General features: G+C 49.9%; 3 protein-coding genes and 1 long non-coding RNA gene across 4 annotated transcripts; 2 read left to right on the plus strand and 2 right to left on the minus strand.

Moving 5' to 3' along the window:
- The first annotated feature begins 46981 nt into the window (after positions 1-46981).
- On the plus strand, positions 46982-54048 carry LOC133362509 (uncharacterized). Its single transcript, XR_009757504.1, has 4 exons — positions 46982-47136; positions 48162-48248; positions 52193-52339; positions 52975-54048. It is a non-coding gene; the product is annotated as an uncharacterized LOC133362509 (long non-coding RNA).
- A 1059-nt stretch (positions 54049-55107) lies between these two features.
- Positions 55108-66053, minus strand: LOC133362511 (catenin delta-2-like). Its single transcript, XM_061581460.1, has 9 exons — positions 65904-66053; positions 65262-65406; positions 64158-64356; positions 63924-64041; positions 60763-60898; positions 58965-59092; positions 58354-58534; positions 57912-58155; positions 55108-55934 (listed from the first exon to the last, which is right to left on the minus strand). Exons 2-9 carry the CDS (start codon positions 65383-65385, stop codon positions 55685-55687), a joined length of 1380 nt encoding a protein of 459 aa, XP_061437444.1. The 5' UTR covers positions 65386-65406; positions 65904-66053; the 3' UTR covers positions 55108-55684.
- Positions 66054-71215: 5162 nt separating this feature from the next.
- LOC133362512 (zinc finger protein 239-like) lies at positions 71216-75821 on the minus strand. Its single transcript, XM_061581461.1, has 3 exons — positions 75816-75821; positions 75438-75511; positions 71216-74202 (listed from the first exon to the last, which is right to left on the minus strand). Exon 3 carries the CDS (start codon positions 74172-74174, stop codon positions 73218-73220), a length of 957 nt encoding a protein of 318 aa, XP_061437445.1. The 5' UTR covers positions 74175-74202; positions 75438-75511; positions 75816-75821; the 3' UTR covers positions 71216-73217.
- A 6880-nt stretch (positions 75822-82701) lies between these two features.
- On the plus strand, positions 82702-85429 carry LOC133362510 (gastrula zinc finger protein XlCGF71.1-like). Its single transcript, XM_061581459.1, has 2 exons — positions 82702-82751; positions 84570-85429. The coding sequence occupies exon 2, from the start codon at positions 84598-84600 to the stop codon at positions 85411-85413; it is 816 nt and encodes a 271-aa protein (XP_061437443.1). The 5' UTR covers positions 82702-82751; positions 84570-84597; the 3' UTR covers positions 85414-85429.
- The last annotated feature ends 34731 nt before the right edge of the window (positions 85430-120160 follow it).

The raw sequence follows: 120160 nt of genomic DNA on the forward strand, positions 1-120160 counted from the left end.
TGGTACCTGGTATGATAACAGCAGTGCATATTGACTGTACTCATTCACCCTCACCATTCACCACTCACAACTCACCCTTACCACTCATCCTCACCACTCACCCTCACCACTCACCAATCACCACTCACCCTCACCACTCACTCTCACCACTAACCCTCACCACTAACCCTCACCACTCTCACTCACCACTCTCCCTCACCACTCACCACTCACTCTCACCATTCACCCTCACTAATCACCACTAACAACCGCCACTCACCCTCCCCACTCACCCTCACCACTCACCCTCACCAATCACCACTCACCCTCACCCCTCACCACTCTCCCTCACCACTCTCCCTCACCACTCTCCCTCACCAGTCACGCTCACCACTCACGCTCACCCCTCACCCTCACTACTCACCCTAACCACTCTCCCTCACCACTCTCTCCCTCACCACTCTCCCTCACCAGTCACGCTCACCACTCACCACTCACGCTCACCTCACTACTCACCCTAACCACTCACCACTCACCCTCAACACTCACCCTCACCGCTCACCACTCACCCTCACCACTCACCCTGACCACTCACCACTCATCCTCACCAATCACACCCTCACCAATCACCACTCACCCTCACTGCTCACCCTCACTGCTCACCCTCACCACTCACCCTAACCACTCACGCTCACCCTCACCACTCACCCCTCACTAATCACCATTCACAACCGCCACTCACCCTCACCACTCACCACTCACCCTCACCACTCACCCTCACTACTCACCCTCATCCTCACCAATCACACCCCCAACAATCACCACTCACCCTCACACTCACGCTCAACACTCACCCTCACCACTCATGCTCACCACTAACCCTCACCACTCACCCCATCTAATCACCACTCCACCGCCACTCACCCTCCCCACTCACCCTCATTAATCACCACTCACCCCCCACTCACCTCACCCTCACCACTCACCCCACCACCACCACTCTCCCCCTCACCACTCTCCCCCCACCACTCTCCCCCTCACCACTCTCCCCCTCACCACTCTCCCCCTCACCACTCTCCCTCTCACCACTCTCCCCCCTCACCACTCTCCCCCTCACCACTCTCCCCCTCACTACTCTCCCCCTCACCACCTCTCCCCCTCACCACTCTCTCCCTCACCACTCTCCCGCTCACCACTCTCCCCCTCACCACTCTCTCCCTCACCACTCTCTCCCTCACCACTCTCCCGCTCCCACTCTCCCCCTCCCACTATCTCCCTCACCACTCTCCCCCTCACCACTCTCCCCCTCACCACTCTCCCCCTCACCACTCTCTCCCTCACCACTCTCTCCCTCACCACTCCTCCCTCACCACTCTCCCCCTCACCACTCTCCCCCTCACCACTCTCCCCCTCACCACTCTCCCTCCCTCACCACTCTCTCCCTCACCACTCTCCCCCTCACCACTCTCCCCCTCCCCCCTCACCACTCTCCCCCTCACCACTCTCCCCCTCACCACTCTCTCCCTCACCACTCTCTCCCTCACCACTCTCCCCCTCACCACTCTCCCCTCACCACTCTCCCCTCACCACTCTCCCCCTCACCACTCTCCCCTCCCTCACCACTCTCCCCCTCACCACTCTCCCCCTCACCACTCTCCCTCACCACTCTCCCCCTCACCACTCTCCTCCCCTCACCACTCACTCTCTCCCTCACCACTCTCCCCCTCACCACTCTCCCCCTCACCACTCTCCCCCTCACCACTCACTCTCTCTCCCTCACCACTCTCCCTCACCACTCCCCCTCTCCCCCTCACCACTCTCCCCCTCCCTCACCACTCTCTCCCTCACCACTCTCTCCCTCACCACTCTCCCCCTCACCACTCTCCCCCTCACCACTCTCTCCCTCACCACTCTCCCCCTCACCACTCTCTCCCTCACCACTCTCCCCCTCACCACTCTCTCCCTCACCACTCTCCCCCTCACCACTCTCCCCTCCCCCTCACCACTCTCCCCCTCACACTCTCCCCATCACCACTCTCTCCCTCACCACTCTCTCCCTCACCACTCTCTCCCTCACCACTCTCTCCCCCTCACCACTCTCCCCCTCACCACTCTCCCCCTCACCACTCTCCCCCTCACCACTCTCTCCCCCCACTCTCTCCCTCACCACTCTCTCCCTCACCACTTTCCCCCTCACCACTCTCCCCCTCACCACTCTCCCCCTCACCACTCTCCCCCTCACCACTCTCCCCCTCACCACTCTCTCCCTCACCACTCTCCCCCTCACCACTCTCCCCCTCACCACTCTCTCCCTCCCCCCCTCTCCCCCTCACCACTCTCCCCCTCACCACTCTCCCCCCACCACTCTCCCCCTCACCACTCTCCCCCTCACCACTCTCCCCCTCACCACTCCTCCCCTCACCACTCTCTCCCTCACCACTCTCTCCCTCACCACTCTCCCCCCCTCACCACTCTCCCCCTCACCACTCTCTCCCTCACCACTCACTCTCTCCCTCACCACTCTCACCTCTCACCACTCTCTCCCTCACCACTCTCTCCCCCCCCCTCCCCCTCACCACCACTCTCCCTCACCACTCTCCCCCTCACCACTCTCTCCTCCCCCTCACCACTCTCCCCCTCACCACTCTCCCCCTCACCACTCTCCCCCTCACCACTCTCCCCTCACCACTCTCCCCTCACCACTCTCCCGCTCATCACTCTCCCCCACCACTCTCTCCCCTCCCTCACCCTCTCCCCTCACCACTCTCCCCCTCACCACTCTCCCCCTCACCACTCTCCCCCTCACCATCTCCCCCTCACCACTCTCCCCCCCCACACTCTCCCCCTCACCACTCTCTCCCTCACCACTCTCCCGCTCACCACTCTCCCCCTCACCACTATCTCCCTCACCACTCTCCCCCTCACCACTCTCCCCCTCACCACTCTCCCCCCCCTCACCACCTCTCCCTCACCACTCTCTCCCTCACCACTCTCTCCCTCACCACCTCTCTCCCCCTCACCACTCTCCCCCTCACCACTCTCTCCCTCACCACTCTATCCCTCACCACTCTCCCCCTCACCACTCTCCCCCTCACCACTCTCCCCCTCACCACTCTCTCCCTCACCACTCTCTCCCTCACCACTCTCCCCCTCACCACTCTCTCCCTCACCACTCTCCCCTCACCACTCTCCCCTCACCACTCTCCCCCCTCACCACTCTCCCCCTCACCACTCTCTCCCTCACCACTCTCCCCCTCACCACTCTCCCCCTCACCACTCACTCTTCCTCACCACTCTCCCCCTCCCACTCTCCCCCTCACCACTCTCCCCCCCCTCACCACTCACTCTCTCCCTCACCATCTCTCCCTCACCACCTCTCCCCCTCACCCCTCTCCCCCTCACCACTCTCTCCCCCTCACCACTCTCTCCCCACCACTCTCCCCCTCACCACTCTCCCCCTCACCACTCTCTCCCTCACCACTCTCCCCCTCACCACTCTCTCCCTCACCACTCTCCCCCCCCTCACCACTCTCCCCCTCACCACTCTCCCCCTCACCACTCTCCCCCTCCCCCTCACCACTCTCCCCCCCCACCACTCCCCCCTCACCACTCTCCCCCTCACCACTCTCCCCCCTCACCACTCTCCCCCTCACCACTCTCCCCCTCACCACTCTCTCCCTCACCACTCTCCCCCTCACCACTCTCCCTCCCCCACCACTCTCTCCCTCACCACTCTCTCCCTCACCACTCTCCCCCTCACCTCTCTCCCCCTCACCACTCTCCCCCTCACCACTCTCCCCCTCACCACTCTCTCCCTCACCACTCTCCCCCTCACCACTCTCCCCCTCACCACTCTCCCCCTCACCACTCTCCCCCTCACCACTCTCCCCCTCACCACTCTCCCCCTCACCACTCTCCCCCTCACCACTCTCTCCCTCACCACTCTCTCCCTCACCACTCTCTCCCTCACCACTCTCCCCCTCACCACTCTCCCCCTCACCACTCTCTCCCCTCACCACTCTCTCCCTCACCACTTCTCCCTCACCACTCTCCCCCTCACCACTCTCCCCCTCACCACTCTCCCCCTCACCACTCTCTCCCCTCACCACTCTCTCCCTCACCACTCTCTCCCTCACCATTCTCCCCCTCACCATTCTCTCCCCTCACCCCTCTCTCTCTCACCACTCTCCCCCTCACCACTCTCCCCCCTCACCACTCTCCCCCTCACCACTTCTCCCCCTCACCACTCTCCTCTCCCTCACCACTCTCCTCCTCACCATTCTCCCCCTCACCATTCTCCCCCTCACCACTCTCTCTCTCACCACTCTCCCCCTCACCACTCTCCCCCCTCACCACTCTCTCCCTCACCACTCTCCGCACCCCTCACCACTCTCCCCCTCACCACCACTCTCCCTCACCACTCTCCCCCTCACCACGCTCTCGCCCTCACCACTCTCCCCCTCACCACTCTCTCCCTCACCACTCTCTCCCTCACCACTCTTCCTCCCTCCCTCACCACTCTCCCCTCCCATATGATCCTCACCACTCTCTCCCTCACCACTCTCCCCCCAACATCTCCCCACACAACTTACCCTCACCACCACTTCTCTCCCTCACCACTCTCCCCTCACCAACTCTCCCCTCACCACTCTCCCCTCACCACTCACTCTCCCCCTCCCCCCTCTCAACCTCACCACTCTCTCCTCCCCACTCCTCCCTCACCACGATCTCCTCACCACTTTCCCCCACCACTCTCCCCCTCACCACTCTCCCCCTCAACACTCTCTCCCTCCCCACTCTCCCCCTACCACTATCACCCTCCCCACTATCTCCCTCACCACTCTCCCCCTCACCACTCTCTCCCTAACCACTCTCCCCCGCACCACTCTCCCTCTCACCACTCTCCCCCTCACCACCACTCTCCCTCACCACTCTCTCCCTCACCACTCTCCCCCTCACCACTCTCCCCCTCACCACTCTCCCCCTCACACTCTCCCCCTCACCACTCTCCCCCTCACCACTCTGCACAGCATGGACGGGTTGTGCTTTTTCTGTAGGATTTTATTGTTTGCGTACGTGATGTTCAGATTTGTGTACTATGAATTTTAGGTGCATCTTGTAATTTGATTGTTTGTTGCGGATGAACCCAAATCAACAGCCGAATGGCTCACGGGGTAAATCCTAATAAAAGAAACTGAAACTGGTGTTGCACCTGAAACGTCGTGATTTATTTTAATACCTACGTGACATTAAGGACAGAACCACAATATGGATTCCTGCAGTCACGAAAGCTTAAAATCAAGGTCACAATGTGGGCTGATTAGTTATTTTGCTTTCATTCTTCACCGCTCTACCAAGATACATGCATGAGAAGACTCAGGATGCCATGACGTTCATCAGCCAATATTCCACGCCCCATCTCTTCATCACCTTCACTTGCAATCCCAAATGAAAGCAGATACAGGTTTACCTTTATCAAAACCAAAAGCCACCAGACAGACATGACATCTTAGCAAGGGTCTTAAAACTCAAAGTTTATGACCTCATCATGCTTATTACGACCAATGAAGGCGGCGTCTTTGGATAGTGCCAAAAACGTGAGTGAGTGGGTAGGTGGGTAGGTAAGTGAGTGGGTGAGTGTGTGGGTGGGTGAGTGAGTAGGTGGGTGGGTAAGTGAGTGGGTGAGTGGGTAGGTGGGTAGGTAAGTGAGTGTGTGGGTGGGTGAGTGAGCAGGTGGGTGAGTGAGTAGGTGGGTGAGTGGGTGGGTGAGTGGGTAGGTAAGTGAGTGGGTGGGTGAGTGAGTGAGCAGGTGGTGAGTGAGTAGGTGGGTGAGTGGGTTGGTAGGTGGGTGTGTGGGTTGGTGTGTGGGTGAGTGAGTAGGTGGGTGAGTGGGTAGGTGGGTGGGTAAGTGAGTGTGTGGGTGGGTGAGTGAGTGAGTAGGTGGGTGAGTGAGTAGGTGGGTGAGTGGCTTGGTAGGTGGGTGTGTGGGTTGGTGTGTGGGTGGGTGGGTCAGTAGGTGGGTGAGTGGGTAGGTGGGTGGGTAAGTGTGTGGGTGGGTTGGTAGGTGGGTGTGTGGGTTGGTGGGTAGGTAAGTGAGTGGGTGGGTGAGTGAGTGAGTGAGCAGGTGGTGAGTGAGTAGGTGGGTGAGTGGGTTGGTAGGTGGGTGTGTGGGTTGGTGTGTGGGTGATTGAGTGAGTAGGTGGGTGAGTGAGTGAGTGTGTGGGTGGGTTGGTAGGTGGGTGAGTGGGTAGGTGGGTAGGTCAATGAGTGGGTGGGTGAGTGAGTGAGCAGGTGGTGAGTGAGTAGGTGGGTGAGTGGGTTGGTAGGTGGGTGTGTGGGTTGGTGTGTGGGTGAGTGAGTGAGTAGGTGGGTGAGTGGGTAGGTGGGTGGGTAAGTGAGTGTGTGGGTGGGTGAGTGAGTGAGTAGGTGGGTGAGTGAGTAGGTGGGTGAGTGGGTTGGTAGGTGGGTGTGTGGGTTGGTGTGTGGGTGAGTGAGTGAGTAGGTGGGTGAGTGGGTAGGTGGGTAGGTCAGTGAGTGGGTGGGTGAGTGAGTGAGCAGGTGGTGAGTGAGTAGGTGGGTGAGTGGGTGAGTGAGTGAGCAGGTGGGTGACTGAGTAGGTGGGTGAGTGGGTAGGTGGGTGAGTGGGTAGGTGGGTGGGTAAGTGAGTGCTGTGGGTGGGTGAGTGAGTGAGTAGGTGGGTGAGTGAGTAGGGGGGTGAGTGGGTTGGTAGGTGGGTGTGTGGGCTGGTGTGTGGCTGGGTGAGTGAGTAGGTGGGTGAGTGGGTAGGTGGGTGAGTGGGTGGGGGAGTGGGTAGGTGAGTGTGTGGGTGGGTGAGCGAGTGAGTAGGTGGGTGAGTGGGTAGGTGGGTGGGTGGGTAAGTGAGTGTGTGGGTGGGTGAGTGAGTGAGTAGGTGGGTGAGTGGGTAGGTGGGTGAGTGGGTGGGTAGGTGAGTGAGTGGGTGAGTAGGTCAGTGAGTGGGTAGGTGAGTACGTGGGTAGGTGGGTGAGTGGGTAGGGAGTGAGTAGGTGGGTGAGTGGGTAGGTGGGTGAGTGGGTAGGTGGGTGGGTAAGTGAGTGTGTGGGTGGGTGAGTGAGTGAGTAGGTGGGTGAGTGGGTAGGGGAGTGGGTGAGTAGGTGGGTGAGTAGGTGGGTGAGTGGGTAGGTGGGTAGGTGAGTGAGTAGGTAGGGGAGTGGGTGAGTAGGTGGGTGAGTGGGTAGGTGGGTGAGTGGGTGGGTGAGTGAGTAGGTGGGTGAGTGGGTAGGGGAGTGGGTAGGGGAGTGGGTGCCAAAAACGTCGTCTTCCTCATACTCACATTTCGGTCTACATGAGGGAAACAATGAATGCAAGACACATTGACACATGTATCAGTGCTGAGCTCCCTCACCCCCATCAAGACGCTGCCCTTTGTCTACGTGGTCTGCAACCAAATGGCCCATGGCCCATGTGGCCAGTTCTATCCAAATGCGCCATGAATGCAAGACCAAAGGTGCACCAAGTGGTATCCATAGAACTACTTGAAAGATGCTCAGTCGGCACATGATGGCTATCCTTCTATATTGTCACAGAAATACTGAGCGAGATGGATTTCAAACAACGCTCACACCTGCCACTAATTCGCTAATGAAGGTTCACAACCGGTGGATCGTTCCCTACTGCCCTCTCCTGTGCAAGATCTTCCAGGCCCACTTTAATTTGAAATTCTGCTATTCTAAAATAAGCCATCCAATGTGTTTGCCAATACATCAACAAAGGCTCTGACATGGCTGTCTTTGACATACAAAACAGAGGGCCAAAGTGTGCATGAGCTCTAACAATTTTTTCAAAGAACATGCATAATCAACAATGACGTAATCAGCAACAATGACGTAATCAGCAACAATGACGTGATCAGCAACAATGACGTAATCTGCAACAATGACGTTCTCTGCAACAATGACGTATTCAGCAACAATGACGCAATTTGCTGAATTATTGGCTTCCCCATCCACAACCACCCCACCCACTCACCCACTCACTCACCCACTCACCCACCCACTCACACTCACTTACCCACTCACTCACCCATTCACCGACTCACCCACTCACTCACCCACCCACTCACTCACCCACCCACTCACCCACTCCCTCACCCACCCACCCACTCACTCACCCACTCACCCCACCCACTCACTCACCCACCCACTCACCCACTCACTCACCCACTCACTCCCACCCACCCACTCACCCACTCACCCACTCACTCACACACTCACCCATTCACTCACTCACCCACTTACTCACCCACTCACCCACCCACTCACCCACCCACCCACCCACTCACTCGCTCACCCCACCAACTCATCCACTCACTCACCCACCCACTCACCCACCCACCCACTCACTCACTCAACCCACTCACCCACCCACTCACTCACCCACTCACTCACACACACACTCACCCGCTCACCCACCCACTCACTCACCCACTCACTCACTCACCCAATCACCCACCCACTCACCCACCCACTCACTCACTCGCCCACTCACCCACCCACTCGCCCACTCACCCACCCACTCACCCACTCACTCACCCACTCGCCCACCCACTCACCCACTCGCCCACACCCATCCATGACGTCATGCCCCCCCCCCTCACGTTCCCCGCGTCCCCAGAGTTGCGGGGAACATCCTCCACTCGGTGAGTCGAGCGGCGTTCCGGCGTCACCCCTCGCTGACTCACAACAACAACAACGACGACGACCACGAGAATAAACTCGCAACGTGTGCTCTAAGTAATACTCGACCCCCCAAGGCTCTCCGTGATAATACGTCGGTGATTGAGTTCTCAATGCGGGAAGTCTGCCGAGTGGTGCAGCGTAGCCCCATTCGCTAGGCCGCACTCAAGCGCCTCGAATTGTTGATTTTAATTCGAGTTTAATTTTTATTGCTTTAAGCTATAACTTGAATGTATCGATTTTCAAATGTCGCGTTGGAATAGTTCGTTTATTGTCAGCTTACATTACGTTCTCGTCGATAATTGAATGCAACTTTTTTTATTTCAACGAATAAAAACGCGGCCCGGTTATTGCTCGTAAGCCTCGGTCTCGCCTGAATCTTGGCCGCAAATCGGGGCACGCGGCCCCGCATGGGAGAGCTCCGTGTAGACGCGTACTTTTATTATTTATATAACCAAGGCCACGTAAAAATTAACACCGTTTAACAATCGCATTGGTTTACAAGTACAGTTGTTTTCTACAAGTTGAATTACGTGTTAATAAATGACCACTCACCCACTCACTCACCCACTCACCCACTCACTCACCCACTCACTCAACCACTCACCCACTCACTCAACCACTCATCCACCTACCCACTCGCCCATCCACTCACTCAACCACTCATCCATTTACTCACCCACTCGCCCATCCACTCACTCACCCACTCATCCACTTACTCACCCACTCGCCCATCCACTCACCCACTCACTCACCCATCCACTCACCCATCCACTCACCCACTCACTCATCCACCCACTCGCCCACCCACTCGCTCACCCACCCACCCACCCACTCACCCACTCACTCACCCACCCACTCACTCACCCCACCCACTCACCCACCCACTTACCCACTCACTCACCCACTCACCCACCCACTCACCCACTCATCCACTCACTCACCCACTCGCCAATCCACTCACTCACTCACTCACCCATCCACTTACCCACTCACTCATCCACCCACTCACCCACCCACTCACTGGCTCACCTACTCACCCACCCACTCACCCACCCTCTCACTCACCCACCCACTCACTCACCCACTCACTTACCCACTCACCCACCCACCTACTCACTCACCCACTCACTCATCCACTCACCTACTCACCCACCCACTCACTCACCCACCCTCTCACTCACCCACCCACTCACCCACTCACTTACCCACTCACCCACCCACCTACTCACTCACCCACTCACTCATCCACTCATCCACTCACCCACGCACCTACCCACCTACTCATTCACTCACCTACCCACCCACCCACCTACTCACTCACCCACTCACCCACCTACTCACTCACCCCACCCACTCACCCCACCCACTCACCCCACCCACTCACTCAACCCACCCACTCACTCACCCACTCACCCACTCACCCACCCACCCACTCACCCACTCACTCACCCACTCACTCACTCACCCACCCACCTACTCACTCACTCACCCACCCACCCACTCACTTACTCACCCACTCACTCACCCACCCACCCACTCACTCACCCACCCACCTACTCACCCACTCACTCACCCACCCACTCACTCACCCACTCACTCACCCACTCACCCACCCACTCACCCACCCACCCACCTACTCACTCACCCACCCACTCACCCACCCACTCACCCACCCACCTACTCACTCACCCACTCACCCACCTACTCACTCACCCCACCCACTCACCCCACCCACTCACTCAACCCACCCACTCACTCAACCCACCCACTCACTCACCCACTCACCCACCCACCCACTCACCCACTCACTCACCCACTCACTCACCCACCCACCTACTCACTCACTCACTCACACCCACCCACCCACTCACTCACTCACTCACCCACTCACTCACCCACCCACTCACTCACTCACCCACTCACCCACCCACCTACTCACCCACTCACTCACCCACCCACTCACTCACCCACTCACTCACCCACTCACCCACCCACTCACTCACTCACCCACCCACCTACTCACTCACTCACCCACCCACTCACTCACTCACCCACTCACCCACCCACCCACCCACTCACTCACTCACCCACTCACTCACCCACTCACTCACCCACCCACTCACTCACTCACCCACTCACCCACCCACCTACTCACCCACTCACTCACCCACCCACTCACTCACCCACTCACTCACCCACTCACCCACCCACCCACCTACTCACTCACCCACCCACTCACCCACCCACTCACCCACCCACTCACCCCACCCACTCACCCCACTCACTCACCCACTCACTCACCCACTCACTCACCCACTCACCCACCCACCTACTCACTCACCCACTCACTCACTCACCCACCCACTGCTATAAATTTTCACGAAATGAATGGCTTCGTTAGGCTACCATCTGTGGCCAGGTCGCTTCTGAAAAAGAGCCGGGTAGCTCAGCGGCCCTTTCCTGGTGAGAAAAGAGTTGAGTGTTTATGGCCTCGGAGCAGCGCTAGAAAATGGACAATTTGTAATGCGTGTAGTTTAATCGATCAGAATAGCTGGAACAATCCCCAATCCAAAATGCTTTCATAGATCCTAGACAACATACGTACGTCTATCATCTCTTCTCCCACCGTAATGATCATGTCTCCTCGATGTGTGCGACGTTGCTACTTTAGCGAATCGGCGGCGTTGCGGTGGTGATAACAAAGGCTCAGCCTCTTAAGCCTCACCTTACCATATTAATAAAAAGTGTGCCGTACCTGGCCCTTCCCCTCTCTCCAACCATTATATATACGGAGTGGTAGCTCTTGCAATCTCTCATTTACTTGATACAGCTGTCGTGGCTGTGACGGTTTCACCTGAAGACGGAGGCTTGTGTTGCCTCCGAAACGTCGTGAATTTTTTAATTTGTTTTATTTTACTTTTGTTAATTTAAATGTTTTACCTACACGGTGACTTTACCGAAAAAAAAAACCTAAGAGGTGATTACACCGTGCTGCAGTCTCTAAAAGCCGAGTTCAGTTGTGGACCTTGATGCCAACCAACAGCAGCACCCCCCTTGATTGGTGGTCATTGTCAGGCTGGGTCCTCACTGCGCTTCAGGCTAACCGACACGTCCCTGTGTGTCTCTGCAGTTGTCATCATCGTCGTCGTCGTCGTCGTCATCATGAGTGGCAGCCCCTCCACCTCCATCTCTTCAGCTTCGGGAGTTTGCGAGGAAGCTTTGGTCAGTGTTTGCGATTGCGTTCATGTCGCCGTGTGCTTACAATGCGTTTGAGACAATCGCTTTAGGCCGAGTGTTGTTTCGTGTTTGAGTGGGTTGTTGGGTGAACACAGCCTGGTGGTATAAGTTATGGAATCTACATCATGATACCTCCTTTGCCAGTAGCAAGATATAGTAATAGGGGTTTACCCTTTTTATCTGGCAACACAACCGACACCTTTATACAAGGGATCGTGTTTGCAATGACCACAACACTTGCAGTCAAAATGCAAACGAAATAGAGATGACCCTGATAATGATATGCACTGTCCTTGAAATTGATTGGTCCACACCCGAGACGGCTTTCATTTTTATCACATTGGTATTTTAAATTAAATATGAAAAAAAAAATTTCCTTAAAAGTGGAAAATTTTGGCAAAAATTTTTTTCAAGAAAATAAATTGTCACGCACAACGAGTCTGTGTGCAAAATGTCAGCTCGATTGGATCACGGGAAGTGGGTTAAAAAACGACCGAAAGATTTGCACGGTCGTAAGCGCGCAAGCAAGCAAGCAAGTGAACTTAATATAAAGGATTTTAAAAAATGTAACTACGTGACATTACCGAAAAATCCAAAGAGTATGAATCTTTGCACAGCAACGCGCGCATTGAGGGGTGTTGCTCACTCCTAATGGCTCGTGTGTGTGCGCGTTTGCTTTGTGTGTCTGCGCACGTGTGTGTGTGCGTTGAACTTCTTCCGCACCATACTTAGCCGACTGTGCGCTCACCGGAGATGCGCGTGTTCTTGGTGTCGGCGTGTCTCTTTTGTAACAAGCCGGCGAGCAGATAAAGTGTTGCGTGATTACGATTTGCGCAACGATTGCTTCGAGGGCGATTTCAACGCGAGGGTGACGTGTGACGACCGCCTCTCTCTCCGTCTGTCCCGCAGGCGGTGAGGCCTGTGCCTCTGCTGCTGCGTCTCTTGCGCTCTGTCGGTGGTGGCGGTGGTGGCGGTGGTGGCGGTGGTGGTGGTGGCGGCGGTGGTGGTGATGGCAGTGGTGGTGGAGGTGGCAGTGGTGGCGGAGGGTTTTGTGGCAGTGGCGGCAACAGCGTCAGTGGCAGTGGTGGCAGGGGTGGCGGTGGATGCGGTGTCGGCAGTTGTGGCGTTGGCGGTGGTGGCGGTGGTGACGGCGGTCGTGGCGGTGGTGGCGGCGGTGGCGGCGGTGGTGTTGGCGGTGACGGCGGTGGTGGTGGCGGTGGTGGCGGTGGCGGTGTTGGTGGTGGCGGTGGTGGCGGTGGTGGTGGCGGTGGCGGCGGTGGCGGCAGTGGTGGTGGTGGCGGTGGTGGCGGTGGCAGTGGTGGTGGCCGTGGCGGTGGTGGCGGTGATGGTGATGGTAGCAATGCTGGCGAGGCGCTGCTCCTGCTCAAGGCGCTTCTCCTCCTCGACGCGTTTCACGTTGGCGAGACACTTCTCCTCCTCCTCCAGATTCTTCTCCTCAGGACACTTCATCTCGAGATGATGCTTCTCATCAATGAAGTACTTCACTTGAATGAGGCGCTTCTTGAGGAGATAGTCTCGGAAGTACTTCTCCTCTGTGCGGCACTTCGCCCTGGCCATGCGCTGCACCTCAAAGAGGCGCTCCTCTTCCATGGTGCATCTTTCTTTGCCAAGGTTCTTTTCCTGGAGATGCTTCACCCCGCCGACGTCCTTCAACTCCCCAATTATCCTCTGATCAAGCAAAGATAAGCAAAGGAACATTCAGACATGCACATGCAAGCAAACATTCATACCCACAGGCACGCAAACGTGGACGTGCACATAAACCCAAACAAAAAACATACTCACACATGTATGTACAGATGCAGCCACCCACATTAAGTCATTCAAACTTGCTTAGTACACACTATCACCTGATGTTAACACAATGCCTTATCCATCAATACTTGTATCACATTGTACATGTAGTACTAACCTCTAAATATCCCAACTCCTATAGAATCAAAATACATGTCACATCCTCATATATCCTCATAAACCCCATGCATGCACTCAAGACTTTGTTCGATTGTCACGGTTTCATACAATTGTTGGCAATAATCATCTCTGGCAATAGTTTTCACAGAATGTTCCATTATAAATATTTAGAAGCCCATACTCTGGAGAAACTTCACTGAGCGCCCATAGTAGGCAACTGGAATGGCAACTTCCAATCAACTCACAGACATAATTCATGTGACTGCCTGATATCATTCTGTCTTCATTGGTAATAAATGGCCACTTCAAGTGCCTGCATGAGTGGGACGGTGAAGAGATGCGGTGATGGTGTCGGGACATGGTGTTGTGATATGGAGAGGAGAAGTAGTGGAATGTTCTCGAGAGATGGTGTATTGTGAAGGTATAGAGGCATGATGAGGCTCTAATATGGTGTATTGAATTGGTGGTCGTGTAGTGTGATGAGAAGGTGATGGGGAGAGTTGGTGTCGTGATATTTTGGTGTGATGGTGAGGTGACATGGTGTGCTCGTTGTCGAGACAATGTCGTGTGTTTTAACCCTACAGACCCATACACATCGTGCTCTCTTTTAGCCCCGCCCCCCTCCCAATACGCTCCATTCATTGGCTACCACATTCTGATAAGCTCCTCCCCCTCCTCCCTCCTTAACTTGTATTTAAGAACTTGCATCTTGGAATCCCTGCCTCACTTGATACAGCAAATTCAGCTGTGATGGTCCCACCTGGGACGGAGACTTGTGTTGCCTCCGAAACGTCGTGATTTTTATTATTTTATTTTTATTAATTTTTATTTCATTTTATACCTACGTGACTTTACCGAAATAACTAAGAGTATGAATCCTTGCAGTCACGAAAGCTTCAAATCTAGAACCCATACACACCTTTGGGGAGCGATTCTTGTAACTTTGGCCTGGGAAAGGGTCCACCTTATCCATAACGTCCCCCCACGTGGTCGACTGGCACGCCGACTCCCGGGCTATGAAGAACAGAAAATTCATTCAAAGTACGAGTAATTAATTAGAGAACGAAGGACATGGAGTCTCACAGAACTAATTTTGAGATCCCAGTAATTACCTCTTACCACACAACAGGACCTGCTATTCAGAAATATTCATCACACGGCAGTAAAACTTTACAAGTCATGTTTTTGTCGGCATTTTGAGACCATACATTCCATAAGCTTGAGACCCCAGTTTGAACAAAGATGGCAGAAACTCAAATCTAAACCCATCCTCTTTGCCACACTCGATCATTACGTCTTCCCATTACCACCAAGCCATGTCTACGAAAAGTAATTCATCAAGGAACCTCCTCCTCCGCATATAATCCATGTGATGCAGGTTTCTGAGACTTACCCTCAAAGTCATCCAAGATCTCAGCCCACGTGATTTGTCCGTCCATGTTGTTGGGAAGGAGTAGATTTTGTTTGAAGTTGGATGGCCTGGGGAGGTTGGAACAACGCTCAGATTTAGCAACCTTTTGAATCACTCATCCTCCTAATTAATACATATTTGACCACTCATTGTACCAATCCAATCACTATCGTGACTATACTCTTAGGTTTTTTTTCCGGTAAAGTCACGTAGGTAAAAATAGATAAATAATAAAAATAATTAATGATAAAAATATCAATAATAATAGAAATAAAATAAAATATCACGACGTTTCGGAGGCAACACAAGCTTCCTTCATCAGGTGTAAAAAGGCACAGCAAAATAACTGTAGTTAATAACTGTGTAATGCGGTTGTAAACGGCCCTTCTGAGGTGCCGTCAGGGGGGGAGGAGTTAGGTCACGTGGGGGGCAGAGGGGTTGAGTATAGAAGGAGGGGAACCGGAAGAGCAAGGAGAGTGACGGGGAACCAGGAACAGAGGAAGGCCACGAAGGGCGAAGCGGGGTGTGGCGAGATCGCCACGAACACGGGGGGAGCGAGGATCGGCACCGTTGGCCAGCGGTGACCGACCCGAAGCAGCGAGGAGGCTGCAGTCAGCAGCGGGGCTGCACAGAGAGAGTGGGCAGCGGGTCTGCATACAGTGACAGCCAGAGGGTCTGCACATAGGGGTAGCAGCGGGAGTCTGCATAGGGGTAGCAGCGAGTCTGCAGGGAGGAGGTTACAGTAGATGAAGCAGAGAGTCAGAGGGGAGAGGAAGCTATAATAGCAGTGAATAGCCGGGGGCTACAAATACAGGAGTTATAACAGAGTGCCGTGTGGGTAAAGACGTGAACCTGAATAAAGACACGAAGACAGAAAGAAGTGTTCGAGTCCTTTTATTACACTGGAGTCAGAAGTGAAACGGCATGGCGAAACAACTGAGGAAGAAGAATATCCCATCTCCGGCGTCGGCTTCATCATCGGACGACGACGATCTTCCTCCTGAGGTCGGCTTCACTTCGGCGGAGGGAGAGATCCGTGAGGGCCCGGGTGTGGAGGAGGTTGCCGCTGCGTCCGACCCATCTGCGTTGAAGGACGAAGATTTAAGATGGACTCGGATGGCGGAGCAACTGGCGACCCTAAAAACCGTCATCACGGAGTTGTGTGACCTTGTCACGCCAAGGGCGGCGTTGGAAGGTGATGGTGGTGATCGGCAGGAGCCCGGGTCGTCTTCGATGGCGCCGCCATCGGCCACGCGGCGTGAAGACGCCATCTTGGGCGTGGCGCACCACGGAAGGCGGGAAGCCGCCATTTTGGGGCCGCCACGAGGATCGTCCGCCATCTTGGCGACACCGCGTTGCGACGCCTTGCTGAACTTGCCGCCGGAAGAGTCGGTGACGGACGGAAGCAGGCCAAGGAGCCGCAGTCGTCACCTTACAACTGTTAAGGAGTTCTCCATCGGGGGCGATTGGAGTGCGTTCGCTTGTCGATTTTTGGCGGCGGTACGAACGGCAAGGTGGACGGACGCCGAGGCGCTGGAGGTGCTTCCGACTCTCCTTGACGATGAGTCTGTTCGTTTTTTTCGCTCTATAAAAGCTGCGAAGAAGAAAACATTGCGTGGAGTGTTCGACGAAATGGCGGACGCGTACGAGCCACCGGATGACGCCCATCGCCGCTTCGTGCAGCGGCAACGCGCACCGGAGGAGTCGCCTGTAGCGTACAGGGGCGCCGTGCTGGAACTCGCGATGGCCGCTTACCCGGAGACGGAGCCTGACCTGCTGGAACCTCTCATCTTGGGGAAGATGTTGGAGTTATCCCGGGATCTGGGCATTCCTATGCCGGCGTGCGGTCACGAGAAACTCACGTCCCGGACCGCGGCCAAGTGTTTGGACGCCCAGTTCAATCTCCGCCGCTGGAAACAAGTCACGGCGTGGACGGGCGGTCCTGTCGTCGATGGGGGGGCCGTAGGGTGGGACCCTACAAAGGCCGTGTACGTGCCGGATGCGACCGGCCCAAAGGAGCTGTCGGCCGCCTCCACTCCGTGGCCGGCTCGAAGCGGGCCGGGGCCGCGGGCTCCGCCGCCGGCGCGGCCACGTCGGGACGGGGTGCCTGCTGCGCGCCGACCCGACGTCGACTGTTTCCGCTGCGGCCGTCGGGGCCACTATGCCAGGGACTGCTGGGCCCGGGTTCCGGGGCCGCCCCAGCAGGAGGCCTCGATCGCGGACGCCCCAAAGAAAGACCCTCCGGCACAGGCAAGTCGGTGCGCACCAGACACCCGGCAAGGCCTGACACCTCACTCATCGCCGTTGTGCGACACGGATGTTCTAAAATATGGGAGGCCAGTATCTGCGCCTTGTCGCTCGATAACGCAGTGGCGTAAGTTGGCTCGGCGGGTTGTCGCGGCCGCTACAGGTTCGTCCACTGTACCGGGGTCGATCCAAGGGGTGGACGTGCGTATTTTGGTGGATTCCGGGGCGTCCGCGACCATTATTTCGGATGTCATATTCCATCTTTTGAACATCCCACCGGGGGCCGTGAGGCCGGCTTACGCTTCCTGCATCGCTGCGAACGGGGGTAGTATGGGCATCGTGGGACAGGTGGACGCTAATATTTCTATCGGGGGGGTCTCGGCCTCGGGCGTTGTGTTAATTTCGAGGTCCCTGGCGGTTCCTTGCTTGTTGGGCACGGATTTTTTGGCTAAGATGCCCATTCTAATTAGAATCAATGAAAATTGCATTGAACTACCAGGGGGCCGCAAATTGGCGTTTTTACAGTCCACCTGGGGGCGACCGGCTCCGGTTGCCCAGGTGCAGGCGTTATCGGAAGTTTCAGTTGATATTCCACCTGGCTCGCAGATGCTCATTCCCCTACGATACCGGAAGCCGGTTCCGGGTCGGCAGGGTGCTTGTGGAATTTTGCTGTCGCCGTCCGCCGCTGTTACGGGCGGATTGGCACTGGTGGGGGCGCAAACCATTGTCCGTCCGGATCAGCGCCCGTTTTTGCAGGTGTTAAATGCGAGTTCTGAAAGCGTGTGTGTGCCGGCTGGTACCGTTGTGGCACACGCCACTACGGCGTTTACGGCTCAGAGTGACATTCCGGACGGGGGGCTGGTGGGTGGTGTTTCACACGACGGAGGGGTGGACGATCGTTGGATCGCCGAATTATGTGCGGAAAATTCGGCCCTTTCCGCTGAGCAGCGTTGTGCGATTCATAAATTATTAGCGAGCTATTCCGATGTGTTTAGCTCGGACGATTTGGACTTGGGACGCACCTCGCTGCTCTCTCATCACATCGAAACGGGGGACGCGGCCCCTATCCGCTTGAACTCGCGTCGGATGAGTCCGGCTGAGCGTGAGCACGTTCGAGGGGCAGTGGAAGACATGTTGAAAGCGGATATTATATCTCCGTCTAATAGCCCGTGGGGCGCGCCTGTCGTGTTGGTTAAAAAGAAAGATGGTAAATTACGATTTTGTGTGGATTTTCGGAAGTTAAATAAAGTGTCGGTGGCAGATGCGTATCCCCTGCCGCGTATGGACGATTCTCTCGACGCCTTGTCAGGGGCTAAGTTTTTTTCAACGCTAGATCTCTCTTCGGGCTTCTGGCAGCTTCCCCTTGACGAGCCCTCGCGGGAAAAGACAGCGTTCCGTACGCCGCAGGGGTTGTTCCAATTTAACTGTCTGCCGATGGGGTTGAATGCAGCCCCTGCCACCTTTCAGAGATTGATGGAGTTGGTATTGACGGGGTTGCAGTGGGAGACATGTCTCATTTATTTAGATGATATTATTGTCTTCAGCCGCACATTTGATGAGCATTTATTGCGGTTGGAGGCCGTTTTTGCCAGAATGCGTTCTGCTAATTTGAAATTCAAGCCTAAGAAATGTCATCTACTGCAACGTTCCGTTCGATACTTGGGACATATTGTTAGTGCGGACGGGGTGGCCACGGATCCAGAGAAAACTGCGTGTGTCCGGGATTGGGCAACCCCCGCCACGGTGGGTGATGTGCGTCGGTTTTTTGGGGTTCGCCTCATATTACCGGAGGTTTGTTCCGAATTTCGCTACTATCGCCAGGCCTTTGCATCTCCTTACTGGGAAGGGGCACAAATTTGTGTGGGGACCGCCGGAGGAGGCGGCGTTTCGGAGCCTGCGCGACCTACTGGCTACTGCGCCGACGTTGGATTATCCGGATTTTGAACATCCCTTCATTCTGGATACTGATGCGAGTGACACCGGGATTGGGGCGGTGTTGTCCCAGTCAAAAGGTGGTGTTGAGCATGTGGTGGCGTACGGGAGTCGGGTTCTGTCTCCCGCGGAAACTCGTTACTGCGTCACTCGCAGGGAACTTTTGGCTATTGTGTATTTTCTCCGCCAATTTCGACCGTATCTGTACGGTCGGTCGTTTATTGTCCGAACGGACCATGCGGCCTTGCAGTACGCTCTTAAGATGGACCAGCCATCCGGACAATTGGCGAGATGGCTGGACACGTTGCAAGAATTCTCCTTCCAAATTCACCATCGGAAGGGTGTGCGTCACGCTAACGCGGACGCACTGTCCAGGTTGCCGCAACAATCCCCTTGTGCGTGTGCGTCGGGGACGCATAGGTGTGGACCGGCTCAGCCCCCCCCTCAGCCTGTCGCGCGGGCAGTGGATGTTCTCGAACCTCCGCTTACACCGGGACCGGTTGAAGGGGGACCGGCTGACGGGATTTTGCGTCTTCCAAGGTCTGTGTGGATTCGGGAGCAAATGTTGGACGATTCTTTGGTGTCGTTACGGAAACGAACGGAGAGGGCGGGTAAGGAAGTCGGTGCGGGTGGTAATTCGGAAACTGCTCTCCGAGATGGGTTACTGATGTGGAGGGAAGGGATACAGGAACACTGGCGTCTCGTTGTGCCTGCGTCATTGCGCTATGAGTTGATTAGATCTTTGCACTGTGACACACTTTTACACCTGGGGGTGCAGAAAACCCTATTGACGCTGCAGCGAGACTATTATTGGCACGGCATGACGACGGATGTCGTCGGTCACGTTCGCGCGTGTCCCGATTGTGCCCGCCGTAAGCCGCCTAAACATCCATATGTTCCGCCGATACAATCGATTAAAGTATCTCGGGTTAATGAGTTGGTGGCGTTAGATATTTTGGGACCCTTTCCGCCATCAGCTAAAGGGAATAAGTATTTACTGGTGGGGGTGGAGTACCTCTCTCGCTGGCCGATGGCCTGGCCCTTGCCTGACCAGTCAGCGGCGTCTATCACGGACGCCTTTTTATTTGGGTATGTAATGGACAAAGGGGCTCCGGAGAGGCTCCTTACGGATCAGGGACGTAACTTTTCGTCTAAATTGTTGGGGGAGGTGTGTGCGGCTCTTGGAACTAAAAAGATACGGACGTCCCCCTACCACCCGCAAACGGATGGTATGGTGGAACGGTTGAATCGGACTCTGTCCGCCATGCTGTGCCATACAGTCGGGGAAAACCAATCTGATTGGGATTTGCATATCCCTGGGGTGCTTTCGGCGTATCGCATGACGCCGCACGCGGCTACTGGATACTCGCCGTTTTTTCTTATGTACGGCCGTGAGAACGTGCCGCCGATTCATGACCAGTTGGGAACCGGTGCGAGGGGGCCTGTTAAGCCTCTTCCTGAGTATATTAAGGACAACGTTCGGCGTGTCGCTGAGGCGAGGGAAAATGCCCGCATGGCTACTGCCAAGGCTCAGGCCAGGAATGAGCGGTGTGCCCGACGTTCAAAGGGGGAGTGTCCCTGGAAAAAGGGGGACCTGGCCTGGCTTCATTGCCCACAGGTGCGGCCAGGTACATCTCCTAAATTACATCGACCTTGGCAGGGTCCGGTCCGCCTCATTGAGGTTCCCAACCCACAGTCGGCGCGTGTTCAGGTTGGTGCACGGCGTTGGTTCGTGCACACGTCCCGGTTGAAGCCATACATTTCCCCACGGCCGGATGCGTCATCTCCCGAAGTTGCCTTGCCGGGGTCTGTTGCTGCCGACTCGCCCTTGCCTGTGTCTGCTGACCTTGCGAGAGCGCCTGTCGTACCCTTCACAGACAAGCCGGCCGTGACAGCGCAGGGAGGAGGACCTTCCGCTTGTGGGACGCCGACCGGAGCCGCAGAACCCACGGGACCTGCAGCTCTTCCTATCCCTCCGCGGACGCGAGTACGGGATGTTTCTGGACGCGAGCGGGACAGTGGCGGGCCTCCAATGGCGACGGAAGAACTTGCGCCCGTCGCCCCTAAAACCCTTCCACGTTCCCGCTCGGCGGGTGGGCCGCCGACCGTCCGGGACGGCCCGGCTACCCGTACTCGCTCGAAATCCCTCACGTTTCGTTAGATTGTGTTGTGTTGTGTTTTTGTTATAATGTTCTTCAATGCTTCGTGTCTTCTTGCGTGTTGGGCCTTTACACCCGCATTGCTTTTCAGGTTGCAATTCAGCCGAGGTCGGCTGGATTTTCTTTAGGGGGGAGGGTGATGTAATGCGGTTGTAAACGGCCCTTCTGAGGTGCCGTCAGGGGGGGAGGAGTTAGGTCACGTGGGGGGCAGAGGGGTTGAGTATAGAAGGAGGGGAACCGGAAGAGCAAGGAGAGTGACGGGGAACCAGGAACAGAGGAAGGCCACGAAGGGCGAAGCGGGGTGTGGCGAGATCGCCACGAACACGGGGGGAGCGAGGATCGGCACCGTTGGCCAGCGGTGACCGACCCGAAGCAGCGAGGAGGCTGCAGTCAGCAGCGGGGCTGCACAGAGAGAGTGGGCAGCGGGTCTGCATACAGTGACAGCCAGAGGGTCTGCACATAGGGGTAGCAGCGGGAGTCTGCATAGGGGTAGCAGCGAGTCTGCAGGGAGGAGGTTACAGTAGATGAAGCAGAGAGTCAGAGGGGAGAGGAAGCTATAATAGCAGTGAATAGCCGGGGGCTACAAATACAGGAGTTATAACAGAGTGCCGTGTGGGTAAAGACGTGAACCTGAATAAAGACACGAAGACAGAAAGAAGTGTTCGAGTCCTTTTATTACAACTGTAATTACTGAAGTTATTTTGCTGTGCCTTTTTACACCTGATGAAGGAAGCTTGCGTTGCCTCCGAAACGTCGTGATTTCATATTTTATTTCTATTATAATTTCTATTATGTTTATTATTTATTTTTACCTAAGTCACTTTACCGAAAAAAACCTAAGAGTATGAATCCTTGCAGTCACGAAAGCTTCAAATCTAAAACACTATCGGGACTTTTTTTGTTGTTGCTGCTAATCCTACATAATGCACGGGCATAATATGACTTTGAGACACCCCCCCACCTCCTACGCATTCCACAAGTAGTGACTAATCCCATATCTGCATTTTCAATAAATATGTTAAATTCATCTGTTGATATGCAAAGTCCTTTTTCAAGGCGCCCTTCCCCCTCTAACCCAGCTTAAATATACGCTGCCAAGCTTGGTGGTGTTCATTCAGACGCTGTCTTTTCGACAGCCCTGTTCTTCACCTGAGGACGGCTGCTTGCGTTGTGGCCGAAACGTCGTGAGAATTGTATTTTATTATGTTTATTTTTATCATTTTATTATTTCCCTTCTGCGTGACTTTACCGAAAGAACCAAGAAGACTATCGTGACTGTTGCTCTAAAAGCCTACTCACTCGCTTGTTTGCCCACTCCTGTGTGCGCCCGATCACTCACTCATCCACCCACACGAACATGTTTATTCCAACTGCCTATTCCATTAAACATAATCACCAGACTTAACAATGATATTTCACCTCTAATCCCGACATGCATGTTCATGTACAGCCCATTTTTATTAATCGACTGCATGATAAAAGACCCATATGCCTTGTGGGTCATTAGGGTCATATGACCATACTTAAATAATTTGTTATAATACGAGCATGACGTCGTAGGTCACTTGATGTCAGAGGTACCACCCATGTGGACTGTGTCATCACAGATTGGAGGCAACTATGGCAGTGGCTAGGGTCTGAACTTAAAGGCAGACTCTTCCCCAAATGTTGAATAACATTCAATACATGTAATGTAGGGCACAATTGTACCAGCAATGAGAACACAATAATTGTACTCGTAGTTTTTTTTGGTAAAGTCACGTAGGTAAAAATAAATAATAATAAGGTAATAATAATATAATAAATCACCTATGTGACTTTACCGAAGGGAAACAATAAAATAATAAAAATATAAAACAAATACAATTATCACGTTTCGACTGCAACACAAGCATAAACAACTACGCTGGTTTGGTCGTCTGCGTGCGTATCTGGACGTTAATTTATTTACGGACCCGCCCAAACAGCTCGCTCTGATTCGATGAAAATAAAACAGCCGGCAAAAAGCCACAGCTCACTTTGATTCGATAAAAATAAATAATTAACACGCCCGGAAGAGAGCGATAGCATAGGTTTGGCATGGTCTGCGCCGCAGTGCTGCAGTGCACTGTGGGCGCAGACCCTGCGCTGTGTGAGTGTGGTGTGTATGCAAGTGTGCGAATGGTAGTTACGCTAATATTACGTTTATTTATGTAAAAAATGGGTGCTGCGTGCTGCGATTAGTGGAGTCCCCAAACAACTTTACCTTACGAGTAGGCAGGGGTCGCTATACAGTAAGTCTTAGCGGACTGAGCTGGCAGCTTCACCTGCCGGGACCACGGCCAGTTGCGTAGCGCACCCCTACAGTTTCGCCCATGGGTCAATACCCCCATGGGGCAACTCAGCTGACTGTTTGATGGGTACAATGGGTACTTTTCGGTTTATCCGGCTTATTACCATTATTATGTATTGACGTTGATCACGTCTCCATGGACGGCTTGCTGTCTACTTCGGTTGTGTAATTCAGATGTTGTGCATGCTGTTGCTGGTAAGGGCATGTGTTGCATAATATGCAGCATGTGTCCGCGTATCATGTTTGGCACGGATGCAGTTGGTGTTACTGTACATTTATCATGTTTTGGAGTGCCAATCCCATGCACTTTGAAATTTAATAAACTGTCACAAAAGGTTGCAGCCCGGCCCCCGCCGCTGTCACTCTCTGGCCGTTGCACAAGCCATATCGGAATTTGCGACATGCTAAAACAATCAGTACAGTGTGACACCACCCGGGTAACTCCCGGGATCAAAATGGCCATTGGAAAGTGATCGCTTTATTGAGATGATTATGGTACTACCACAGGGTATTGTGAACGGTTCAGGAGGAGGAGAGGTCTGGTTTTCTAAGTCTCACAGTACCGGTAAGAAGCGCCGGGTGGGGGATGCCCTCCACTGGGGTACAAATTCTGTCATTATTAGTATACGATCATGCAATGTTTCTATCTGCAAACTGTCATAACTGAAACGATCCCCGTTATTGTTCGATTGAGAAATGGAGTGACCCACACCTCTGATATCATATGTGAGGAACCCAAAAATCTGATGCATGCGTAAAACACCCACAATGGGAATACGTAAACGTAAAAACACCAACAAAATATTTTTTATAAGAAAAAAATAGGTGGCCCCATAACGGATTTGTCTGTGTGTGTACATACAGACGGAGGATGCAGGGGCTAACCTGTGTGCGATCGGAACGGTGCAATTTCTGACCAATGTCACTGTTGATGGCGCACACGCTGACGCACACCGGAGCTGTGTCTTTGCCATGCAAGGGCATGGTGGATGGTGGAGTGCATATGGATGGTGCGTTACGAATAAAATTAAACAAAACAAACCCCTGGAAGCAGCCATGCGAGCAGGCTACCTTGAGAGCGATCGCGAATTGGTTGCGTGTCTGGAAGAAGCCTCGCTCTTTCAGATGCCGTACCAGCTTCGTCAACTCTTCGCTACCATTCTGCTGTATTCCATGGCAGCAGATACCAAGGCTCTCTGGGGTAAATTCTACGACGAATTGGCTCGCGATTACGAGTACCAGTACCGCCAGCTGACCAACAAAGAAGAAATGCTAAATCTTCTTGGTTCTTTCGCTAAAGTCACGTACAAGGGAAGTAATACAATAAAAAAATTAAACATAATAAAATAATTCTCACGACGTTTCGGCCACAACGCAAGCCGCCGTCCTCAGGTGAAAACCAGGTATGTCGAGGCGACAGCGTCTGAATGAAACAGCACACGTGCTTGGAGCATATATATAAGCTGGGTTGGAAGGGGGGGAAAGGGCGCCTTGACAAACCAATTTGCATATCAAGAGCAATTTAGCATATTTATGGGAAATGCAGGTATGTGATTAGTACTACTTATGCCCGTGCATTATGCAGGATTAGCAGCATCAAAGGGAGGGGATATGGGAAATGCAGGTATGTGATTAGTACTACTTATGCCCGTGCATTATGCAGGATTAGCAGCATCAAAGGGAGGGGATATGGGAAATGCAGGTATGTGATTAGTACTCCTTATACCCGTGCATTATGCAGGATTAGCAGCATCAAAGAAAATACAAAAAAAATTGGTAAAGTTCAAGACCCTTCACAGCCTCCACGAGTTCCTCACGGCAGGTGGGATCGCTCTGTCGGACTTTGACGACCTCCCGCAGCTTTCCGAGTACCCACACTTGGTCTTGGACTCGCTGCTTGAGAACAACCATATCCGCCGCGAATTGGACATGAAGGACTTCCCATTTCGACTTCGGCGCAAACAGTTCCCCATTGTCCCAGCATTCGCGATGACCATCAACAAGGCGCAAGGGCAAACTGTTCACAACCTGCGATTATATCTACCAACGCCATGCTTCTCGCACGGCCAACTGTACGTGGCACTATCGCGAGTCACGGCAACATCCAACATCAAGGCGCTTATTGAGGGACCTGACGACGAGGAGGAAGACGGAGTGTACACGAAGAATATCGTGAATCGCCAGATATTTGAATAAGTTGCATTCTATATTTGAAGAAGTTGCATTATTGAATATTGTCATTAAAATACATATAACCTCACAAAAATAAACATAAAACAATCACCAAAACATGTATATTGTGTCCAGCCACTTTCAACTCCCCACCAACCAAGTATATACACACCGCCCGCGAAGCGGGCGGCAACTGCTAGTGATTATGTATTGGAACAAACAAATTGTTTTTATATTGTGTCGTACAAATAATTTAGGGGAAACGTGGTAGGAATGCGGCACCACAACAGGGAACTAACAGGGATGAGACTCCCCGCTCGTGGTGCTAAATGAATGAAAACAGCGCCACTGAGCAGACAGAGCCCCGCCCCTACAGCTCGTGAGTGTGACGTGGTGAGTGTGACCAGCGGACTGCCACGATGCTGCCAGGTAAGGGTAAACTTGTGTGATGGAGATGCTTCACCTGAAACTCGCCTCCACACGTGTTCGCTATGAACAGTGTAGCAATAAGGGACGATCAGTCATCTTTAACATATCAGGTCTTTATTGTTCTGCAAGTATATTAACGTTAATATTTGTAGAAACACATGCACACTCGTGTGTGAATGCACACCGCTGTATATACAGCCGTGTTTGGATGCACACTCGTGTGTGTATGTCTACTCGCCCGTGTTTTTTTTAAAGGAAATATATGGTAGCAATAACGTAGATCAGTAATCATTAAAAACAAATCAGGTCTTTATTAATCTGCAAAAAAACTCACGTTAATACTCGTATCGACATCTTTATTAACACGCATGCTCAAACAGGAAAGGAACTAGGCAAATTATTTCCCAATAGGAATTCAACAGTTAAAACAGATTCTTAATATCAAACATGTAAACGTCGATTTCCCCCTTGAAGTCTTAGAAATCACCGAAAAAAATATTTAAGAGACACGAATATGACTCTTCAGCCAATCCACTACATGAAGCCATCTCTCAGGATGCAACTGCATGGGGTCGAAAGAGGAATTTCGTTTAGGACTCATGACAACATTTTAACTCTTTGTTTGATGGTGCCTGTGAAGTGTTGCTGACTGAAAATGCTTCCAACACACAGAGCAATCAAACGGTTGTGTTAAAATAATTACACTAGCTTGGAGTAGTGCTGGAAATCACTGATATAATCAATTGCACCTAATACATTGATCTAACAGAGACACAAACGTGCACATTCCAGGACTTTAACAGAAGTACTCAATACTTTGATTATCCAGCCACTCCAGCAGCCATTTCTCATTATGAACCTGCATGGGGTCTAAAAAAGAATTGGCGTCAGGGCTCAGTACATCCAGCCATCTCGCAGGATCCAACTGCATGGGGTCGAAAGAGGAATTGTCGTCAGGACTCATTACATCCACTACATCCACGCATCTCTCAGGTTCCACCTGCATAGGTTCGAAAGATGGATTTTTTCAGGACTCATTGAAGCATTTTGTTTTTCACCTTTAGATTTCACTTCCCTATCATTGCGGATCTTCTCATGTTTGTTTCGGGGTGATGACCGTGTCCTCTCCAACAGAGAACAATTGAATGGATTATCGCCCTTGTGTGTTTTCTGGTGCCTGTGAAGATCTGATTTCCGTGCAAATGCCTTCCAGCACACAGCGCAATTGAACGGCGTCTCACCCGAGTGTGTTTTCTGGTGACTATAAAGATTTGATTTACGTGAAAATGACTTCTCACACACAGAGCAAATGAACGGCTTCTCGTCCGTGTGTGTTTTTTGGTGACGGTGAAGATTTGATGAATCTGCAAATGCCTTCCCACACACAGAGCAATTGAACGGCTTCTCACCTGTGTGTGTTTTCTGGTGAGTGTGAAGAGTTGGTTTCAGTGCAAATACCTTCCCGCACACAGAGCAATTGAACGGCTTCTCGCCCGTGTGTGTTTTCTGGTGATTGCGAAGAGTTGATGAATCTGCAAATGCCTTCCCACAAAGAGAGCACTTGAATGGCTTCTCGCCCGTGTGTGTTTTCTGGTAATTGCGAAGAGTTGATTTCCGTGTAAACACCTTCCCACACACAAAGCAATTGAATGGCTTCTTACCCGTGTGCGCGTGCCGCTGTGGAGAGTTTTTGCTGCTCCATGTGACTGATTCTTTAGAGCAGAGAAACTGTCGCGGATGTTGTTGAGAGCAAAAGGCGCCCTCTAAGCTGCGTGGATGTCTGGCTCAAATCGCGAAGAAGCAAACTCTTACCAAGGTCTAACTGATACACAGTAACGTCTCGTAAGTTGGACTACACACGCGATTACCAGTTTATCCACTAACAAAGACACTTACTTGTGGATGCACGGCGTATCGATGTCCCTGTAACTCCGTCTGAAGAGATCGCCACGAACTCTCCCGAAGCGAAGTCGCCAACCAGTCGCCAAGCAATCGTGCTCGCCAAGCTGGGTCTCGTGGAAGAAGGGTTATCTGCAGAGCGGGGAGTCGAGCGTCTATCCTCAGCAAAATCCGTCTCTAAATGACCTTGAGGTCTGATTTTAAGCCCCTTATAACTTCGCTCTAGCATCCAAATCTTTTGTTCTCGAATTGGTCTTCATGGACTTTGCATTCAATTGTATTTTTTTGCATGAACAATCCGCATATCTCGCAACATAATACGTATGTACATCTCACTGCATAATTGTACACTTCCGTTTGAATAAGGATGTGCATATCCATGCATAATTCCGTGCTTCGTGTTAATTTGCTAATAATCATCCCCCATTGTCCACTAAACTGCTGCAAGTTTAGAGGATTATAAAGCGACATACAGCCTGAAATATCAAAATTGGTGATCTCGAGCTTGATTTGGAATAAGATGTGCAAGTTTATACTGTACTGACTTTGTTTTATAAATATATTTAAGGACAATCGTGTTGAGCGGGGTGCTTCTAGAAAACGAGTGTTTTATATTATAATTTCTGCCATGAACTTTGAATGATCATCTGAATGGTTTAGCTTGTAAGCGTGGTTTATTATCATGTCCATATTAAAGGTTTTTTGGGTTAGATCGCTTAAATTTATAAATGTGTCGTTGAAACCCGCCACCACCCGACAAAGCCAACTAGTTAGGGTTGTTACGTAAACAGAACATGCAAATTTGTCACTAGTACAGCATACCAGTGTGTTGGAGAGCCAAGCCACAACATTTACAAACTGAGTACGACGTTTCGCCTGTAATTAAAACTAGCTTCATCAGTCGACAGCCAGATTTGGGAAGTCTCACTGTTTTGTTCCTTATATAGAAGCATAGATGTGTTGACCACGCAGCGGGGCATCTAAGATTCATATCGTCAGCTTAACCTGTGAAAATAATGACAAAACCCCGCTATACAAGTATACTACTGTTTGTATGTACATGGATCTGTACTTCTGTGTATGTCCACTCGTATGTGGGTGTGTGTACATGGGAGTGTATATGTGTACTCGTGTATGATTATGTATTGGAACAAACAAATTGTTTTTATATTGTGTCGTACAAATCATTTAAGGGAAACGGGGTAGGAATGCGCCACCTCAACAGGGAACTACAAGGATGAGACTCCCCGCTCGTGGTGCTAAATGAATGAAAACAGCGCCACTGAGCAGACAGAGCCCCGCCCCTACAGCTCGTGAGTGTGACGTAGTGAGTGTGACCAGCGGACTGCCACGATGCTGCCAGGTAAGGGTAAACTTGTGTGATGCAGATGCTTCACCTGAAACTCGCCTCCACACGTGTTCGCTATGAACAGTGTAGCAATAAGGGACGATCAGTCATCTTTAACATAGCAGGTCTTTATTGTTCTGCAAGTATATTAACGTTAAAACTTGTAGAAACACATGCACACTCGTGTGTGAATGCACACCGCTGTATATACAGTCGTGTTTGGATGCACACTCGTGTGTGTATGTCTACTCGTCCGTGTTTTTTTAAAGGAAAATATGGTAGCAATAACGTAGATCAGTCATCTTTAAAAACAAATCAGGTCTTTATTAATCTGCAAGAAAACTCACGTTAATACTCGAATCGAAATCTTTATTAATACGCATGCTCAAACAGGAAAGGAACAAGGCAAATTATTTCCCAATAGGAATTCAACAGTTAAAAGATATTCTTGAAATCAAACACGTAAACGTCGATTTCCCCTTTGACGTCCTTTTCCACTGAAGCCATTCGTCCAAAAGTCCAAGCCATCAAACACAGGAACAACGAACGTGCAATCCACGCACACTCTGAAACTTATTATTTGAAGTTAATTAATTTATTACACAATCATGAAAATTAAAGAACATGTTTAAAATATTGAGCAAAGTTGTGGTCACAGACTTTCTCCAACTCCAGCTCAACAAGACCACTTAACCACTGGAGTAAAATCCGGAATTGAACCACCTCACAACCACTGCACATCACACCACATCAACAAGTAATCCGATAGGACTACAAAGCACCACCTTAACGTGACGAAGTCTAGAATAAACCTCAACACTCAAGACACGGAAATCACAAAACACCACGACACAATGAATAACAGGAATGGGCAAATCCTAAAACAAGACGGCACACCCTGTGAGAAAATGACAACCCATGGCAACTTCTACCATAAACACCACACATTTAACAGAGACAATGATCCAACTACGAGACGAAGCAATGTATCGAAGCATAAAATTGTTGTCATCTTGAAATATGTGAACACTTCTGGAACTTATCAGGAACACTTTTATCTGAACACAATGTAGAGCATTCACAACAGCACTCTAGCTTGAAGTCCTAGAAATCACCGAAAAATATATATAAGAGAGAAGAATATGACTCTCCAGCCACTCCACTACATCAAGCCATCTCTCAGGATGCAACTGCATGGGGTCGAAAGAGGAATTTCGTTTAGGACTCATGACAACATTTGTACTCTTTGTTTTATGATGCATGTGAAGTGTTGCTGACCGTGAAAATGCTTCCAACACACAGAGCAATCAAACGGTTGTGTTAAAATAATAACACTAGCTTGGAGTAGTGCTGGAAATCACTGATGTAATCAATTGCACCTAATTAATTGATCTAACAGAGACACAAACGTGCACATTCCAGGACTTTAACAGAAGTTCTCAATACTTTGATTATCCAGCCACTCCAGCAGCCATTTCTCATTATCAATCTGCATGGGGTCAAAAAAAGAATTGGCGTCAGGGCTCAGTACATCCAGCCATCTCGCAGGATCCAACTGCATGGGGTCGAAATAGGAATTGTCGTCAGAACTCAATACATCCACTACATCCACGCATCTCTCAGGATCCTCCTGCATAGGTTCGAAAGATGCATTTTTTTCAGGACTCATTGCAGCACTTTGTGTTTCACCTTTTGATTTCACTTCTCTTTCATTGCGAATCTTCTCATGTTTGTTTCGGGGTGATGACCGTGTCCTCTCCAACGGAGAACAATTGAATGGATTATCGCCCTTGTGTGTTTTCTGGTGACTGTTAAGAGTTGATTTCTGTGCAAATGCCTTCCCACACACAGAGCAATTGAACGGCTTCTCGCCCGTGTGTGTTTTCTGGTGATTGCGAAGAGTTGATGAATCTGCAAATGCCTTCCCACACACAGAGCAATTGAACGGCTTCTCGCCCGTGTGTGTTTTCTGGTGATTGCGAAGAGTTGATGAATCTGCAAATGCCTTCCCACACACAGAGCAATTGAACGGCTTCTCGCCCGTGTGTGTTTTCTGGTGATTGCGAAGAGTTGATTTCTGTGCAAATGCCTTCCCGCACACAGAGCAATTGAATGGCTTCTTGCCCGTGTGTGTTTTCTGGTGACTGTTAAGAGTTGATTTCTGTGCAAATGCCTTCCCACACACAGAGCAATTGAACGGCTTCTCGCCCGTGTGTGTGTTTTGGTGATTGCGAAGAGTTGATGAATCTGTAAATGACTTCCCACACACAGAGCAATTGAATGGCTTCTCACCCGTGTGAGTTTTCTGGTGCTTGTGAAGATATGCTTTACATGGAAACGCCTTCACACAAACAGAGCAATTGAATGGCTTATCACCCGTGTGTGTGTGGCGCTGTGGAAAGGTAATCTGCTCCATGTGACTGATTCTTCAGTGAAAGTCGCGGGTGTTTTTTAGAGTAAAATGCACCCTTTAAGCTGCGTGGATGTCTGGCTCAAATCGCCAAGAAGCTAACTTTTTACCAATGTCTAACTGATACACAGTAACGTCTCGGAAGTCGGACTACACACGCGATTACCAGTTTATCCACTAACAAAGACACTTACTTGTGGATGCACGGCGTATCGATGTCCCTGTAACCCGTCTGAAGAGATCGCCACGAACTCTCCCGACGCGAAGTCGCCAACCAGTCGCCAAGCAATCGTGCTCGCCAGGCTGGGTCTCGTGGAAGAAGGGTTATCTGCAGAGCGAGGAGTCGAGCGTCTATGCTCATCAAAATCCCTCTCGAAATGACCTTGAGGTCTGATTTTAAGCCCCTTATAACTTCGCTCTCGCATTCAAATCCTTTATTCTCAACTTGGCCTATCATGGACTTTGCATTCAATTGTTAATTTTTACATTAACAATCATCATATCCAGCAACATAATACGTATGTACATCTCACGCATAATTGTACACTTCCGTTTGAATAAGGATGTGCATCTCCATGCATAATTCCGTGCTTCGTGTTAATATGCAAATATTCACCCCCCAATGTCCTCTAAACTGCTGCAAGTTAAGAGGATTATAAAGCGACATACAGTCTGAAGTATCAAAATTGGTGATCTCGAGCTTGATTTGGAATAAGATGTGCAAGTTTATACTGTACTGATTTTGTTTTATAAATATATTTAAGGACAATCGTGTTGAGCGGGGTGCTTCTAGAAAACGAGTGTTTTATATTATAATTTCTGCCATGAACTTTGAATAATGATCTGAATGGGTTAGCATGTAAGCTTGGGTTATTATCATGTCCATATTAATGTTTTTTTGGGTTAGATCGCTTAAATATATAAACGTGTCGTTGAAACCCGCCACCACCCGACAAAGCCAACTAGTAAGGATTGTCACGTAAACAGAAAATGCAAATGTTTCACTAGTACAGCACACCGGTGTGTTGGAGAGCCAAGCCACAACATTTACAATCTGAGTACGACGTTTCGTCCGTAATTAAAACTAGCTTCATCAGTCGACAGCCAGATTTGGGAAGTCTCACTGTTTTGTTCCTTAAATATGTAGAGGTGATACGCGCTGGGATTACAGATCGTATGCCAGCGCGTAATGATTAGCTGTGTAGGTGGTGACGTGCGCTGACGGTGGAGGATCAGGGGTCAGCGCGGGGTCGTGGGTTACGGGGTACTGATTGGCTGTGGACCGGTGACGTGCTGAGAGGGAGTGATCGGGTGGCAGCGCGGTGTGATTGGTGGAGGAGTGTTAACACGCGCTGGGGAAAACGGATCGTAGAGAGAGTGCGTCGTGATTGGTTCATTAAGGAGCGATGCTCACGTTGAAGTACGCATCAGCTCCGCCTCTCGTGAGCAGGGGCTATAAAAGGGGATGCACACAGGCGTGAGGGCAGTGTGTAACCAGCGAAGAATGAAGACGGGGATGAAGACCTAGGGCCCTGCGGTACCTAGTCCCGCTGTCCTAACGGGACCGGGACTCTGTGTAATCCAGAGGCGAGTGTAGTGTGTGTAGCCATAGGCATAAGGTCTACACGAGCCGAATGCAGTGTGTGTAGCCAGGGACATAGGGTCTACACGAGTCGAGTGTATTGTGTAGCCAGGGACATAGGGTCTACACGAGTCGAGTGTATTGTGTAGCCAGAGGCGTAGGGTCTACACGAGTGAAGGGTATCGTGTGTAGCCAGAGGCCTAGAGTTTACACGAGAGTAGTGGAGTGTGAAGTCGGAAGAAAGGAGACTACACGTTGTATTTTGACACGTAAAGATTTAATAAAAAGTGTGTTCCCGTCAAGAAGTTCCTGCCGTCAATTCCCATACTTCAACTGGCGTCAGAAGTGAAACGGTCTTCCAAGCATGGATACAAGGAGGAACCGTCGGACCCACGGGATTGACCACGGGGACAACCTCGACGACGCGGGTCAACTGGCATCGGGGGGTGAGGAAGAGGAGTTGCCCACGGGGCAGGATCCGCCGACGGCGCCGGACGAGCCACGGGGGACTGACGCCGTGCTTCGCGAAGCGCACTCCCGTCTGGCGGAGCTGCTGCTCGCCGCCGCGTCCATCTTGGCGGAGATCAGCTCGTCGGGAGGAGCGGGAACGGCGGCCGACGTTCTGCAGGGTCGCCCTGCAGATTCCCGCCAAAACGATTTGGCGATGGCCGCCATTTCATCTGCACCGACTTTTGGCGGGAACGGCCATCACCACGTGGCAGCGGTTCTCCATGCGCGCCCGCTGACGTCACCAACGCGCGCGGCGGACCGCCATCACACACCCGCCGATGGGGCCGCCATCTTACACACCGGCGGGGCGGCAGAGAGGAAGCACGAGGAGGAGGACGACTTCATTTTTCAGCAGCGCCTTCCCACGTTGTCAGCCTTCAAGGCGGAAGGCGGGGATTGGAGCCAATTTCAGCGCAGATTTTTGGCGCATCAGGAGATGTCCGCCTGGTCCGACGCTACGGCACTGCGGGCACTGCCTGCCATGCTGGATGACAACGCGCTCGCGGCCTTCACGTCCGCACGCAGGTCGGACCGCTCCACGCTCAAAGATGCGCTGGCTCTCATGGCCAAGGTCTATGGTCCTCCCTCCGCGTGCCGCCATCATTTTTATGCAAGACGGAAGGCGGACACGGAGACCGTGCTCGCCTACCACACGGCGTTGCTTGCTCTCGCCGACGCCGCGTTCCCTCGTATGGACGAGGAGGGCCAAGATGCCATGGTTTTGGAGCAGCTGCTCAAGTTGGCGCAGGACCTGGGGGTCCCCATCAACACGGCCGATGAGACCGATATTTCATCCTTACGGGTCGCCACAAGCATACAAGCGCACGAGGTCCTTCAACGTAAACAGGGAGTCGTCTGCAACACTGCCGTGGCCTCAACTCCGGGCCAAGTTGTCACCGTGCCCCAAGTCGTCAGCCCACGAGAGGAGGCGTTCATCGCGGGACGACCGGGGGACTGGAGATCGGGGGGTCGTTCGCCTCTGCGAGCGGCCCGCAAGCTGGAGCAACCGAGATCTCCGACGACTGTCATCACCTGCTATAACTGCGGCCTCCGGGGCCACGTGGCCTCCGGTTGCCGCGCCCCACGTCAGCGCGCCATGGGACCTCGGCTGGACGACGACCAAGGCCCCAAGTCGTCCCTGCAAACCCCGGCAAGTCGCAGCACCTCACATGCTCGGCCCGCATACTCGGCACATATGGGTCGTCGCGTTGCGGCGGGGGAGAGCCGAGTAGAGTTCGGGGATTCGGTTCAGAGAGGGCGATTCGGCCGGGACCGGGGAGACATTAAATGGTCGGAGTTGGGGCACAGAATAGTGGCTGCCTCAGCGGGTTCATCCGTAGTTACCGGATCTATTGATGGGGTCGAGGTCAGGGTGTTAGTGGACACGGGGGCATCGGCGACTATTATATCGGATCTCATTTATAATATTCTCCCTGTACAATGTCGTCCGCTTCTTCCGGTGGATGTGCCATTTTACGCCGCTAACGGGGGATCGTTGGGCATTATCGGTCAGATTAGGGCATCCATTTGCATTGGTGATATCAAATTGTCGGGACCCGTTTTTGTTTCGTCCTCCCTGGCGGTCCCTTGTCTATTGGGCACTGATTTTTTGGCAAAAATGCCCATCAAAATTCTCATTGATCAGCGTTGCATTGAACTACCATCGGGTCGCCGTATTTCATTTTTGACGAGCCCTAATGAAATTCGGACGGCGTGCGCTACCATACAGGCGTTAGCGACACAGACCGTGCACGTGCCTCCGGGTTCACAAATGTTAATTCCCCTCCGGTTGCGGAAGCCATGGGTGAAGGAGGCCTCGGAACAGGGCATGCTTTTGGGTCCTTCTAATAGGGCTGTTGGAGGTCTCGATTTGTCGGTGGCTCACACTTTGGTGGGGGCTGACAGGGATCCGTTTGTGATGGTTTTAAACGCCGGGGCGCGGCCGGCCGTCATTCAGCAGGGCACCATGCTAGCTCACGCGGCGCGGGTCCCTGCGGAGGAGAGGCTGGTTGCGCAGGCGGATCCGAGTCCCACGAAAAACGTTACATTGAAGGAGGACCTCGATTGGGTTGATTCGCTGTGCGCGGACTCTGACGATTTATCAGCGGTACAGTTGGGTGCGCTGCGCGGGTTGCTCATTGAATTTTCGGATGTCTTCAGTAAACATAAGTATGACATTGGGTGCACGGACCTGCTACGCCACCACATTGAAACGGGCGATGCGGCACCGGTCAGGCAAAATCCCTTCCGACTGAGTCCTGCTGAGAAGGAACATGTTCAGTCGGCAGTTAACGATATGCTAGAAGCCGACATTATTTCGCCTTCCTCCAGTCCTTGGGGAGCGCCTATTGTGCTCGTTAAAAAGCAGGACGGGTCCCTGCGATTTTGCGTCGATTTCCGTCGCCTGAATAAGATCTCTGTGGCCGACGCGTATCCGCTCCCCAGAATGGACGAGTCTCTCGACGCATTGTCTGGTGCGCGATACTTTTCGACTCTTGATTTATTATCCGGATTCTGGCAGTTGCCACTCGACGAAGAGTCTAAGCCTAAGACCGCATTTCGGACTCCAGGGGGCCTGTTTCAGTTTAACCGGTTACCCATGGGACTTCACTCCTCTCCGGCGACGTTTCAGCGTCTTATGGAATTGGTTTTGTCGGGCTTGCAGTGGGATACGTGCCTCATTTACCTTGACGATGTCATTGTTTTCGGTAAAACGTTTGAAGAACACCTCCAGCGATTGAGGGGGGTGTTCTTGCGAATGCGATCGGCTAAATTAAAGTTTAAACCGGCCAAATGCCACCTTTTTCGTAAATCCGTGAGGTACTTGGGTCACATTGTCGACTCTTCGGGGATTTCTACCGATCCTGCGAAGACGGACTGTGTCAGTTCGTGGCCAACGCCCACGTCAGTGTCAGACGTACGCAGTTTCATCGGTTTTGCTTCGTATTATCGCCGATTCGTTGAGCACTTTGCCACCATTGCAAAACCCTTGCACGCTCTAACGGCGAAAGGAGTGAAGTTCCGATGGGGACCGGAGGAGGAGGCTGCATTCTGCTCCCTCCGGGACGCCTTGGTTAGGGCCCCACCCTTGCGCTATCCGGACTTCGCGAGTCCCTTCTTGCTAGACACGGACGCTAGCAACACGGGCATTGGGGGAGTGCTGTCCCAAGTCGTTGGAGGGGTCGAACGAGTGGTCGCCTATGGTAGCAGGGTGTTGTCGCCGGCAGAGCAGCGCTACTGCGTCACCCGTCGCAAACTGCTTGCCATTGTTTTTTTTGTACAACAATTCAGGCCATATCTCTATGGTCGTCATTTCACGGTCCGGACGGACCACGCGGCGCTCCAGTATTCATTGCGGGTCGCCCAGCCCTCGGGCCAATTGTCGCGGTGGTTGGAAGTCCTCCAGGACTATCAGTTCACGACTACGTACCGTAAAGGCTTGCGACACACAAATGCCGATGCCCTGTCGCGGTTGTTGCCTTGTCACAAATGTGCGTGCTTATCGGGATCGGCGCGCTGTAAACCGCTGGTTACGGAAGGTAGGGAGGCGTTGGTTGCGGCCGCGAGCACACCAATTGGGGATGGTCCCGCTACCCCTGGGGGTCAGGACTCGCTGCTCTCAATGTCATTGATTGAGTGGGGCCGTCTCCAAATGGCAGACAGCTCCCTGCTGGCATTGCGCCGCAAGACGGGGGGTTCCGAAGGTAACCACGACCGAACTGGCTCCTACGAGCTTAAGCAAGGCCTATTGATGAGATGGGACAGTTTGTCCCGGCGGCATGCGATTGTGGTGCCTGCTGCTGTGAGGGGGAAGGTTGTCTTGGCCGCACACGAACGCCTCTTGCATTTGGGAGTTAACAAAACGCTTGCCCTGCTTCAGCGTGACTATTATTGGCCGGGAATGGGGGGTGACGTGGGGAATATTCTGAAGGGTTGTGTTGAGTGCGCCAGACGGAAACCACCGCCTGTGCCAGCTAATCCACCGCTGCAATCCATCCAGGTCTCGCGCACTAACGAGCTCGTTGCACTCGATATTCTGGGGCCTTTTCCGGTCACGCCTAGGTGTAATAAGTACCTGTTGGTGGGGGTCGAATATTTTACCCGGTGGCCTATGGCGTGGCCACTCGCCAACCAGTCGGCGGCGGCTGTGACGGACGCCTTTGTCCAGGGCTACGTCCTGGACAAGGGGGCTCCCGAACGCTTGCTGACTGACCAAGGGAAGAATTTTTCGAGTAAATTACTGCAAGAGGTGTGCGACCTGTTGGGTACCAAGAAGGTGCGTACCTCCCCGTACCACCCGCAGACGGACGGGATGGTGGAGAGGCTTAACAGGACATTGACTTCTATGTTGTGCCAGCAGGTGTGTGAGGCGCATGTTGATTGGGACCTGCAGGTCCCTGGGGTCCTCGCCGCGTATAGAATGGCCCCCCATGCAGCTACGGGATTTTCCCCGTTTTATCTGATGTACGGTCGGGAAGCCGACCCGCCCATGGAAACGCAGCTGGGTCTGTCCGCACCACGAGCACAGAAGGTGTCCGTGCACAATTGGGAACCAGGTGACAGGGCCTGGCTGCATTGCCCGCAGGCACCTTTGGCTACGTCGCCTAAATTGTTGAAGCCGTGGCGGGGACCCGTGGAGGTCGTGCGGGTTGCACGCCCCCAGTGCGTTCAGATAAAATGGGGAAAACGCCGTTGGTACGTCCACCCCTCCCGACTGAAACCGTTCTCGCCTCCGTATGGCCTCCCCTTGTGTCATGAGGGCCGAGCATGTGACGTGACCAGCGACCCTGAGGGGGAATTGTCTTTGCCTGCTCCTCACATGTCTCCGCCTGATCCGCTCCCAGGTGTCTCGGAACTGACAGCTGCCGACCACCGGCGGCCGGATCTTGAGCGGCCGGAGCCACCGGACACTCGCCAACGTCCCGTCCCATACGACGGACCGGCCAGACGGACTCGCGCTAGGTCGCGCTACTTTGTGTGACCTGCCACGTGAGGAGTCGAGGCAGCCGGAGCGCCTCGGCACTGCGTTTAGTCACAGAGACACTTGGCGCGTTCGTTTTCCGGTGTTCGCTTTTATTGTGTTCGTTTTCCGGTGTTCGCTTTTATTGTGTTGTTCGTCGGGCTGTATATTGCTTCATATTTAAGTGTTGTGTTGTGTTGTTGTTGTTGCGTTACGGGGCACACTGAGAGGTGGAGTTTCTTTGTTACTGCATTGACGTTAGGTTGTGTTGTTGGTTAACAGCCGGGCCGGCTGCAAGCTATGTGGGAGGGGGTGATGTAGAGGTGATACGCGCTGGGATTACAGATCGTATGCCAGCGCGTAATGATTGGCTGTGTAGGTGGTGACGTGCGCTGACGGTGGAGGATCAGGGGTCAGCGCGGGGTCGTGGGTTACGGGGTACTGATTGGCTGTGGACCGGTGACGTGCTGAGAGGGAGTGATCGGGTGGCAGCGCGGTGTGATTGGTGGAGGAGTGTTAACACGCGCTGGGGAAAACGGATCGTAGAGAGAGTGCGTCGTGATTGGTTCATTAAGGAGCGATGCTCACGTTGAAGTACGCATCAGCTCCGCCTCTCGTGAGCAGGGGCTATAAAAGGGGATGCACACAGGCGTGAGGGCAGTGTGTAACCAGCGAAGAATGAAGACGGGGATGAAGACCTAGGGCCCTGCGGTACCTAGTCCCGCTGTCCTAACGGGACCGGGACTCTGTGTAACCCAGAGGCGAGTGTAGTGTGTGTAGCCATAGGCATAAGGTCTACACGAGCCGAATGCAGTGTGTGTAGCCAGGGACATAGGGTCTACACGAGTCGAGTGTATTGTGTAGCCAGGGACATAGGGTCTACACGAGTCGAGTGTATTGTGTAGCCAGAGGCGTAGGGTCTACACAAGTGAAGGGTATCGTGTGTAGCCAGAGGCCTAGAGTTTACACGAGAGTAGTGGAGTGTGAAGTCGGAAGAAAGGAGACTACACGTTGTATTTTGACACGTAAAGATTTAATAAAAAGTGTGTTCCCGTCAAGAAGTTCCTGCCGTCAATTCCCATACTTCAAATAGAAGCATAGATGTGTTGACCACGCAGCTGCGCACTTGAACAATGTGGGGGGGGGGAGCGTGGGATTACTACATCTATTATGGATGATGTTGGTCCCGAAATCCTACGTGTTAAACTCGTATGTATGTGTTTAATATTTTGGATACATTTTTTAAAAATGATAATTGCATTGAATTTGGAGAGATGACCAGCGCCTCGCACCCGTCCAGAGACCTCGTGGGCCTCTATGGTGGCTACGCGCCTTCCCTCCAGGACATTGCTCACATCCACCGCAGCGTTACCGTCCGGCACCGACGATGAGGTAGCGGATTCTTTTTTCCGAACTTTACTCGTGGCTGGGGAATACCAAACAACAGGGGCTCGTGGAAAAAAAATACTGTTTGTATGTACATGGATCTGTACTTCTGTGTATGTCCAGTCGTGTGTTTATTTACACTCGTTGATGTGGATATGTACATGCGTGAACGTGCGTGTATAGGTATGTACAATAATTTGTTCGCACATTTGTTTGTGTAGTAGAACGCAATCCCTTTGTACGTCAGACAAAGAATTTAGGGGCAACGTGGTAGGAATGCGCCACCACAACAGAAAACTACAGGAATGAGACTCCCCGCTTGTGGTGCTAAATGAATGAAAACAGCGCCACTGAGCAGACAGAGCCCCGCCCCTACAGCTCGTGAGTGTGACGTAGTGAGCGTGACCAGCGGACTGCCACGATGCTGCCAGGTAAGGGTAAACTTGTGTGATGGAGATGCTTCACCTGAAACTCGCCTCCACACGTGTTCGCTATGAACAGTGTAGCAATAAGGGACGATCAGTCATCTTTAACATATCAGGTCTTTATTGTTCTGCAAGTATATTAACGTTAAAACTCGTAGAAACACATGCACACTCGTGTGTGAATGTACAACGCTGTATATACAGTCGTGTTTGGATGCACACTCGTGTGTGTATGTCTACTCGTCTGTGTTTTTTATTTAGAAATATGGTAGCAATAACGTACGATCAGTCATGTTTAAAAACAGGTCCTCATTAATCTGCAAAAAAACTCACGTTAATACTCGTATCGAAATCTTTATTAATACGCATGCTATTTCCCAATAGAAATTCAACAGTTAAAACAGATTCTTAAAATCAAAAACGTAAACGTCGATTTCCCCTTTGACGTCCTTTTCCACTGAAGCCATTCGTCCAGAAGTCCAAGCCATCAAACACAGGAACAGCGAACGTGCAATCCACGCACACTCTGAAACTTATTATTTGAAGTTAATTAATTTATTACACAATCATGAAAATTAAAGAACATGTTTAAAATAGTGAGCAAAGTTGTGGTCACAGACTTTCTCCAACTCCAGCTCAACAAGACCACTTAACCACTGGAGTAAAATCCGGAATTGAACCACCTCACAACCACTGCACATCACACCACATCAACAAGTAATCCGATAGGACTACAAAGCACCACCTTAACGTGACGAAGTCTAGAATAAACCTCAACACTCAAGACGCGGAATTCAACACAAACACCACGACACAATTAATAACAGTATTTTCTGGTGACTGTGAAGATTTTAATTCCGTGAAAATGCCTTCCCACACACAGAGCAATTGAATGGCTTTTCGCCCGTGTGTGTGTTATGGTGAGTGTGAAGATTTTGTTTAATTGAGAATGCCTTCCCACAAAGAGAGCACTTGAATGGCTTCTCACCTGTGTGTGTTTTCTGGTGAGTGTGAAGAGTTGATTTCCGTGCAAATACCTTCCCGCACACAGAGCAATTGAACGGCTTCTCGCCCGTGTGTGTTTTCTGGTGATTGCGAAGAGTTGATGAATCTGCAAATGCCTTCCCACACACAGAGCAATTGAACGGCTTCTCGCCCGTGTGTGTTTTCTGGTGACGGTTACGATTTGATGAATCTGCAAATGCCTTCCCACACACACAACAATTGAACGGCTTTTCGCCCGTGTGTGTGTTCTGGTGAGTGTGAAGATTTTGTTTCAGTGAAAATGTCTTCCCACACACGGAGCAATTGAATGGCTTCTCACCAGTGTGTGCGTGCCGCTGTGGAGAGTTTTTCTGCTCCATGTGACTGATTATTCAGAGCAGAGTAACAGTCGCGGGTGTTGTTGAGAGTTAAAGGCACCCTCTAAGCTGCGTGGATGTCTGGCTCAAATCGCCAAAAAGCAACGCTCACTAACGTCTAACCGCGACACAGTAAGTCGGACTACACACGCGATTACCAGTTTATCCACAAATAAAGACACTTAATTGTGGATGCACGGCGTATCGATGTCCCTGTAACCCGTCTGAAGAGATTGCCACGAACTCTCCCGAAGCGAAGTCGCCAACCAGTCGCCAAGCAATTGTGCTCTCCAGGCTGGGTCTCGTGGAAGAAGGGTGATCTGCAGAGCGAGGAGTCGAGCGTCTATACTGCAGCTACATACTATTAACACTTTTTCCTTTCATTTTCTTTATTAATGCTACCCCAATCCCCTCCCTGTGATGCTGCTAATCCTGCATTATGCACGGGAAAAGTAGCACTAATCACATACCTGCATTTCCCATATCCCCTCCCTTGGATGCTGCTAATCCTGCATAATGCACGGACATAAGTAGTACTAATCACATACCTGCATTTCCCATAAATATGCTAATTTCCTCAGATTGTTTTTTCCGAACTTTACTCGTGGCTGGGTAATACCAAACAACAGGGGGCTCTTCTTCTGAGAAAAAAAAAACGAATCAAGGGGGCGTGGGAGCGTGGCGTAAGGTGTGGAAAGCTCTCAGCCCCAGGCTACCGTGGACACACCTCCCAATCAACGGGAGGCGAGGAGTGGTGGTTGCTCATGCATCCACCGAAGATGGATATCAGTCGAGGGATGAAAGCAAGGCAAATGAGTTAGATTCATTCTATGACCTACATAATAATCCCATGATACTCGTATGTATGGATGTCATATGTATATATGCGAACCTAGGGACGGATATGCGAACTGGGGGTGAGGGATTAGAATTGCACTATAATTATTAGAATCGCATTGTGGCCGCATTAGAATTTGCTGAATGTGCAATCTCAATGAATTTGAATAGCTTTTTACAGTATTTATTAACTATAAACTCTCCACAGCGCCACGCACACACGGGCGAGAAGCCATTCAATTGCTCGGTGTGTGGGAAGGCATTTTCACGGAAATCAAATCTTCACAGTCACCAGAAAACACACTCGAGCGAGAATCCATTCAAGTGCTCTCTTTGTGGGAAGGAATTTGTATGGAAGTCAGCTCTTCACAGGCACCAGAAAACACACTCGGATGAAAAGCCATTAAATTGCTCTACGAGAGAGAGGACATGTTCACAGTCATCACCCCGAAACAAGCATCAGAAGATCCGCAATGATAGGGAAGTGAAATCAAATAGTGAAATTCAAAGTGCTGAAATGAGTCCTGAAAAAAATGCATCTTTCGAACCTCGGCAGGTGGATCCTGAGAGATTGCTGAATGTAGCGAATGCAATGAGTCCTGACGACAATTCCTCTTTAGACCCCATGCAGTTGGATCCTGAGAGACGGCGAGATGTAGTGGATATAATCAGCGCTGACGATAATTCCACTATCGACCCCATGAAGTTGAATCCGGAGAGATGGCTGGATGTAGTGGAGTGGCTGAAGACTCAAACGTATTGAGTACATCTGTTAACTGTTGCCCTGTGTATATTCGTGTCTCTTAGATATATTTTTTCAGTGATTTCCAGTACTCCGAGCTAGAGTGATGTTGTGAATGCTCTATAATGTGTTCAGATGAAAGCCTTCCTTTTAAGTTCCAGAAGTGTTCACTTATTTCAGGATGGCAACAATGTTATACTTCTATAGATGCGTTGCTTCGTCTGGTGGTTGTATCATCGGGACTAGTAAATGTGTGGTGTTTATGGTAGAACGTGCCATGTCATCTTCTCACAGCTAATTGCGTGTTAAAGTTTATTCCAGACTTCGTCACGTTAAGGTGGTGCTTTGTAGTCCTATCGGACTACTTGTTGATGTGTTGTGAAGAGCAGTGGTTGTGTGGTGGTTCAATTTCAAATTTTACTCTCGTGGTTAAGTGGTTTTGTTGATCTAAAGTTGGAGAAATACTGTGATCACAACTTTGCTCAATATTTTAAACATGTTCTTAATTTTCGATTTAAAGCTTTCGTGACTGCAGGGATTCATCTTCTTGGTTCTTTCAGGTAAAGTGACGTAGAATGGAAATAATAAAATAATAATATTTTATTATGTTTTATTTATTTTATTTTTTCCATTCTACATGACTTTACTGAAAGAACCAAGAAGATGCTCTTAAAAACGTTTTATCATTGTGTAATAAACAAAATAACTTAAAGTAATAGGTTTCAGAGTGTGCGTGGATTGCACGTTCGTTGTTCTTGTGTTTGATGGCTTGGACTTCTGGACGAATGGCTTCAGTCAAAAAAGACGTCAATGGGGAAATCGACGTTCACGTGTTCGATTTTAAGAATATGTTTTAACTGTTGAATTCCTATTGGGAAATAATTTGCCCAGTTCCTTCCTGTTTGAGCAAGCGTATTAATAAAGATTTCGATACGAGTATTAACGTGATTTTTCTTGCAGATTAATAAAGACCTGAATTGTTTTTAAAGATGACTGATCGTACGTTATTTCAACCATATCCTTCCTTAGAAAAACACGGACGAGTAGACATACACACACAAGTGTGCTTATAAACACGACTGTCTATACAGCGTTGTGCATTCACACACGAGTGTGCATGTGTTTCTACGCGTTTTAACGTTAATTTACTTGCAGAACAATAAAGACCTGACATGTTAAAGATGACTAATCGTCCCTTATTGCTACAATGTTCATAGCGAACACGTGTGGAGGCGAGTTTCAGGTGAAGCATCTCCATCACACAAGTTGACCCTCACCTGGCAGCATCGTGGCTGTCCGCTGAGCACACTCACTACGTCACACTCATGACGTCACACGCACGAGCTGTAGGGGCGGGGCTCTGTCTGCTCAGTGGCGCTGTTTTCATTAATTTAGCACCACGAGCGGGGAGTCTCATTCCTGTAGTTCCCTGTTGTAGTGGCGCATTCCTACCACGTTGCCCCTCAATTATTTGTACGACACAATATAAACATAATTTGTTTGTTCCAATACATAATCATACACGAGTACACATCCACTCCCATGTACACACACCCACACACGAGTGGACATACACAGCGCGGTAGAAACATACACGAATGTGCATACACACTGCTTCATACATACACACACGAGTGTACATACACAGCAGTGTAAGTACAAAGGGATTGCGTTCGACTACACGAACAAATGGCAGAATTTTTAATATAAAACACTCGTTTTCTAGAAACACCCCGCTCAACACGATTGTCCTTAAATATATTTATAAAACAAAATCAGTACAGTATAAACTTGCACATCTTATTCCAAATCAAGCTCGAGATCACCAATTTTGATACTTCAGACTGTATGTCACTTTAAGTCTTAAAGTCACTTTATTGTCAAGTGTGTTACATGCATGACATACAACACAGATGAAATTACAGTCCTCTCTCTTGGTCCCACGGTGCAACCAAGCAATTAAAAAATTAATCACAATTAACAGACATAAATAAACAATAAACAATCGGCGATCAACACAAGATAAATAATCAAAAATGTAATAGACTTAAAATAAACAACAGTCAAGAATTTTTAAAATGTAAAATATTATTTAAATAAAGTATTTAAAGAAATAAGATATTTAAACCAGTGTGGTAGTGCGATGTAGTGCAATGTGCAGTCCAGAGATCAGGATGTACGAGTGAATGTGTGTGTGGGGGATAGGGTCAGGGGGCAAAGGGGGGTGGATGGGCAGAGGGGGGGAGTGATGGTAGAGCAGGGAGGGAGTTGAGTCTCCTGACAGCCTGGTGAAAGAAACTGTCTTTGAGCCTGCTGGTCCTGGCTGGAAGACTCCGCAGTCTCCTCCCTGACGGCAGCAGGCTGAAGAGGCTGTGAGATGGGTGGGTGGGATCACCTGCAATCTTGATTGCTTTGCTGGTGATGCGGGTATTATAAATGTCCAGAAGAGGGGGGAGAGAGACTCCAATGATCCTCTCAGCTGCTCTCACTATGCGCTGTAGAGTCTTGCGGCAGGACACTGTGCAGGTGCCGTACCACACGGTGATGCAGCTCGTCAAGATGCTCTCAACGGTGCCTCTGTAGAAGGTGTGCATGATGGGGGGCGGGGCTCCTGCTCTTCTCAGTTTGCGGAGAAAATACAGGCGCTGTTGGGCTTTTTTGGCCAGTGATGCAGTGTTGTGGCTCCACGACAGGTCTTCAGAGATGTGCACACCCAGGAACTTGGTGCATCTCACCCTCTCCACTGCAGCACCGTTGATGGTTAGCGGAGTATGCTGGGTGTGCACTCTCCTGAAGTGGTGATGGTGATGGTGGTGATTGTGATGATGGTGATGGTGGTGATGGTGATGGTGGTGGTGATGGTGGTGGTGGTGGAGGTGATGGTGGTGGTGGTGGTGATGGTGGTGGTGGTGATGGTGGTGGTGGTGATGATGTTGTTGTTGTTGATGTTGTTGTTGATGTTGTTGTTGTTGATGTTGTTGTTGATGTTGTTGATGTTGTTGTTGTTGATGTTGTTGTTGATGTTGTTGATGATGTTGTTGTTGCAGCGGTATCAGCTACGAGAAGCCGCTGTCACCTGTGCAGGTGGCAGCGCTCAGGGCGGAGAGAATCGCAAAGGAGACGAAGGTGGGGGGGGGGTGGGGGGTGAGGGGTGGGGTGGGGGAGGGGAGGGTGGGGGGTGAGTAAGTGGGTGGGGGGGAGGGTGGGGGTGGGGGTGGTTGAGTGGGTGGGTGAGTGGGTGAGTGGGTGGGTGAGTGGGTGGGGGGGTGGGTGAGTGGGTGGGGGGTGGGTGAGTGGGTGGGGGGTGGGTGAGTGGGTGGGGGGGTGGGGTGGGGGGTGGGTTAGTGGGTGGGGGGTGGGTGAGTGGGTGGGGGGTGGGTGAGTGGGTGGGGTGGGGGGTGGGTGAGTGGATCAGTGAGTGAGTTAGTGGGTGAGTTAGTGGGTGAGTTAGTGGGTGAGTGAGTGGGTGAGTTAGTGGTGGGTGAGGTGAGTGGGTGAGTTAGTGGTGGGTGGGTGAGTGAGTCAGTGAGTGAGTTAGTGGGTGAGGTGAGTGGGAGGTGTGTGTGGGTGAGTTACCGCATTCACCACACTCTCTCTCACTACTTGTGGTGAACATGCAAACACACACGGCTCTGATAATAACAATCACAATGTAACAATAGAGAATGCATTGTCTTTAATAACAATGTAACACTAGAGAATGCATTGTCTTTAATAACAGTGTGACTATAACAATAGGATTCTCAGAGAGAGAGAGAGTGGTGTGTGTACACATTCTTAGACCATCACCCCCTCCCTCCCCCACCCCCTCCCTCCCCCACCCCCTCCCTCCCCCACCCCCTCCCTCCCCCACCCCCCTCCCTCCCCTACCCCCTCTCTCCTCTCCCTCCCCCCACCTCCCTCCCCCACCCCCTCCCTCCCCCACCCCCTCCCTCCCCCACTTCCACCCCCTCCCTCCCCCACCCCCTCCCTCCCCCACCCCTCCCTCCCTCCCCCACCAACCTCCCTCCCCCACCCACCCCTCTCTCCCCCACCCCCCTCCCTCCACTCCCTCCCTTCCCTCCACACCCCTCCCTCCCCCACTCCCCTCCACTCCCCTCTCCTCCCTCCCCTCTCCTCCCTCCCCCTCCTCCCCCCCCTCCCTCCCCCAGGCTCTGGCTGAGCAGCAGCAGCAGCAGCTGGCGGCAGCGGTGGCGGCGGTGTCAGCTGTAGCTGGAACTCACCACCCACTCACCCTGGTGAGTCTAGCAGGGGGTGAGGGCATGTGGGGAGATGCATTGTGGGTGTGTGTCTGTGGGTCTCTGTGGGTCTCTGTGGGTGTCTGTGGGTCTGGGTGTCTGTGGGTGTCTGTGGGTTTCTGTGGGTCTATATGGGTCTCTATGGGTTTATGTGTGTGTCTGTGGGTGTCTGTGGGTCTTTATGGGTCTCTATGGGTCTGTGTGTGTCTGTGTGTGTCTGTGGGTGTCTGTGTGTGTCTGTGTGTTTGTCTGTGTGTGTCTGTGTATGTTTGTGTGTGTCTGTGGGTGTCTGTGGGTGTCTGTGTGTGTCTGTGGGTGTCTGTGTGTGTGTGTGTGTCTGTGTGTGTGTTTGTGTGTGTGTCTGTGTGTGTGTCTGTGTGTGTGTGTCTGTGGGTCTCTGTGGTGTGTCTGTGTGTCTGTGGTGTCTGTGTGTCTGTGTCTGTGTGTCTGTGGGTGTCTGTGTGTGTCTGTGGGTGTCTGTGTGTGTCTGTGTGTTTGTCTGTGTGTGTCTGTGTGTGTCTGTGTATGTCTGTGTGTGTCTGTGGGTGTCTGTGTGTGTCTGTGGGTGTCTGTGTGTGTGTGTCTGTGTGTGTGTGTCTGTGTGTGTGTCTGTGTGTGTGTGTGTCTGTGTGTGTGTCTGTGTGTGTGTGTCTGTGTGTCTGTGTGTGTGTGTGTCTGTGGGTCTCTGTGGGTGTGTCTGTGTGTGTCTGTGGGTATCTGTGTGTCTGTGTGTGTGTCTGTGGGTGTCTGTGTGTGTCTGTGTGTGTGTGTGTCTGTGTGTGTGTGTGTCTGTGTGTCTGTGTGTGTGTGTGTGTCTGTGTGTGTGTCTGTGTGTATGTGTCTGTGTGTATGTGTCTCTGTGTGTACGTGTGTGTGTGTCTGTGTGTGTCTGTGTGTGTGTGTCAGTGTGTGTGTGTGTGTGTCAGTGTGTGTACGTGTGTGTACGTGTGTGTCTGTGTGTGTGTGTGTCAGTGTGTGTCTGTGTGTCTGTGTGTGTCTGTGTGTACGTGTGTGTACGTGTGTGTGTCTGTATGTGTGTCAGTGTGTGTACGTGTGTGTCTGTGTGTGTGTGTGTACGTGTGTGTGTGTGTCTGTGTGTGTGTGTCTGTGTGTGTGTCAGTGTGTGTGTGTGTTTACCTGTGTGTGTACGTGTGTGTACGTGTGTGTGTACCTGTATGTGTGTGTGTCAGTGTCTGTGTGTACGTGTGTGTGTCTGTGTGTCTGTCTGTGTGTCAGTGTGTCTGTGTGTGTGTACTTGTGTGTCTGTGTGTGTGTACTTGTGTGTGTGTACCTGTGTGTCTGTGTGTGTGTACCTGTGTGTCTGTGTGTACGTGTGTGTACCTGTGTGTCTGTGTGTACGTGTGTGTACCTGTGCGTGTGTGTGTGTCTGTGTGTACGTGTGTAAGTGTGTGTCTGTGTGTGTACGTGTCTGTGTGTGTGGACGTGTGTGTTTGTGTACGTGTGTGTGTGTGTGTCTGTGTGTCTGTGTGTGTGTGTCTTGTGGGAGCGGTGGTGTAGCGGTTAGCGCGCTGCGCTATGAACCTGGCGACCCGGGTTCGATTCCCGCTCACGGCTAACACCAGTGACGATTATCTGAACCGGTCCTGGGCCTCCCCTAGGTCGACTCAGCCTTAAATGAGTACCTGGTGCGGTGTGTAAACATCGCCACTAGGGAGACAAAGGCGGTCGGGCGTGGTGCTGGCCACCCACCCCCTCGTGTACCGTTCCGGCCTTCATAGGTGCTCGCTAACAGCACTTGCCCCTACAGTCTGAAGGCTATACGGGGGATCTTTGTTGTGTGTCTGTGTGTGTGTGTCTGTGTGTGTGTACGTGTCTGTGTGTGTACGTGTCTGTGTGTGTACGTGTCTGTGTGTACGTGTCTGTGTGTACGTGTGTGTGTACCTGTGTGTGTGTCTGTGTCTGTGTTTGTGTCTGTGTGTGTGTCTGTGCCCTGGTGGTCCCCCTCTTTAAGAAGGGGGACCGCACAGACAGTAACAACTACAGGGGCATCTCACTCCTCAGTGTGCCGGAAAAGGTCCTGGCAAGGATTATTCAACATCGCCTTGCTAGGCACGCTGAGGAGAGGCTTGCAGAGCCCCAATGCGGTTTCAGGAAAGGGCGGTCCTGTACAGATGCCATATTTTCTGTCTGTCTGCTACAGCAGAGGTGTAGGGAATTCCAACAAGACCTACATCTCTGATTTATTGACCTGGTCAAGGCCTATGACACCATCAGTAGGCCTGGGCTCTGGGTTGTTCTTCGTGCTTTCGGAGTCCCTGACCCTCTGCTCACGATCATTAAGGACCTTCATGATGGTGAGCAGGCCCAGGTAAAACTACATGGCCGGGAGTCAGAGCCATTCCCTGTACACCTTGGGGTGCCACATGGATGTCCTCTGGCCCCCACATTATTTAACATTTATTTTGACCACGTGGTTCGTGAAGCCTTCAGCAGCTGTACCGGGGGAATTTCCATCTGGTACAGATATAATGGGAGGCTGATCGATGCCCGGGTGCGATCAAGGGATAGCTCCCTATTGGTCAACCACGTTATGTATGCCGATGATTTGGTAATAGCTGCTCATTCAGAAGAGGAGTTAGAGACGCTGCTGCTGAGACTGGAGCGTGCCACTAAGAGGTGGGGCCTTACCATCAGCCCCACCAAAACTAAGCACCTGCCTGGGTATTTTGTACCATCAGACACTCCACCCACACAACTCCCAATCGGTGATGGGGCAGTTGTGGAGAAAGTGTAGAGTTACCCATACCTGGGCAGTGTGCTTATGACCGGCTCCAGTTTAACAGCAGAGGTCTCACTCCGAATCAGTCGAGTGGCAATATCTTTTCATCAGTTTCGTAACGCTGTGTGGAAGCTACCTGGTCTGTCGCTCCGCACGAAGCTTCAGTTCTTCTCGGCCACGGTCATTCCCTCCCTTCTCTACGCTTGCGAAACGTGGACCCCCCTAATGGAGCATCTTTGTCAGTTAGAAACATTTAGGCTGGCATGCCTAGGATCCATCCTGGGTTTAACCAGGCTGGATTGTGTGAGGAGCTCACAAATCCTTGGGCAAAGTCCCATCGGTGAGCTCCTCCGGCAGGTAAGGCTGCATTGGCTTGGTCATGTAGCCCGCATGCCCAGCCACCGCATGCCGAAACAGCTTTTGTTCAGCCGGATCGAGGGGACTAAATGGGCGCGACATGGGCTAGAGAAGAGATGGAGTGATGTGGTACAGGAGGACGTGGAGCTGAGTGGACTTGCCGATGACTGGTACCAGCGGTGTCAAGATCGGCCTCTGTGGAGGAGGCTCGTGAAGGACGCTACTGGGCAGTTTGAGGTAGTCGCCCTCCAACAACAACGGAGGGCGGAGGAGCGACGCTCATAACAACGAGCGGAGCGCCGGGTGGCTAAAGCACAGCAAGTTGGCACAGTAGGGGGCACAGGTGGTGCATCAGCCAGTCATCTCGGTCATCTCAGTCAGTCGACCCGTGGCACCTGGGTCTGCCCCGTGACCTCCTGCCAGCGGGCGTTCGACACTTCACGTGATCTCAAGGTGCACATGGCCTGGCACAAGCATCGTGGTGATGTGACCGCAACTTAATGGCGGATGGCGGTTGTTGTTGTATAGTGTTGCCAGGTGAGTAGCAGTGTAGTGTATAGTGTTGCCAGGTATGTGGTAGTGTAGTGTATAGTGTAGTGTGTAGTGTATAGTGTAGTGTATTTGTTTACAGCTATGAGAGTGGTTCCGTCAGCTTCCCAACCGCTATGTATATAGATGTTGTGTATAGTTTATAGTGTAGTGTATAGTGTAGTGTAATGTGTTCACAGCAATGTATATAGATGTGTGTGTGTTCACAGCTATCTATATAGATGTGTGTGTATAGTGTAGTGTATAGTGTAGTGTGTTCACAGCAATGTATATAGATGTGTGTGTGTGTGTGACGTAGGTCCGCGGAGGGCAAACAGGCGGCCCACACGACGCTGGAGGCTTCCCGGGTGAAGGTGGCGGTGGCCCGGGGCAGTCGCCGAGCGTCGCTGGCGCCCCCGGGTTACCACTCGCTGGCGGGGGCCTCCTCTGACGGGAACGGCACCGGGTGAGTTTCGCGAGGAACGCTCACACCGCTCCTCATACATTACGGCGTTGACTATTATTATTCATAATCAAGGTTTTTGGGTTTAGATCGCATTATCCACTATACACTACACACTATACACTACACTATACACTACACTATACACTACACTACACACTATACACTACACTATACACTACACTACACACTATAAACTACACACTACACACAACACTACACACAACACTACACTATACACTACACACTACACTATACACTGCACTATACACTACACACTATACACTACACACTATACACTACACACTATACACTACACATTACACTATACACTACACTATACACTACACTATACACTACGCACTATACACTACACACTATACACTACACACTATACACTACACACTACACTACACACTATACACTACACTACACACTATACACTACACACTATACACTACACACTATACACTACACACTACACTATACACTACACTATACACTACACTATACATTGCACTATACATTGCACTATACACTATACACGCAATACAGCCCATACACATCCTCTACCATGGAGAGTGTATATTTATTGTTGTTAATGAAAACACTCCTCTTGAAATTCGACTCGTTTCCAGGGCGGCAGATCCCGGCGAGCCGGACCCCCCACGGCAGTTCCCGCAGCAGCAGCAGCGACGATGTCGCCGCGGGAATTGCGTCAGCTCCGTGACGAGTCGCGGGGACTTCAGACGGAGCTGAGGGCGACGCCGAGGCCCCGCCAGGAGCCCCCCGAGCAGAGCGCCGGCGGCGGCACCGGGCGCACGGCTTGGGTTTAGCGCGAGCGAGTGTCACCGTCGCGGCGACCGTCTGTGCTCTTTGTGAAGATTCGAGCGGCGGAGCGCGGGCACCCCGCTCACGCGGCGCACGCGACGGTGTGGGGGGCACGTCGGCACCCAGCCTCGTAGCTCGGGGGATTCGGCTCTGCTGGGTTTGTAACCCCCAGAGTACTGAGAGCAGAGGTCGCAAACGGGGTTTGATTCCTTACCCGATACCCGTACCCGGCCGGTTATCGGGTAGGGTACGGGTACCCGATTGCGACCTCTGAGATGAAGCCACGTTGCAGGCGCGGGTGGGTTGATTCTAGGAACTTGAATTGTGAGAAGAGACAAGACGTTGGGAAATGAGTGACAAACGGTGACTCACCAGTGACTCACGGCCTAACCGTACCCGGCCGCACCAGGGTCGCAAACGGCTACCCGTACCCGGCCGGGTACGGGTAGCCGGGTATCGGGTAGGGTACGGCAATCGGGTACCCGGTTTCGACCTCTGATTGAGAGTTCAATCTCCTTAAAACGCGTTTTTTGTGGCATCGTGGCTTTCGTATTGGGCCAACGTATAAATGCACGAATCGGGGGAGATTTTGATTTAAAGAAACCCACATTTTTTTGTTTCTTTAGCTAACTTCTTAATTTGCGTGAGTTTCTGTTTTCATTTTTTCGTTAAATTTCCTCACTCCATCGGTGGATCGGAGGGCCTGAGTTTAGCGGGCGCACGTCGTTATTATACCATAACAGCCGGCTCCCATTTATATTGACAAAACAAACGGCATTTAAGATTTTGGCTATGCGGTTTGTGAACAGCTGTGGCCAAATCTGAACATCAGGTGACACGGTGTTGTATATATTGTTTTTCTGAAAAGTATAAAATAAAATTGGGAAATCATGTTTAGATATCTCGCGGATAAGAAGAGTCACGCAGTATTCTCATCCTCTTATTGGCGAGGTTATCTGTCATTTTGCTCCTTTTAGCTGGAAGGTAAAGATTCGCAGATGGCCCCACAGATAATAAGATCAGCTCTATTGGTGTTCCCCCGTGTCACAGCGGATCACAGCAGTTCTGCATGAATTTTGCGCAGTGTTTGAAAGCTATCATTCAACCATTATGCACCAGATATACACAAAAAAACTGCGTTTAAACGATCTCCCTTGTACAGATAAAAAAACATACGCCCACAACATCCCATTACCACACATCAACGCACATGCAGTCGGTTCTCATCAGGCGCACGCCAAGACTGGGAGGCAGCAAGTTTTAATCTCTCACACAACCAACACTATTCAACGTTCCCAGGTGAACCAAGCACATTGTGAGCGACTGCGCTCATCGTGGGCTAACCACGTAAGGTGGTGGCCGCCGGCCCTAACCACCTCGCCGCTTGAGCGGAACCCCTTCGCTACGGCGGGACGGGAACAGGCGACGCGTACGGAGGCTGAAAAGCGAAGATGGAAGTGGACGACTTCTTTCCCGCGGTTGAAGAACCACGGGGGGACTCCGCACCCCCCCCCTCCCCCCCCGTCAGTCACACTCTGGGTCCACATCACGTGGCCATCCCCTTCTGGGCCACGTGCTCCGTCACATCTGGAATGTGCCCTCTAGTGAGCCCTTGTGTATAGTACACCCACTGTCGCCATAGAACAGCCCATTTATACTACAGGTGCAGTGCCATGAGAGGGGCTACTGTGCCAGCCCAAGAGGGGAGGGGCTGCTGGGGGCTCTGGGACCCTAGACAGATAAGCCCCTTGGCGGCAGGCGCTAGGATACCAGGCACCCCAGACGCTTAAGCCCCTTGGTGCCACCAACGGGGGGGCTGTGTGCTCTGTGGGATACCTGGGGGCGCACACAGCCCCACCCCTCGTTGGGCACGAGGCATAAAAGGGCAGCTCCCTGGCCGATCAGGGCCAGTCGCAGCACAAGACCCGCCAGCCAGCCAGCTTAGGACCCTGGACCCCCTTGTCCCGCTTGTCCTTGTAAGGGCGAGTTCCGAGGAAGCCAGAGTCCAGACCCGCACCTTGGCTGGGTCGGGTCAATTAGCCTCCCCTAGGGTAATTGTTCCCATAGCCACCGGTCGAACGACATCAACATCTTTAACAACAAAATCAACATCCTCAACAACATCATCAAAATCAATAACAACATCATAAACATCAACGACAAAATCAACAACAGCACCATCGACATCTTCATCAACATCAACAAGCGAAGTTAAGAAGAGCATATTCTTTGGGGTCTGTCGGCAACATCACGTGTGTAGGTTCAAAGCAAATAACAAAAACCAGCGACGTTTCGATCGCAACACTGATGACGACCGCTTGTGTTGCCATCGAAACGTCGTAGTTTTTTGTTAATTTCTTGAACCTACCCACGCCACCTGACCGACAGACCCATAAGTCCCTGCAAGCCACGAAAGCTTCAAGTCAAGATTCAAGAGGAGAACGCCAGCGTCCGCCGAGCGGACTGCTACTACCGCCACTACCCCTACTACTGCTTCTGCTACTGCTGCTTCTGCTACTACAGCTGCGACTGGCGCCACTGCTGCCACAGCTGCCACTGCTGGCACAGCTGCCACTGGTGCCACAGCGAGTGCACGTGCTGCTGCTGCTGCTGCCGGCGCCGCTGCTGCTGCTCGTGGCATCTCGGTGACAGGAAGTGCTCCCTGTCCCAGCCGCCACACTTCTTGTAGCTGGCGCGGAGGTCGTGATGAGCCCAGAGGACGGTGAGCAAAGCCCTCGCTGCAAAGAGGTCCTGGCTGCACGCCGTCCTGACACAGCACCAACACACGCATAAAGACAAAGATCCCCCGTGTAGCCTGTAACAGACTGTAGGGGCGAGTGCTGTTAGCGAGCACCTGTGAAGGCCGGAACGGCACACGAGGGGGTGGGAGGCTGAGTCGACCTAGACACACACAGATACACACAGACACAAAGAAAGACAAAGATCTTTGTGTGCGTGGTGAGTGTGGGTGGTGAGTGTGGGTGGTGAGAGTGGCGAGCGTGGTGAGTGTGGATAGTGAGGGTGGGTGGTGAGTGTGGATGGTGAGAGTGGCGAGCGTGGTGAGTGTGGGTGGTGAGAGTAGCGAGCGTGGTGAGTGTGGGTGGTGAGTGTGCCTGGTGAGTGGTGGTGAGTGTGGATAGTGAGGGTGGGTGGTGAGGGTGGGTGGTGAGTGTGAGTGGTGAGCTTGGAGTGTGTGGATAGTGAGGGTGGGTGGTGAGCGTGGTGAGTGTGGGTGGTGAGTGAGCGTGGGTGGTGAGTGTGCGTGGTGAGCGTGGGTGGTGAGTGTGGGTGGTGAGAGTGGTGAGTGTGGATAGTGAGGGTGGGTGGTGAGGGTGGGTGGTGAGGGTGGGTGGTGAGTGTGGGTGGTGAGAGTAGCGAGCGTGGTGAGTGTGGGTGGTGAGTGTGCCTGGTGAGTGGTGGTGAGTGTGGATAGTGAGGGTGGGTGGTGAGTGTGAGTGGTGAGCTTGGAGTGTGTGGATAGTGAGGGTGGGTGGTGAGCGTGGTGAGTGTGGGTGGTGAGTGTGCGTGGTGAGTGTGCGTGGTGAGCGTGGGTGGTGAGTGTGCGTGGTGAGCGTGGGTGGTGAGTGTGGGTGGTGAGTGTGCGTGGTGAGCGTGGGTGGTGAGTGTGGGTGGTGAGTGTGGGTGGTGAGCGTGGGTGGTTGAGCGTGGTTGGTGAGTGTGCGTGGTGAGTGTGGGTGGTGAGCGTGGTGAGTGTGGGTGGTGAGCGTGCGTGGTGAGTGTGGGTGGTGAGCGTGCGTGGTGAGTGTGGGTGGTGAGCGTGCGTGGTGAGTGTGGGTGGTGAGCGTGGTGAGTGTGGCTGGTGAGTGTGGCTGGTGAGCGTGCGTGGTGAGTGTGGCTGGTGAGTGTGGGTGGTGAGCGTGATTGGTGAGTGTGCGTGGTGAGTGTGGGTGGTGAGTGTGGGTGGTGAGCGTGGTTGGTGAGTGTGCTTGGTGAGTGTGGGTGGTGAGCGTGGTGAGTGTGGGTGGTGAGCGTGCGTGGTGAGCGTGGCTGGTGAGTGTGGGTGGTGAGCGTGGTTGGTGAGTGTGCGTGGTGAGTGTGGGTGGTGAGCGTGCGTGGTGAGTGTGGGTGGTGAGTGTGCGTGGTGAGCGTGGGTGGTGAGTGTGGGTGGTGAGTGTGGGTGGTGAGCGTGGGTGGTTGAGCGTGGTTGGTGAGTGTGCGTGGTGTGGGTGGTGAGCGTGGTGAGTGTGGGTGGTGAGCGTGCGTGGTGAGTGTGGGTGGTGAGCGTGGTGAGTGTGGCTGGTGAGTGTGGCTGGTGAGCGTGCGTGGTGAGTGTGGCTGGTGAGTGTGGGTGGTGAGCGTGGTTGGTGAGTGTGCGTGGTGAGTGTGGGTGGTGAGCGTGGTGAGTGTGGGTGGTGAGCGTGCGTGGTGAGCGTGGCTGGTGAGTGTGGGTGGTGAGCGTGGTTGGTGAGTGTGGGTGGTGAGCGTGCGTGGTGAGTGTGGGTGGTGAGCGTGGTGAGTGTGGCTGGTGAGTGTGGGTGGTTGAGCGTGGTTGGTGAGTGTGCGTTGGTGAGTGTGGGTGGTGAGCGTGGTGAGTGTGGCTGGTGAGTGTGGCTGGTAAGCGTGCGTGGTGAGTGTGGCTGGTGAGTGTGGGTGGTGAGCGTGGGTGGTGAGCGTGGGTGGTGAGTGTGCGTGGTGAGTGTGGGTGGTGAGTGTGCGTGGTGAGCGTGGGTGGTGAGTGTGCGTGGTTGAGCGTGGATCGTACCCCGACCCCCGCACCGCTCACCGGCTGGTGCGGATGGCCACGATGCGCCTGATGCCACCGCCGCGATGCAGCCGCTGAGCGTTGGCGACGCTGCCGGAAACCAGCGCCGTCAGCGCCCAGAGCACTGCCGACAGCCCCTCCTCGCCCAGCCGCGAGGCCTCGCCACCATCGCCACCATCGCCACCATCGCCACCGCCGCCACCGCTGCCTGCCTCGGCAGCGTCAGGCAGCATCGCGGTGAGGATCCTCACGCCATTGTGCAGCCCTGGGGAGCGCGCAGAGACGGTGGTGAGCGGACTCCATCGCCACTTCATCGCCACCTCCATCGCCACTTCATCACCACTATCACCACCACGATCACCACCATCACCACTATCACCATCACCACTATCACCATCACCACCATCACCACCACCATCACCACCACCACCACCTCCCTCCCTCCCACCCCCCCGCATCTCACCGATGAGGCGCTGGTTGTTGGGGTCATTGCGAGCGAGGACCCGCAGAGCGTGCACCGAGGTGTACGCCAGCAGACGGCGCTCGTCGTCGTCACTACTCCTGCTCCTCCCGCTCCGCAGCTGCTCCAGGAGGCAGGGCAGCCCCCCGTTGTGAGCCACGGCCGTGCGGGACAACGCCGACCACTGCTCACGACGGCGCACGGCAACGTAACACCACCACCACGCAGACAGTCAAACAGTGGGCGTTGCTAGGGAGCGTTGCTAGGGAGCGTTGCTAGGGAGCATTGCAATAGAGCGTTGATAGAGAGCGTTGCTATAGAGCGGTGCTAGCGAGCGTTGCTAGCGAGCGTTGCTAGGGAGCGTTGCTATAGAGCGGTGCTGGGGAGCGTTGATAGAGAGCATTGCTAGGGAGCGTTGCTAGAGAGCGTTGCTATAGAGCGGTGCTGGGGAGCGTTGCTAGGGAGCGTTGCTAGCGAGCGTTGCTAGAGAGCGTTGCTATAGAGCGGTGCTAGCGAGCGTTGCTATAGAGCGTTGCTAGCGAGCGTTGCTAGGGAACGTTGCTATAGAGCGGTGCTGGGGAGCGTTGCTAGGGAGCGTTGCTAGGGAGCGTCACCTGGGTGTCTCCGCTGGCCAGCGTGTAGATGGAGCGTGTTGCCGCTTGCAGCACGAGCACGTTGTGCGACTGCTGCAGCAGCGACACGTAGCAGCTGACTGTGTCGGCCTGGAACAGCAGCTCCCAGCCTGCAGGCGTAGGCCTCGTTACGGCGCGGAGCAAGGCGGACAGAAACACGGTGTGTCTACACACACACACGGTGTGTCTACACACACACGGTGTGTCTACACACACACGGTGTGTCTACACACACACACGGTGTGTCTACACACACACACGGTGTGTCTACACACACACGGTGTGTCTACACACATACACGGTGTGTCTACACACACACACGGTGTCTACACACACACACGGTGTGTCTACACACACACGGTGTGTCTACACACACACACGGTGTGTCTACACACACACACGGGTGTCTACACACACACACGGTGTGTCTGTCTACACACACGGTGTGTGTGTAGACACACACACACGGTGTGTGTGTAGACACACACACACGGTGTGTCTACACACACACGGTGTGTCTACACACACACGGTGTGTCTACACACACACACGGTGTGTCTACACACACACACACGGTGTGTCTACACACACACACGGTGTGTCTACACACACACACGGTGTGTCTACACACACACACGGGGTGTCTACACACACACGGTGTGTCTACACACACACGGTGTGTCTACACACACACACGGTGTCTACACACACACACGGTGTCTACACACACACACGGTGTGTCTACACACACACACGGGTGTCTACACACACACACGGTGTGTCTACACACACACACGGTGTGTCTACACACACACGGTGTGTCTACACACACACGGTGTGTCTACACACACACACGGTGTCTACACACACACACGGTGTGTCTACACACACACACGGTGTGTCTACACACACACACACTGTGTCTACACACACACACGGTGTGTCTACACACACACACGGTGTGTCTACACACACACACGGTGTGTCTACACACACACACGGTGTGTCTACACACACACATGGTGTGTCTACACACACACACGGTGTGTCTACACACACACACGGTGTGTCTACACACACGGTGTGTCTACACACACGGTGTGTCCACACACACGGTGTGTCCACACACACGGTGTGTCCACACACACGGTGTGTCTACACACACACACGGTGTGTCTACACACACACACGGTGTGTCTACACACACACACGGTGTGTCTACACACACACACGGTGTCTCTACACACACACACGGTGTCTACACATACACACGCACATCGTACACTACACTATCACACACTGCACTATACACTACATTATACACTACACTACACTATACACTACACTATCACACACTGCACTATACACTACACTATCACACACTACACTATACACTACACTGTACACTACACTATACACTACACTATACATACACTACACTATACACTACACTATACACTATACCATACACTACACTGTACACTACACTATACACACAGGGAAGGGGGGGAGGGAGGGGTAGTGAGGGGGGGAGGAATGAGGGGGGGAGTGAGGGGGATGGAGTGAGGGGGATGGGAGTGAGGGGAGGGAGTGAGGGGGGTGGAGTGAGGGGGATGGAGTGAGGGGGATGGAGTGAGGGGGATGGAGTGAGGGGGATGGAGTGAGGGGGGTGGAGTGAGGGGGATGGAGTGAGGGGGGAGGGAGTGAGGGGAGGGAGTGAGAGGGAGCGAGTGAGGGGGGAGGGAGTGAGGGGAGGGAGTGAGGGGGTCACAGTGTCCACCTGTCTTCAGGGTGGAGCTGTGGCTGGCAGCTCCCCCCCAGCTGCCCCCCCCCAGCCTTGAGTCTCCGCAGTGCGGCACGTTGTGCAGCATGTGGACGCTCAGCTGGTGCAGGACACAGACTGCATCCTCCACCGCCTGCGGATACGGAGGCAGACGCAACCAAAGCTCCCCCGCGTAGCCGTGACGGGTCGTAGGGGCGAGTGTTGTTAGTTGCGCAAGAGGGGGTGGCACCACGTCCGACCGCCTTTGTCTCCCCAGTGGTGATGTTTACACACCGCACCAGGTACTCATTTGAGGCTGAGTCGACCTAGGGGAGGCCCGGGACCGGTTCAGATAATCGTCACTGGTGTTGGCCGTGAGCAGGAATCGAACCCGGGTCGCCGGATTCATAGCGCAGCGCGCTAACCGCTACACTACCGCTCTCCAGGCAGACACACACACGCACATACACGCACGCACATACATACACACACATACATACACACGCACACGCACATACACGCACGCACATACACGAACATACACACACACACATACACACACACATATATACATACATACACACATACACACACACACACATACCCACACATGCACATACACACACACACATACACACACGCACACATACATACACACACACGCATACATACATACACACGCACACACACACATGCACATACATACACACACACATACACACACGCAGATACATACACACACACGCACGCATACATACACGCACACACACACGCAGACACACGCACATACATACACACACGCACGCATACATACATGCACACACACACGCAGGTATACACACACACGCAGATACACACACACGCATATCACCATCATCATCACCATCATCACCATCATCATCACCAGTACAGCTATTGAAGGCTTCACAAACTACGCGGCCGAAATAGATGTTAAATAATGCGGGAGCCAGAGGACATCCCTGTCCACACCCCGGCCACGTAGTTTTACCCGGGCCCGCTCACCATCATGAAGGTCCTTAATGATCGTGAGCAAAGGGTCAGGGACTCCGAAAGCACGAAGAACAACCCAGAGCCCAGGCCTACTGATGATATCATAGGCCTTGACCAGGTCAATAAAGCAGAGATGTAGGTCTTGTTGGAATTTCCTACACCTCTGCTGTAGCAGACGGACAGAAAATATGGCATCTGTGCAGGACCGTCCTTTCCTGAAACTGCATTGGGGCTCCGCAAGCCTCTCCTCAGCGTGCCTAGCAAGGCGATGTTGAATAATCCTTGCCAGGACCTTTCCCGGCACACTGAGGAGTGAGATGCCCCTGTAGTTGTTAGTCTGTGCAGGGTCGCCCTTCTTCAAGAGGGGGACTACCAGGGCATCCTTCCAATCCTGCGGAACCGTCCAGTAGTCCAGACTGTTGTTATGATGTCATATAGGGCAGTCTGTGCACAAACGCCACCCTCCCTCAGCATTTCTCTTGAGAGATCATCTCTGCCCGGTGCCTTTCCTGGTCTCAGGCTCTGGATCGCTTTGAGTACTTCCTTAGATGGCAGCTCAGCCAGCCACTTACAGGGGGTGACTTCCTCTTCAAACAATGAGGCACCGCAGCCTCAGCAGGGCTATCCTCTCTTTGTCCCACAATGTTTTGCAGGCTGGGGGAGTTCCCCTCCCCCAAGACCTCACAGAAATGCTCAGCAAATCTGCAAACCTGTTCCTAGGGGTCGGAGATTGGATCACCGTTCTTTCCCTTAATGATGGTAATAGGTGTGGTGCTGCAGGTCACTTTTTTGATGGAATTAAACAGCGATTTGTGATCGCGGGCCATTGAGGCAGACTCCATCTCTTCAGGAACCTGACGCCACCAACCATCCTTGCAGCGCCTCACGGCTCTCCGAACCTCCGAGCGAAGGCTGCGGTAAACCGCCTCATTCTCTGATGTGGGATACTGAAGCCGATGAGAGTGGGCCTGTCGCCTTTTTTCAGCCAGCCTAAACACCTCCTCTGTCAGCCAGGGTCTCTGGGGAGGTCTGGACCGTGTACCCAAAGCAGCCATTGCAGCTGCATGAGCCACAGTCCTAAACCTCGCCCATTTACCCTCGACATGAGGAGTGGGGGACAATGCCAACCCCAGCCGCAAGCGATGATGAAATTCTCGCTTGCAACTTTCATCAGCTGAGACCAGGCCACCTTAGGTTGGAATGGGGTCCTGGGTGTACACCCACCACCGGAGTGGAAGAATGGCAGGCGCATCTTGCAGATGACAAGTCGATGGTCAGAGGGCAGATCAGCTCCACGGTAGATCCTGGTGTCAAGGACATGGGCCCGCATCCGCTGATCCGTCACTATGTAGTCCAGCAGATGTTCTTGCTTGTGTAGTGACTGCGATTGTCACTGTGTGGTGCCGGGCTTACGAAGCCACGGCGGATGATGTGTTGGCATTACGTGCAGCCCGCTCACTGGGCGTAGTACCGCCAGCCCTAGCGGGGCCTGGGTGAGCGCTGGTCAGCGTGGAGGCACCACGTACGGCGTGCGGTGCGGGCTCCCGGCGAGGGAGCGAGAGGGAGCGTCAGCCAGCCAGGGTTACGTTGGGGCACGATGCGCCGGTTGACCTGCCGACACGTCACCGGATGATATTGGAGGGGGCCACCGGTGGACGGGGGGCCGCTGGGCGGTCACATGGTCTACAAGAGCCCTCGGGAGCCTTCGGGAAAGAGCCGGAGAGATCTAGAAGGTGGGCGGGGCGAGGGGTTGTAGATCTGAAGTTTTCGCGACTGCGATGATTCATACTCTTTGGTGTTTTCGGTAAAGTCACGTAGGTGAAAAATAAAATAAAATTAAAACTAAATTAAATCACGACGTTTCGGACGCCACGCAAGTGTCTGTCAACGGGCGGGAAAGCGTGGCCTGCTGCTGATGCAGACCAAAGAGTGAGGGGCTCGGGGTTCTTCGTGTTGCTGGCGATGAAGATCCGCATCGGGTTGAAGAAGCCTCTAGTCACGCGGTCAACACCCAAGTGTAGCTTGTGTTGTGTCGCTGAAGAGTGTTGCTCCCAAGACAACGTCTGCGACCGAGTTGGACTCGACACACTTGGACCCGCCGCCGGGTTCATAGAGCAGCGTAGCGCTAACCGCTACACCACCGCTACCCATCGCGCTGTGGGGGTCACCTTGGTCTCGATGTTGCGTCCTCTCAGTGCCGAGCGGACGAAGCGCAGCACGCAGTCCACCAGCCCCTCGCCCTTCCACGTGCTCAGCCGTCCGTCCGGATCTGCCGAGCTCAACTCCCTGCAATGTCACCGCCGTGACGTGAACCCCCGACGTTCCCCGTCGCGTCCACCGCGTGACGTCGCGTCAACCGCGGCGTTCCCCGTCGCGTCCACCACGAAATCACCGCCCCTTACCGTAGGCACGTCAAGGCGTTGCAGAACGCCGCGGAAGGCGAGGCGGACGAGCCGGGTGGGGAGGTTGAGGCGGGCGAGTCTCCAAAGTTGCTCCTCCAGCCGCTCTCTGGCACCAGCACGTGCTCCACCAGCGCCGGGAGGCAAAGCTCCACCAGCGCAGCCCTCAGAGACTCGTGGCGCAACAGGTTCCACAGCGTGCCTGGGGTAGGGGTGGCGAGGGTGGGTGGTGAGCGTGGGTGGTGAGTGTGGGTGGTGAATGTGGGTGGTGAGTGTGGGTGGTGAGTGTGGATGGTGAGCGTGGGTGGTGAGCGTGGGTGGTGAGTGTGGGTGGTGAGTGTGGGTGGCGAGGGTGGGTGGTGAACGTGGATGGTGAGCGTGGGTGGTGAGCGTGGGTGGTGAGCGTGGGTGGTGAGCGTGGGTGGTGAGTGTGGGTGGTGGTGAGTGTGGGTGGTGAGTGTGGGTGGTGAGTGTGGGTGGCGAGGGTGGGTGGTGAGCGTGGGTGGTGAGTGTGGGTGGCGAGGGTGGGTGGCGAGTGTGGGTGGTGAGCGTGGGTGGTGAGCGTGGGTGGTGAGCGTGGGTGGTGAGTGTGGGTGGCGAGGGTGGGTGGTGAGCGTGGGTGGTGAGCGTGGATGGTGAGTGTGGGTGGTGAGTGTGGGTGGTGAGCGTGGGTGGTGAGCGTGGATGGTGAGTGTGGGTGGTGAGTGTGGATGGTGAGCGTGGGTGGTGAGCGTGGGTGGTGAGCGTGGGTGGTGAGCGTGGGTGGTGAGCGTGGGTGGTGAGCGTGGGTGGTGAGCGTGGGTGGTGAGCGTGGGTGGTGAGCGTGGGTGGTGAGTGTGGGTGGTGAGCGTGGGTGGTGAGCGTGGGTGGTGAGCGTGGGTGGTGAGTGTGGGTGGTGAGTGTGGGTGGTGTGGATGGTGAGTGTGGGTGGTGAGTGTGGGTGGTGAGTGTGGGTGGTGAGTGTGGGTGGTGGTGAGTGTGGGTAGTGAGTGTGGGTGGTGGTGAGTGTGGATGGTGAGTGTGGGTGGTGGTGAGTGTGGGTGGTGAGTGTGGGTGGTGAGTGTGGGTGGTGGTGAGTGTGGGTGGTGAGTGTGGGTGGGTTGCTACTGGTGATCTTCTCCAGGGCTTGAGGGTTGTGAGTGCGTCCCAGCAGGCTGGCTAAGGCCGCGAGGCTTCCATTGTTGCTAAATGCCAATGCACCAGCATGGCTGGAGCTGAGGACTTGCAACATCTCGCATGCAGACGCAAGCACCTGTAGGGGCACGGGGAGGTGAGGAGATGCACAAACAACCGCCATTCGCCAGACCATGTGCACCTTGAGGCCACGTGAAGTGTCAAACGCCCACTGGCAGGAGGTCAAGGGGCAAACCCAGGTGCCACGGGTCAACTGAGATGACCGAGATGACTGGCTGATGCACCACCTGTGCCCCCTACTGTGCCAACTTGCTGTGCTTTAGCCACCCGGCGCTCCGCTCGTTGTTGTGAGCGTCGCTCCTCCGCCCTCCGTTGTTGTTGGAGGGCGACTGCCTCACAGACAAAAATCCCCCGTGTAGCCTTAACAGACTGTAGGGGCAAGTGTTGTTAGCGAGTAGCACCTGTAAAGGCCGGCACGGCACACGAGGGGGTCGGTGGCCAACACCACGCCCTTTGTCGCCCTAGCAGCGATGTTTACACATTTGAGGCTGAGTCGACCTACACACACACAGACACATATCCTTGTCCCCCCGTGCGCCCCGCCCGTGGTCTTACATGGTCGTCCTCCTCACACTCAACGAGCAGCGTGAATATTGAGCGCAGCTTCCCAGCCGCCCACACCACCGCCACCGCCAACTTGTCAGGTTGCTGGCAATCACCGCCACCAACGGCAACACCACAACCACCACCGCCACCACCGCCACCACCGCCAACAACACCATCACCACCACCACCGCCACCACCGCCAACACCACCGCCACCACCGCCACCACCGCCACCGCCAACACCACAACCACCACCGCCAACACCACCGCCACCACCGCCACCACCGCCACCGCCAACACCGCCACCACCACCGCCAATACCACCAACACCGCCACCTCCCCCACCCTCCCCCACCGAGAAGCCTCCTCTCTCTCTCTCTGCCGCCCCCCTCCGGCGGTGTTGGCAGCGGCGGTGGTGGCGGTGCTGGTGGTGAAGAAGCAGCCTCCGAGAGCGCCCACGAAGCCGGACCACCAGCGGCGCGGCAGGGAGCCAAGCGGTGGTGCGGCGGCAGCAGGGGCAGCAGGAGCAGCAGGGACAGCAGGGGCAGCAGCAGCAGGGGCAGCAGCAGCAGCAGGGGCAGCAGCAGCAGCAGGGGCAGCAGCAGGGGCAGCAGCAGGGGCAGCAGCAGCAGGGGCAGCAGCAGGGGCAGCAGCAGCAGGGGCAGCAGCAGGGGCAGGGCGTGGAGCGTCAGACAGGAGGGCCGTGGTGGCCATGGTGGTGACAAAGTCCTTCGGCCTGGGAGGGGGGGAGTGGGGGAGAGGTGAGCGTGTGTGTGTGTAGACATTACACACAGACACACATTACCACAACAGCAACCGCCATTCGCCACTAAGTGGCGGTGACGTCACCACGACGCTTGTGCCAGGCCACGTGCACCTTGAGGCCACGTGAAGTGTCGAACGCCCGCTGGCAGGAGGTCACGTGGCAGACCCAGCAGGTGCCACGGGTCGACTGACCGAGATGACCGAGATGACTGGCTGATGCACCACCTGTGCCCCCTACTGTACCAACTTGCTGTGCTTTAGCCACCCGGTGCTCCGCTCGTTGTGAGCGTCGCTCCTCCGCCCTCCGTTGTTGTTGTAGGGCGACTGCCTCCAACTGCCCAGTAGCGTCCTTCACGAGCCTCCTCCACAGAGGCCGATCTTGACACCGCTGGTACCAGTCATCGGCAAGTCCACTCAGCTCCACGTCCTCCTGTACCACATCACTCCATCTCTTCTCCAGCCCGTGCCGCGCCCGTCCAGCCCTCTCGATCCGGCCGAACAAAAGCTGTTTAGGCATGCGGTGGCTGGGCATGTGGGCTACATGACCCAGCCACCGCAGCCTTGCCTGCCGGAGGAGCTCACCAAAGGGACTTTGCCCAGATCTTTCAAGGATTTGTGAGCTCCTCACACAATGCAGCCTCGTTAAACCCAACAACCACCACAACAACCACCACCACACAAACAACAACCACCACAACAACAACCACCACCACACAAACAACAACCATCACAACAACCACCACCACACAAACAACAACCACAACAACCACCACCACACAAACAACCATCACCACAACAACCACCACAACAACAACCACCACACAAACAACCACCACCACAACAACAACCACCACACAAACAACCACCACCACAATAACCACTACCACCACACAAACAACCACCACCACAATAACCACTACCACCACACAAACAACAACCACCACACAAACAACCACCACAACAACCACCAAACAACCACAACAACCACCACCACAACAACCACCACCACCACCACAACCACCACCACCACTACAACCACAACCACAACAACCTCCAACCTGGGTGCCGCCATCTTGAACTTGGCAATGGTCTCCGGATTATGACGTCACCGGGAATCGTTTGTTCGATTCTCATCGATTCTAATCGTTGGTTTGCGCGTCTCTCTCTGCTAATCGATTCCCATCGATTATAATAATCGTTTTGCGTGTCTCCCTCTCTTTGATGATCGATTATCATCGATTACATTATCCGTTCCGTTGGCTCCGTGTGGCTATGAGATGTTGACCACCTCGCCTGGTCTACAGGAGGTCGTGGGATCGATTTGAGGCTGAGTCGACCTAGGGGAGGCCCAGAGCCAGTTCAGATAATCGTCACCGGTGTTGGCCGTGAGCGGGAATCGAACCCGGGTCGCTAGGGTCGTAGTGCAGCGTAGCGCTAACCACTGCACCACCGCTCCCCACAATAAAGACACGCGCACACACACAGACACACACAGACACGCGCGCACACACACAGACACACACACATGCACACACGCACACACACACGCGCACACACAGACACACACACAGAGACACACAGACACACACACACAGACACACACACACGCACACACACACGCGCACACACAGACACACACGCACACACACACGCGCACACACAGACACACACACACAGAGACACACAGACACACACACACACGCACACACGCACACACGTACACACGTACAGACACACACAGACACACATGCACTCACGCGCACACACAGACACACACACAGAGACGCACACAGACACGCGCGCACACACACAGACACGCGCGCACACACACACACAGAGAGACACACAGACACACACACGCGCACACACACGCACACACGTACAGACACACACACACAGACACACACGTACACACATGCACACACGCACACACACGCTAATGGGTTTCTTAGCGTTTTTGAGGATAGCAGCAATTTCAGATCTAGAAACGTCTACCAGGATGTGAGAAATGTTAATTTCTGACATTAACATCACGAGACCCTGCCACTTCTTTATGACCCTTGGGCTACACCCATTTCAAACCTTTTAAAACAGTCTGAATCAGCAGCAGTCCACGCAAGAGAACCACCGCAATGTGGTCGCAACAGTGAGACACACAGCCCATCACACAGCAGCCAGAACCATCGATACATTGAGGCTAATGGAGCAGAGATGTCCATGTTAGTGAGACCCCAGCCCATTAATGCAGAGGCACCCAACAGGGCAATGCAACTCAGAGAGTCGGAGATAACAGCCAAACGGCAGGGAATAATGGATACACCACAGCAAGTTACGACTTTGCTTGGTTAATAACGTCCTTAGAATAATTGCTCAGCTTATACCCATCTTCTCAGTTGAAATGTTTATATATCTGGATGGCTTTATGGACAAATCTTTGATGGTAGCCCGAAGGTTTGCAGAGTACCTTGGTTTCGGAAAAAAAACAATATCGTGTGAGCCCACTGCGTTATAACAATGATCAGCCACGGCAGAGGTATTGGTTCTGCCGTGTTTCAAATCTGCCTTGTGTTCGCAAACACGGTCCGAGACGTCGTTTCGCTTCCCCAATGTAACTGCTGCCGCAGACACAACTTAGTTTGTAGACACCAGGGCATTGCATGTCAGGAATGACATCCTTCACAGATGGGATCAAATCGCGGATTTTGTGTACTGTATTGAATCGGACCTATATCTTGTGTTTAAGATTTTGGAAATCTTTTTGGTAATACCTGCTATGTATGGCAAGGTGATGGTTTTGATTGGGTCCTCAGATGGTTGTCACCCCATGGTTGGGGATACAGCTTTGCAGATTGTGCGGTCTGAGTATCCATTCATCTTGAGGGCTTGGTGTACGTGCTCCAGTCCACTGGCTAGGTAGCGCTGGTGGGAGATGCAGCGGGCCCTATGGTGTAGTGTTTTGATGAGGGAGTTATTTTGGGCCGGATAGTGGTGGGAATCAGGCTTTAGATAGGAATCCGTGTGGGTGGCTTTCCTGTAGACGGAAAGTCCCAACGAGCCATCTGGCCTCTTCTCGATCAAAACATCCAGGAATGGTAGCTTGCCATCATTTTCCACTTATATGGTGAATTTGATTGATGGCTGTATGGAATTGATGTGGTTGAAAAATTGGTTCAGTGCTGGCTGGCCATATGGCCAGATGACAAAAGTGTCATCTACGCATCTCTTCCACAGGGAAGGATGTAGCGTGGATGTCAGGATAGAATCTGTTTCAAATTTCTCCATGAAAACATTCGCTACCACTGGTGATAAGGGAGAACCCATAGGGGTATCTTCATTTAAGGTAAGGCAGTGCCTCACCAAAGTTGGTACATTAGGATTCAGTCCTTGTTGGACCAAGTCGTCAATGATTGCAATGGTGTCAGGTACAGGTATCTTGGTGAACAGAGAGACTACATCGAAGCTGACAAGCAAATCATCTGGAGACAGTGAAATGTCCTTGATTAGAGAAACCAAGTGAGCTAAGTACTGCTGAGGTGGTCTTGTCCGTGAATGGAAGAAGGGTCTCAAGATAGAAATCGGGCCAGTTTGTAGGTAGGTGAGTTGGTGGAAACGATAGGAGAGTGGAGTACCTTCTTTATGGATTTTTGGAAGGCCATAAAATCTGGGTAGTCTCCAGCCGAAGGTTTTAGATAGAGCTGCTTGGTCGGTTTGATTAGAGATGTCGAATTAGTGATATTGTTGGGTTTTTTTAGCCAGGCAGTTTGGTAGGATCTTTGTTGATTTTGGTATAACTGCCATCATTAAGGTCCTGAATTTTGTTGCATGTGGTTTAATCCATGACCGTGGCATTAGCCTTGTCGGCTGAAAGGATGACAATGTCATCTCTCTTTTTCAATTGAGCGAGTTCAGAGCGCTCGTCCCTGCTGATGTTACTAATGGCGACGATTTCAGATCTGGGATGTGACCCAAACCTTTGAGGGCCACGTTAACCTGGGAAATTATATTCACTGAGATGTGTTTGGGGGCGACTGCAAAATTCAGCCCTCTAGCTAGTGTAGAGTAGTATGGAGGCATGACGTCATACGCGCTGAGGTGCGATGACATCATGTCACCTGGGGGTACTTAAGGGGGGGCCCCGTGACGAAAGCGGGGTCGTTGTGGGAGCCCGGGATGGTGAGCGGTTGAAGAGAGCCGAAGAGACAGCCACGGGTAGTGCTCAAGAAGTGTGTAGAAGCCTGCTGTAGTTACGGGAGGTGCTGCTCTCCTCGGTCAGGCGGTGTTGGCTGAACCCCTGTCCTGACTCGAGTGTGAGAGCCCTTAGAGACAGCCCAGGCGAGCAGCAGATAGAGCCAAGGGTCCACGTGAAGGACCGAGTGTAGGACACCTACCCCTGGTGTTACTTACCACCTTCATTGTTAACCGTGTTGTCATTCACTACACGACACGTTAAAATGTGGTGAACAATGTGGGACATCGATGTGCACAAATATGAAAAAGATCGACAAGACGTCTTTCATTTATCGGTCTCTCCACGAAACAAAGGAATGTTTTACACAAACTATAAACAGCACAGCCTTCTGGGAGTGCATCGCTGATTCAGTACAAGCCACCAGTGGACCCTTATTGCTGGTTACGAACATCCAGCCATTAATCAACAAGGAGCATTTCTCGTCCTAGTTTTGACAAAATCAACGTCAACACGTAATATAAAATTATAATTCGTGTTGTAGAGAATGTATCTCCTCTACGTGATTTTTAAGCGGTATGCCTTGTAACAGATGAATGATCCGAGCGTGCTCCCTATTTCAAAGACGATGAGTTGCTCCAGAGACAAATGCTTCCCGAAACACAAAAAAATAACCCGTAAAAACAAAGTTTTTCACTCTAAATCCTTTATATGCGTGGCGGCTAGAGTCCTCTCGTCCTCTGGCTTGAGATGGCTGCCACCTATGGGTCAGATGATTGTCTGCCAGCATTAAGCAATTGGTAATAAAATATTTTTAAAAAATTTCCCTAAACAGTGTAAAATTTTGGAAAAAAATTATCACGAAAATTAATTGTCACGCACGAGTCTGTGTGCAAAATGTCAGCTCGATTGGATCACGGAAAGTGGGTTAAAAAACGACCGAAAGATTTGCACGGTCGTAAGCAAGCAAGCAAGCGAACTTAATATAAAGGATTTATAAATACCCTTTGATCTGTATCACAAGAACGGTTCTCACCTGAGTGATCTGTACAGATTACTTCCAAACACACACACTTTGTCCTAACATCACTTATTCAATGTTTGACCCTTATAAATAAAATGTTGCATGTACAAAAAATCAGTGTTCATTCTAAATTATTGACAGACATTTTACATTTTAACAAAATGTAATTACTGCAGTGAAATATAATGCACCAGGTTACAGGGAGTGGCTCTTCTTCTGAGCAAAATAATTGAAGGGGGTGTGGGAGCGTGGCGGTGAGGTGTGGGAAGCCGTAAGCCCCAGGCTACTTTGAGCTCGCCTTCCCATCAACCAGAGGCGAGGAGTGGCGGTCAAGGTTACTTGTGCCCCCACAAAAGATGATCATCTATTGTGGCGACAGGCCCAACTCTCATCGTATTAAGCTATTTTAAATAATTATGCACCGTCTGCTTAACAGTGGATGTAAAACATACTATTGTGTCATTCAAAACGAGTAGGCCATTGCATGCTTGCGTCTTGAGTCAAAATGTAGCAAATTCTAAACATTACCGACAATTCTAAATTTGAAGCTTTCGTGACTGCAGGGATTCATATTCTTAGGTTTTTTTCGGTAAAGTCACGTCGTGATATTTATTTTATTTTACTTTTATTAATTTTCATGTTTTACCTACGTGACTTTACCGAAAAAACCTACGAATATTACCGACAAATTACACAACTGAGATGAAACATCGTCGCCCCCCTACTGACAGGCTCTTGTTCACACACTCTTTGGTTCTTTAAGTAAAGTCATGTTGGTAGCAAAAATAATAGCTCACGAAGTTTCGATCGTAACACAGGGATCTACCCAACCCACGGGAAACACAAAGACTGGTCGCTCGCTCTTACTCTGCAGGTTGAACCCAGGAACTGAGTGTTCAACTTCACATTTTACAGGCAGGAACAATGTTCCACACTGCCCACCAGGGATTTATTGTCTGTCTGTCGTGCATAAATAAATATATAACATAAACAGCTCTTTGATTGGTGGAGACCTACTGCCGGGTACGGAGAGGGGAGGTGCCTAAGGGAGGAGGGTCAGGGGAGGGGCCTAAGGGAGGGGGGGGCGATAGTTAAGGGGGCTGGCTGCCTGGCTACCTAAAGTCACGTGATCTTGTATACACACAGGTCGAGGAACAACAGGTTCCACACTTGCCCACCAGGGATTATTTGTCTGTCTGTCGTGCACGAATGCGCTGTCCAACCAAGTTCCTACCTGCCCACTCCGAAGGAACGTGTTTTTCATTAAAGGCCTGTGAGAAAGGAGCATCTATTGGAGCGACGTCTCAAGCTGACACATCTACCGGGTCACCATTTGACTTTGTGTTGTCTCAGAGGAAGTCCACCCACACCTCCACCTCCACAAACTGCTGCGAGTTGCCTCGCTCTGCGTCACAGTCAGAATTCTCCTCCTGCTTCACGTTGCCTCTATCAATGTGAAGGTCCGATTTTGCAGTTGAATCTTCATCTTCACATTTTACCTTCACTTCTTCGCTCTTCACCATCACTTCTTCACATTTCACCTTCACCTCTTCATATTCCACCTTGATTTCTCTAAAAGTGTCCAAGCTGGGATTTTCTTCCGGTTCTTGTTTGATGACAGATGGGCTCATTGCAGCACTTAGACTTTCACAAGCTGATTTCAGACTCCACTCCTGGTGGATCTTCTGATGCTTGTGTGTTCTCTGGTGTACATGAAGATTTGATGACTGTGCAAACGCCTTCCCACACACAGTGCACTTGAAGGGTTTCTCTCCCGTGTGTGTTCTCTGGTGTACATGAAGATTTGATGACTGTGCAAACGCCTTCCCACACACAGTGCACTTGAAGGGTTTCTCTCCCGTGTGTGTTCTCTGGTGTTCTACAAGAGCAGATGAATGTGCAAACGCCTTCCCACACACACTGCATTTGAAGGGTTTCTCTCCCGTGTGTGTTCTCTGGTGTTTTACAAGAGTAGATGAATGTGCAAATGCCTTCCCACACGGAGTGCACCTGAAGGGTTTCTCTCCCGTGTGAGTTCTCTGGTGTATTACAAGATCAGATGACTGTGCAAACGCCCTCCCACACACACTGCACTTGAAGGGTTTCTCTCCCGTGTGAGTTCTCTGGTGTATTACAAGATTTGATGACTGTGCAAACGCCCTCCCACACACACTGCACTTGAAGGGTTTCTCTCCTGTGTGAGTTCTCTGGTGCCGTGCCAAATGTCCAGTATGATCCGTGCTGTATGCACACCGGTCGCATTGATGCCTTGTCGCACCGAGCTGCGCCGAGTGCCTTTGCTCCATCAGACCAATTCTGCAGAGGAAGCGACAGCTGCAGACAGAAAAAAAGAATATCCACACCATCTACACGTCAGTATTGAGGCACAGCGGAATGCATATATACACAGTCACACGTGACTTACACGTCTATACTTATTCATAGATATGCATGATATAGTGAAAAAGTTTACCAAGTTCATCACACGGGCTGTTATGGCACACAATGAGAGGGTGAATGGTCACAAACATGCCTGGAAGCCCTAGTATCTTCAAAATGAATGTTAACCCAAAGCTCTGAGCAAACAATTTCAGCTGTCTGGCTACAAAAGAAATATTTATGAAAGCTAAATTCGGCTGACATAGCAAAGGGTGTTGAAAACAATCCTATTTGTGTTATGCAGAAATGCGTAAATTAATACTGGTAGGAACCTCCTGGTTACACCAGCCCACAGGGGATTGTTGTGTCCGTCGTGAAGGGAGGGGCTGGGTGGAGAGGGTGGGGAGGGGCTGGGTGGGGCTGGGTGGGGGGTGGGAGGGGTGGGGCTGGGAGGGGTGGGGCTGGGTGGGGAGGGGCTGGTCACCCCGTGGTGCCCTTATAAAACTCAACGTTTCACCTACTCACGCCGGCTTGTGCCCGCCCTCACAGTCGGCATATTTGCGGAATACACCACGCCGCCGTTGACCCTGCAGGCCATTGACCGAGCAACCCAACGTTCCTACCAGCTCCCTCCGCAGCAGCAGGAATGTTGTTCAATCGCAACTTAGCGGTGTGAAGCCAGGCTCACATGTCCTTGAATGATGGGATGAACAGATCTGACGTCAGCTGCTGCACGTGTGTGTGCTGTGCTAACTTCCTGCTTCCACTCTTATAAAGAGTTCCAGAGGAAAACTAAAATAAACTATTGTTTTGTTACAACCTCCGTGTTCAACAGAGTTAATATACTTTACACTGTCACACACTGCCCGGTTTTCCCCTCCACATTCAGCGTCTTTGACAGACAGACATTGACACACGTAGTCTTGGTTCGTTCGGTAAAGTCACGTAGATAGGAAAATAAAAATAACAGATCATGAAATAAAATAAAATAAAGACCACTTGTGTTGCGATCGAAACGTCGTGGGTTTATTCTTTATTTGCAATTTTTAAATTTTATTTAACATTATTATCTGTTATTTTTTTTAATCTCCGTGACTTCACCGAAAGAACCAAGAATATGAATTGCTGCAGTTACGAAAGTTTTAAGTAAAAACACCGAGACACGCGTTGACACCCCCCCCCCCCCATACCTTGTGTTGTGGGCAGGTAGCTTCTGTAAACAAGAGCGGTACAGCAGCTCAGGCGGGCTTGGGCTGTAAAAAAACTGAAAAAAAAACTGCGTTAATATCTACAGTAAACCAAAGTGACAAAGTAGCGAGCCGCGTGAAGACAAATTAAACTTAAGGGAGGGAATTAAAGCAAACGCGACCAGGCGAGGGCAGGAGGCAAGGCCCCGCGTGTCTAGGCCCCGCGTTGTAAAGTTCCAACTTGGACATCGATTCACAAGCTGCTGCTGCTCTAGTGGCATCCCTACGAGAGAGAGCGAGGCTCTACCTTGGTAAACAACAACAACAACCACAACAACCACCACCACAACAACCACAACAACCGCGATGAGAATTTCTCACCTCGGATTTCACTGCACGCGCGAAGCTGCAGCTTATGACGTCACGCGGCAGCAGGTGACATGACGTCACTCCCGGGGTACAAGACATTCCCCTCCCACAACGAGTGGCGACTCTAAGTGACGTCATTAATACATTATGTTAATGTGTTGAGATCGAAACGTCGTGGGTTTTATGCTTTAATGAGTGACTTTACCGAAAAAGCCTAAGAGTATGAATCATTGCAGTCACAAAAGCTTCACATCTCGAACTCATCATGGATGTGGCTGAACGTCACCGTGTAGGAGCCCAGAGCGTGACACCTTCACGCGCTGGGCGAGTGGCGCATACTAAAATAATTATTTTATTATACATACTAAAATAATTATTTTATTACGTTTTATTTTTATTACGTAGAATGGAAATAATAAAATAAGCAAAATAAAACATGATTAAATAATTATTTTGTTATACATACTAAAATAAATATTTTATTATGTTTTCTTTTTATTACGTAGAATGGAAAAAATAAAATAATCAAAATAAAACATAACAAAATAATTATTTTATTATGTTTTATTGTTATTATTTTATTACTTCCCTTCTACGTGACTTTACCGAAAGAACCAAGAAGATGACACACACAGCTTGCACGATACCAACGACACTGGGACCCTCTCGATGCTACAGAGTGAACGGTGTAGTTTGTAGCGTGAGCTCGCCACTAAGCACACTGACCTCTGTTTAGGTTGCTGGATCGATATTCCCGCATCCTCCACGAGGAATATTTTTTTTAAATCAAATTATAAATGTAACGGCCCAGCGTTAATGTTGGTGACATGTTCACATTGGTGAACCGGCTTGACCTCGATTTTGCTGTTTTAAAGCCCCTTTAAGACGTTAGAGATGTGACGAGAAATAAAAAATATTTATAAAAATATTATCGCGCCTGGCAGGCAGCAGCGTTAACCATTACACCACAGACCCCACGTGAAGACCCCACGTGACCTTGAGAGGATGTCCGTTTGGTGATATTTGTACATTTCATGCTCATTGTGCTACACATCTCAAATGCACGTCCAGTACAAGGACAGACGGTGTGAAATGTCTTACTAACAACACAGAGCTCACTAACACACACAACTGCACGCTACTAAGAACTCTTGAGCCCTCTCGATGCCAAGGAGAGCACAGTGTAGTTGGTAGCGTGCGCACGCTACAAAATACACTGCACTTCTGTTGTTAAGGTAGCGGGTTCGATGCCCGCCTCCTCCACGGAGATTATTATTTTTTAATCAAATTTTAACTGTAGCGCCCCAGCGTTATTGTTGGTGACATGTGGCGTGCTCACGCTACCAACTACACTAAACTCTTGGTAGCATCTCCAGGGTCCTAGTGTAGTTACTAGTGTGCCAGTTGTGTGTGTTAGCGAGCTTTGTGTTGTTAGCAAGACATTTCACACAGCAAAATTGAGGTTAAGCTGGTTCACCAATGTGAACATGTCACCAACAATAACGCTGGGCCGTTACATTTATAATTTGATTTAAAAATAATATTCCTCGTGGAGGATGCGGGCATCGATCCAGCAACCTAAACAGAGGTCAGTGTGCTTAGTGGCGAGCTCACGCTACAAACTGCACTGTTCACTCCGTTGCATCGAGAGGGTCCCAGTGTCGTTGGTATCGTGCAAGCTGTGTGTGTCATCTTCTTGGTTCTTTCGGTAAAGTCACGTAGAATGGAAATAATAAAATAAAAAAAAACATTCTAAAATAATTATTTAAGTATGTAAAATTAAGCAAATATTTTATTATGTTTTATTTTGATTCTTTTATTATTTCCATTCTACGTAATAAAAATAAAACATAATAAAGTAATTATTTTATTAAGTTTTATTTTTATTATTTTTTATTTTTTTTATTTCCATTCTACGTAATAAAAATAAAACATAATAAAAAAGTTATTTTAGTATGTAAAAGAAAATAAAAATATTAATGTTTCTTTTGATTATTTTATTATGTCCATTCTACATAATAAAAATAAAGTATAATAAAATAATTATTTTATTATGTTAAAATTGTATTATTTCCATTCTACGTTATGAAAAGAAAAATAATAAAATAAAAAATTTCCATTCTACGTGACTTTACCGAAAGAACCAAGAAGATGAATCCCTGCAGTCACGAAAGCTTTAAATCGAAGTTGTGTGTGTTAGTGAGCTCTGTGTTGTCAGTAAGACATTTCACACCGTATATCCTTGTACTGGACGTGCATTTGAGATGTGTTCACTTCTCTTTTCTCGAGCGCGCTACCATCTGAGCCAATAATAAAATTAAAACATAATAAAATAATAATTATATTATGCATAATATAATAATTATTATACATAATAAAATAATCATTATATATAATAAAATAATTATTTTATTATGTATAATGATTATTTTATTATGCTTTATTTTGTATTATTTCATTATTTCCATTCTACGTGACTTTACCGAAAGAACCAAGAAGATGACACACACAGCTTGCACGCTACTAACGACACTAGGACCATCTCGATGCAACGGAGAGATCAGCGTACCTGGTAGCGTGAGCACGCCACTAAGTATCCTGGCCTCTCTGATGTTTAGGTCGCCGGATCGATCCCCCCATTCTACACGGGGAATATTTTTTTTAAATCAAATTTTAAATGTAACGCCCCATCGTTATTGTTCGTGACATGTTCACATTGGTGAACCAGCTTGACGTCTCGTCGCCCTCGATTTTTGATGCGGATTTGCAGTTTAATAAACCCGCATCTTAGTTGATGTAAAAGTGCGGCGCGAGTTGCTCGCTGCGCTGAAGACTCCCGCCTCTGGGCGGCAGGCGGCGCTCGTGAGAACGCGAGAGGCGCCAGCTGAGAGCTGCACCCCGAGGAAGCCTCTTGGCGGCTTGTTGTTGTTGTCGCACTGAAACACGTTCATCACCTTCAGCGCAACGGGGTCTCTGCTCGTGAATGGAAACACGGAGTTTCCTTTTTGAAAACTATTGTTTGCGTGGAGGATGCGGGGATCGAACCCGCGACCTCCCGCGCGCTGAACGAGCAGCGCCCCCATCTCAGCTGCTGCCCCAGACACGAGGAGTGGAGCGAGATTTCGGTAAAATCACGTGGAAAGAAAATAGATTTGATGATAAAAAATATTATTAAACTCTTTAATTCCTGCAGTCATCAACTCAGATGGTGAAGCGCTCGCTTATTGAATAAAAAAAATATTTATAAAAAATATATCGAGACAAGGCAGGAGTTGAACCCACAACCTTGTAGCCCGCAGGCAGCCGCGTTAACCATTACGCCACAGAGCCTGTCTCTAAGATGCGGGTTCTTACTTTGATGCAAAGTCATCACAGATTATTAATGAAAATAATAGAATAATCAAAATGAAACATAATAAATTAATTATTTTATTATGTTTTATTTATATTACGTAGAATGGAAAAATTAAATAATCTAAATAAAACATAACAAAATATTTATTTTATTATACATACAAAAATACATATTTTATTACTTTATTATTTCCATTCTACGTGACTTTACCGAAAGAACCAAGAAGATGACACACACAGCTTGCACGATACCAACGACACTAGGACCCTGTCGATGTTACGGAGAGATCAGTGTACCTGGTAGCGTGAGCACGCTACTAAGTACACTGATCTCCGTTTAGGTCGCTGCATCGATGCCAGCATCCTCCACGGGGAATATTTTTTTAAATCAAATTTTAAATGTAACGCGCCAGCGTTATTGTTGGTGACATGTTCACATTGGTGAACCAGCTTGACGTCTCGTCGCCCTCAATTTTGCTGTTTTGAAGCCCCTGTTAAGGCGAATGAGATGTGACGAGAAATAAAAAATATTTATAAAAAATATTATCGGGCCTGGCAGGAGTCGAACCCACAACCTTCTAGTCCGCAGGCAGCCGCGTTAACCATTACACCACAGAGCCCACGTGACGCTCAGCCTCCGAGGGGACCTTGAGATGACGCTCCCCACGTCGCTCGCTTCGCGTGCGAGAGGCGGCGAGTTCGATAGCCAGCACAAGAGAAGTGACCTCATCTCAAATGCACGTCCAGTACAAGGACAGACGGTGTGAAATGTCCTACTAGCAACACAGAGCTCGCTAACACACACGACTGGCACACTAGTAACTACACTAGGACCCCTCGCGATGTTAGGGAGAGTTCAGTGTACCTGGTAGCGTGAGCGCGCTAACAGTTGCACTGATCTCTGATGTTTATGACGCTGGTTCGATCCCCGCATTCTCCACGGGGAATATTATTTTTAAATCAAATTTTAAATGTAACGCGCCAGCGTTATTGTTGGTGACATGTTCACATTGGTGAACCAGCTTGACGTCTCGTCGCCCTCGATTTTTGCTGCGGATTTGCAGTGTAAGAAAACCGAATGTTTGTTGCTGTAAAAGTGCGGCGCGAGTTGCTCGCTGCGCTGAAGACTCCCGCCTCTGGGCGGCAGGCGGCGCTCGTGAGAACGCGAGAGGCGTTCACACGAGCGCCGCTCTGCGGTGTAATGGTCAACGCGGCTGCCTGCGGAGTAAAAGGTTGTGGGTTCAATCAACAAAGATTAGTTTTTTTAAAACTGCAAATCCTCATCATAAATCGAGGGCGACGAGACGTCAAGATGGGTCACCAATGTGAACATGTCACCAACAATAACGCTGGGGCGCGACAGTTAAAATTTGCTTTTAAAAAATTCTATTCTCCGTGGAGGATGCGGGAATCGATCCGGCGACCTTAACGGAGTGCTCAGTATAATGAGCAGCGTGCTCTCGCTACCAACTACGCTGATCACTCCGTAGCATCGAGAGGGTCCTAGTGAAGTTGGTAGCGTGCAAGTTGTGTGTGTTAGCGAGCTCTGTGTTGTCAGTAAGACATTTCACACCGAATATCCTTGTACTGGACGTGCATTTGAGATGTGTTCACTTCTCTTTTCTCGAGCGCGCTACCTTCTGAGCCAATAAAAAAAGTAAAAATAATAAAATAATTATTTTATTATACATAATAAATTATTATGTATAATATAATAATTATTTTATTATACATAATAAAATAATTATTATACGTAATAAAATAATTATTTCATTATGTATAATAAAAGATATATTTTATTAAGTTTTATTTTTATTATAAAACATAATAAAATAATTATTTTAATATGTATAATAAAATAATTATTTTTAAAAGAATTAAAATAAATATTTAATATTTTATTTTTATTATAAAACTTAATAAAACAAAAATTTTATTCTACATACTAAAATCATTATTTTATGTTTTATTTTTATTATTTTATTATTTCCATTCTACGTGACTTTACCGAAAGAACCAACAAGATGACACACAGCTTGCACGATACCAACAACACTGGGACCCTCACGATGCTACGGAGTGAACGGTGCAGTTGGTAGCGTGAGCTCGCCACTAAGCGCACTGACCTCTGTTTAGGTAGCTGGATCGATGCCAGCATCCTCCACGAGGATTATATTTTTTTAAATCAAATTATAAATGGAACGCCCCAGCGTTATTGTTGGTGACATGTTCACATTGGTGAACCAGCTTGACGTCTCGTCGCCCTCAATTTTGCTGTTTTAAAGCCCCTTTAAGACTTTAGAGATGTGACGAGAAATAAAAAAATATTTATAAAAAATATCCATATCGAGCCTGGCAGGATTCGAACCTACAACCTTCTTATCCGCAGGCAGCCGCGTTAACCATTACACCACAGACCCCACGTGACTCTCACATCCTTCGAGGGGACCTTGAGAGATGTGGCGGGTTCGATGCCCGCATCCTGCACAGGCGAATATTATTTTTGACATTTATTCAGCACAGAGCTCGCTAACACACACAACTTGCACGCTACCAACCTCACTAGGACCCTCGCGAGGCTACGGAGTGATCAGCGTAGTTGGTAGCGTGAGCACGCTGCTCATTATACTGAGCACTCCGTTAAGGTAGCCGGATCGATGCCCACATCCTCCACGGGGAATATTTTTTTAAAATAAAATTATAAATGTAACGCCCCAGCGTTATTGTTGGTGACATGTTCACATTGGTGAACCAGCTTGACCTCTTGTCACCCTCGATTTTTGATACAAACTCCAAATATAGAGCAGCAGCAGGCGTCAGGGTCGGGATCGAACCCACGACCTCCTGTGTACCAGGCGAGGTAGTCAACATCTCCTATCCACCGTGATGATGATGATGAGAGAGAGACACGCAAACTCCAAATATACTTCACTACAACACTGCAGGAGAATTGTTCGCTAGGCAGGTGATCACCACCAACTTTCACTATCGGGGTTGACGCATTTTAACCCCCCCACCCCCCACCGCTCACCTGGCCCCTCCCCCCCACCCCCCACCGCTCACCTGGCCCCTCCCCTCCACCCCCCACCGCTCACCTGGCCCCTCCCTTCCACCCCCCACCGCTCACCTGGCCCCTCCCCTCCACCCCCCACCGCTCACCTGGCCCCTCCCTTCCACCCCCCACCGCTCACCTGGCCCCTCCCCTCCACCCTCCACCGCTCACCTGGCCCCTCCCCTCCACCCCCCACCGCTCACCTGGCCCCTCCCCTCCACCCCCCACCCTCCATGCCCCCCCCCCACAAACCCCCCCTGCCCACCCCCGTCACAGCCAGGCGAGCTCCCTGATTGGTCTTCGGTGACGTCACCAAACCGCCAACTCCAACCGCCACCCGCCTGTTGCGACGGGTTCAGTAGCCACGCCCCCATCTCTAGACGTATGGGCCGCCTCATTAACATAATTTATTCAGTTCGGGGGTTCGCTCCTTGTGGGAGGAGCGTGGCTTGTAACCCGACAGTGACGTCATGTCACCTACTACCGCGTGACGTCACGGGGTAACAGGAAACTGTCACTCTGCGCGTGCAGTGAAATCCGAGGTGAGAATTTCTCATCGTTGTGATGGTTGTTGTTGTTGTGGTGGTTGTGGTTGTTGTTGTTGTTTACCAAGGTAGAGCCTCGCTCTCTCTCTCGTAGGGACGTCACTAGAGCAGCAGCAGCTTGTGAATCCATGTCCAGCTTGGAGCTTGACTACGCGGGGCCTAGACACGCGAGGCCTTGCCTCCTGCCCTCGCCTGATTGCGTTTGCTTCAATTCTCTCGCTAAAGTTTAATTTGTCTTCACGCGGCTCGCTACTTTGTCACTTTGGTTTATTGTAGATATTAACGCAGTTTTTTTTTTCGTTTTTTTTACCAGGCCAAGTCCGCTTGACCCTCGGCTGTGTTGATTGATCCTCCATTCTTTACTTGGTGGAGTGACGCAGCGTTAATGTCACTGGTAGGAACCGCCTGGTTCCACCAGCCCACAGGGGATTGTTGTGTCCGTCCGTCGTGCTTCCAGAAATGGGAGGGGTGGGGCTGGGTGGAGAAGGGAGGGTGAGGAGGGGCTGGGTGGGGAGGATGGGGCTGGGTGGGGGAGGGATAGGGCTGGGTGGGAGGGGTGGGGAGGGGCTGGGTGGAGAGGGGCTGGGTGGGGAGGGTGGGGCTGGGTGGGGGGTGGGAGGGGCTGGGTGGGGCTGGGTGGGGGCTGGGTGGGGAGGGGCTGGGTGGGAGGGGTGGGGAGGGGCTGGGTGGAGAGGGGAGGGTGGGGAGGGGCTGGGTGGGGAGGGTGGGGCTGGGTGGGGGGTGGGAGGGGCTGGGTGGGGCTGGGTGGGGGGTGGGAGGGGTGGGGCTGGGTGGGAGGGGTGGGGAGGGGCTGGGTGGAGAGGGGAGGGTGGGGAGGGGCTGGGTGGGGAGGGTGGGGCTGGGTGGGGAGGGGAGGGTGGGGCTGGGTGGGGGGTGGGAGGGGTGGGGCTGGGTGGGGAGGGGCTGGGTGGGGAGGGTGGGGCTGGGTGGGGTGGGGCTGGGTGGGGAGGGGCTGGGTGGGGAGGGTGGAGAGGGGCTGGGTGGTGGGTGGGAGGGGTTGGGCTGGGTTGGGAGGGGCTGGTCACCCCGTGGTGCCCTTATTAAACTCAACGTTTAACCTTCTCACGACGGCTTGTGCCCGCCCTCACAGTCGGGCATATTTGCGGAATACACCACGCCGCCGTTGACCCTGCAGGCCATTGACCGAGCAACCCAACATGTTCCTAGCAGCTCCCTTCGCAGCAGCAGGAATGTGTTGTTCAGTGGCAACTTAGAGGTGTGAAGCCAGGCTCAGATGTCCTTGAAAGATGGGATGGTCAGATCTGACGTCAGCTGCTGCACGTGTGTGCTATGTGCCACCTAGCCCCTCCCCACCCAGCCCCACCCCTCCCACCCACCACCCAGCCCCACCCAGCCCCTCTCCACCCAGCCCCTACCTTCACGACGGACGCAATAATCCCCTGTGGGCTGGTGTAACCAGGAGGTTCCTACCAGTATTAATTTACGCATTTCTGCATAACACAAATAGGATTGTTTCCAACATCCTTTGCTATGTCAGCCGAATTTATCTCTCATAAATATTTCTTTTGTAGCCAGACAGCCAAAATTGTGTGCTCGGAGTTTTGGGTTCACATTCATTAAGAAGATACGAGGGCTTCCAGGCATATTTATGACCATTCACCCTCTCATTGTGTGCCATAACAGCCCGTGTGATGAATTTGGGAAACTTTTTCACTGCATCATAAATATATGAATAAGTATAGACGTGTAAGACACGTGTGACTGTGTATATGCATTCATCTTTGTCTCGATACTGACGTGTAGATGGTGTGGATATTCTTTTTCTGTCTGCAGCTGTCGCTTCCTCTGCAGAATTGGTCTGATGGAGCAAAAGCACTCGGCGCAGCTCGGTGCGACAAGGCATCAATGCGACCGGTGTGCATACAGCACGGATCATCTTGGACATTTGACACGGCACCAGAGAACTCACACAGGAGAGAAACCCTTCAAGTGCAGTGTGTGTGGGAAGGCGTTTGCAAAGTCATCTACTCTTGTAACACACCAGAGAACACACACGGGAGAGAAACCCTTCAAGTGCAGTGTGTGTGGGAAGACGTTTGCAAAGTCATCTACTCTTGTAACACACCAGAGAACACACACGGGAGAGAGACCCTTCAAGTGCAGTGTGTGTGGGAAGGCGTTTGCACTTTCATCTACTCTTGTAAAACACCAGAGAACACACACGGGAGAGAAACCCTTCAAGTGCAGTGTGTGTGGGAAGGCGTTTGCACTTTCATCTACTCTTGTAACACACCAGAGAACACACACGGGAGAGAAACCCTTCAAGTGCAGTGTGTGTGGGAAAGCGTTTGCAAAGTCATCTACTCTTGTAAAACACAAAAGAACACACACGGGAGAGAACCCCTTCAAGTGCAGTGTGTGTGGGAAGGCGTTTACACATTCATCTACTCTTGTAACACACCAGAGAACACACACGGGAGAGAAACCCTTCAAGTGCAGTGTGTGCGGGATATCGTTTGCACAGTCAGCACATCTTCAAAGACACCAGAGAACACACACGGGAGAGAAACCCTTTAAGTGCAGTGTGTGCGGGATAACGTTTGCACAGTCAGCACATCTTCAAAAACACCAGAGAACACACAAGATCCACCAGGAGTGGAGTGAAATCAGCTTGTGAAAGTCAAAGTGCTGCAATGAGGCCATCCCTCATGAAACAAGAACCGGACGACAATCCCAGCTTGGACACTTTGAAAGGTATCGAGGTGAAATGTGAAGAGGTGAAGGTGAAATGTGAAGAAGTGATGGTGAAGAGCGAAGAAGTGAAGGTAAAATGTGAAGATGAAGATTCAACTCCCAAATGTGACCTTCACATGGATGGAGGCAACGTGAAGCAGGAGGAGAATTCTGACTGTGAGGCAGAGCGAGGCAACTCCCAGCAGTTTGTGGAAGTGGAGGTGTGGGTGGACTTCCTCCGAGACAATACAAAGTCAAATGGAGACCCGGTAGATGTTTAAACCAGTGACGATGCCGCTCCAATAGATGCACCCTTGTCACAGGCTTTGAATGACAAGAATGTGAAGTTGAACACTCAATTCCTAGGTGCAACCTGCAGGGTAAGAGCGAGTGGCCAGTCTTTGTGGACCTGTGTGTTGGTAGATCTCTGACCAGGCGCGAGAGCCAACAAGCCCCCAAGCATTCACGATGTTCTCATAATAATTGATGTTACATGGCGTTTGCTGAGTTTTGTATCGTACCTCGTCTCAAACACTCTAAGAGCACCCCAAGTGGCAGCTGCCCCTGTGTGGCACACGGTGGTGGCCCTGCACCGGCCTGCGTGTGGACAAGAGCCTGTCGGTGGGGGGCGATGGTTGATGTGGCATCTCAGCTGTGTCGTTAGTAGGTAATGTTTAGAATTTGCTACATTTTGACCCAGACGCCAACATGCAATAGCCTACTCGTTTTGAATGACACAATTGTATGTTTCACATCCACTGTTCAGTAGAGGGTGCATTCTTTAAATAGCTCCTTGTTAATAAGATGTTATCTAAACTAAATTGTTCAATTTTGGAAGAACGTAATCAACCAGGTAGGGTGTTGACTGTTGTGTTGGCTGACTCTGTGTTGTGTTGCATTATATTTCTAAGTTCACTATGTTTGTTTTCTCATTCACTTGTTGCACCTGATGATGGTTGCTTGTGTTCCAATCGAAACGTCGTATTCTATTATTTAATTTCTTTCTCCGTGACTTTACCGATGCAGTAAGTTTCACTGCAGTAATTCAATTTTGTCAATATGCCTGTCAGTAGTTTAGAATGAATACTTGTCTGATTGTGCGCGTACATTGAACATTTTGTCTGAGGGTCAAACATCGAATAAGTGATGTTGGGGCAAAGTGTGTGTTTGTGTTTGTAAGTAGCCTGTAGAGATAACTCAGGTGAGACCCGTTATTCTTGTGATACAGGTCAAAGGGTACTTTTGTGTTTGAAGGAAGTATCTGCCTCTGGAGTAGGGAGCATGAAATAGGGAGCACGCTCGGATCATCCGTCAGTTACAAGGCATACCGCTTAAACGTTACACGTAGAGGAGATACATTCTCTACAACACGAATTATAATTTTGTATTACGTGTTGACAGACTTTGTCAAACTAGGACGAGAAATGTTCCTTGTTTAATTCACATCTGGAGGTTCATAACCGTGGGTTGAAGCAAGCCCGGCTGCTGTTGAGATGCTGTCCACCAATAAGGGTCCATAGGGGGCTTGCACTGAATCAATAATGCACTCCCAGAAGGCCGTGATGGTTATAGTTTAAAACATTCCTTTGTTTCGTGGAGAGATCGATAAATGAAATATATAAAGTCTGAATTCTTTCATAGCAAAGAGGTAATTTTAAGAGCACATTTAAAATGCATTTTTTTTACAATTTTGTATGCAGTTACAAGGCAGAGCACATTGAGTAGATACATTCTACCCAACGCTAATTAGGATTTTGTATGACGTCTTATGTTGGTGAACTAGGACGAGAAATGTTCCTTGCTGATTAACGTCTGTATGTTGACAACCGTGGGTAGAAGCGAGCCCTGACTGCTGTTGAGACATCGTGCACAAGAACCGGTCCACAGCTGCCTCGCACTGAGTCACTGCTGCACTAGTCATGGACTCGCACAAGGCCGTGGGATTTATATTTTGTGTGAAACGTTCCTTTGTTTCGTGGAGAGACCAATAAATGAAAGACGTCTTGTCTGCTGATCTTGTTCATATCTGTGTACATCGATGTTCCACATTGCTTACACTACACACCACACGCAGTGAAATAGAAACTAGAACGACTTGCGGGGATGTGCAAAGATCGATGAATCTCTGTCAATGGAGCGAGTTGAGTGTGTTCGATTCCACGTCTCTGTCTGTCTGTGTCTCTGTTCGCCTCTGTGTGTGTCTCTCTGCCTGTGTCTCTCTGTCCACGTCGTCTCTGTACCTGTCTCTGTGTTGCTCTTGTCTGTGTCTGTCCGCCTGTCTGTCTGTGTGTCTATCAGCGTCTGTCCTACCGGAGTCAACGACTGTCAGTAGCAGCAGGTGCCCGTTCAACTCCCACGACTACACGCCACTCAAACTTGCTCCCAACACACAGACAAAGATCCCCCGTGTAGCCTGAACACAATGTTGGGGCAAGTGCTACTAGCGAGCACCCCTCACACAAAGACAAAATATCCCCTGTATAGCCTGCACAGACTGTAGGGGCAAGTGCTGTTAGCGAGCACCTATGAAGGCCGACACGGCACACGAGGGGTGGGTGGGGGGGTAGCCAGCAAGCGCGCGCGACCACCTTTGTCTCCCCAGTGACGGTGTTTACACAGCGCACCAGGTACTCATTTGAGGCTGAGTCGACCTAGTACCGGTTCAAATCATCGCCACCGTGAGCGGGAATCGAACTCGGGTCGCCGGGTCTTATAGCGCGGCGCGCTAACCGCTGCACCACCGCTCCTCGTGGAGGCCGTCTCTCCCACGCACGCCCACACATCTATTAGCAGCGCCGTCATCAAGGGAGCCGTGGGGGGCATGCCGGAGTACACTACTCATAGTGGGGGGGGGGCTGGGTGAGAAATAGAAAGGGGGGGGGGGGGTCGCAGTATCTGAGTCCACACAGCCGGCCACGCAAACCATCATCCCACGCCTCCTCCTCGTCAAGACGGCAAAGATGGGGGAGGGGGTGGGAACGACAACTTGTGAGGGCTGGTTTATCTCTCAATGTTCACGCCGGATCATTCTGCTTGTTTCGCGCGAAGTCATCGTGTTGTGTTTATGGCTCTTTGCGGAGGCGAATTAAAGTTCGATCTTCTTGTGCAGCGCCCTTCAGTACGGTGCGGTATTGCTTGACGGATATCGATGTGTCTTTTTAAATCCTTTATATTAAGTTCGCATGCTTGCTTGCGTGCGTGCTTGCTTGCTTACGACCGTACAAATCTTTCGGTCGTTTTTTAACCCACTTCCCGTGATCCAATCGAGCTGACATTTTGCACACAGACTCGTTGTGCGTGACAATTAATGTTCGTGAAATTTTTTTTCCAAAATTTTACACTGTTTAGGGAAAACAAATTAAATATTTAATTACCAATTGTTTAATACTGCAGACAATCATCTGACCCATAGGTGGCAGCCATCTCAAGCCAGAGGACGAGAGGACTCTAGCCGCCACGCATATAAAGGATTTAGAGTGAATAACTTTGTTTTTATGGGTTATACTTATTAATAAACGAGACGACGCGTTGTCTCGTACAATTAAGGATTTCAACCCGAGTTTAATTGCGAGCCGGAGTTTTGGGGGCCAGGGCTCCGGAAAATATCTCCTGCCTGGTTATCCAGGCGAAGAGTGAAGGGGGGGGGGATTCCATATTCCATTAGAAGTTAAACGAAAGGACTAACCGATAATCGATTATTATCGATTATCAAGCTAGTGATAATTGAAGTACAAACGTGCACATAATCGATGCTTTTCGATTCGACATTCGTGTTGTATGAATCAGGATTATCCAGCAGCCATGACAGGTCTCTGTATATGCAACGATGTTAAAATCATCGATTTTTTAAACACACTCTCATCGATAATCAGAATCACTAACAGGGGTCATTGCACGAAACGTCGTCGTCTCGTATGTTGTTTTCATCTTCATGGCAGTGTTGTCGATTTTTTTTTCGTTTGAAGGGAGGGGGAGGGGGTGGTGTCATCATTGTCAAGGATGACAGTGGCGGGGGGAGGGGGCGGGGGGAGGGTGGGGGGGCAGTGGGTGTCTGCGAGCTCCTATTAAGGCCGGAGCATCGCACTCCACGGAGGGATGCGAGTCAGTGTCGTGGCACGTGTATAGTCGCACGATTGTGACGCACGCACGCACGCACTCACCGTGCTAGAGTCATCAGTTTAGGCCGAGTGGACCTAGGGGACGCCCACGTCAGGACGGCCGGAATGTTGAACGCGTGCGCGTCTCTGGGATGGTGGCGCTCAGGAGCGCGACGTGCGGCCGTGTGCGAGGCTGTTCGTGTACCCGTCTGTGTGTCGTGACGGGGAGCGGTGGTGCAGCGGTTAGCGCGTTGTGCTACGAACCCGGCGACCCGGGTTCGATTCCCTCTCACGGACAAACACCGGTGACGATTATCTGAAACGGTCCTGGGCCTCCCCTAGGTCGACTCAGACTCAAATGAGTACTTGGTGCGATGTGTAAACATCGCCACTGAGGAGACAGGTGGCTGGTCGTGATGTTGGCCACTCGCCCCCCTCGTGTGCCACAGTGCCGGCCTTCATAGGTGCTACTCGCTAACAGCACTTGCCCCTACAGCCCGTTAAGCCTTTACGGGGCGCTTTGTATGCCCGTGTACCTGCGTTTACGCATGTGCGCTCGTACGTTCGCACGTACGTGTGTACGTATGCGCGGACACAAATGTATGCGTGGATGTACTTGTGTATGTGCCACGTACGTGTGCGTCTATAAATATGCATACGTACACGTACGCGCATTTATGTGCATATCAGAACGCAGGTTTGCGTGCGTATTTACCTCTGTGTGTAGTTTATAGAGACGCACGCGTTTCGAGCGTTTCGAGCCAGCCTCAAACGAGAACCTGGTGCGGTGTGTCAACATCGGTCAGCAGCTTGCAGGCTTAACAGCAACTTGCCCCTACAGCCTGTCGAAGCCTACACGGGGAAACTTTGCCTCTGTGTCCCTATGAGTGAGTGTGTGTGGGGTGACGTGGAGCTCGGAACTGTGGAATGTGGCGAGGTGGCTGGTGGGATTCTGGGGTGGTGGGTGGGTGGGGGGAGGCGGAGGGGACGCGGGATGAAGTGTAGCCCGCGCCCGTTATCCCTCATTCCCGGAGCGCCTGCACGCACACACACACACGGGCACACACACACACAGGCACACAACAACAACAACAACCGCCATTCGCCACTAAGTGGCGGTGACGTCACCACGACGCTTGTACCAGGCCATGTGCACCTTGAGGCCACGTGAAGTGTCGAACGCCCGCTGGCAGGAGATCACGGGGCAGACCCAGCAGATGCCACGGGTCGACTGACTGAGATGACCGAGATGACTGGCTGATGCACCACCTGTGCCCCCTACTGTACCAACTTGCTGTGCTTTAGCCACCCGGCGCTCCGCTCGTTGTTATGAGCGTCGCTCCTCCGCCCTCCGTTGTTGTTGGAGGGCGACTGCCTCCAACTGCCCAGTAGCGTCCTTCACGAGCCTCCTCCACTGAGGCCGATCTTGACACCGCTGGTACCAGTCATCGGCAAGTCCACTCAGCTCCACGTCCTCCTGTACCACATCACTCCATCTCTTCTCTAGCCCATGCCGCGCCCGTTTAGCACCCTTGATCCGGCCGAACAAAAGCTGTTTAGGCATGTGGTGGCTGGGCATGCGGGCTACATGACCCAGCCAACGCAGCCTTGCCTGCCGGAGGAGCTCACCAAAGGGACTTTGCCCAGATCTTTCAAGGATTTGTGAGCTCCTCACACAATCCAGCCTGCAGGTTAAACCCAGGATGGATCGTGCACAATACCCATGGCAAACATCACCCTTCACCACCCACCATCTCCTGCATGATATTCTCCCCGTGGATTTGTCTCCGGGTCCTCCGGTTTTCCTCCTCCACATTTAGAATCAACATCACGCGTTCAGAGCGTTTGGCTGCTTTAAGTGTCCACGTCATCATCCATTTCAATGTGGCTATCATTCGTGAAAGCCAGGTCGCTTCTGCAAGAGCGCTACATCGCTCAGTGGGCCATGCTTTGTGAACTAAAACAGATGTTTGAGTTTATAGACATTGCAGCAGTCAGAGACGCACACGTTTAGATTGCAGAGTGGATCGTACCAGTTTCTTTTGTTCAGGGGGCTGGGAATGCGTTTGCTTTATAAAAGTGCTCTCACTTTCAATCTGCCCTTGAAACCAATCGTTAATCGAGTCCAGTCCTGCCGTTGTGTGTTTAATTAGCCACACTGGCGAAAGGTCACTCCTGACATTTCCATAACGAATGCAAGAGGCTTGATCGCATGCGAGAGAACGCCGACTCGTGCCACGTGGCACTCGACGTTCTCTTCCTCAAACGAGTCTTTGCATTTGGACGCGTAAAATAGCCGATTTAATTTCCTGCAGCAACTAAAATGTCAGATCGTATTCGTGGCATTACCCCCCCTCCCCCCTCCGTGAGTAGCGCCTCGTGGATTTAATTATTTAATTAGGGAAGTTGCGGAGGCGGCTTTACGAGTCGCTCAAGCAACAGGGTTCACTCCCCACTCTCTACACGTGACCCATCTCCACGCGTGTGTCCAGTTGAACGCATTGGCTTTCTCCGCGTGCAAAAGTACTCAAGAAGGAATGTGACAAGCAACCGGGCATTACAGGTCACGTGACACTACAGGTGTGCTCACACCTGAGTGCGTGTGTGTGCGTGTGTGTGCGTGTGCATGTGTGTGCGTGTGTGTGGGTGCGTGTGTGTGAGTGTGCGTGTGTGTGTGGGCTTGTGTGTGCATGTGTGTGCGTGTGCGTGCGTGCGTGCGTGTATGTGCGTGTGTGTGTACGTGTGTGCGTGTGCGTGAGTGTGTGTGTGTGTGGGCGTGTGTGCGTGAGTGTGCGTGTGTGTATGTGTGTGTGTGCGTGCGTGAGTGTGCGTGTGTACGTGTGTGCGTGAGTGTGCGTGTGTGTATGTGTGTGTGCGTGTGCGTGAGTGTGCGTGTGTGTACGTGTGTGCGTGAGTGTGCGTGTGTGTATGTGTGTGTGTGCGTGCGTGAGTGTGCGTGTGTGTACGTGTGTGCGTGAGTGTGCGTGTGTGTGTGTGCTTGAGTGTGCGTGCGTGAGTGTGCGTGAATGTGCGTGTGCGTGCGTGAGTGGGCGTGTGTTTGTGGGCGTGTGTGTGTGTGCGTGAGTGTGCGTGCGTGAGTGAGTGTGCGTGAGTGTGCGTGTGCGTGCGTACGTGAGTGTGCGTGCGATAGTGTTAGCGCTACGCTGCGCTATGAACCCGGCGACACGGGTTCGATTCCCGCTAACGGCCAACACCAGTGACGATTATCTGAACCGGTCCCGGGCTTCCCCTAGGTCGACTCAGCCTCAAATGAGTACCTGGTGCGGTGTGTAAACATTGCCACTAGGGAGACAAAGGCGGTCGGGCGTGGTGCTGGCCACCCACCCCCTCGTGTGCCGTTCCGGCCTTCATAGGTGCTCGCTAACAGCACTTGCCCCTATGGTCTGTTAAGGCTACACGGGGGATCTTTTGTGCGCGCAGCATTACAACAACAACATCAACAACAACATCAACAACATCAACAACACATCAGAGATATGCGGCACAACAACAACAATGACCCCCCTGTTGGATCTATGCCCTGTTTTCCGTTATTAATATTAAGAATAATTAAGAAAATTTTTATTTTGTTTTTATTATATCTATATATATTTTTTTTTAATAATGAGGACGGCTCACTTCTCCTCACGGGCACACCGGGAGTCCATGAGACATGGAGGGCGGTTGAAATGATAGGAATTCGGTCACGAAGAGGTCATAGACATCCAGACGGACAAAAAGATGTATGGACTAAACCTCCCAAGACATCTGGAGATGTACAGATAAGGTGCAGAGTAAATAACGGTTGAAACTCGCGTTTTCTTAACGTTTTCCTTACCGAAAAGTAGAAAATTAACATAGATAATTAACCAACAAACAATAATATTATTATTAGTAATTCCCTTATATTCACCGCATACATATTATTTAGAAGTATATGTTTCCTATCTACACAACCTTCCGAAAAACTAAAGAGTACGAATTCCAGAAAGCTTAAGTATGTGCACTTAACCTCAGGACATAAAAACAATTAACTCAGAATAAAACACCAATCTCTGGAGAACTAAACTTGGCGAAGCCAAAATAATAATGTGACGAGGAGCATTACGAATATTCATTAAACATAGACGAATGATAACCACGATACTAAGACCGAAGGAACTCATAAAATATAATTCAAGAATAAATGTAACACACAGGACCACATAAATGTATTGCAAACATCTCCTCGACCACCTTTGTCTTCCAGCGGGGTCTGACCTCAGAATGACCCACCCAGGGTAAGCAAGGAGGGAGCAAAAAGGTCACAAAGGGGGGGGTTTGTGCTGACATTCGAGAACATCTGGTTTTTTTGTTGTTTATTTTCCCTCGCAAGAGACGCGGAGAGGGGAGAGGGCGCCCACGTTGGAGTTAAGCACGGCCGTCTTTGTCTCCCCGCAGCACAAACAGATGGCCCAGGAATGCTTGGAGGGTTAGGAAAAGGTCGCGAGGAGGGATCGCGCCGGTGTCTGCTTCTTCTCGCTATGTTTGTGTTTTTTTGTTGCCCGCTCGCAAGGAATGCAGAGAGAAGGGAGTCACGTTTTAAGTTAGACAGGCACACAGCGAACGAGCAGTCTGGGTTGAGTCGTGCTCAGTCTCGCAACTCGGCGTGCGACGCAGCGTTGCGACGGGGCTCGCAAGAGAGTTGGGGCAGATCGTGCCTCGAGGAGAGATGGAACGACGAGACATCGTTAAAGTGACAGTCTGAGAGCAGTCTGTTCGAGTCGCGTCTAGTCTCGCAACTTGGCTTGCGACGCAGCGTTGCGACGGGGCTCGCAAGAGAGCTGGGGCAAATCGTGCCTCGAGGAGAGATGGAACGAGGAGGGGTCGTTCGAGTCGCAGAAGTCTGAGTTCAACCTGGGTCGGGGCTGGGTTTCAGCCGTGCTCCGGCTGGCGGAGCGTCGTGAGGAAACGAAACACCGATGCTGATAGCAGGTGTCGCTTCTCGCAGAACGAAGTTAAGTGCGAGTAAAGCTGGCAGCCGCACGAACAAGGGGAAGCACGGAGCAGAGAGAGAGTGACGAGTGACGACAAGCAATCAACCTGTAAAAGGGCGGAGATCGCCAAGCGTCGACCAAGCGAGCAAAGCAGAGAGCGCGAAGCAGTGGAGGAAGCCTGGTCAAACGGCTGCGAGGGAGAGGACAGCGCCATCGAATGCGCCGTGTGCCTGAGGGCACACCGACCAACGACCAGTGTGAACACACAAGACGTCCAGAGCGACGGCGAGCATCGTGCCGACTCAACAATCAATCGAGCAGTGGAGAAGCCGGGGGCTGCCACCAAGAAAGCGCGTGCGCCACCTTGCGCCACCGTGCGCCACCTTGCGCCACCGTGCGCCACCGTGCACCACCTTGCGCCACCGTGCGCCACCGTGCGCCACCTTGCGCCACCGTGCGCCACCTTGCGCCACCGTGCGCCACCCTGCGCCACCGTGCGCCACCGGGCGCCACCGTGCGCCACCGAGCGACACCGAGCGACACCGAGCGACACGAGCGACCGAGCATCTTCAAGGACAGCATCGTGCCAACTCGTCATCGAGCAGTGGAGAGAGAGAGAGCGCACGAGCAGCACCAAGCCCCCGGAACCATCAAGCGCCAAGCAAGCAAGTTTCTTCAAGGAACATCGTGCCAACGCCGCTCAATCCAGCAGTGGAGAGAGAGAGAGAGAGCAAAAGCCGAGCGACACGCCGAGCGAGGGAGCAGCAGGAGCAGAGCGGCGGCCACGCCCAACCCAGAGAAAACTTCTGGCCGCTGTTCGTATCCTCCCACACCACACAAGCTAACGACACAATTAATATTACGAGGGGACAACGCACACACAGCACGCACACGAATAAGACTTTAAAAGAAAAACTGTCTTTGCGTTTCAAAAAGGGTTGCCATTTCGAGGTGGTGCGTTCAATATCAACTGATCGTGCAAAGCAGTTGCTGCCGTCGAGTTACATGAATAAGAAATGTTTTGGTCATTCATTTTCGTTAACTGCATAATTTCGCCAATGAAGAAGTATTTTTAGTCATTCAATTTCGTTAATTGCATAAGATTGCCCATGAATTTATTGACGTATACTCGCTTTCGCATACTAGAGTGTCACGTGCTTGTTTAGAATTAAAATTGCTTAACACCAACTGTTCGAGTGCTTCTTTCCAAGTCCATGCAAAACTGTCTTATTCTTGACAACTGTATCCTGTGATGAGATCTGAAACTGGTGACCTGAAATATCATAACACACACTAAGATAATCGGTAAACGTTTAATCGATGATAATCGTGTTATCCTGATTGATATAACTCTGGATAAACGAAGCTGAGCCTAATTATCACAACTGCATACATTAACATAATCGCAAGCCTCCGCATAAATTACTACGATTATCTCCGTGATTATCATAATTGATGCATATAATTACACGCATTATCATAATTTATGCATGTTAATACACACACTATCATAATTAATGCGATTTGCGCATTTTTCGGAAAATTTATTAATTTTTATTATTTTTATCAAAATTTCATAATCCGACACATACAACAATCCTACAGCTAGTGCAGCAGCTGGCAACTTTAAATAATAGTAATCCCGGCTGAATGCGTATTCCTCCATTTAGTTCCCGAAGAAGCTCTCAGCACGTGGGGTGAAACGTCGGACATCATGCCCAACATCATGCCGAACGGCACGTGAAACAACCAGAAAATTACACCATTGGAACCTCATTTGCCAGTAAAAAATATGATAGTTGGTTTTTACCCTTCTATCTGGCAACAAAACTGACACCTTTTTTTTACAAGGAGTCATGTTTGCATAGACCACAATACCTGCAGTCATAATGCAAACAAAAAACATAACTCTGATAATGTGCACTGTCCTTGAAGTTGATTGGTCCAATCAACTTCAAGGACAGTGCACATTATCAATCAACTTCAAGGACAGTGCACATTATCAGAGTTATGTTTTTTTTTGCATTATGACTGCAGGTATTGTGGTCTATGCAAACATGACTCCTTGTAAAAAAGGTGTCAGTTTTGTTGCCAGATAGAAGGGTAAAAAACCAATTATCAACCAAAAAATTAATTATTCAGTGATGCTGCGTTGGGCATGATGCACAAGCACAATGATTCTTGTTTTAAACTCAACTCATTTGTTCGATAACTGCCTTAAAATAAAAAAATATAGGCAAACGGTCCGTCTCCACAGTTAATCCAAAAACAAATCGGAGTGCTCAACAGCACAACCCAAAAACAAATCTACATCGCTGTATGCAACCTTTAAAACCACACTTGGAATGCCTCTTGCTTCGGGCAATTGGCGCTGTGTTTGTTCATTATTGATGGGTTCGTTAGACCAGAACTTGGAGAAAAATTGGCCCAACACTCTGCATAGCACGTCATTGGGTATTTCATGCCCGTATAAAGGGTGACAACCGCCGAGTTTGGCATGCCCACGGAAGGATGAGTGCTCCATTATACACTGCCCACCCCAGAGCATTGGGCAGCAAGATTAAGCTTTAGCTCAACGATCCATGCTCTCAGAGGTGAGTGCACAAAGGCTAAACCTACCTTGCCACTCAATCCATTATCCCTTTGTGTGCAGCGTGAGACATGGTAGATCGGTAGGAGCGCAAGGACACCTTTGCCAGGGTTAGTGGCATGAATTATAATTTGGGAAAGCAGGCCACTGTGTGTCAGGCCACTTTGATACTCTTTCATGTAGCTACGTAACCCACTAAGCGGCTTCTAAAGCTTAAGGGTATTTGGTCCAAGGCAGATATGAGTTGTTGAAGCGCATGCATTGCCTGGCTGCCATGCTGCCGTTATATGAAAACGCGAGACACACAGACGAACCCAAGTCAAATGCTAATTAGTTAACTACTTAATGATTTCTGGGAAGAAGGACTTCCCAAGAGAACAAGCACAGATTCTTCAAAAGGAAAGTGTAACCCTTGGCAACAAAGTATGTTAATCAGGATCTACCAATGCTTGCTTGCTGAAGGGGTATTGAAAGCCATTCTCCAATGCAGACCCAATAAAGGCAACTTTTTAAACGATCTTAGAAAAATGCCGAATGACTGCAAGCGGCCGCAAACAGCCAGCGGTCTGTTTTTTGTGCGTGTGTTTAACCCATCGCACCACGCATTTTGGCCGAGAAATTGAATTCCTTCGCGAACCAACAAAACCCCATCCATCCCCGGCGTTAGCGTTAGGGTGGAAGCAGTTGGCGGTGATAAAAAAAAATAAGCCAGAACGCGAGCCCCGTATGTCGTACGGCGGCGATGGCTGCCTTGCTGGCTGCCTCGTTCCTCTTCGTCCGCCGAGACCAGAGGAGATGCGGTGAGGCTGCGAGGAGAGGGGGAGAAGGATGAAGGGCGGGGTGGAAGAGGCGGGCGTGGGCAGGTTTCCTGTCTTGCAGGACAGCGCGGGGTGGGCCAATGTGGAAAATGATAAACGGAGCATGCGGGCCAAACCCGGCGCAATGCATTCCACGTGATCGAGCAACTGGGCGAACTCGATAGAAACGATCGGCAGGAGCCCTCCCTGATGTAAAGAAAGAAATAATTGTAACGTTTTTTTGTTGGCAGTAATATTTGATTTCAAGAAGAAGAAAAAAAACCCTGCATACAGCGTAACACGCTGTGTTCACGGATTCAGTTATTCAGGATAAATTACACCCAAAAAAAATGTGACTTTTGACGATACAATGAAGTTGTCATTCAATCGGACCTCGTCAGCCTCCCGGGGTATTTTGTCGCAGTAGTCAACACGAGAAGGGGTTTGCCAAACAGCGTAGGAACGTTTCATCAGCTGTCTGCCAGGGACAACAGCAACAAATATAAAGCCGTCCCAAGTGCGTAGAAGGAGAATCTCCAGCCATGGGACAACTCTGCTGCAGCTGCATTGGAGACGCGGAGGCCGAAACAGGTACGACAGCGATAATATCTCGTGCCCACACGCTGGCTCTCGGCTAAGCGAAGACGCGCAAAACGATCACCGTCGTGGTTGAGACTAATCATCGAGATGACATCGGCTGCGTGTTGCGAGGTGCTGGACGGATTTCTACGCTTGCAGGACGATGGGGTCACCACATCTGGCGGATGTATTGAAAATGTATGTTCCATAACTGTAAATTGCGCTATAGTGATAGATTGTTTTTATTACTACTACTAGAATGCCAAATTCGGAATTTCCGAATGGGTAATTTGATACCAAAGTTGTTTAACAGCTTACCGCGAAAGCTCATTACACCAAAAATTCGTATTTTTTTAAAATGTAATTAAAGACATTATTTTCAGATAGCACACGAACTACTCGAATAATTAAAGTGAACAAAACAAAAACGAGGGTAGCCTCAAGCACAGTTTAGATTTTCAATTCGGTGCATTCTCGTTTGTTGCATATACCTTATAGGGTAGTCTTTACTGTTAATGTATTGTGAACATCGTTACAGTATTGTGGTCAACAATCACTTGCCGAATTTCTCAAACGCCACTTTGTTCTGACGTCTTGAGTGATGGACTGCATGGGAGGGTGTATGCGGTATAAATAATACATCTTCATGAGGACGAGATGGCCTTGTTTTTGGAGAGGCCTTCATCCAGCGTTGCATCGATCATGGCTATTGGCTACGAATGATATTACGAATTGTAGTTGATGCTGTACTTTAATACACTGGCCATTGGGACGAAACTTTGACCGGTCCTTTTTCCTTCTGAGACATTCAATTGATTTGTGTTTTGATAAATAAATAAAAAATCATTGGAAAGTTTGTAATACATTATTCTGCATGCGCCACGTACAATATTGACCAAATACAATTTGTATGTGGACTAGCACTTATGTAATGTATTCCACTGTTGTTTAGATACTTGTTTTGCATCAGCGTGCCTTGCTGTTATGAATTTATAAATAAAGGCTTTTATTGAGAATCTTTGCCATGCAGACATTGTTATAAGGTAACACATCACACCAGGTTGTAAAAGTATCATACCGCGATCTGTGAATGTAGGCAGCGAATTGTACACATTTACCGTGTCCACAATGTGAATATTGTATTCACATTGTGAATACTGTATTCACATTGTACACACAGTAGAGTATACTAAATGACAACAGGGCTTCTATTATACTGTGGATGTGTACTGAAGACATGGAGCAATGGAATCAGCTCGTGTATGGGCATTCAGTGGATTATTTACAACGCAGGATTGTGAGAGATGGTCATGGATTGATACTGGCCAATGGATTGATTGATAATGGCCAATGGTGATGGTGATGATGATTATACTTAATGTCGTATTTTACACGGCCTTCTGACAAAAGAAGAAGATGCGCTCTATAATTACCGCACTTTCTAATTATAGCAGAGCACACAAGCACACTCTGTCAGTCACTTTTAAATTGCAGGTTATAATGGGGACATGAGGTACATTAACTCACACAGCAAAGCTAAGGGCCTTGGAAGGCAGTGCCTTTTCTCGGCCTAGCAACCATTAATTCCACAAACAACTACTGCTGCCCTTTTGGGCAAAGTTCTGTGAAGATGTTTTATTAATACATAACGTGTTTTTTTTCATTGCTGTTGTTGCTTGCAGATAAAATAAGTGGGAGTTGATATAAATGTCACCACCTTCCCACACTTCCCAATCCGCCAAAATCAAATTTGTTGTTTCTTATTCAATACTGTACGTCCCGTTTAAAAATACTGGAATTACAGATCTTTGTCAATCCACTGCTTAGATTAACTAGATGAATAACTCCAAGTGCCATGTCAATCACAAATAATAGAATACGACGTTTCGATTGCAACACAAGCAACCATTATCAGGTAGAAGTAAATTTGAGAGAGAGACAAAACACAGACACGGAGACACACAGATAGACACACAAGCAGAGAGAGACAACACAGAGAGAGACACAACATAGACACACAGAGACCCAATGCCTATGTGTCGAGGCCTTAAATATAGAGAGAGGGGGGGCAGAGAAAGAGAGAGGTGGGTCTGCTGGAGCAGCTGCTGGAGCAGAGATATTAGTATGTCAATGAAAGACCCAACAAGACTGGTACAGTAAGACTGGTATATTTTAGAGAAATCCACCCCGAAGCGACCGAGGGAGAGAAAGAGCGAATGGACCTATGAGAGCCTGGTAAATTTTAGAGATAGAAATAGGCAATTTAAAAGAGAGAGAAAAAATATATATTTTTGGAAATACAATGCAGCACAGAGAGTCGGCTAATACACAGTTAACGCATAGCCTGGTTGATTACGATCTCCAAAGATTGCTAAATTTGAAGTTAAGTGTGAAATTTGACAAACAGAGACACACAGGGAGAGAGAAAACAAACTTACATCCTCAGACACACAGAGCGAGAGAGAGTATTTGCTAAATTTTGTTTTCTTAAACTGCCTATTTCAAATCAAATTAGAATCACAGGGGTGGTTGACCATACTTCACCAAGTTGGTCAGTGCAGGACCGGTTTAGATATCACACGCCACTAGCGTTATCTCTAACTAGGAATCAAACTCGGGTGACCAGGCGCAAAGTGCAGTCCCCTTACTCCCCCCCTTTCCCTACACTTAATTGAAATACTGTAGAACACCTCAAGTGTGTTTGTTTTTGGTGAATTGTGTAAATGTATAAAAAGTGACATGGAATTTTTCAGAAAATGGAAATCCATAGTTATCTTTTCCCAGTTATACCACAGGGCGAATGTGCTTTCATCGTTGCTTTACAATTACATCACTATCGGTGCTCCAGATAAGCTCGGAAGTTGTGTGAGGGCCGTGATATGATAGAGCTTTCCAATACTGTCACGTAAATAGTTTGTTGTGTCGCCATTATCCGTTGACAGTAATATGAAAAATAAATATTCAGTAAAATTAAATACTAGCCAGCTTACTTGTTTTTGTTATAATGTGACCTGTAACTATACATCTTCTTGGTTTTTTCGGTAAAGTCACGTAGAAGGGAAGTAATAAAATTATAAAAATAAAACATAATAAAATAATTCTCACGACGTTTCGGCTACAACGCACCTGAAGACGGCTGCTTGCGTTGTAGCCGAAACGTCGTGAGAATTTTAATTTTGGAGCTTTCGTGACTGCAGGAATTATTCTTTGGTTTTTTCGGTAAAGTCACGTATAAAAATAAAATAATAAATTAAATAATAGCATACGACGTTTCGATTGCAACACAAGCAATCATCATCAGGTATAATGAAATAGCGACATAGAATATAACCAGAAAACTATAGACAGACATATAAGCAGACAGATATCACCAAGATACATAGAGAGAGCAACCCAGGTACAGAGAGAGGTGATCGTCTCTGTGGGGTGGCCTTAAATAGACAGAGGGGGGCGGAGGCAGAGAGAGGGAGGGGGTAGGGAAAACATTTACATGGCAATGAGTACGAAGGGAGGGGAGTAAGGTAAGCAGGCTTAGAGGGAGACAGAACACACTAAATTAAATAACCTAGCAAAGTATCGAAATGTTATGTAAAACGACACAGAGAGTCGGTCAACACACAATTAACGCATTGCCTGGTCGATTACGTATTTCAAAGATTGCTAAGTTAGAATTTAAGCTCCAAAATTAAGATTGAACCACTTCTACGGGGAAGTTCCAAGTTTACCTTTTTCTCTCTCTCTGGGTTTCTTGTTCTCTCTCTCTGCCTGTATATTTAGTGTAATTTTCTCTGTCTACACTCGTTTTGTATCGTTCTTAGGTTCTGCTCTGTCTGTGTGTCTCCGTTCCTCTTTTTTTATGTTTTGTCTTTCTTTGGAATTTTCACACTTAAATTCTAACTTAGCAATCTTTGAAATACGTAATCGACCAGGCAATGCGTTAATTGTGTGTTGACCGACTCTCTGTGTCGTTTTACATAACATTTCGATACTTTGCTAGGTTATTTAATTTAGTGTGTTCTGTCTCCCTCTAAGCCTGCTTACCTTACTCCCCTCCCTTCGTACTCATTGACATGTAAATGTTTTACCTACCCCCTCCCTCTCTCTGCCTCCGCCCCCCTCTGTCTATTTAAGGCCACCCCACAGAGACGATCACCTCTCTCTGTACCTGGGTTGCTCTCTCTATGTATCTTGGTGATATCTGTCTGCTTATATGTCTGTCTATAGTTTTCTGGTTATATTCTATGTCGCTATTTCATTATACCTGATGATGATTGCTTGTGTTGCAATCGAAACGTCGTATGCTATTATTTAATTTATTATTTTATTTTTATACGTGACTTTACCGAAAAAACCAAAGAATAAGTCGTGAGAATTATTTTATTACGTTTTATTTTTATTATTTTATTACTTCCCTTCTACGTGACTTTACCGAAAAAACCAAGAAGATGAATCCCTGCAGTCACGAAAGCTTTAAATCGAAATGTAACTATACAATCATAACTTTGAAGCTGGGATTAAATCACGGAAATATACGTACAGCAAAACCCTCGGTTAACGTCGGGGATGCGTTCCTGAAAGGTGCGACGACGCATATCGAAACGACGTCAATCGAAGCGATGTAGACAGGGTCGTGCTTGGTCGTGCTGGGTGCTGGTGATGGGGGCGACGGATAACGAGAGGGGGCTGACGACACTGTCAGCGACGTGTGGGGATTGAGACGACGCAAATCCGTCGTGGTGTTAATAGTGTAGAGGAGTAAAATGGGGACGTGACGTCAGGTGTGCCATTCAGTGCGATGACGTCACGTCGCCTAGGGTACTTAAGGGATACCCCGTGACGTAAGCGGGGTCACTGTGGGAACGGGTAAAGTAAGAAGGGTGAAGAGGGAACCAGTGGGTAGAGAGAGGGATCGAATAGTGAGTCTGGGGAGAAGCCGGTGGTACCCGTAGAGGTGCTTCTCTCTCCGCTCGGTGGAGTCGGCAGAGTCCCCGATCCGACACGAGAGAGAGAGACCGGAGCTAGCCGGCAGGGACCCGGACTCAGAGTAGGACCCCCCTAGCCCCTGGGAGTTGTGTACCCTGCTGTGTAATATTGTAACAGCTTTAATTAACCCTGGCGAAAGCCCTTAACTCACCCCCGTCTCCGAGTGCGTCCGTCGGAACTTCTCTACAATAGTAAAGTGACGACGTATTTGCGAAATGACGTAAAAGGCGGAGATTTAAATCGGGGTTTTACTGTACAAACATATAACTACCAACCTGTATCTGAAAATATTCCAGCCTTGTCCGTAGTGCCAAACTCATTTTAAAACGTTAAATATTAATGTTATTTAACAACCTACTTTTGCCAGGGCTAACCAATTCAACAGCAAGTTATAATTGGCTCAAGAATTAATGATTGAGAGCAATAATGCAGTCTTCATTCATTGCAAGCATACGTTTTGACGAAAGGAATGTTGTAATTGATTTGGCCACTTTTCAGAAGACATTATTATGCTGGCAATAAACACGTCGTACAAAGTTTAACCTTTCGATAATGAAGCAATCTATATGCAAGTCTCAGAGCCGAACTAAATTGAAAGAGATAGAAACTAAATCTTGCCCGCTTTGCCCTCCTGCATTCTTCTACAACTGATAAGAATTTGAAGCTTTCGTGACTGCAGGAATCCATACTCTTTGGTTCTTTCGGTAAAGTCACGTGGGTAGAAATAAAATAAACAAAACAAATCAGCCCTGATGACGACCGCTTGTGTTGCGATCGAAACGTCGTGATTTGTTTTATTTGATTTTATTTCTAACTACGTGACTTTACCGAAAGAACCAAATAGTAACTGATAAGGAGTTTGATACGTTGGACACTAATAGCTGTTATTTATCCTTGTCAAGATGGCGATTATCAGTGAACTGTATTCTACCAGAATCCTCGGCATTGACCCTCTTTATTGTACACAGTTAAAAGCGACAAAAAAAAACCAGGCACGTTTCTAAGCGCTAAAAATCAGCAAGACGCAGTATTAATTACTTTAATAATACCTCGCCAATGACGTATTATGCAAGAGGCAGGGCACAATGTAAGACTGTATATTTCATTGGGAAGTAACGTGCCCTCATTACCATTGTGCATGAAATACACATGAATGGATATTTAGGTCAAACTCGTCCGACTGCCACACACCCCCACCCCTGCACCCCCCACCCCGGCCCATCATCACACGTTTACGAGCAAAATTAATTCTGTGAAATTACAAAGTTCTTCATAGACGCAGTCATTTTAGATTAGTTCCATATAAATTATTAAAACGTACGTACAATCCGCCGATTCACAAAGGGCCCACGGCATGCATTACTGGCAATGTCACTTTTCCATTTTGCACATCTCCATGTATAAATCCGTAGGTGCCGTATACCAGGCTATACTACAATCTTGTGTCGGCTCTCCTTTACACTATGAATCGTGCTGTTGATTGCCTCAAATTAGTCTTGCTGTTGAGAAGACTGCCAGTTCAATTTCGATTTAAAGCTTTCGTGACTGCAGGGATTCATCTTCTTGGTTCTTTCGGTAAAGTCACGTAGAAGAGAAATAATAAAATAATAAAAATAAAACATAATAAAATAATTCTCACGACGTTTTCGGGGAGACAGCGTCTGAATTTCAGACGCTGTCTCCCCGACAGACCTGGTCTTCACCTGAGGACGGCTGCTTGCGTTGTGGCCGAAACGTCGTGAGAATTATTTTATTATGTTTTATTTTTATTATTTTATTATTTTTCTTCTACGTGACTTTACTGAAAGAACCAAGAAGATGACTGCCAGTTCACTTTCATCTCTCCACTCTGCCCTTCTATGCCAGGCCTTTTGTCAGCCTACTGCTGGGTCGTGGAGGGTAGTTATTCGACCATACTTCAGTACATTGGTCAGTTCGGCTTGGTGGAGGCGGGTGTTGCATTGATGCTGGAGTATTGTAGAGTAAAATGATGAAAAATAAATGTATTAATAGTACTCTATGATGTGCTGTGAAGAAGGGCCATTCCTGACAAATTGCCGCCATTTTTTCCTGTTAAGGCCACGGTGCTATTGACCAATGTGTTGCGTTGTGCATGTGCACATCACTTCGAAATGCAGCATCACCAAATAATTAGTCAAATAATGAGTTGATCTTGCTGACACTGCAGCCTTGGAGCAGCGTAAAGTGCCGTTTTTATGCATGGTGGCCACCCATCCAAGCCTGATCCAGTGCGGGTTGGTGAAGGCGTGGAGCATAGATGTGGAGAGCATAGAGTTTACAGCACAACAACAAATGTTATCTGCGACGTAATGCCGTGGCATCGACCCTGTAAAAAAATAAAACTGTGAACTCCAGGTGCATGGAGCACGCAGGACACGGGTGACGATGCTGAGCTCGCGAGCGTGAGCAAACAAGTTGTGGAGAAGGCGATTCACCGGGCGGTGCAGCAATACATGCAGGAGAAGGAGCAGCCATCGTGAGCCAAGGAGATCAGGTGGAGCAACCTGGATCGTGACCCGACAGGACAGAGGTCAAAGATGGCCCAATGACGCTGCAGCCGACCCCACGCGGACAACTGAAATATCCTCCTCTTAATTGCGGATGTCCTGTATCGTTCCCGTACCGATCAAGAACAGACAGCAACCTTTGAGGAGTTATTTTTTTTATTAACAGGGGGGTCACGAAGCTTTGAACTTTAGCGTTGACTCCTCTGATGTGGTGGTGATAGACTTTCAAGTACTGCATCTGTTAAATATTAACAGTGCATTCAGGATTATTTGATCCAGATTTCTCATTTCTCTTTTTAATACAAGATGTCAATATCAAGGGTGTTGGTCAGATGATTTTAAACAATCCAGCAGTTATTGTTTGTATTAAATAATGGTATTTTAACATTTACCGTTTTATTACTGTATTACAATGCTTACCCTGCTATGTATTACATAATCACTGTCATACTAATTTACTGTCCTATGCCAATCCACTGCTCGATGAAGATCTCCACAAACCATGTTGGTCACGGGGAATGTTTGACCATAATTGACCACAACAGTCAGTGTGGGTTCATGCAGCGGAGCCTAGAATCAAACCGATTCATGTATCCCTGACCACTAATGTTAGCCGTTGGCTGGGAATCGAACTCAGGTAGCCAGGCTCATAGCACAACGTGTTAACCACTTGCTCCACTTCACCCACTATTCTTGTTTGTGGAAATTAAACCTGGAAATATTTATTACACGTTCAATGAGAATCAATTACAGTGTGTGCAATTAGAAATATAGTAGCCTGTATACAAACACATTCCTGCGGAGGGAGCTGATAGGAACGTTGGGTTGCTCGGTCAATGGCCTGCAGGGTCAACGGCGGCGTGGTGTATTCCGCAAATATGCCCGACTGTGAGGGCGGGCACAACTGGCGTGAGTAGGTGAAACGTTGAGTTTTATAAGGGCACCATGGGGTGACCAGCCCCTCCCCACCCAGCCCCACCCCTCCCACCCCCCACCCAGCCCCACCCTCCCCACCCAGCCCCTCCCCACCCTCCCTCCCCACCCAGCCCCTACCTGCACGACGAACGGACGGACACAATAATCCCCTGTGGGCTGGTGGAACCAGTGGATTCCTACCAGTATGATACATTTCACATACAGTGGTAGATTATAAAGCAATGTCATTGATATTTATTTTACATTGCATCTGTTCAAATCGTTATTCAATGACCGATTTATTGCACCGTAAACAAAATTAGGCTGCCTCTAACATATATATTCTGCCGTCAATACCAACATAAAAATCTAATTAATACGTTTAATCACAGAGGTTGAAAATACATTGGCATCGTCTACACTTGGATAACAACATATATTTAGAAAAGTGCCAAGACCAGCGTGTGGGAATGTAAATAATTAAACAGTCAAGAGTCTGTTTCATTGCCAAAAAAAAATCACTTTTAGGGCCATCAGCCAAACGTCCCCTCTCGTCCAACGTTTTCCATCAGTACTTTTAAGTACGCATCTCATCAGCAGTGTGTCTTCTTATTCCAGTCCCATGGCCTTTTGGACTCTTTCCCTCCACTGATATCTCCTTGCAGCAGCCTTTCCGCTGCTTTCCGCAGGTCGCTGCACCTTTCAACTGTACTTGATCCCGTTCGATGTTTTATGTGTAACGTGTAGTCAAATCGTGGACTTCCTCTTCGCCTGAGCACCTGCAAGTCTTCCGCCAATCGCCATCCCCTTGACAGCCGTTCACCAATTCTTCCTCTTCAATAGCAGGGGTGCGGCCGGTTAAAAACTAATTCTGCTGGGTTTACGTACTGTTATAGCCATCGTTGGGAGTTCGTTCCCCCCAAAGTAAAATAAAGAGAAGTATAATTGAAATTAATTGAATTTATTAACAGCTGAGTATGGTGTCAAAATTAACTGGGGCATGTGTGGTTAACAATTGCACTTAACGAATTTGAGCTTGGCCACTTGACTGAGTCGAGCGACCGGGTATTTTGACCTCTGTGAGACTGCTAACAAGTAATGTGTATGCAATCTGTCAAACCGTAAGAACTATTCACACACCATTACACAATTTCCTAAGGCGATTAAACCAATCAAATTGATCGAAAGCATTTAATTTTTTACGTCAAAGTATTATGCTAAGAAATTGCTAATTTTACACACATGCTTAACCGAAGCTATAAATTATAGTAAAATACAAAACATGCTTTACCGCTTATATGCTCGTGTACTGTTTTGTAGTAATTTGCATACAAATTCATTAGTTAACTCTTCACTCCCCTAACGATTTTATGAATTTTCATGATGCAGGGTCCCAGTTTAAATCAACAATAAATGTTTCTAATTTTACTATCTCACATGTAATGTTCTCTATTTCTCACCACATCTGTACAATTTTGTTATCCTAAATGTAATCCATTAACCTACATATACTACTCATAAAAAATTTACGTAAATTGTGATACAATCAGCTCATATGATCGATGACAGTTTTACATCACACGATGTTTATGCTGACAATGGTGACGGCTCAGGAAGACCGTCACTCAGCAGTGGATTGATCATGGCTGATGATGATAATTTCTTAAAATAATCGATTCTCACATTATCCAATGCATGTATTGTGAGCATAAAAAAATCAACTGTTTAATTGAAGCATCATTACATGCCTAATATGAATTCTACAACAACATTATAAATGTGTATGAAAGTTGCATCACGCAGTGGATTTTGAAGGCAATTAACATGTAAGGCCATTTCTCAATGCACTGCTGGATGACGGCCTCCCCATGCTGTGAGGAGCGTGAAGGATTATTCGGTCATACCATGCTGATCAGTTCGAGTTGGTGAATGTGGGGACCAGACACATTGGAGCATTGTACAGTAACAACAATGGATTGTGTTGCATTGGCCCTTTCTGAGAATGTAACCCTGCAGCCCATACCACCCGTTTTATGCACGATGGACATCCATTCAAACACTAGCCAGGGTCCGCCCTGCTTAGCTTCCAAGATCTGATGAAACTTGGTGCATTCCAGGGGATTGCATCTTAGAAAATGCAGCGTAAAGATGAACTACTCTTTGGAAACATGAGCTAGGATTTTTGAAATGTGCGAAATAGCATTCACTAATGTGCCGATGAAAGAGCGATGAGATCGTTAGACCTGATTTTCTGTGTGAAGTACTGCTCGTAAATAGAGCTGCAAATAAACGAAATTGTGTTTTGTCTGCGTGTTGTGTAATTGTATAAATTCAGCTAATATCCAATTGAAGATAATGTGATTTATAACTGCGACCTATTACATGTGTAGTGGTTCAACGCGGGAATATTCGATAACGGCTGCATGTCCGCACGGCAGCCAAGAAGAGGTGGTTGGTGAGCGTCATCATGGGAAAGTCGAGAGCAGCCAGGGTCAGGATGACCGTTGGGGTAATTCGTTGGGGTAATTAAGGGGGGAGGTGAAATTCAAAAGACCAGTATCTGCCAATCATAGAGGGATCTTCTGGAGAATGTTCTGGAAGGGGCAAAACGAGCCCGAGGGGCGATATGATGAAGACAGAAGACAAGAGAAGCTGAAGCCGGACCCGCCAAGCTAGTTAGAGTATTCTCTGGCGAGAGTGGTCCTGTGTGGACCTGGGTATGCTAGGATAGGGTCGCTAGGGGCAAGCGCAGTCCGTACGTCGGCACGCTTGACCCCCGGACCGTGGTATCAACCAGCGGAGACAGCGAGACACGGGCCCCGTACAGACCAGGAGTAGGACGCTAAAGGCGTGAGCGCCGTCCGTACGTCGGCACGCTTAATGCCGTGGCTGCCGTGGTGTCGACCCACTGAGACAGTGAGACACGGCTGCTCAGAGGGGTGAGAAAAGGAGAGTAGAGAATAGGATAGGGACGGGGCGAGTAAGGGAGCGAACGAGCGACGGACGGCGGATGCTCGGCATAACTAAAACGAGTGTTATAAAACAGACTGTAATAAAGTGGCCCGGGAAAAAGACAAGAAGTCGTCCGTCTTTATTTACAACACTACGCATGTGTCGTGGCGTAACGCGTGGGGTTAGCAAAGAGAGGCTGCAACTGAGGTCGCGCAGAGGTAAGCGGGGAGAAGCAGTGATTGAGCGGGTGCATTTGGGGACGAACAGGTGCAAGCGTCGAGACATGGCTTAGGCGCCGGAGAGGCGGCAGCAATAAGGGGGAGAAGCATTAATTAAGCGGGTGCATTTGGGGACGAACAGGTGCAAGCGCTGGAACACGTGGTCGACGCCGGAGAGGCGAGAGATGGAGTTCGCAACAAGGGTGTGTGTGTTAGTGTAAGTGAGGAGCATGCACACTGGATGCAAGGTAAATAAAGTGACACGGGAGACAAGCTTGGAGTGTCCGTGTGAGTACTTCACTACACATGTATACAGCCCTTATGTTAGGCCACTTTCGGTCATAAGACATCAATGTGAGGGCCGCCACACATTTGAAACCATTGGGTGTGACAGCATTATGGGGTATTTCCACATTTGTGTATTGTCAGGGGCCGCACGTCAGGGGCCCCACTAAAGGCCACAGGGGCCGCCAGTGGCCCGCAGGCCTTGCAATGAAGAACACTGCAATATGTCAATCCACTGATGTGGGTAATTTGGTCATACTTCATCCCACTAGCCATTGCAGGTCATGAAGGCAGGGAGCATATAAGTACAATTATTATTTTTGCTGCCCACCGCATAGCCCCATAGCCTAAAACGACATCTGTGCATGGTGGTCACCCATTCAAGCACTATCCAGACTCAACTTTGCATATCTTCCGATATCTTATGAGATCAAGAACATTCTGGCTGATATGGTCATATGCCATAGACTATAATCAGTATACATATTACTCTACATATGACATTCTAATGGGAATGTATAAAATCTTCCTACCTATAAAAATATCCGAGGCCATGGTCCTCAAGATATAACTTTGTTGGGCAGGGCACATCGCCAGGATGGAGAACCACCGCTTACCTAAGATTGTGCTGTATGGGGAACTGTCCTCTGGCCATCGCGACATAGGGGCACCACGAAAGCGATACAAAGACTCCCTGAAGAAGTGCTTCACTGCTTGCTGCATCGATCACCGTCAGTGAGCAACACAAGCAGCTGATCGCAACTCCTGGCGGCACACAGTCCACCAGGCCACCTCCTTCTTCGAAGATACCCGCAGGGCCCGTATGGAGGACTAAAGGAGAAGGAGGAAGAACCATGATCCCTCAGCACCCATCCCAGATCAGACCTATACTTGCAGCCGTTGTGGCAGGACCTGCCTGTCCCGCATAGGCCTCGTCAGCCACCAGCGTGCCTGCAGAAGACATGGATGTCCTTCCTAGATCTTCGTTCGCGAAGCCAAGCCATGATGATGATGGTGATAAAAATATCAATAATTGCTGTTATTGCCACATTCACATTTGATCATAACGACTTTCACGTGATTATTGATTTTCTTGGCAGGAGGCATCACTGATTTCCAAATGAACCTTGAAGAATATAGGGTACAGTGTTTACATTTAGAACCCCTGCATTTTGCTAAGGGATTTATACGCGTTTATAGATTTACACAGACGTGACAATGAACAAGGTCACTTTTGAAATATGCTTGCTTGTTGAAACGTATATTTATAAGCAAAAAAAAAAAACCATCACAGAGATGCATTGCAATAGACATTTACAGCCAAGTTTTACGACACAATTTTGTTAACACGTTTAAAAAAATCATTACTCTGCCCAGGTTTATAACCATAATTGATGACAAATGGACGTAGCTTGGAAAGTTATTGTGGTAATATATTCATGATCTTGACTGAACGCATTGGACTGTGACCCAATTTAATTGCAGAGACGACCAGAGCTTTGGCAATTCTAAAAAAAATATTTTGAGCGTTGCTGACATTAATGAGTGAAATAATGTAAGCAATTCAATGTTGTGTATCCCCCACAGGAATTGCTGCTGCCACAGAAGTCAGAGGTCATGCAAATATATTTTTCAACAGGATACCATGAATACAAACGTGCATATAGTGTTCCGTCAAAAATTGACACATTTGAACATTCTTATCATGTGCATGGAGAGCACATTTTGTCAATCCACGGCTAGATAAAGACCTCCCCCGTTGCCATACAAGGTCATGGAGGTTATATGACCATACTTCACCACGCTGGTCAGTGTCGGTTGGTGAAGGTGTGCAAGCATACACATTGTCGTACTGCGGCAACTTACAACATCTGTTACTGGTAGGAACCTGGTTACACCAGCCCACAGGGGATTATTGTGTCCGTCCGTCGTGCAAGGAGGGGCTGGGTGGGGAGGGATGGGCTGGGTGGGGAGGGGAGGGTGGGGAAGGCTGGGTGGGGAGGGTGGGGAGGGGCTAGGTGGGGAGGGTGGGGAGGGGCTGGGTGGGAAGGGTGGGGCTGGGTGGGGGGTGGGAGGGGTGGGGCTGGGTGGGGAGGGGCTGGTCACCCCGTGGTGCCCTTATAAAACTCAACGTTTAACCTACTCACGCCGGCTTGTGCCCGCTCTCACAGTCGGGCATATTTGCGGAATACACCACGCCGCCGTTGACCCTGGCCATTGACCAAGCAAACCAACGTTCCTACCAGCTCCCTCCGCAGGAATATGTTTTATGCGTGGTAGTCGCTCATGAAATTAGTATTCAGGCTTAAGCCAGCTTATCTTTCAAGATTTGACTAGATTTGGTGCATTCTGGGTTCTTTCGTCACAGGGAACTCCCCTGATGTAAGCTCACAAATACAGCAATAAGTGTCATGTTGTTGTTCCAGAAAGCTTCCCACCTTTTTCTATTAACACCTGAAAACCTCTTCCAATTACTGGACTGTAAATTGCATCTCAACATTTCTATTTATAGCTCACTTGATAAAAGTGTACAGACGCTTTTAACCAACGTGAAACATGTACAGTATTTAATATATCACAACAATAATACTAATAAGATTTTGAAATGTTTCTGCCTGGAGGTTGCTATATGTTGCTATAATTGGAGAACTTGGCTTAATATTTTTTACACATTATTTAGGTGTTTGTAATTACACTTCAGTATTAACACAATTTACAGAGGGCTTTCATGTAAAAAAAGTGGATTCCATGTGTTACAGTTAAGTTCGTTCATTTGAAGGGATAAGAAAATCTATATTGACAAAACCCTGGGTGTTGTGGTGGCAGATGCCTGTATTCTAGAGCTTTGGAGGCAAAGGGTTGGTGGATAATGAAGATTTTTGAAACGTCCAAAACCAACTTAAACCTTTTAGTGTAAAAAACACAACCAAGTGCAAATTCACTGACACTAAGACTCCTTTTTTCAAGGGACGTGGCCAGGTGGCAGCACAGAAAGTGCATTTCTTGACCTATTTGTTTAGTCCTGTGAGTATTCTTTCTTTAAATAAATGGTGAGTTTTCTCCGGGTGCTCCTCGTGTTTTCCAACACTAAACACTCTACTTGTTAAAAGGAAATGGCCAAACATCCTAAGGGGAAACCATCCCGGAAAAAAAGTTTTGAATCTTAGTGAGGCTTTTATGGCTACTTAAATGCGATGCCATTTAAAATGACTATTTTAAGATAACGGCTTCCTGACGTGCTAAATGTGATGGTCATAAGTTCATATATCAGGGTTACTTCAGCCCAGAATTCTTCGATCAAGACATTAGATATCACTTTGTGAGGAGTCAACAGTGGGTTTTCAATGTGTCAACTGGCCACTTTCCAGGGGAATGTGGACTTTCCAACAGCTGATCCCTCCAACAAAAATAAACCCCCATCCAGTTCCAATTTAAAGACAGCCACCGTTATAGAATGTGGTATATGTGTAGTGAGTCCAACTGAGTTGCAGACGTTCTTTAGAGGCAACACTTATATTGTAACATCAACCCGCTGACACAAAGGGGTAACTGCCCCTTCACCAGATACAGCCTAGGGTGGTGACCACCCAACTAACTACATTATACGTAGGAGTTACAGTTACGAAGGGTCAGACCCTCACTCGGGTCCCCGACCACGTGTTGATGGTTCGTAGGACGTAGAACTTCCAGCTTGTAGACGTGGCGCTTCCAGCTTGTAGACATAGAGCTTCCAGCTTGTAGACGTAGAGCTTCCAGCTTGTAGACGTGGAGCTTCCAGCTTGTAGACGTGGAGCTTCAGCTTGTAGACGTAGAGCTTCCAGCTTGTAGACGTAGAGCTTCCAGCTTGTAGACGTGGAGCTTCAGCTTGTAGAATGCAGCGACCCCGGTCCCTCTCAGGGACCCACCTTATATCCCCCCAGGTCGGGGCCGCTCCTCCCTTAGCCCCGCCCACCTTCTCGAGCTTTCTAGCTGTCTCTCGATCCCTCTGGAGAGCTCTCCCCGGACACGTGATCACCCCCTAGCCCCACCCCCCTCCACCTGGGGGCCTCTCTGTGGACACTCCGGATCACGTGTCTATGGGGTCAACCAGAGTGCCATGTCCCGGGGCAACCCTGCCCCTGGGCTGACACTCTCCCATTTCCCGCTGTGGGAGCCCTCACCGCACGCCATGCATGGTGCCCGCACTATCCCAGCGCTCACCAAGCCCCGCTGGGGCTGGTACCACAACCACCACGAGGTGTACGCGATGACGGTGCATCGCATCGCACGCCACGGCCCTCTCAGGCCGGCACCATGTAGTGACATCCCCGATGTCATTACATATTAACAGGGTTGTTTTTACATGTAGATGCCCCGACCGATTTATAACGGCCTTCTTACTTCTCAACCTTAATAACTGTACTGTCTTGTGAAAATAATGGCTCCATACATCAAAGGGGGATTTAAAGATGTAACGAGTGTATTGACATTGGTGGGAGACACGTGGGGGCTTTGAAAGTAAATGTTTTCTAAACATCCTATTATTTTAGTGGAGTATCTATAAATACAATGCCCTATGAAGCTATGCGCTGTAGGTCAGGGACTTGAACATAAAATGTTGTTATTTACACATTAATAATGTAACGTACTACAAATAAAAACCGGTTCCGCATCCACATCGTCACATTGCTTATTTATATACTGCATTTATATTTCGTTAACATACCTGTCAACCCCTTATCAGTGCCCTACCTTATTACAGACCAATTCAGATCTTATTGGTCACATCGTGCTCTTATAAATCTCAACGTTCATCCTACAACGTCTGATCACAAGGGAGAAACACAAACAAATAGACAATAATTGGTTTTGCCCGTATTGAAACGGCTGTACACCGTATGGACCTGAAAACTCAATTTCCCTGTACAATAATACGGGTAACCCGTATGGGTTGACAGGTATGGAAAGGGTAAAAGCTAATCTTGTATTTTCCATCATTTTGACACTACCAAAAAAAAAGGTCCCATAGATATAATGTAATGCGTCGTCCATCAACGCAAATCACCACCTTGAATTCTCTACCGAGTGTGACTACTCCACATACCGTGTCAACCCATACGGTTTACCCGTATTCTTGTACATGGAAATTGAGTTTTTTTTTATTTATACGGCGTACAGCAGTTTCAATACGGGCAATTTTTTTAAAATAAAACGTCTGTTTGTGTTTCTGTCTTGTGATGCGACTTTGTCGGATGAACGTTAAGATTTATAAGAGCACGGGGTGACCAATAATGTCTGAATTGGTCTGCAATAAGGTAGGGCACTGATAAAGGGGTGGACAGGTATGATTACACGTGGCAGTTGGATCCGTGTCGCATACGTTATAGGTGGGGTTACCACCCGTCCCGGTTTGACCCGGATAATCTTGGAGATTGGCATCAATATTAGTGCGGTATACGTTTATATGTACCGGATATATGATGGGTGGCTGAGAAATATCTCGGTTTGATCTTCAGCGGTAAAGGTGGCAACCCTTATTAAGAGTTACTTGCATCAAGTTCATTGATTAGGTATAGCCCTGTGAGCCATTCGGCTTTTGAATCGGGTGCAACCGCAACAAACAAAAAACAAAAACATGAATAGCGCAATAATCGACATTTTCACTGTAAATCCAGAACTGTATTGTAATTAGATCTCTTATTAGTTCCATCTACAGCCACTAGAGGCCTCTAAATTCAAAATGTTTCAACATTTTGTTCGATTCTTTTAATCGAATAATCGAATCTGCATCCCGGCAAGTTAAAATCTGAATTGCTTTGGCAATGGGGCGAATATTTACGCCTTTACAATATACCCCTAGTTGTACAATAAACCCATACAATTCATAGACATAAGTTGGTAAAACGCACACTGGAGTTCGGCTCAGCCCAACTAATGAAAACATAGTCGTGGCCATTCCACATTTCTGTGACGGGGTCTGGTCTTCCGACCGGACTATCTCTACGTATTATACTGTAAAGTATGAATTTTTAAAAAATATATATATACTACGTACATTTCACGATATTCTAAACACTGCCAACATACATAACTGTTCGAAAAGTAAAATGAACGGGACTCTTGAAACGGTGATGGGCGTGGAGAGCGGGGGATTATATCGCATCGCGGAAGGATACATTAATCGCGGAGCCAATGTGAAGCTGCTCTATATAAGGCTGGCTGGGGGGAGGGGTGCTGAGGCTCACAACGCGCGGGGCCGCACGTGGACGCACTCCTCGTCGACTGCGAAAATTTCCTCTTCATAAAGTCGCGGGCGAAAACTTGTGAGGCGATAAACATTCGATTTCTCATGAAAAGTGTCACTTTTACCAGCTCGTTTTAATGCGGCGATGTGAACGAGACGTTTAAAAGTTTGTTTTAAATGCGGAATTTTAAATAAATATATTGAACGGTAGATGTCGCGGTTTGGCGCAATTTTAAATGGAACGCGTGTGGTGAAACGTCGTCGCGATTTTCTCGTTTCTCGCTTGCGTTGAAACATTAATCGGTGTGTCTCGTTATTGTTTTTTTCTACACGTCTTGTTGTCTTTTAAAAATAATAATTAGAAGGCGGCCTCAAGATGATGCCTGGGAGGGGCCGCGCGCGTGCCCGCGGGCGCGGCCGTGGCGACGAGGCCGCACCACCTCCTGCGCATGCGCAAGGCGATGCCGGAACTGCGTCCGCTGTGAGTTTTTCAAGCACGTGGCGTTAAGAAATACAACACGCACACGAGTCTGAGATAATTGTTGTTAATTATTTGTTGTTGTGTGATTTATTATTTTAATATTATTATAATATTTTATTATTTTAAGAGCTTGTCTCTTGGAATTTTGCCTCGCTTGATACAGTAAATTTAGCTGTGACGGTCCCACCTGATGACGGAGACTTGTGTTGCCTCCGAAACGTCATAATTTATTATCTTAATATTATTATAATATTTTATTATTTTAAGAGCTTGTCTCTTGGAATTTTGCCTCACTTGATACAGTAATTTTAGCTGTGACGGTCCCACCTGATGACGGAGACTTGTGTTGCCTCCGAAACGTGATTTATTATTTTATTTCTATTTTTTATTTTTACCTACGTGACTTTACCGAAAAAACCAAAGAGTATGAATCCTTGCAGTCACGAAAGCTTCAAATCTAGAATTAGAGTTGTTTAGTTAGCTCAAGTCGACGTCGTTCTCTCGATTGTTCGCGATGATGACGGGCGTCGAGATGGCTGCCGATGATTAACAACAAAATTTTCCATTTCTACTCTTTGGTTTTTTCGGTAAAGTCACGTAGGTAAAACAATAAAATAAATGAAAACAACTAAATTAAATCACGACATTTCGGAGGCAACACAATTTTCCCTCATCAGGTGTAAAAAGGCACAAAAGTTTTCATTTATTGTATTGTTTTGCCTACGTGACTTTACCGAAAAAACTAAAGAGTATGAATCCTTGCAGTCACGAAAGCTTCAAGAATTTTCCATTTCCCCGCGGATCTCGATGGCAAATCCCCCCCCCTCCACTAATATTGGTATTAATTAAAACTCACAAAATTAATGATGGGTATATATTTCTCTGTTCAACACCTTGGTGCCTAATTACAGACCAATTCGGACCTTATTGGCCACCCTTTGCTCTTATAAATCTCAACGTTTATCCTACAAAATCCCATCACAAGGGAGAAACACAAATAGACCAAAAAATGTTGCTGTATGGACCTGAAACTATTTCCCTGTACAAGAATACGGGGTAAACCTTATGGGTTGATGGGTACGGGTATAATTCACTCAAAATTAAGCACGACTGACAGATTAAGATTGTTACTCTTTCAATTGTGTTTTTGTATTGTTGATGTAACCCTCTTACCCGCCCCGACTGGACATGAAAAAAGAGCTTTATAATTCAATGGATGGATGGATTCTTCCAGTATAAATCTGATTAAGAACGAATACTGAATGGTCGATGGGCGTGCTCAGTGATGACGCCCACTGGGTGGATCACCACGCCAATCAAAATCAAACTCCGCCCACTCAGATTCCATTGACAGGTAGTCCCCAACTTACGATGGCCCGACTTACGATATTTAGATCTTACGACGGCGATAGCGATATGGCAAAATTGTTAAATATTTTACATTTTGCGCGGCAGGCAAACGCAGCAGCGTACGAGGTACGATACTGTACGTTGGGATGCTGCCGGGATATACTGTACGCATATAGTTTATACAGTACGGTACTGTAAATTGCTCTGTTTTGCTAAATTATCACCATTCTTTAAGACTCCTGGGTAGGCTAGGCCATTTTCGACTTACGATGGGGTCGTCGTAACGCATCTCCATCGTAAGTCGGGGACGGTGTGTATGCTAAAAAGCCCGATGATCTATAAAGCGCTTTTTCACAGTTACAACAATAAAAAACAGTAGTGCAAAATTCAGAAAAGGTAAACAAATCACCCAATCATACAAATAAAACTAAACCATCTCTTTGATTTTAAGCGTTCGTGACTGCAGGAATCCATACTCTTTGGTTCTTTCGTCAGCATTTCCCCTGCTGTGTTTGCCTCACCTGATGACGGTTGCTTGTGTTGCGATCGAAACGTCGTGATCTATTATTTTCTACCGACGTGACTTTACCGGAACAACCAAAGAGTATAAACCATCTCCATCCTACCAGGCAAAGCCCACTGTTCTAAGCATATGCAAATACTGTACATAGAGGCAATCGCGTGGATTTCATATTCACCGAAGCACATTTGTTCGGTTTAAGCACAAGACTTGTAATAAACATTTCCAAGAATAATGTAAAACTTTTTAGATTAATAATTTGGGCTTAAGGGGAAATCCATGAGTTATTTATGTAAAAATTTCGGGTGCGCGGTTAATTCGTAAATCGGATAAACCGCACGCGGATGATCGAGGTTCAACTGTATATATTTTTTATACTGGAGAAATCCGATGAGCTATGAAGCTCTTTTTACAGGTGTCCAGTTGGGAGCGAGTCAGAAGGTTACAACAAACAATACATAAACACGATAGGCATGCACAATGTATGGATAAGATGAACAAGTCACTTGAAAAAAAATATGCAAATAAAGATAAACAATTATTTTTTTATCTTGCCAGGTAAAGCCCACTGAGCTATTAGCTCAACGAAGTAGCTTGTGGAAATTTATAGCAGCCAAATAATCTAAACTCATGTTTCTAAGGCACGTGTTCTGAACAACAGTTGCATGACATACAAGAGCACATTCGAAAAGTGATTCTCAGCTCAAATTGGCATCGAGGTCACTGCTCAGATCCCGTTTACAGCCATGCTGAGCCAGTTGTGAAAATCCAGAAATTTCTATGGTGGGGTGGGGGTGGTTAACTCGTAACTTTGATTACCGTATTTTCCCGCATATAGTCCGCATATGCATATAACCCGCAGACGCATATACCCCGAAAAAAGAGCATTTTGTGTAAAAAAAATTCAGCCCGCACCTCCATATACCCCGCATGCATTCATATCTTTAACGTCGTTACCGCAGCTTAATTCCATCATTAATGCGAAGTTTACATTTGTAATACATTCCACTATCAATTGTTAACATTAAAAGCATAACGTGCACAAAGAAAACAAACTAACCGGAAACGAGTGAACTAAGTAAATATCCAATAAATAACTAACATAACAGGTAGATAAGTACAGTTTTAGCACTGGTAGATTGTGAACTGCGCAGATAATAGCAGAACTACGGTAACTCCGTGCCTCGCCCCCACCTC

The sequence above is a fragment of the Lethenteron reissneri genome, unplaced genomic scaffold (genome assembly GCF_015708825.2).
Source record: "Lethenteron reissneri isolate LAM-NWPU_2019-01 unplaced genomic scaffold, ASM1570882v1 scaffold_1507, whole genome shotgun sequence".
NCBI classification, from domain to species: domain Eukaryota; kingdom Metazoa; phylum Chordata; class Hyperoartia; order Petromyzontiformes; family Petromyzontidae; genus Lethenteron; species Lethenteron reissneri.

Coding starts and splice junctions, on each gene's coding strand:
- LOC133362512 (XM_061581461.1), bottom strand. CDS start 74,174: ATGGAGCAAAGGCACTCGGCGCAGCTCGGTGCGACAAGGCATCAATGC.
- LOC133362510 (XM_061581459.1), top strand. CDS start 84,598: ATGGAGCAAAAGCACTCGGCGCAGCTCGGTGCGACAAGGCATCAATGC.
- LOC133362511 (XM_061581460.1), bottom strand. CDS start 65,385: ATGTTGCAAGTCCTCAGCTCCAGCCATGCTGGTGCATTGGCATTTAGC. Junction 64,357..65,261: donor AGCCCTGGAGAAGATCACCA/GTAGCAACCCAC, acceptor CCCCTACCCCAG/GCACGCTGTGGAACCTGTTG. Junction 58,535..58,964: donor TGGCCAGCGGAGACACCCAG/GTGACGCTCCCT, acceptor CGTCGTGAGCAG/TGGTCGGCGTTGTCCCGCAC.